Genomic DNA, 144,179 nt, shown 5'->3' with positions numbered 1-144,179 from the left:
AGGTAAGAATACCAAAGTTTACTGTGACCATCAGTCCCTGTCATTTCTTTTAACATGTAAACTATTGCACCATAGGTTAGCTGGTGGTGTCTATATTTACAAGAACTCAATTTCGAAATCATTTATATTAAAGGAAGTCAAAATGTTATGCAGATGCCTTGTCTATGTTACCACAAGGTTTAGATGAATTTAGTGAATTAACAGAGTAAGATGCGGAAATCAAAACGTTACTAATTCAAAGTTCAACACAACGGTCTGAATATCAAAAGTTTGTTAGCAAATGAAAACTATACAACAGCAAGATAGCAGATGGTGTAAAGTCATACAAAACTTTAAGCAAGATGTAAGTGGAAAGGTAAGTAAATGGTATCAGGAGTACAAGGGTGTTTTGTTTCATAGGAAACATGAAAAATCTGATCAGTGGTGTTTGTGTATTCCTGAAGATTATATCAACGAATTTATAAGACACAAACATGAAGTATGGGGACATTATGGAGAAGGCAAAAGTACTGAAAAATATGCAAAACCATGTTATTTTCAAAATTTGAGAAAGCAAGTCCTACAGGTATTATGAAGGTCAAAAATCAGAACAGTCCATTGTGTCAAAATATACTGAGCTACACCCAATACTCACAAAAAACCGCACGAATCTCTGTTAACCTTCGCTTGTCGTCATTTCTACATTCCATTTAGAACCGAGAGTGCAATAGTCCTTGCTCTCGCAGCATCCTCCGACTTTCGTTGTTAAACCGTGGTGGGTGTTTTCCATCCTTTATCCCCTTAGTAGGCACATAACTCTCCTAAACACGATTTACAATCTGCTTAAATTTTGCCAATAATTCCTCTACATTATTCTTGCTGAAACTATGTGAAGACAAATCACTATCTCAGCGAGATGCTAATAACTGCTTATCTGCTCCAGCTTGTAGAAACAATTGATTGATGTATTAACTTTCGTATTCATAGTTGCTATAATGACATCATGAACGCTAATCCCCATTACTATAGCGACATAGTCGATAAGGTCCAGCCTATTTGTAGCTTAAAGGTCTAAAATATTTCCACTGCATATGGGCTGCCGAGCTAGCTGCTCAAGACAGTTTTCAGAAAAGTGTTCAAAAGTGTGATTCTTGAGTTTCTCCCGGCGTATTTGATAGTCAAAATATCCACGGGTGTGCTGCCGGTCTATAGTGTCCAACGGGCACAATATTTCGGCGATCATGCATGTCGCCATCATCAGGTGAACTGACGGACTGAGCTCCTGTGAACGTGCCGGCACGGAGATCCGTACGCTATGGCTGCTCAGAGGGAACTGGGTTCGGTCACTCACTCACTCAAAATCACAGACATCATCTGTCTGGAGATGGGGGAGGCTAAGCAGCGTGGCTGCTGTTCCTCCTTTATCAGCGCTGTTGTCATCTGTGTGGCCTCTCGGTGGAATTGGCCTCTGGCTACCTCGCTGAGTTTAATCTAGCGAAGTAGTCGGCTGCTGCTTGGTCTTCTGGGGCAGGCTGTCGCCTGCCGGAGCGAAACTCTTCCCGCACCCACTTCGCTGTGGCCTCAGTGATGTGGTCCCAGTCCGAAGGGGTGAAGATGGGGTGGCTGTTCAGCAGTTTAAGCTCCTTCCGCGTTATGGCCTCGTGCAACATGCCATGCGAGTGGCGAAGGTCGCACGGTACGTGCGGAAGAGGTGGCTTCGTGGGCGCCGGCGTGAAGGGGTACGGATTGTCCCCGTGAGGGTACGACCCGTCCTTCAGCGACGCCACGATCTTCTTCAGGAAGGGCTGCACACTCCGCTCGTCGGGGAGCGGGAGGGGCAGTCCTTCGGTTTCCGCCTCTTCTTCATCTTGCGAAGAAGCGGTCGGCAAGTCGTCGTCGGATCGTTCTTCTTCTGCCTCTGTCTCCAGGCGGGAAGACGGTGCAGGCGTCCCGACGTCTACTTCCATGCGACACGCCGCCTGCATTGCTGCAGGAGGCGAGTCGGTGGACGTCTGAGTGGCGGCATCCACCCGCAATGGGTGCCTCACAGGGGCGGGGGGAGCTGGCACAGGCGGCGACTTCTTGAGAAGCCGCAGCTCCTCCCGCAGCTGTTGAAGCTGCCGGTGGACGGCCACTAGCTCGTCCTTCGTTGCGGCCCTTTCGGCCGCGATGGCTGCCTGTAGGTCGGCCAGCGCTTGGTCGGTTGCCGCTTCGACGCGGCACGACGGGCGCCCCTCGCCGGAGCGGGGAGGTAGTGCGGCCGACTTGGCGGCAGGCACCGCAGAGCTTGCTGTGGTGTGCTGCCGGCGGTAGCTGCAGCTGCGCGAGTTGGCGGCGTGAGGTCCGCCGCAATTCGCGCATGTGTTGGCGGCTCCACGTGGTTTGGGGCAGTTACGGGTGTCGTGTGCCGCCGCGCATTTCAAACACGCGGCTGCGTTTCGGCAGACACCCGCCACGTGCCCCAACTGCTGGCACCTGTAGCACTGCACATGTTGCAGTGAACGCCGCTTGTGCTTCGGCTTCTGTGGTCGCCTGCGGCCGCGGGAACACCCAAAGCACTGACGAGATGTTCCAGCGCGGCTACTAGCTTGTTCCCCTTGCGTCCTGCCATACTTGTGGTTGGAACGAGCGAACAAAGGCGTGCGCGGGCGACGTAACGATGCGAGCCGTAGCGAGTCCAGCAGCGGAGGAGTCGTCGCGTGCGTGCGTGCGTGCGTGCCGCGTGCGTGCGTCGCGCGTGCGTGCGTGCGTCGCGTCGCGTGCGTGGTTCGGTCGCGGCGGCGGCCGATTTAAATACCCTCCGCCCACGGCGCGCTCCCTCCGCCGTCCGCGCCCCGCGCCACGGTCGCGCGGTGGAACAGATTGCGACGGCGTCTGAGATGACGTCGGAGTGATGGCTCTGTCCGCCGTGATCGTCACAACTATACGTTTGCTCGATTTACTCTTGATTAACCCGATCGCTGGTTCCCAAGCCTTGCTAAGATTATAGCCACAGTCACGGTTTATGAGGTCGTCATTGGTGCGAATTTCGATGGCCTCTCTAACAACGCTGTCCCAGTACCTCGACGTCTGTACCAGAATCCTCGTGCGGTCATATTCCATGGCGTGATTTTCCGACAAACAATGTTCAGCGACCGCCGACTTGCTCGGATACATCAGACGAGTGTGCCTCTGGTGTTCACGGCATCGATCCTCGACGGTACGCATCGTCTGACCAATATACGACTTGCCACATTGACACGGAATCTGGTACACGCCGGCCTTCCTCAAACCGAGGTCATCTTTGGCGCTCCCCACCAGTGCACGAGTTTTATTTGGAGGACAAAACACAGTTCCGACCCGGTGTTTCTTCAGAATGCGAGCGATTTTCCCCGAGAGTGCGCCTGTGTATGGAATAAATGCAGTGCCTACCTTCTCCCTCGTGACTTCATCCATCTCAAGAGGTTGTGCTGCAGTGGTTGGGCGGAGAGCACGTTGAATCTGCCACTCTGAGTACCCATTTTTTCGAAATACAGTTCTCAGATGTTCCAATTCCTGGGGTAAACTCTCTGCGTCAGAGATAGTGCGCGGCCTATGTACTAGAGTTTTAAGTACCCCATTCCTCTGTGAAGGGTGGTGGCAGCTGTCTGCGTGCAAATACAGATCAGTGTGCGTAGTCTTCCGATACACCCCATGACCTAGGGTGCCGTCAGCCCTTCTCTTGACCAAGACGTCAAGGAAAGGTAATTTACCCTCCGTTTCCTTGTTTACGAGGGTACCCCTGCGAGAGTCACTAGAATTGATTAGTCAGAAGTTTGACGAGAAGACCACTGAACTTTTTAGGCATGTCTTGACTTCCACGTATTTTCTTTTAAATGGAGAATACTACGAACAAACGGAGGGAGTCGCCATGGGTAGCCCACTCTCACCGGTGGTAGCGAATTTGTACATGGAGAGCTTCGAGGAGGAAGCCCTGTCGTCATCCGTATGGAAACCTACTTGCTTTTTCCGTTACGTGGACGACACGTTCGTCATCTGGCCACATGGTATGGATAAACTCCTTGACTTTCTTACACATCTAAACTCCATACACCCCAACATCAAATTCACTATGGAGACTGAAACGGAGGGTAAATTACCTTTCCTTGACGTCTTGGTCAAGAGAAGGGCTGACGGCACCCTAGGTCATGGGGTGTATCAGAAGACTACGCACACTGATCTGTATTTGCACGCAGACAGCTGCCACCACCCTTCACAGAGGAATGGGGTACTTAAAACTCTAGTACATAGGCCGCGCACTATCTCTGACGCAGAGAGTTTACCCCAGGAATTGGAACATCTGAGAACTGTATTTCGAAAAAATGGGTACTCAGAGTGGCAGATTCAACGTGCTCTCCGCCCAACCACTGCAGCACAACCTCTTGAGATGGATGAAGTCACGAGGGAGGAGGTAGGCACTGCATTTATTCCATACACAGGCGCACTCTCGGGGAAAATCGCTCGCATTCTGAAGAAACACCGGGTCGGAACTGTGTTTTGTCCTCCAAATAAAACTCGTGCACTGGTGGGGAGCGCCAAAGATGACCTCGGTTTGAGGAAGGCCGGCGTGTACCAGATTCCGTGTCAATGTGGCAAGTCGTATATTGGTCAGACGATGCGTACCGTCGAGGATCGATGCCGTGAACACCAGAGGCACACTCGTCTGATGTATCCGAGCAAGTCGGCGGTCGCTGAACATTGTTTGTCGGAAAATCACGCCATGGAATATGACCGCACGAGGATTCTGGTACAGACGTCGAGATACTGGGACAGCGTTGTTAGAGAGGCCATCGAAATTCGCACCAATGACGACCTCATAAACCGTGACTGTGGCTATAATCTTAGCAAGGCTTGGGAACCAGCGATCGGGTTAATCAAGAGTAAATCGAGCAAACGTATAGTTGTGACGATCACGGCGGACAGAGCCATCACCCCGACGTCATCTCAGACGCCGTCGCAATCTGTTCCACCGCGCGACCGTGGCGCGGGGCGCGGACGGCGGAGGGAGCGCGCCGTGGGCGGAGGGTATTTAAATCGGCCGCCGCCGCGACCGCCGGCATGTTCACAGGAGCTCAGTCCGTCAGTTCACCTGATGATGGCGACATGTATGATCGCCGAAATATTGTGCCCGTTGGACACTATAGACCGGCAGCACACCCGTGGATATTTTGACAGTGTTCAAAAGTGTTTCGCATGACTGTCTGCCTGTAGCCGCCACAATGAATCCATAGACATTCAAGTCTATACTTGGCAAATTAAAGTCGCTACAAACTAGTATTGCGTGATCTGGGTATTTACGCGCTGTTGACCTGAGACTTTCTTTGAATGACTCTAGAACTGTCACAGCAGTATCTGGTGGGGGATAAAAACACCCAACAATTAACTTGGTTTTACGTACATCTATTATACGTGACCGGATAACTTCACCTTCACACTTAACTTCGACGTCACTAGAGACAATATTTTTGTCAATTGCATTAAACATCCCCCTTCTATGGCCTCTAATCTGTCTTTCCGATATACGTTCCACGACTCGCAAAATATCTCAGAGCTTTCTACTTTGGGTTCAGCCAACTCTCAGTCCCAAAAATAATTTGAGCGCGAGAATTTTCCTGGAGGGCAGTAAATTCTGGAACTTTATTACGAATACTTCGAGAGTTTACTGATAAAATTATGACAGTCGAAGCGTCTTTATTCTGAACGCTGCTTGACTTCCCTTGCCGCATATCGACTGGCGATTGTTCATTGAAGCAACTCAGACAACTTCCTAGTCTAAAAAACCTTCATGTGCACTCTCTGCTTCCCGAGTAGCTGCTTCCTTTGTGTAGTGCACCCCGTTTCCACAACAATTACCAGGTTTTGTTGTTAAATCAAAGCGGATGTATTCCATCCTTAATCCTCTTACTCGGCACATGGTTCTCCAGAGTACGATTCACAGTCTGTTTAAACTTTTCCCATAATTCCTACGTATCTAACTTACTGGAGCTAAATGACATCCATCCACTTTCTAAATGGGATGTTAACAACTGCTTATCTGCTCTTTCTAGCAAAAATTGTCTCCTAGAGTTCTTGATGGATTTATTAACTTAAGTAACCATTATCAGTAGATGACATCATGAACACTAATCTCTGTCTCAATACTGACACTGTTAATAAGGTCAGGCCTGTTTGAAGTTACAAGGTCTAAAATATTTCCATTGTGTATGGGCTGTCGAACTAGTTGCTCAAGACAGTTTTTGGTAAAACATGTTCAGAAGTGCTTCGCAACCTGTTTTTCTATACCACCTGCAATAAATCCATAGGCATCCCAGTCTATTTCAATAGGTAGAGTCACCTTATAACACTTCTTTGTCAGGCTATGAAAGTTAATATTCAGCTTAGGTTCTTGACATTGAAGGTTGGGTATATGTCTTGCAAATATCTCCACTTGCAAGAAAGTCTGTATTTGCTGTAATTTCAGGATCTGTGGGTCTTGAGTAATCAGTTCTAGAAAATGATGTGGCAGAAACAGTTAATTACTTTAGAATTGTTGTTTATTTCCATTGCAAAGTGACATAGGTTTTGTGCCCAAATGATGATACAACACTTACTATATCTGGCTATTGGTGCCATTCCTTATATACTTTACAATAATGAAAATGTGAGTACAAACATTGTTTAAAGTGTTGAATAATTTTCAAGAAAAACTTACAGAGTTCAGATTTATAAATCATGACAATTTCTTCTGAGTAATAAATACGCCAAAATAAACCAGTTATCATGGCCAAAACATTTAAGATATCTTTTTGCAATAATACTTAATTTACAAAGTGTAATAACTTTTTAGTTAAAATTTCATTTTGTCAGTAACATTCTTCCTCGATTTTTTCATTGAGCTGTACAGGAATAACTAATTGGCTTTCATGTACAAATGTTATAAATATAACTTTTGAGATTTTTTCTGAGGTGTTTCTATACGTTTAATTTAATTTTAGACTTGGCGAAATATGAACAGTCCATCTTAGAATACTTAACTTATATCTTCTTGTTGTCCTGGAATTCTTTCTGAGAACTTCAGGTGCATTCAGCAAGCTTGTGGATTAAGATACAGATGAGCCTTTACACTTTTCATTGCGGTTTTACTGCACAAAGTGACATAGGCGGCATATCACAAAATCTCTGATCAGCAATGATGCCTAGTGCACTAATTCTCGTTCTTATATACCTTTTTAAACAATTCATTCATTGTTATAGTATCATTTTTTATATTAAAATTCAAAATTACCACATCAAATCGGTTTGACATAACTACAAAGTAGGATAAAGTACACTTATAGTTTTAGACTTACAGTTCTGCCAAATAACCATGTTGTTATTGCAATTTACAACAAATATATAAAACAAACAGTCAGTTCCTTAGTTCCCTTAATTGTATGAAAACGAAATTGGATTCAAGGTTCCTACTATATGATTAGATCTTTCCAGCTGAATAAACAGTAGTTCTGTCCTTCAGATAAAAAGTACTTTTCACAATTTCATTGACATATTTTTGGCTGCATCATTTTGCAAATTATTTTAATTACTTTGAAAATTACCTATATTTGTTTTACTGTTTGATAGTAGGTGTTCATGTGTTATTTCAGGTATTTTTGGCTAACAGATGCAGATGAGTAAATTTTGTTACATGATTTCATAATACATTAATTACCACATTATGTGGTAATTTCTGACATTTCTACAAATTAACAGAATTCCAAAAATTAGATGGGTTGATGTTTCATAGTTATTTATATTTTATGTCATCCACAGGGTACAGATTACTGGTCCCAGCATTGTTCTGATATTACAATTATCATGTAACTGGAATCTTACTTGCCCTAAATGAACTAACTGTTATGGTATTGATCAGTGCAATAGACTTCCAAACCTGGTTTGTTGCAAATCATTACACTTTCTATACCTAATTCTGAAAAGAATCATTTCAGTTATTGATCATCATAATTACGTTTTAAGTATGCAGACAAAGTTAAACAAGCCATTCAGTATGATTACAACATGTGCTCACAGAGTTTTCCTACTTCATGTACACATTGTGAAGAACTATAGAATGGTCCAGTTGTCTGGGAGTCATGGTTTTCATGAAATGCCAGCCCATTCTACTCCTTTACAATCTCTGACTAGTACTGCAAGATCTGTGTATTTCCGTGCTTCGGAGCGTAGACTTTGTTTGAATGGTTCTAAAACTGTTACGGCAGAATTTGGTGGCCAGTAAAAACATCCAATAATTAACTTGTGTTCAACTAGACCTGTTACACGCACCCTGATAACTTTTTATTCAGACTCAGTTTCGACCTAAGACACAAGATGTCTGTCAACAGCAATGAACACTCCCTCTCCCATGGCGCCTAATCTGATGTTTGAAATACATTCCATGCCTTGCTAAATATTTCAGAGCTTTCATCTTCAGGTTTCAGACAGCTTTTCATTCTAAGAATAGTCTGAAGTTGGATACCTACAATTTTAACCTAATGTACCAATGTTTCATTTCTGGCTCACTATTTCATACAATAATTATAAAAAATATAGATTTTATTATGAAATACGAATAAAATTAAGAGAAAAGGAATGAGGAGGATTTTTTTCTGTTATGTTTCCTTCTTCAGAAAAAATTGAGTTTAAGTAAATAATGGAAACAGATTCCATTTATTATACTTCTATATGTTTTTGATTTTTAGCAGACATAAGATTGTATGAACTATTGTTTTTACATAAAAGAAGAAACATATATTATGACATCCATCTTTTTGGTGCTTATCTTTATGAAATTCTTGAATAGGACAAATAAATTTCAAACTAGGAATATACTCTACTATGACGAATAAAAAATGTAAAATTAAATTTCATTTGAATATTTACTATTCAAAACACGTTTTTTCAGTAAAACTCCTATCTTGTTTGGAGAAACCGTGGGCCATACTATCCAGGATTTTTTTAAAAATGCTCACACTTTAGCAAGATTCGAACCATGAAATGCAGCTACCAAACATTTAATAATCTTTATCCACGCACCTAATGTGCTGAGCTACTGACACTAAGTAGTACATGGTGCTTTGATTTTGTATCTCATACAGTGCGAGCATAATTTTGTAACACACCCAGGAGGAAAGGGAGTAGATGCGAAGTACTAATAAATGCTAGCCTTTAGCACTCGAGACTGTATGCCACTCCCTAGACACGGGAACGACCGTGTTCCTAAATCCAGGTAGCTGGTCCTTTCTGTGGCGGTTGATCTGCAGCTCTCTGCACTGTTTGCTATGATGTGTCCTGTAATCAATACTGTCTAGGAGGGAGAGGAGCCACTCACACCAACAATACCAAGTTGATCTGGTAGAATTTACTGTATTCTGTTACATTCGCACAGAGTGGGGCTGCACTGTTCACAGTAAACATTATTCCCCAATGGACGTGATCAGTATTTGTACTCCATGTCCGTTGCGGTGTATAAGGTTGCTGTCTAAATGATGGTGTCCAATGCAAAAACATGGTGAACAGAACACAAAATAATCACTGTTCAACAGTGTCCCATAGTGCTCAGAGCCATTTGAACCATTTGAACAGATGTTTTATCAGTCGACGACTGGCACAGTTCTTCCCAACAATGCTAAACAATTCAATAGCTTATAACACGAGCGTGCGCGTGACCGAATCGCAGCGCGAATGCTCCATAAAATTTCTGGTACGATATACGACCGAGTAAGTACCTGCGCTCGTGATACTCAGCCAGTCAAAACGCTATGTGTTTCTTTCACTTAGAACTTGCAATTATGATCATACCAGTCCACATTATTTTTCCGTAACCGTCGCGACGCGGTTGATTATTGTTCTCCCGACACGACACACGAAACAGAGAAACATGGCCTTTTGGGTAACCATTGGTGCTGCGTCGTGAACACTGAAATCAAACGCAAAACTTGTGTGGCAAACATTTTCAATTACTTTACGATAATTTGTAAGATACGTGCTGCAGCCACAGCATCAACACAACACTCCGCCCACGCTCCACGAAAGCTACGACATGACTCCCCACAGTTGCTCTGTGCTCGGCAGAGGGGCGACTCTTGATAGTCAACGATACAATTCTATTTTTACAACTTCTTGGGACAGCTAATTAGTCTGCACACTGCCAGCAACGGCATTATCTTTATCTCATTTCCTCTAGCAAGCCTATTACTCATTCACAGCTGCTGAGTTAGCAACCGTATTCCAAGTAGATCGATTTTCAACACAAATATCTTCCATTTTTAAGTTATATATTCTGTAGCTTAACGTGACCAAGTAAAGAAGAGTCAAGCAGCTGATTATTTTCACGATTTGTTTGAAAAGCAACAGAAAAACGAAATATGGTATATAAAACTCTACTGAATTATAGAAATTTCTGATATCTAGCTCGAAATTTCTCTACCCACTTAATTGTACTACCTAAACTGTTTGAAGTTCCTATGGGAACTTTTGGATGTTTCATTATATTTTCTCGTTGTTCAAGCTCATAATTTGGTTCCTATTTAACAACAGGATGCGAGTTTCCATAGATTCTGCTGCAATCTTGCCTTCTAATGGCAACATCTCGTTTATTTCAATTCTAGCATCATTGTAATCAGCCAAACTAAGAATAGAATCTCCAGTAATTGAACTCCAAGTAAAGATTACAATAAGATATTCGTCCCACGTAATTTCCTCCTAATCTTCGAAAAGCACACCAATCATTCCAAGTGAATAAAGCAACTCTTCTTATACCTTATTTTTCCTTTCTTAAGTATATGTCCTTCCATATTTATTTTATCTGCAAGAGATGAAATTAAATGTAACAAAAGTGATGACAAAACAAATGATGTTCAATTATAGATAGAATGTTATTTCCTTTCTTTATGGTTATAAAATCAAACAGCTTTGCACATATAATTATCAACTGATTTTTATTGTATTTTTCATCATATGTTGGGTAATCTGGTCCATCAGTTTTAACAGTTCTAAAGCTAAACCTCATTCATAACTGAGCATGAGTAGGATAATGCCATCCCTCTCCTATATTTATGTTAATTTCACTATCCTTGTCAGGAACTTTTAAATTATTTTTAATTTTCTCATTTACAGAGAAGGAGTAAAAATGATAGCTCTTGATCTTGTTCATTATTTATGAATGATAAAATTTTATTAATAGATTTTTACACTAATGCAACAGTACCACCATTGAAGTCAATTATATTATAATGTTCATCAGTTATAGTAATTAATAAATTCTGTATAGTACCAAAAACTGGAATATAAGCAAGTAACATGGTTCATGAATTAGCGATCCATCACATTCAATATTAGGCTACAATGAAGCAATAATATTAATTTCCGAATTAAAATGAGTGGCATCCTTCACAAATATTCCACCAGCTAAATTATAATTAATATTAATTATATCAAATGGAATAATTTTATAGACATCATTAGCAACAGATTTTTTATTAGCTTCAATAATTTGAGCACTAAATCCAAGTTCACATCCAATACAGTCTTGTGTATTAATAATTTACAATCACTCTCAATAATAATTCTATAGAAAATTTAATCTGCTTTAATGAGTATATTAGGCATTTTACAACGAAAAAAATTTTTCCAAAGTTTTCAAAATATGTTGGCCAATTGAAATTTCTCCATCACAATACAATTTGTTATTTTCTTGTGTAATATATGGAGATAGAAATGTAGCATAAAAGCCAACTAGTGCAACATTATTAAAACTTTCTCATGTAAGTACACTCAGTCTTTTTTTTTTGAGAACAGTTGACTTACTACTAAATTGAAACAGGCGACTCATTTAATATTAATAACAATTGGTCTAATTAAATGAAAACTGATTTGGAACCAAAAATAAGAATTTTAGATGAGGAATAAAAAAAACATCATAAACTTTTGCCAAATTCTATTTGATGTGCATTGATAGGACCAAGTGGTTGTAGAAAAACATCAGTGCCTTTCAGTTACATTCTAGCTCCAGGATGGTTAAACTGGAATAAGATCAATCATTTGCATGTTGATTCAAAAAGTGTAGATGAACCAAAATAACGAGAATTTATAAAAAAACGTGTAAAAAGGTTGAAGATAAAAATAATGAGAAGATTACTGTCATTGAGAATAATGATGGAATTATAGCACTAGATCAGTGCCAAGATAATTCACTTGCCATATTCAATGAAAATTCTAGAGCATCACAATGCAGTTACAAAACATTTTACTACAGGTGGACATAAAGAATACATTGGTTTTACATAGCTCAGACATAGTCTAAAAGATCTAAACAATAGGTCAGGGATAATCTAAGGTTTTTAAATATTTTCAGACAAGATGATACAAATTTAAATCATGGTGATAAAAAAGTAAAATTTGATGGACATAAGTTAACAATGAAGTTACACATGACTAATGAACCTGTTAACTAAAAAACACATTATTACAGATGATATAGGTGAAACTTTTGATGGTGTTCATTTATCAAAATATGTAGATATTATATTTCATTCAAAATCATTATTTTTAGAAAAGAATCCAAATAAAATCAAATCAAATGTAAGTTTTAAATACATAGTTTGGTAAAATATTGTTGGTGCCTACATCCTGAAGTTAAAATGACTACAACCAAATACAGAATATTTAGATTTTGCTTTTCCAAAAATATGAGCATATTTAGACTCACATGAAGATGAGAAACTAGGTGAAGGTTTAATAAAGAAACAGAGTGAAAACCAAGTGAATATGTTTGGATAAATGATGTCAGAGATTTAATAGACAGATTAGCAGTAATTTACAGTGAAGAATTAACTGGAAATAGAAATTATCACAATGAAAAAATTGGAATAAAATATATGTTAACGAATAAATTTAGTGATTTTATTATTGACAATCCAAAAGGAATTGCATATTTGATTAGATTTCTCAATAATCTTCTGACACATTTAGGCAAAGTGAAAATTATAGGAAAGAAATCGTTAACACTTCGTCTAACAAACTACCATTTGAAATGCATTTACCAGGCTACAGATTCTGTGCTCTGGGAACCAAATTACATGAAAGATTAGCTAGAAGAGAGCAAGGAATAAATCAACTAGATGAAGCTCACAAAAAATGTGGTATTGCCTATAGAGATAATGAAGATTTAGAAAAAAGTCATGAAGGAGAAAAAGAACTTCAGCTAGCTGCAAATGACAGAATGCTTAGTTCTAATGCTTCACTTTGTGAAAAATTAGCAAAAGCAGCAGTGAGAGGAAAATTGGGAAACATGCTCTCATGCCATTGGTTGGTGTTAAAATTACTGTAAGACTGGTAAAACTGTTCACACAATCAACTCTAATGCTTATTATTTCAGTACATCAGGGATGTCTTTTCCATCCCATCCATCCACTGGCACGTTGTTGGTTACCATATCATGACTGACTGATACACTTGTTTGAGTTAGAGAAAGAGTTTTGTGGAGGGGTGACACCTTCTGGAGATGGCTGGCACCGAAATAGTGATCGCTTACATGATTGCAATATGAGGAATTAGTGGAAACAGAACGCAGAGCAATCAGCTACTCTGTCAATATGACAGATGAGTTTAAATGTAGTTTGGAAGCCCACGCCAACGATGCAAAACTATTCCAATTTCCTTATGTTGTAAATTACTTTCATTTAAAATCACCCAGTGTGTGCAGTGTGTTATGGTAACAGCAGTAACAATATGATTTACAGTGTGCTGGCTAGAGGTAACCCAACTGACCTACATTCCCTCCAAATTTCAAACCTCCCACTATGGGGGCTTGGCAGGGGGGTGTGGCACTTTACAGCCATCTTGGGTAACGGTACTCGCGTCATTAGCTGACGTCACGACAGCCGTCTTGAATGACTATAATTGCGTAATCAGCTGACGTCACAGCAACCATCTTGAATGATGTCAATCGCGTCACAGTGCGTCATCTTGGATAATGGTGCTTTGGGGTGATGTCCTTGTTGTCTGCGAGAGGTCATGGATCAGAATGTCTTAATGACACAGACCTCGAAGTCATGGCAGAAAAACAAAATGTTTGGGAGGGTACAAAGCGTGTTAGAGCAGAAAAAAACAATGTTTCATACAACAAGAGAGAGCCACAGGGGGTGTCTCTTGCGACTTACAGTATAGTCAATGGGATACGATCATCCTCCTACAGTACCGGTGATGAATCTTTAAACTGGTCTGTGCAGAGGATCAATACCTGTATATTTAATAGGATCCTCACATGTGCTCGATGCCGGCATGCATGCGGTATTTATTTTCGAGGTATGGGAGGCGAGAGATGCGGTAAAAATCTGATCTAGTTCTCTATCAGATGAAGTTAGTTAAGCTTTTATAGTTTGTAATTTTTCTCTGGTGGATGGTGCAGAATAACGAAGATAGCATGTTGGGGAGATAGATGTGAATGGACGTGGATCTGTAGTACTTGTATGTAGTTTGGAGGTGCACCACAGTACAGTAGCAAAAATCCTCATCCTTCTCTCAGTTCCCGTTTCCATCGAATGGTCAAAACACAGTCCTGTCACAGTAACGCAGCTTAGCCTGTTTCTACACGGTATGCAGAAGGTTGTAGATATAGTTTCCTCTGACTTCTACTCTGTTACGACGATCACTTGTGCAAAGCTGCAGGGATGGTAGTGCAGAGTCTGAGAGAGGTGACTCGTTTCGAGATATGAGAGTGTCAGAAATATGCTTCAGTAGTGGCTGTAATCATTAAATCACTTCTCCATAGGATCCAATACAGGCATGTGCTTGAATGGAGGGACTTCATTCCAAATCATAGACATCATTTCTAGCGGATAGCGTGACACTAGTGATCAGGAAAGCTAGTACATATTTCTTACGACGTCAATCAGCTCAACATCTACTAATGTTTGTGGTCCTCCTCAATCAGTCATCACCTATAACTCAGTGCATATATCAACAAACCTCTGACATGTTATCGAGACACAATACGTTACAAATACTGAAGAAATATCTAGTGGCGTAAGGGAGTTGCAAATACCGGTTTCACACCATGTTCCTTAGCTGAACCACATTCAAAATTCAGCTATTTTATCGCGAGGTTGCATTGGGGGCTACATGTAACTGGACTGCTGGTCTGATAATATACACTCCTACGATCACCATCTCGGTATCTGTCTGGAAAAACCAATTCATTCGGAGGTAATGTCATACCTCGATTTATAAAGCTAGTATAGCTTTTAACATGGATACTTGTGTGCATCTGTAGAACCAAGACCGCTTGTGATGGTAATATGGTTGCGTTTTTTAACATCTGACGGTTTGTAAGACGATTACAATTCTCTTTCTAAGACACAGTGGTACCATTCACAAGGATAACGTATGAGACATGCCCACCAATGGTCAGTATTATTTCGTATCGCCACGATCAGTTATTGACGTGGTATTATACTTAGTAGTGGGGGATGTATGATAGATTTTCCTTGGGCATCAGGCTTATAAAGTTTGTGTTTGTGTTCAGACATGTGCAAAGGTTCAAATGGTTAAAATGGCTCTGAGCACTATGGGACTTAACATCTGAGGTCATCAGTCCCCTAGAACTTAGAACTACTTAAACCTAACCAACTTAAGGACATCACACACATCCATGCCCGCGGCAGGATTCAAACCTGCGACCGTAGCGGTCGCGCGGTTCCAGACTGAAGTGTCTAGAACCGCTCGGCCACTCCGGCTGGCTACATGTGCAAAGGAAGGTATGGATTTGACGTGAAATACTGTGACAGCCAAGGGAAGAGTATGTAAGGTCATACGAATGGTACAGAAATTTCTATTTCCAGAGCCACAGCCATCAGCAGGGTGTATTTCCGATAATTTGCTCATTATCGAATGTCGTTCAGTTGGGACCGTGATCGTAACATTTAATGGAAAGTACAATTATAAAACATGTGTGTGACCGATTTTCTAGGATGATTCTGCCTATGCGTGCTGGCATGCAACGCTGGTGACGGGAATGATTCACGTTTCCCGTCCAAATGGAAAGGCCTGTTGGAGTGTAGGAATGTAGCTGACTTGACCATATAGTACTCTAGACGGCTGAATAGCGAACTAATGCTTAGTATGTGTTGGACAGCTTTTGTGATCGTGTGGAAATTTGAGAAGATTCAATGCGGACATGTGTTTGCGCTAGGTCATTATTCCTGCCCATGTAAATAGTTTGGTTGACTGCTTCTTTACATTTCGCGTCTTTATTTAGTTGAGAGAACATCAATTGTGGTGTATGCATCTAGCAGGTGGAAGACACATTTGAGGGTTCTCTAGACATGATAAATACGTTATTTGACTTTGTAGAAAATAGGGATGATTTGGAATATGTCACGACATCGGTATTAGCGAGTGGAAATATCAGTTTACTCTATTTTTCTTTTGCCGATTTTTTTCACTTAAAGGTCTTCGCAAAAGGGATAAGTTTCCAGTTACTCTATGGTTTACAGCACGCTCCATCTAGCTGAAGTTTCAGGTTTCTAGAGAAATAATTTCCAGCCTATATCTTTGGAATTATATTGCACGAGTGATACTGCTCTGCAAGTGATATTGATATGTTTTTGATATCGAGGAGTACTGCGAAAATGGTATGATAGTCTAGCATACCATGTGAAATTAGATATGTTCTTGTAATCACAGGGTCTGGATATGTGTGTAGAAGCAAGCAGAACCGGACCAGAAACAGTAACGCATTCCTGCCAAGGGGAAACGAGCCAGAATTGGTAGAACAGTTCTGAGAGTGACTTTGGTCCACTGCGTGTGCTCTGGTCATGCGTTGGGAGTAGATAACTTGTGGCCATCGGCTGCAGGAAAGCATCTAGTGCTGCTAGGAGTATATATAGTGCTGTCTGTCTTCGTGGTATATGTACGAGTGTCTGGTGGTCGATAGCTACAAGAATGATGTAAAAGGGGTGATTTTTGTATGGTGCAGGATACGAATAGGATGTTTACTACATCGGCACAGTTGTTGTTGTTGTTGTCTTCAGTCCTGAGACTGGTTTGATGCAGCTCTCCATGCTACTCTATCCTGTGCAAGCTTCTTCATCTCCCAGTACCTACTGCAACCTACATCCTTCTGAATCAGCTTAGTGTATTCATCTCTTGGTCTCCCTCTACGATTTTTACCCTCCACGCTGCCCTCCAATGCTAAATTTGTGATCCCTTGATGCCTCAGAACATGTCCTACCAACCAGTCCCTTCTTGTCAAGTTGTGCCACAAACTCCTCTTCTCCGCAATTCTATTCAATACCTCCTCATTAGTTATGTGATCTACCCATCTAATCTTCAGCATTCTTCTGTAGCACCACATTTCGAAAGCTTCTATTCTCTTCTTGTCCAAACTATTTATCGTCAATGTTTCACTTCCATATCTACATCTACATCTACATTGATACTCCGCAAGCCACCCAACGGTGTGTGGCGGAGGGCACTTTACGTGCCACTGTCATTACCTCCCTTTCCTGTTCCAGTCGCGTATGGTTCGCGGGAAGAACGACTGTCTGAAAGCCTCCGTGCGCGCTCTAATCTCTCTAATTTTACATTCGTGATCTCCTCAGGAAGTATAAGTAGGGGGAAGCAATATATTCGATACCTCATCCAGAAACGCACCCTCTCGAAACCTGGCGAGCAAGCTACACCGCGATGCAGAGCGCCTCTCTTGCAGCGTCTGCCACTTGAGTTTATTAAACATCTCCATAACGCTATCACGGTTACCAAATAACCCGGTGACGAAACGCGCCGCTCTTCTTTGGATCTTCTCTATCTCCTCCGTCAACCCGACCTGGTACGGATCCCACACTGATGAGCAATACTCAAGTATAGGTCGAACGAGTGTTTTGTAAGCCACCTCCTTTGTTGATGGACTACATTTTCTAAGCACTCTCCCAATGAATCTCAACCTGGTACCCGCCTTACCAACAATTAATTTTATATGATCATTCCACTTCAAATCGTTCCGTACGCATACTCCCAGATATTTTACAGAAGTAACTGCTACCAGTGTTTGTTCCGCTATCATATAATCATACAATAAAGGATCCTTCTTTCTATGTATTCGCAATACATTACATTTGTCTATGTTAAGGGTCAGTTGCCACTCCCTGCACCAAGTGCCTATCCGCTGCAGATCTTCCTGTATTTCGCTACAATTTTCTAATGCAGCAACTTCTCTGTATACTACAGCATCATCTGCGAAAAGCCGCATGGAACTTCCGACACTATCTACTAAGTCATTTATATATATTGTGAAAAGCAATGGTCCCATAACACTCCCCTGCGGCACGCCAGAGGTCACTCCAACGTCTGTAGACGTCTCTCCATTGATAACAACATGCTGTGTTCTGTTTGCTAAAAACTCTTCAATCCAGCCACACAGCTGGTCTGATATTCCATAGGCTCTTACTTTGTTTATCAGGCGACAGTGCGGAACTGTATCGAACGCCTTCCGGAAGTCAAGAAAAATAGCATCTACCTGGGAGCCTGTATCTAATATTTTCTGGGTCTCATGAACAAATAAGGCGAGTTGGGTCTCACACGACCGCTGCTTCCGGAATCCATGTTGATTCCTACATAGTAGATTCTGGGTTTCCAGAAATGACATGATACGCGAGCAAAAAACATGTTCTAAAATTCTACAAGAGATCGACGTAAGAGATATAGGTCTATAGTTTTGCGCATCTGCTCGACGACCCTTCTTGAAGACTGGGACTATCTGTGCTCTTTTCCAATCATTTGGAACCCTCCGTTCCTCTAGAGACTTGCGGTACACGGCTGTTAGAAGGGGGGCAAGTTCTTTCGCGTACTCTGTGTAGAATCGAATTGGTATCCCGTCAGGTCCAGTGGACTTTCCTCTATTGAGTGATTCCAGTTGCTTTTCTATTCCTTGGACACTTATTTCGATGTCAGCCATTTTTTCGTTTGTGCGAGGATTTAGAGAAGGAACTGCAGTGCGGTCTTCCTCTGTGAAACAGCTTTGGAAAAAGGTGTTTAGTATTTCAGCTTTACGCGTGTCATCCTCTGTTTCAATGCCATCATCATCCCGTAGTGTCTGGATATGCTGTTTCGAGCCACTTACTGATTTAACGTAAGACCAGAACTTCCCAGGATTTTCTGTCAAGTCGGTACATAGAATTTTACTTTCGAATTCAATGAACGCTTCACGCATAGCCCTCCTTACGCTAACTTTGACATCGTTTAGCTTCTGTTTGTCTGAGAGGTTTTGGCTGCGTTTAAACTTGGAGTGGAGCTCTCTTTGCTTTCGCAGTAGTTTCCTAACTTTGTTGTTGTACCACGGTGGGTTTTTCCCGTCCCTCACAGTTTTACTCGGCACGTACCTGTCTAAAACGCATTTTACGATTGCCTTGAACTTTTTCCATAAACACTCAACATTGTCAGTGTCGGAACAGAAATTTTCGTTTTGATCTGTTAGGTAGTCTGAAATCTGCCTTCTATTACTCTTGCTAAACAGATAAACCTTCCTCCCTTTTTTTATATTCCTATTAACTTCCATATTCAGGGATGCTGCAACGGCCTTATGATCACTGATTCCCTGTTCTGTACATACAGAGTCGAAAAGTTCGGGTCTGTTTGTTATCAGTAGGTCCAATATGTTATCTCCACGAGTCGGTTCTCTGTTTAATTGCTCGAGGTAATTTTCGGATAGTGCTCTCAGTATAATGTCACTCGATGCTCTGTCCCTACCACCCGTCCTAAACATCTAAGTGTCCCAGTCTATATCTGGTAAATTGAAATCTCCACCTAAGACTATAACATGCTGAGAAAATTTATGTGAAATGTATTCCAAATTTTCTCTCAGTTGTTCTGCCACTAATGCTGCTGAGTCGGGAGGTCGGTAAAAGGAGCCAATTATTAACCTAGTTCGGTTGTTTAGTGTAACCTCCACCCATAATAATTCACAGGAACTATCCACTTCTACTTCACTACAGGATAAACTACTACTAACAGCGATGAACACTCCACCACTGGTTGCATGCAATCTATCCTTTCTAAACACCGTCTGTACCTTTGTAAAAATTTCGGCAGAATTTATCTCTGGCTTAAGCCAGCTTTCTGTACCTATAACGATTTCAGCTTCGGTGCTTTCTATCAGCGCTTGAAGTTCCGGTACTTTACCAACGCAGCTTCGACAGTTGACAATTACAATACCGATTGCTGCTTGGTCCCCGCATGTCCTGACTTTGCCCCGCACCCGTTGAGGCTGTTGCCCTTTCTGTACTTGCCCAAGGCCATCTAACCTAAAATACCGCCCAGCCCACGCCACACAACCCCTGCTACCCGTGTAGCCGCTTGTTGCGTGTAGTGGACTCCTGACCTATCCAGCGGAACCCGAAACCCCACCACCCTATGGCGCAAGTCGAGGAATCTGCAGCCCACACGGTCGCAGAAGCGTCTCAGCCTCTGATTCAGACCCTCCACTCGGCTCTGTACCAAAGTTCCGCAGTCAGTCCTGTCGACGATGCTGCAGATGGTGAGCTCTGCTTTCATCCCGCTAGCGAGACTGGCAGTCTTCACCAAATCAGATAGCCGCCGGAAGCCAGAGAGGATTTCCTCCGATCCATAGCGACACACAACATTGGTGCCGACATGAGCGACCACCTGCAGATGGGTGCACCCTGTACCCTTCATGGCATCCGGAAGGACCCTTTCCACATCTGGAATGACTCCCCCCGGTATGCACACGGAGTGCACATTGGTTTTCTTCCCCTCTCTTGCTGCCATTTCCCTAAGGGGCCCCATTACGCGCCTGACGTTGGAGCTCCCAACTACCAGTAAGCCCACCCTCTGCGACTACCCGGATCTTGCAGACTGAGGGGCAACCTCTGGAACAGGACAAGCAGCCATGTCAGGCCGAAGATCAGTATCAGCCTGAGACAGCCTGAAACCGGTTCGTCAGACAAACTGGAGAGGCTTTCCGTTCAGCACTCCGGAATGTCTTTTGCCCCCTGCCACACCTTGAAACGACCTCCCACTCTACCACAGGTGAGGGATCAGCCTCAATGCGGGCAGTATCCCGGGCAACCACAGTCGTAGTCCGATCAGGGGATGCGTGGGACGAGCTGGCCGTCCCCGACAAACCCCCATCCGGACCCCCACAGTGATGCCCATTGGCAACAGCCTCAAGCTGTGTGACCGAAGCCAACACTGCCTGAAGCTGGGAGCAAAGGGATGCCAACTCAGCCTGCATCCGAACACAGCAGTTGCAGTCCCTATCCATGCTAAAAACTGTTTTGCAAAGAACGTCTGAACTAATCTACAGAGAGCGCAAACAAATCGACAAAATTTAAACGGTTATTAAAATACAAGATTGCCTAGTAAATGCAGTAATGCTGCTACTTGCGCACTGCTGACACTGCTCGGCGGCGGAAGGAGACTAAGCGAAATTACACTATTCAGGTAGTAAAACACGATGCTACACTCTCAAATACTATAATACGCCCGAAATTTATGAATTAAACAATGCAAGTACCAAAAACACGAAAAGAAATTAAGAATTAAACTATGTAACAAATGAGTGAGCTAGGAGTATACGACTTGCTGCTGCAGCTGCTTATCCAACGGCGGCAGAGAGCACACTGACTGCGACCAACCGACACTGGCCGTTCAAAACAAAACAGTAGACAAACGACTACGCGAATTTACACTATTCAGGTACTAAAACGCGATGCTACAACTCTCAAATACTATAATACGCCCGAAATTTATGAATTAAACAATGCAAGTACCAAAAACACGAAAAGAAATTAAGAATTAAACTATGTAACAAATGAGTGAGCTAGGAGTATACGACTTGCTGCTCAGCTGCTTATCCAACGGCGGCAGGGAACACACTCCATACAAATACTTTCAGAAACGACTCCCTGACATATAAATCTATACCCGATGTTAACAAATTTCTCGTCTTCAGAAACGCTTTCCTTCCCATTGCCAGACTACATTTTATATCGTCTCTACTTCGACCATCATCAGTTATTTTGCTCCCCAAATAGCAGAACTCCTTTACTACTTTAAGTGTCTCATTTCCTAATCTAATCCCCTCAGCATCACCCGACTTAATTCGACTACATTGCATTATCCTCGTTTTGATTTTGTTGATCCTTTCAAGACACTGTCCATTCCATTCAACTGCTCTTCCAAGTCCTTTACTGTCTCTGACAGAATTACAATGTCATCGGCGAACCTCAACGTTTTTATTTCTTCTCCATGGGTTTTAATACCTACTCCGAATTTTTCTTTTGTTTCCTTCACTGCTTGCTCAATATACAGATTGAATAACATCGGGGATAGGCTACAACCCTGTCTCACTCCCTTCCCAACCACTGCTTCCCTTTCATGCCCCTCGACTCTTATAACTGCCATCTGGTTTCTGTACAAATTGTAAATAGCCGTTTGCTCCCTGTATTTTACCCCTGACACCTTTAGAATTTGAAAGAGAGTGTTCCAGTCAACATTGTCAAAAGCTTTCTCTAAGTCTACAAATGCTAGAAACGTAGGTTTGCCTTTTCTTAATCTTCCTTCTAAGATAAGTCGTAAGGTTAGTATTGCCTCACATGTTCCAATATTTCTACGGAATCCAAGCTGATCTTCCCCGAGGTCGGCTTCTACCAGTTTTTCCATTCGTCTGTAAAGAATTCGCGTTAGTATTTTGCAGCTGTGACTTATTAAACTGATAGTTCGGTAATTTTCACATCTGTCAACACCTGCTTTCTTTGGGGTTGGAATTATTATATTCTTCTTGAAGTCTGAGGGTATTTCGCCTGTCTCATACATCTTGCTCACCAGATGGTAGAGTTCTGTCATGACTGGCTCTCCCAAGGCCATCAGCAGTTCTAATGGAATGTTGTCTACTCCCGGGGCCTTGTTTCGACTCAGGTCTTTCAGTGCTCTATCAAACTCTTCACGCAGTATCTTATCTCCCATTTCGTCTTCATCTACATCCTCTTCCATTTCCATAATATTGTCCTCAAGTACACCGCCCTTGTATAGACCCTCTATATACCACATCTGCCCCTGGAAATGTCTTACAGTTTAAAACCTGGTTACTAAATATCACTCTTACCATTATATAATCTATATGATACCTTCTAGTATCTCCACGTATTCTTCCATGTATACCACCTTCTTTTATGATTCTTGAACCAAGTATTACCTACGATTAAGTTATGCTCTGTGCAAAATTCTACCAGACGGCTTCCTCTTTCATTTCTCTCCCCCAATCCATATTCACCCACTATGTTTCTTTCTCTCCGTTTTCCTACTATCGAATTCCAGTCATCCATGACTATTAAATTTTCGTCTCCCTTCACTACCTGAATAATTTCTTTTATCTCACCATACATTTCATCAATTTCTTCGTCATCTGCAGAGCTAGTTGGCATATAAACTTGTACTACTGTAGTAGGCATGGGCTTTGTGTCTATCTTGGCCACAATAATGCGTTCACTATGCTGTTTGTAGTAGCTAACCCGCACTCCTATTTTTTATTCATTATTAAACCTACTCCTGCATTACCCCTATTTGATTTTGTATTTATAACCCTGTAATCACTTGACTAAAAGTCTTGTTCCTCCTGCCACCGAACTTCACTAATTCCCACTATATCTAACTTTAACTTATCCATTTCCCTTTTTAAATTTTCTAACCTACCTGCCTGATTAAGGGATCTGACATTCCACGCTCCGATCCGTAGAACGCCAGTTTTCTTTCTCCTGATAACGACATAGGTGTGACATACTAAATAAGAGCTGTTGCAGAAAAATGTTTCATTAAATAAATTTTTAAAGCGAGATGACAGGGGTTCAGTGAATGTACAGTGTGATGCGAAAGAATGTAGCGTTACTAAAGCTTCATCAGCTGATATTGCTGAAGAATCATACGTTTCGTGCAAGCAAGAACTACTGGCTGACGGAACTGTTCCACTAACTAAAATAGCTAATAATAACATCACTGCAGAAGAAATCGAAGCAGGCCAAGATCTCCATGACGAAAGAAATTCATCTAAGGAAGGTAGCGGCATTCAAGTTGTTGATGACTTAGCGATCTGGAAACCTGGCTGGATATTATAAATGATAATTTCATTTATTTTATTTAATTTCATTTATTTTATAATTTATTCAATCTGTATATTGAGCAAGCAGTGAAGGAAACGAAACAAAAATTCGGAGTAGGTATTAAAATCCATGGAGAAGAAATAAAAACTTTGAGGTTCGCCGATGACATTGTAATTCTGTCAGAGATAGTAAAGGACTTGGAAGAGCAGTTGAACGGAATGGACAGTGTCATGAAAGGAGGGTATAAGATGAACATCAACAAAAGCAAAAAGAGGATAATGGAATGTAGTCCAATTAAGTCGGATGATGCTGAGGGTATTAGATTAGGAAATGAGGCACTTAAAGTAGTAAAGGAGTTTGCTACTTGGGGAGCAAAATAACTGATGATGGTCGAAGTAGAGAGGACATAAAATGTAGACTAGCAATGGCAAGGAAAGCGTTTCTGAAGAAGAGAAATTTGTTAACATCGAGTATAGATTTAAGTGTCAGGAAGTCATTTCTGAAAGTATTTGTATGGAGTGTAGCCATGTATGGAAGTGAAACGTGGACAATAAATAGTTTGGACAAGAAGAGAATAGAAGCTTTCGAAATGTGGTGCTACAGAAGAATGTTGAAGATTAGATGGGTAGATCACATAACTATTGAGGAGGTATTGAATAGGATTGAGGAGAAGAGAAGTTTGTGGCACAACTTGACAAGAAGAAGGGATCGATTGGTAGGACATGTTCTGAGGCATCAAGGGATCACCAATTTAGCATTGGAGGGCAGCGTGGAGGGTAAAAATCGTAGAGGGAGACCAAGAGATGAATACACCAAGCAGATTCAGAAGGATGTAGGTTGCAGTAGGTACTGGGGGATGAAGAAGCTTGCACAGGATAGAGTAGCATGGAGAGCTGTATCTAACAAGTCTCAGGACTGAGGACCACAACAACAACAATTTCAGGATAAGAGCAATTCAAGAAGGTCTACAATACATTAGTGAAAAAACGTCACATTTCCTGTGGGTAGCGAGACAAGGTGTTCTACTGTTTTTCATTGCTTCCATCATCTTACAAATGAATAAGTTAAGCGAACCGGACTTGTTACTTAACAAACTACATAATCTTAGCATATCGCTTGCAGACTGCAGGGACAATCTTACGACAAAGGGAGCAACGTGAAGAGCAAGAAGAGCTGTACTCAAGCTCATACTAGCAAAGAAAATCCAAGAGCTTATTATATCCCTTGCTGTGCTCATAGCTTGAATTAGTTGTAAATGATGTATCTATATTATCTACAACTGCCCTACATTTTTTTGTGTAGTTCAGAGATTGTCCACACTATTTTCTGCTTCTGTGAAACCCGGGAAGCATCCAAGAATCACGTAAACCTGGCTCTGAAGTCACCATGTGATCCAAGATGGGAGGCTAGGATTGAAAGCGTTCAGGTTGTAAGATCTGAGGTTAATGACATAAGAATAGCATTAACAGAGTTAAAGAACACATACAAAAATGATCCAATGTGTTTCAGTGAAGATCTACACTACTGGCCATTAAAATTGCTACACCAAGAAGAAATGCAGATCATAAACGGGTATTCATTGGACAAATATATTATACTAGAAATAACATGTGATTACATTTTCACGCAATTTGGGTGCGTAGATCCTGAGAAATCAGTACCCAGAACAACCACCTCTGGCCGTAATAACGGCCTTGATACGCCTGGGCATTGAGTCAGACAGAGCTTGGATGGCGTGTTCAGGTACAGCTGCCCATGCAGCTTCAACTCGATACCACGGTTCCTCAAGAGTAGTGACTGGCGTATTGTGACGAGCCAGTTGCTCGGCCACCATTGACCAGACGTTTTCAATCGGTGAGAGATCTGGAGAATGTATTGGCCAGGGCAGCAGTTGAACATTTTCTGTATCCAGAAAAGCCCGTACGGGACCTTCAACATGCGTTCGTGCATTATCCTGCTGAAATGTAAGGTTTCACAGGGATCGAATGAGGGGTAGAGCCACGTGTCTTAACACATCTGAAATGTAGCGTCCAGTGTTCAAAGTGCCGTCAATGCGAGCAAGAGGTGACCGAGACGTGTAACCAATGGCACTCCATACCATCACGCCAGGTGATACGCCAGTACGGCGATGACGAATACACGCTTCCAATGTGCGTTCACCGTGATGTCGCCAAACATGGATGCGACCATCAAGATGCTGTAAACAGAACCTGGATTCATCCGAAAAAATGACATTTTGCCATTCGTACACCCAGGTTCGTCGTTGAGGACACCATCGCAGGCGCTCCTGTCTGTGATGCAGCGTCAAGGGTAACCGCAGCCATGGTCACCAAGCTGATGGTCCATGCTGCTGGAAACGTCGTCGAACTGTTCGTGCAGAAGGTTATTGTCTTGCTAACGTCCCCATCTGTTGACTCAGGGATCGAGACGTGGCCGCACGATCCGTTACAGCCATGCAGATAAGATGCCTGTCATCTCGACTGCTAGTGATACGAGGCCGTTGGGATCCAGTACGGCGTTCCGTATTACTCTGCTGAACCCACCAATTCCATATTCTGCTAATAGTCATTGGATCTCGACCAACGCGAGCAGCAATGTCGCGAGACGATAAACCGCAATCGCGATAGGCTACAATCCGACTTTTATCAAAGTCGGCAACGTGATGGTGCGCATTTCTCCTCCTTACACAAGGCATCACAACGACGTTTCACCAGGCAACGCCGGTCAACTGCTGTTTGTGTATGAGAAATCGGCTGGAAACTTTCGTCATGTCAGCACGTTATACGTGTCTCCACCGGCGCCAACCTTGTGTGAATGCTATCAAAAGCTAATCATTTGCATATCACAGCATCTTCTTCCTGTCGGTTAAATTTCGCGTCTGTAGCACGTCATCTTCATGGTGTAGCAATTTTAATGGCCAGTAGTGTAGTCTCTTGAAAGAAATCTCAAGATTTAAGTTTTCTTTATGTTCTGTGATATGGCATAATGTCGTTTGCCATGTCAACGGAGATAATGAAAGAGTTCAGCAAGAAGGTATGCAATTAGTCACTACAATAAAATCAGCACCTTGTGTTATTGCATAATATAGAGACAACTGTTGTGAAAAGGCTAAGAAAGAAGAAGAAGAATTGGTTGCATCTTCAGGAAATGTTGCTGTGTTAACCTGGGCTCGCACTTGGGAGGACGACGGTTCAAACCCGCGTCCGGTCAACGACATTTAGGTTTTCCGTAATTTCCCTAAATAGCTTAAGGCAAATGCGAAGATGGTTCCTTCGAAAGGGCATGGCCGCTTTCCTTCTTCATCCTTCCCTAATCCGAGCTTGTGCTCCGTCTTTAATGACCTCGTTGTCGGTGGGACTTAAACAGTAATCTTCTTCTCCTCCATCAGGACCGCTGAAGAGTAAACTTTTGTATGTTGTGGCACACACCGCTGTTATGCCTTTGAAGTTGAGATTTCAGGAGCTCAGTAACTGCTGTGAAATGTTGATTGTCATTTTTGACATTAAGAACTTGGCAACAAAGAAAAACGGTCTCAACAGAGGGTGTAGAAATCTTGCACAAGCTTTGAGGAGACCCTAAAATGCATTCAGCAGACATAAATTCGCATGACCTTGCAAACGAATTGGAACTGTTGCCCCTTATGTTTCCTCAAACTGTAAATACATGGTTAGAAGTACTTCAGTGTATTTTCAAAATAAACTTCCAAGACGTTTTCCCTAGAATATTGCCCTAGTATGTGGGACCCCTACTAAATTGGACTAACGGGGGATATTGAATGTATACAGGCATAGGCAACAAGAATGGTCACAAGGTAGTTTGATCCATCAAAGAACGTCGCAGAGATGCTGAAAGAACTGAACTGGCACACTCTTGAAGATAGACGTAAGCTATCCCAAGAAAGCCTGCTTACAAAGTTTGAAGAACTGGCATTAAATGTTGACTCTAAGAACACTACCCTCCTCTGTGGGTCACTCCCTTAGGGATCATGAGCACAGGGTTAGAATAGTTACAGCATGCACGCAGGCATTAAAACTATCATTCTTCTGACAGTTCATATGTAACTGGAATGGGAAATAGCCCAGAAAACTGATACAACACAGTGTACCCTTTGCCATGCACTTCACAGTGGTTTGCAGAATACAGATGTAAAGGTTGATATAGACAGTGTAATATGAGTATCTAGGTATAAAGCTATGTAATACTCGTACACTACTTTTAGAGGCACATAAATTCTCACTAAATGTTTTTCGAAATAAAACACTGAATGGCTGAAAGAAAAGGTTTTTTACACTTCAAAGAATTTGAAAACTATTCAAAAAATAATCTAAATTCCTAAATAATTCACAGGACAAAATGTATCTCCACTCAGTGAGTAGCGAATATTTCTTGTATAATGTTCATTTCTCTGTGTACGCCTTTCTCATTTCATCATGTACATACATCAACAAAAGTTTTTCTCTGAGGCATGTGTATATACTCGTTTGCAATGTGTCCAGGCCACCTAAATCAAACAAACAAACATTCCCACGGGGGAAGTGGGGGCGGGGGTTCATAGAGCTTGTGAGCAACGTCAATACGTGGGGGCACATCCCCTTACTAGGATACAGGTTGGATTCTGTCGTGACATATTATGGTCCAAATTGCCCCACTCTTCAGTAGTGATTCTATGCAAGTCGCGCATGGTATTTGGTCGTAATAGACGTAAAAAGGAGCTCGTTTCTATTAATCCCCAATGTTCGAATGACTTCATGTCTGTGGAACAGGCACACCACTCCATTCTGTTGATACTACAATGCTAATGGTACTTGTTCACGAGAACGTGAGTTATCATTCATCAAGATGAAACTGTCATCAATATGTCGGCAATAGCGTCCTACTATTGGTTGCAGAAAGTCGTCCCCCTACTGTAATGCTGTGAGGGTGACCTCAATAACCATGAGTGATGTATGGTGACACCATGTAATGCCAACCAAGAACATCACTCCATCACCAATTTGTTACAAATGTGAGACACAGTGTTGGAGGCGTTTCTATTGTTGGGTTGTCCCCAAACACATTGTCTGTGATTATTATGGTGCAAACATATCCGAGTTTCTTCTGTGAAGAACACCCAACGTCAATCCTCGAGTGTCCATTTTGCATCATTTCTTGCCCGTCTGTAATGCCGTCCATGATTTGTCTTGTACTGCCCGGTGCTCACCATGATTGTCGAGAATGGAGATTCACATCGTGCAATCGTCTCCTAATAATTTTATGTGATACATGACGTCCTGTAGCCTCTTAGAATGACAGTTCCATTCTGGAGCGTCCAGTTCACGGTTCCTCTGATTCAAAAATCGTAGTTATCGGTCATGCTACGGACCTGTAAGAACGTGGACGGCCTGTGCAGTGCGAGTCCTCGACACTACCTGACAAATGGAACCAATTCAATGTCAGCACCACATCACTTTGATTTCGGCGTACATATCGAGCAACTTCCCTGGTTGACAAGCCTTTTGCTTTTAATGTGATGATACAGACCCAATCTTAGTCGTGACTGTCCTTCGTGGTATGATGGATGTTCACGCTACTGCTCTATAGCGTCTCTAATGCGCCTCTACTGTTGCTTTACTTTCACCTGAGCTGCTCCAATCCATCCAAGTGCGGCGTTTCACCCAGTGATAGTGCTCATTGTAACTGCGTGTATATTTACAAACAAATCAGAGACGATCTTCTGATCAGTACAGAAACAGGCACAATAGCAATACATATTGGGTTAATGTAAAACTTTTGTTGATGTGTGTACACTTAGTAAATTGTATGTAATACTGTACAATATGTAGCCACCTTTTTTTCCCTAACATGCCAGCCCCACATTATTTGGTAATGCTCTAGATATCTGCATAGAACTGGAAATAGAGATACTGAAATATAAACTGAATATGTTGAAACTTGGTGTAACGCAAAGTCGTCTGCAAAAATCAAGATGATGCACAGGACATAAATATTATGTTGAATCATAAGATGCAATTGGAACAGGAATTAAGTGGTGTTATTTTCATTGGGATAACAATAGATTTCAGGCTGTCTTGGGATAATCAGATAGAAAAACTTGCATGTAAAAACAGTAATGTCTTCGTGTTAGTATTCCAGTGCTAAAAGTCGTCCATTATGTCTTAATGTGGAGTATACTAACAATAATATGTTGTAGCTCAATGGCTGAGTGCAAGTCTTGGAGCTGGACACCACTTTAGCAGCTTTCTAAGTGTCCCTAATCTACCTCAGTTAGCCAAGTGACATCAGCTGCTCGCTAGACGTCTTTGAGCCAGAGGCACGAACATTTGTTGGCAGGTGGTAAGGTACAGGCCCCTCCCACCTTGGGTGAGGTGCAGAAATTCAGCAACCTTAGTGCATCAACAAATTGACTCAAACAGATGTGTTTTGACAACGTTGGTTATATGTCAACCAAAAAACCTCAGCCGGCCGCTGTGGCCAAGCGGTTCTACGTGCATCAGTCCGGAACCGCACTGCTGCTACAGTGGCAGGTTCGAATCCTACCTCGGGCATGGATGTGTGTGATGTCCTCAGGTTAGTTAGGTTTAAATAGTTCTAAGACTAGGGGACTGATGACCTCAGATGTTAAGTCCCATAGTGCTTCAAGTCATTTGAACCATTTGAAGAAAGTTCATGCATTGCCCATAGGCAGAGCGATTAGTCTTAACACTCAGCATACACAACATATGTAAAATGACACAACACTTTCTATAGCAAACTCACTGAAGCCACCTGAACCAGTCTTTGCTACATCAGCCAATATATTTAAATGGAGACAAACTTCAAATGTGCTACAGTCATGTAGAAAGCTCTTAAACACATCAAACACCCGACATCTTCAAATTGCTATAATAGTTCCCCTAAATTTTCAGGTTGATCACTTTGCAGAAGAATTATCCTGTTGATTGCTCTGGCATCCAAGGTTGTCCTTACAGTACCATATTGCTTCAGTAATGTATGTATGGGGCTACAGTACTCGCTAAGAGCTGGATGAATCTTGTATGCAGTATTCTCTGAATCTCTTTATCAATGGCAGTCTTCTTGACTGATGAAACAGAGTAACACCTCATATGAAATGGTACAGGGGGTCTTACATTCAATTTATAAACTACCATCTTCAAGGTTGGAACGAAGATACACTCTGATGATACCACAATATCTCCCTCAAATTCTCCTTCTGATGATCAACAAGTTGTTACTTTATTTAGTTCCACTTTCATATTTCTGGCAGCACCATTCACGTCATGCTGTGACTTCACATCCTTATATTCCCCTAGAAATTGTGGAGTCAGAAATCTCACTTCTCCTTCCACACTGACAAAACGGTCATGTCCACATCGCCTTCATAGTCTTAATCTACAATTCCTAGTTTAAAGCAAATCTTCATTTTTCTTACTGATTCTTAATGTAAGCACATCCTTCTTGAAACTATCAGTGACTCATGCCCTATGCGCATTGCATTTCTAATGTTTTCGTATAGATAGCTATTTTTTGATTCTATGAATACAATCTTGAGAAAGTATGTTTTGCCGGCTTCAGTGACCAAGTGGTTCTAGGGTTTTCAGTCCAGAACCGCGCAACTCCTATGGTCGCAGGTTCGAATCCTGCCTTGAGCACGGATGTATGTGATATCCTTAGGTTAGTTAGGTTTAAGTAGTTCTAAGTTCTAGGGGAGTGATGACCTCAGATATTACAGCCCATAGTGCTCAGAGCCATTATTGAAAGTATGTTTGAATCAGTGCATGGAATCAATGGAATGTGATTCTTGATTTGGTCTGAACTTGTAAAATTTGTATGTGCTGGCACTGGTACCCACAATCATGCTTGGCACTACACTCGTCATAATGTGACGTTTGTCTTGTACCATATTACTGATTTTTTTCTTCTAGCACATGTTCGTCTAAATTGAGTTGCTGCATGTTTTCAGTTTTAGTGGCCTGGTTTGTGCATTGCTCCTGTACACAAAGTACCGTTTTAAATATTTTCTGTCTGTGCTATGAACAATTCTTCTTTACCATTGCGATCTCGACTCTGATTTTACTTTCTAACTGATCAAGTGTGAAACTTCCTGGCAGATTAAAACTGTGTGCCCGACCGAGACTCGAACTCGGGACCTTTGCCTTTCGCGGGCAAGTGCTCTACCATCTGAGCTACCGAAGCATGACTCACGCCCGGTCCTCACAGCTTTACTTCTGCCAATATCTCGTCTCCTACCTTCCAAACTTTACAGAAGCTCTCCTGCGAAACTTGCAGAACTAGCACTCCTGAAGGAAAGGATACTGCAGAGACATGGCTTAGCCACAGCCTGGGGGATGTTTCCAGAATGAGATTTTCACTCTGCAGCGGATTGCGCGCTTATATGAAACTTCCTGGCAGATTAAAACTGTGTGCCCGACCGAGACTCGAACTCGGGACCTTTGCCTTTCGCGGGCAAGTGCTCTACCATCTGAGCTACCGAAGCACGACTCACGCCCAGTCCTCACAGCTTTACTTCTGCCAGTATCTCGTCTCCTACCTGCCAAACTTTACAGAAGCTCTCCTGCGAACCTTGCAGAACTAGCACTCCTTAAAGAAAGGATACTGCGGAGACATGGCTTAGCTACAGCCTGGGGGATGTTTCCAGAATGAGATTTTCACTCTGCAGCGGAGTCTGCGCTGATATGAAACTTCCTGGCAGAGTTCGAGTCTCGGTCGGGCACACAGTTTTAATCTGCCAGGAAGTTTCATATCAGCGCACAATCCGCTGCAGAGTGAAAATCTCATTCTGGAAACATCCCCCAGGCTGTGGCTAAGCCATGTCTCCGCAGTATCCTTTCCTTCAGGAGTGCTAGTTCTGCAAGTTTCGCAGGAGAGCTTCTGTAAAGTTTGGAAGGTAGGAGACGAGATACTGCCAGAAGTAAAGCTGTGAGGACCGGGCGTGAGTCGTGCTTCGGTAGCTCAAATGGTAGAGCACTTGCCCGCGAAAGGCAAAAGTCCCGAGTTCAAGTCTCGGTCGGGCACACAGTTTTAATCTGCCAGGGAGTTTCATATCAGCGCACACTCAGCTGCAGAGTGAAAATCTCATTCTGATCAAGTGTGACTTTATTAGACATGCAGTTTTCAGCATGCTTCAGTTTTAATTCCTTAACCTCTAATTTCAGCTGGAATTGTTGAGCCTTAACTTCATCACGTAAGTCATCATGCTTTCTTGTGAACATATGAATGAGTTCCTTTTGTAATTACCCTAATAATTTTCTGTCTGTAAAATCTTTAAATCTATATCTTACTCAGTATCACTGTATCTTGCAAAATGAATTTTGTAAATTTTCTGTACATCTGATGCCAAGAAGCTCTGTCCTGGAAAATATGTATATTCAAGTACTGTAAAAATGAGGATTCAAAAGTGCTAAATTGCATTAAGTGTATTATATTGCATTGTATTTTATGTTAAACATACCCCACTTAACAAAAGAAAATTAAGCAAAATGTCACTGTAAAGAATTTTCTCTTTTGTAAAATCCGCTTATACACACAGCATAAAATGGCCCTAATGAATAATATTCAGTGTAACAAGTTTAGATAAATGAAATTTTTGGCCAACATCTAAGGTATAATATATGTACCTCAAATAAATGAAAGTAAATAAATAAAATGCTTTTGGAAATTCTTGTGTGGGGAAGAATGTTGTACCTAGCAGATAGAAACACATGATATATTTTGGTTGGTACTTCAGTCGGATGACTGATTTTAGAAACACATGAAGTAACATGCGCTAAAGACCTCCATATGCAGTTTCCGCCATTTTGTTGCTGTTGTTACACGTTAGGTTGTGTCTGGCTGATTTATTGATTCATCTGTTTTGCACAACATTTATAAATTTCCACCTTCTGCATATTTAAGTACTGTTAATATATTAAAGCTATTTGGAATTTATAGTTAATTCTTCAAGTATAAAATTTTATGGTGAGTAACATGCTACATATATTTCCAGAACTATTTATCTAGCATTTGGCACAATTAAGCCATACTGCACCATCTAAAGTATGGTTTAACCACAGAACATACGATCATTGCAAATGAACTGAGTTTCTTTATATCTTAACTATTTTACCAGTGTTGGGAACGGAAATTTGTGTTCATTTGCAGCAGTTTTTATTGCAGAATGTATTTAACTTGTAAATGGTTTTTGATAATAACTCTGTTTGTTTAATTTGATATCACTTGCTGCTTATTGGTGTACAGTAGATTAACAATGTAACAGATAGACTTACAGAACTGACTAGATTTTATCGATTGCAATGCTTTTAAATTTCTATCTAATGTTTGTCTCTCAATACATGTTGTAATTTCGAATGTGTTCACATTTGGAAAAAACTTTTTTTCCAGAATAATTTGCGCAAATTAGAAAAAAAGAATGCAGCACATAAAAACTGAATGCCACCGTTTAAAACTGGAGAAAGGAAATATATTAAACTTCTATTATGGGGCTGGCTCGAGGCAAAAGTCTAAAGACATACAAAAGTCTCCTTCACTGCTTTTGACCTGATCCTCCATATGAAAAGTATTATCATTTGCATCCTAAGATCATTATTCATTGCCTCGGTAGAAACAAACAGTTCACTTAGTCCCATCCTTACTGATCCATTGCTAACTGTTGGTTGTGATAACCTTGAATGATGAGGTGGGTACAGGTTCCCCAGGTTCATCATTTTCACTATTTAAGTTACTATTACTTAGTGCGATTCCTGATTTGCACTCATACTCAACATCTATGGTCGTATTGTCCTGTATCTTGTTATCTCCTACACTTCTGGCGGTATCACCACTGTAAGCATTCAATATCAAGGATAGCATGTGGTCTCTTATTTCTAAAATTCACCAGCTGTGAGGCATCACTTGCCTCTGTTTGTTGAGGATTAACACTTCCCCTTATTGATAATCAATTGCTCCTTAATTATTATCATTTCAATATGATAGATGAAGCCACGAAGTACAACAGAAGTAGGATGCAGCTTTTGATTTATTAATTCGTTTGTCAAAGGCAGTTATTGAATCAGAATAATGAAATCATGCCATGAGATTCTAATAACACTAACATTCTTCACACACACTGCCAAACACACATGATGGCACTACTTCGATGTTGATTCTTAATGATTTCCTGCTAATGTTTCTACTCTAAAACAATCCCGGTCGACTATGAATGACAATTCCTAATAATGTGCTGCTCACCCAAAATCCAACAATTCAAACCTGATTGTTGTCCCCAGAGATGTTTAACCACTTGCTGCCGCAGCTGACAGAGGCTATATTTTCTCTTCTAATGATCGAGGTACAGCAATGATGACCACAAAATATGTTTATTATTGTATTTGTAGCATTAGAATGCGATACAACAGTGAAAGATAAAATTGTGCATACTTTACTGTAATGTTTTATATATTTGTATTAGCTGTATATTGCCATATGTAATACCACAACAGCTAATAATTTGATCTATATGTATCAGTTGTGTACGTATCATAGCTGTATTGACATTTGTAATGCTTTAAATGAACTCTGAGGTATCTAACACAATAAAATTTGTAAAAGTTACTTTTAAATTACTTATAATGACATCGACTTCGTGTACATACTTAAAGATGAATGAATTAATAAATAAAATAAAATAAACAAGTAGTACCATAATAATATTTATTGCAGAAATTTCAAGGAAAAAGTGGCACAATTTAAAGCACTTGCACAATGTGCCTGCTACAACAAGACAACAAGCTTGCTTATTGCCTGGTACATGCTTGATGGCCGCTTCTTGAATTTTCTCAAAGATGTAGTGCACACAAACACTAGTATACACTATCAACAAGAAGAATAAGAACACTCTCTAGTGCTGAAATTTCTTCATAGATCTTGGATAGCCATATTTCTTCTCTTACCACTTCTGTGGCAGCCAAACATTCGACTCAGTTGTTAACAGTGATATGCACCGTTGCCACTTAGTAGCCCAGGAAACTGCTCCTCCACAGAACCTTGCAATCACTCCACTAAGTGAACATTAAGTTGTTGAATCACTGGCATAATCAGCAACACTATCTATCTCCAATCTTCCGTTTGCATGGCTGCATTAAACTTTATATGCAACGATATTCATTTTACATACTTTAGATTCCTTTTTACCAAAGACCAGTGATTTTCTTGCAGGTTCTCTAAAAACTTAGACACATAACTCGCTACAAATGCTATATTGGGCTTTGTACCAACAGCTAAATACATAAGATAGCCAAATGCTTCTCTACATGGAACACTAGTTGGTCTATCATTGATCAACTCATCTGACTGTAGATATTACTCAACTGGAGTTGACACAGGTTTTGTCTCTGTCATATTAAACTATTGAAAAATGTCTCTAGTATAACTTTCTTGATTAATCTCTATTTATAAATTTTCATAACATATAATATTAATATTTAAGAAATATCCTACTGGCTAAACAGTAATCTTAAACTTATCCTAAATTTTCCTTAGGAAAACTTCAAGGGCCTTCATCTTACTTGCAGATATTAAACCATCATCGATGTGCAGGACTACCACCAACTTGTCATTGCAGTCTTCTCCTTAGAACAGACACAGATCTGCCTTACTTTCCACAATCTGAACATCCATTAGAACGTCTTTGATCCATTGGTTCCAGCATCTTGAAGATTGTTTTCGTCCATATAAACTTTTATGAAGCTTGCACAAACCATCAGTCTCACCACTAAATCCCCCAAGCTGCAACAGGGTGAATCACCTAAACCTAGCATCACAAATGGAAAGTGCTGTTGATGTGCAATTTTTGCAGAATGGATTGGTAGTAACAGCTTCATATTGTTTAACAACCAACAGTTTGTAATAATACTTAGAAAGTGACTTTTTGTGCAAACATACACTTTTTAAATGGAACAATGCCTAGTGACAGTAACAAACTAAAAATAAGGTGAATTAGAATTTCGTTGGTGTTTGTTGCAAGATCTCAGTGCAAGTCGTTTATGAGGTAGTATATTTTGAAATGTTCCCATACTGTTACCTGTGCAAAACCTTTGGTAGCACACACTAAAGAACAACACTAATGCGTACACTAGTTATGTGAATTCTGACCAGTAACAAGAAAACTGACCATCACAGATTGTATTCAAAATGACCATCGGTACCAGCAATACATGCTTCCAGCCTGGTATGGAACGACTGCAGCACACATGCTAGCATTTCAGCAGTGGTGTACAAGCAGGCTACAGTAATATGTCATCGCATGCCACTGGTTGTAGTTGGTACATCCTTGTAGGAAGTGTCTTTCAGCATTCCCCACAGAAAAAAGTATCCAGGCATCAAATTGAGGGAACAGACCAGCCAAGATACAGATCCTATATGTCCAATCAAGCGATTTGGAAACAATTCATGAAAACATTTTGTAGTAATTCGTGCATGATGGGCTGGACAGCCACTATGTTGGTACAGCTGGTTCCTCCTAGTTTGCAGAGGAATGTTTTTTAGCAGCCATGGAAGATGGTCTGTTAGGAGGCTGTCATACTTGTGCATGTGCAGTATTCTGCCTATGAGAAATGATGTCCCACTATCCCACATACCACACCACATGTTTACACTCCACAGATGCTGCAGCTCCACCTGACCATGCCAATGGAGATTGTCAATAGACCAATAGTAATGTTTCGAAGGTTTACTTGATCATGAGTGGTAACTGTGGCTTCATCACTAAATAAGATATATTACTCATCTAGCGTATCCTGTCTTAATGCCCATGTACAAAAGCTAACAATATTCTCATAATCGTATCACGCAGCTCTTGATGCACAGAGATGTGATAAGAATGGAGCCTATGTCTGTGGAATATGTGTAGGAGATTTGCCTGACTCATGTCACTACCTCATGCAATTGTACAGGAGCTAACATGTGGGTCAACTGCAACAGCAATAAGGACATTTATTTCCCCCTCTCCTGTTGTCAACTGATTCCTTCTGCAATATGTTGTCTGGGTGTTATACTACCACTTTCACAGAACTGATACAAGAGGTTGATAAATAATTGCCAAGATAGTCGACGTCTACTGGGATATCTTGCAGCATACACCATACAAGAACGAATTGCATTCTTCCTACACACTCCATACACCATGAACATGATGGCTTCTTCTGCATTGGTAGATCCCATTGTCCACTCACAAACAACTGCTTGTAGTGTCACTCACTAACTGACTAAAAAGTCGCAATGCACACAAGAAACACTCAAGCACACTGTAAGCAAACATAACAACATCGTACCAAGCAGTTTAGCAGGTTGAATGAGATAAACAAGTGTCACCGTGGGAGCCTTTCAAATTCCTATATCTCGTAAAAGACTTGCAGTAGAATCCAGCAGCAAACCCCAATGACATTCTAACTTACCCTACTATTAGCTTGTTAATGTCAATAGGCATTATTCCATTTAAACATGTATGTCTACACAAAAAATACAATTTCGAAGTATTATTACAATCTGCATAATGGCTAACAATCCACGCCTGTGACTACCAATGCATTCTGTGAAAACTGCACATCAATAGCATGTTCCATTTCCACAATGTCTGTGGTGCAAGTTGTAGATGATTCGCCCTATATATCCCTTCTCTTAAGAACCCATTCAAAAAAGCAGCTTTTACTTCGAACTGTGGTACTTGGAAATGCTTGCTAGAAGCAACACACAAAATTGCCCTAATTATATTGTATGTAGCAAGAGGACTAAATGTTTCATTATAGTCAATACCTTCTTGTTGGCTAAATCCATGAACAACTAGTCGTTCTTTGTAGTGATCAATTTTATCATCACCTTTGCACTTAATCCTATAAACCCATTGGTTTGTAATGGGCTTACAATCTGGTGATAGAGGTTCCAAAGTCAGTGTACATTTTTCTCCAACAGAGCCATTTCTTCCTCAATTACTACTCTCCAGAGTTAATGTTCTACAGAATTAGTAGCCTCTATATAATTCTTAGGCTCATTTATTTTGGGGAGCATCATTTCAATAAGATGGTCTGGTTTCTTCAGTTGTTGCCTATACGTCAGTTCGCTTTCACTAGAACTTGCTTCTGCAGGTTTTTTAAACACGCCTGCATCATCCTCATGATGACTACTCATCGCCCATTTCACACTGAAATAACATCATTGTCCTTCCAGTATTCTCAGGTTCAAAACAACATCCTTACTCTGAATAATGCTGTTTTCTGATTCAAACCGCACTCAAAATCCATCAACACCATCAGAATAACCGAAAAAGATTCCTGGTTTTCAGTTGTAAACAATATATTTCGCTTTTCCTTTAGAATGTGAAAAAACTCTTTGCCCCAAAATTATGAAGTTAATTCAGCTGTATCGTGTTTCCAGTGAATACATTATAGGTTGTTCTGCCATTCACACGACTTGTACCAGTTCAATTTAACACAACAAAAACTTAGCAGACTGTGAGCTAGTAACATGATTTGAGCCAGTTCAGCCACAGTTCTGTTGGTAAGCTCAACACATCCATTCTGCTCTGGATTGTAAAGATTTATGATGACGAGTTGTATACAATTTAATTTCGTCACATCTTTAACTTGATTATTATCAAATTCCTGTCCGCCATCACACTGAAATGCTTCTGGTACTTGGCCACAAGAAGTCGTAAAACTACACACCATTTCCACAACCTTCTCTGCAGCCTCAGATTTCTGCTTGAGAAAATATACCATGCATAATCTTGGAAAATCACAAATAAAGCAGAGAAAGTATACTGCTCCTCCCTTGATTTACACTGCACAATTCCACACACATCAGCATGAACCATTTTTCCAAGTTGTGTGGCACACTGTTGTCATGACTGAAAACTGCTCCGATGCTGCTTCCCCTTGATATATGCCTCACAAAATTCTTTCCCAAAGGATTCAATTTTACCACCACGTTGCTTCAGGAATTACTGGACATAACGTTTGCTCATATAACCCAAACGTTCATGCAAAATTTACAGAGATTCCCTTAACGCAAGATTTACATCAGGATTTCTAAAGAAACTAAACTCCATGAAGGCCCTAACGGCACTGACCGGCCGCCGTGTCATCCTCAGCCCACAGGTGTCACCGGATGCGGATATGGAAGGCATGTGGTCAGCATACCGCTCTCCCGGCTGTATGTCAGTTTCTGAGACTGGAGGCGCTACTTCTCAATCAAGTAGCTCCTCAGTTTGCCTCAAAGAGCTGAATGCACCGTGTATGCCAACAGTGCTAGGCAGACTGGATGGTCACCCATCCAAGTGCTAGCCCAGCCCGACGCTACTTCTCAATAAGTAGCTCCTCAGTTTGTCTCACAAGGGCTGAGTGCATCCTGCTTGCCAACAGTGCTCGGCAGACTGGGTGGTCACCCATTCAAATGCTATCCCAGCCCGATAGCGCTTAACTTCGGTAATCTGGCGGCAACCGATGTTACCACTGCTGCAAGGCCTTTGGCACCTCAGGATTATGAGAACGAATTTGTTTCGTTGCTCGAATCAGTATCTTCAATAAGTTGTCACAGAATATGTCACACACTTTTACAACCCCATCGTTTCGGAATTTACTCTTGTCTTTCGACGAATAAAAATATAAGCCATTATAGTTAGCAGATGATACACAAAAGATATTTCTTCGCCCTTTTGGAGTATTCAAAACATTATCCATATGGCATAACTTCCATTCTCCATCGACAAAAGCTTCAAAATAAAGAGTCCCTTTCCCTAGTGCATTCGCAAATGAATCACTGCCCATACATGTCTGCAGTGGTTTTGTAAACTTAGTAAACGATGTGTACCACTCAGCTTTCTTGGCCTTGTGATTCGTCGTTCCACGATTGTCAGTTCACGAGTCGTCTTCCAATTCCGCACTCATTACTTCACCAATGAAAGTCTGGTCAGGTAGTTCATTTTGGCTGACGTCAGTTTTTTGTTTGTGTCTGACATTTACACAATCGAAAAATTTCAGCTTCTTTTTGTTTGTCGACATTTCGTATTTATTTGATGAAGTAACATTTTTGCCAGTGATGTGACTGCATTTTCTGTTTCTCTATTGTCATGCTTTTGTAGCAAACAGTGCAACTAACTCATCTCGTTTCTCCCTCCGATAAGCACGAGGACTTTCATCAGATATTAATACATCCATTAAATGTTTTAAATCTTGCCCACTATGACTGTCATAGACTTTCATAATTGTCAGACAGTGTGTCAAGTAGTCGCACTATTAATGATGGATTATCAGGTTTCACAGTTGAGTTGCCGCATTTGAAGAAGTTTTCAAAACGAGCGAGTGTGTCACCCTGTCATCACCAGAACTCATGTGAAGTTAGTTAGATACGTATTCCATGGATCATTTTGCACAACAGATCGGAATGGTATGGAATGAGTCATTTTACATTCACATTGCTAAATAATTTGTACATGCTTCCATTCTGAACTATATATATCTCTGGGTGTGTGTGTGTGTAAAACAAAAAGGAAAAAGATACACAAATGTTAATTAGTAATTCCTACCTGCAACCTAATACACATTACAGTGATAGAAATTCTCCTATGGCAACAAATTAAAGACCTTTGACAGAACGAAATAACCAGGTTGCTTTGTTTTCTTATCAAACACTGTATGCAACTTAATGCCCCACGTATCTCACGCACTCTCAAACGCAACCAACAATGCCATGATTTCTCCTTCAACAGTTCTGACAATAATGCGCTACACGATTAGTTTAGCTCCACGTTTTTAGCGCGGCATTAAACACATCTATTGGTGCTGATGTCGTATCCGTTGGCAAAGTCTCCAATTTTTCTATGTCGCTAATATACACTTCATAAAAGCCGTCTGAGGCTTGTAATAATTTTTGTACAGCAGACTTCCATATGGTCGAATTTTCAGGCCCACACAGTGCTCAATACCACCGTAATCAATTGCAGCCCTGTAAAACAGTTCAGATTTACAGCTGCAAAAGTTCTATACATGAATGTGTAGCAGTTGTTTGCGTATACACAGTACGAACCGTGTGTATCCTACAACACACGCTAATGTGCTACAAAATTACAGTATCCAGTTTCTTTCTTCGTTGACGGACTGGGCCAATAATCTGCTACAGAAACTTCAAGAAAAAAGGGTCCAATACAGCACACACACAACATGGTTGCTACAACAAGAGAGATATATTTTAGGGCAGCAGCAAAAAACAGAGACATGCTACACTACATAGGGACATAAATATTTCACTTCAACAATATTTTTTACGTTCCAGTTTCCTTTTTATTGACGTTAGTATGGTAGAACGATCTACACATTAATTCTAGATGGTGTAAAAATTAGTACTTATTCATTCTCATTTATCGTGCTCCAAGACTGTCATCAAGAATCTCGAGGGCCATGAAATGAGTGAAGATATACGTTAAAGAGGGTGCCTTCAGACTATTTATGATTCCTAAACCATCTTCTCTAAATATTTGTCGTTTATTATTTTTTCGCTTCGAGAAGAGGTTGAATCCAATAAATTTGTTTAAAGGTCGCTCCTGGCTTTGTCGGGTATTGTTTGTATCATTTTGTAGCGAAATTCTATCCTGATTTACAATCTATAGCGCAAGCAATGAAATTCTTAGGTGATATGCTGATTGAATACGTCTGTGCTTCAATTATATTGCTGAGTGAGTTCGTTGTGTTGAATTCTTGGATATATTCTTTCGAATCTTGATATTTCCAGTACCGTAAATTAGTGAACGCATGAAATCAGCCACTTTAGCTATAATCGATACGTATTGATCGATTATAAACATCGATTTTGCATGACCTATATCACATTTTCAATAGTTTTGTTTGCTGTGTGGTATTACTTCAGAAGTAGTTACCATTACGACGTTGTAATTGTCGTAGAATTGCTATTTTACGAACGTAAATATAAATTCAGTTCATTATTAAAATCCGATGCACTTCCTTTTTGGTGAATATAGTTTAAAGTCTCCTGGTATGTGCTAAGCCATCTGTCAAGATCGTCTTCAGCTGTCAAAACTGTCAAAGTAGCCGTGTTTGTTATTAAACTGACCAGCTGTGTGTACGACTGAAGTTGGTTAGTATCACACTAAGCACTATAACATACCAGTTAGTGCATAACGCAAAAACAAAGTTGTAAATGCTATGCGAGAAATAATAATACGTACAGTGATTAAAGAACACACTGCTAAAACATTAGTGGTATATACCATTGCTATTCTCCACTGAATGCGATTTCTTGTAATCAATATCGAACAGTAATAGTAATTACCATGTCACCACTCTTTTATAACCACTTTTAAAGGTGCGAGAACTGCGTGCTATTTCAATGTATCGTGACACATATCGCACAAGAAGGCTTGTGAAATTTGTAGAAACACATGGGCGATCCCCATTACGATAGAGCAGCAATGAAAAAGGATTGTTGAACCAATACAATTCCTAAAACAAGTTATGGTCTTAAAATTAAGTTCAACAATTCCAGCATAATGTGAGAAAATGAATTTTACCTGTCAACACACACACACTCACACACATTCCTTAATCCTTGACTTCTACACGCATTTATTAGATATTTTATAACTGCTGACCGTCATTTGAATGTAGTGAAACAGCTATGGATTGTCATTTGGTTTTGTGAGGCCGAAAAGAACTGGAAATTTTGGACACACTAAGGAACACAATAATATGTACTCAGTGGTGAAGAGAAATGAGAGCGGGCGGACTCATGCTTAAATTATGCCTAAGTCGTGAAACAACGATAAATATGTAGTAACAAAGGTGTTATTTTGTACGTCATATGTACGGTATAGACATTACTTACTACACAAGCCCCATATATCCGCATGGGTGAAGAAGTTGCTTGCATGTGAACAAGTAAATATGACGAATATAAATATGTATTCTCGTGTCATTTACATCTGTTGTGACATCTGAAGGCAAAGAAACACAAAGACAATGATATGAATGTTGTTGTAATGTGCAAAGTAACTCCAATCCTACGGAGAAGTGAAAGAAAGAAAAACTACCAGAGGCATGTAGGATATCAGTTCCCTACCAAATATTTTGGTTCAGTTTATGTAATTTGACAATTTCTGTACCACCCTCTTAATTCAGGCTAATTTGTGGTTGGACTCCACGGACTATTATGAAAACCACTTTCTAAACTGAGGGCTCACATCATCATTTTGACTGGTACTATAGAACTAAAAGAACCAAATTAATTCATAATATTTATTTACTATCCAACTTCAAGTATTTAAATGCAAGTGGTTTAACATCATTTTGTGTGCATACATGTTTTTTATGAAGTCACCATGTGTAACAATGAAATCCCTTAAAATATGGAAGAGATTGAGTATAAACATAGGAAGGGAACTTAGCCACTTGCAACACACTAATATAATGGACAAAAACTGAAACAAACTCTATATTTTGGAACTAGAAGTTCAGCTATCTGGCAAAAGAGAGAAGTGAAATGGAAGTATATTGATTTCCCTGTAATTCCTCCCAGTTCTCTTTTATGTGATCAAGGATCATATGTGACTTTTGTAACCAGTCCTTGTATAGCCAATTTTCTCCAGCCCTATCCTCTTTTTTTAATGTAGTGTTAACTGTTATATTCTCTTATTTATTACTCTGAGTAAGTAGTAAGACAAAGGAATTGTCTGCCGTAGTTTTGGACATAATGACTGGAAGAGAAATATGGTAGCCCAAATATTTATTCAGTCCAGTTGGCTGTGGCTTACCAATACATTCTGACAAATAACTTTGTGATTTTTCGATTGATTGATTTATTTGTTTATTCATCCATAGAATAATATACTTATGGATTCCCTCAAATGTTTGATGTATTGCTGTATCAGTTGATTGCCGAAACTGGCTGTAAATGCCAATATGAAAATTGGCCTCGTTGTGATCTAACAATTGGCCAATGTTTGGTTTTAAATTGATGCTTCGTTTACAACGGCTCCTACAGCTTAACATACAGGGTATTACCTCTGAGAAAGGAAAGCTAACTGCACCCAGATAGAATCCACGTGGTGGATTAATGACTGTTGGCTGGTACTTTGGCCAGACTGAGTGTGGTGTTCGGGTAGCTTCTCACACCTATTTAAGCAAGTACTGGACTAGTCCTCAATTTCTGTCTAAGAAAACACAATACACAAACAGCAAAGTACCAAATGATATAACAGAACAAAGTTTATGCAATCCATGGACAAATGGCACACATGACTTCCCTCCCCCATGTTAGTTGTTGTACTTGGCTATAGGGTTGGCATCTAGCTATAAAGTTATAATAGATAAATTTGCCAGATCGTGGAAACAGGGGTCCCCATTTAATGGGATAAATATTAAGAAAGTAAGAGAGATTTAGATGTTACATTTAGGAAATTATTCTCTTTGAGACAGTTTTAAAATCATGATTTTAAAATTTTATGAGGCTATTATCTTAGTAAGAGATTATCATCTTCTCAGTGGAGTCAAAATATTGTATTTCACTTAATAAGGACAGGTTATCTCGAGACAGACAATGATGGTAAAGTTTGTTCTAAGAATTGGACTTAACTACTCATGTTGTCTAGCTTGAGTATAATGTAGCAGAATTAAAATGAGCAATGAAATTAATTAAATTATATTAACAATACCTTGACAACAATAAGTAATATAAAACAATTTGATACTTTGTGTTGCATATTAAATATTCTTCCCTGATGTTCTCATTTGATCCTGATATGCACATTGTCTTGACTTCTGATGCTGTTAAATGATTTTTCACTGTTGTTTTTTGTTGCTTCCTTTTTCATAGATCCTTCAGTTCATAATTTCTTCGTCTTCTTCTCCTTCTTCTTCTTCTTCTTCTTCTTCTTCTTCTTCTTCTTCTTCTTCTTCTTCTTCTACTTCCTATCCAGTATTAGGCCAACTGGCCTGTTATGGTCTCAGTCCATCTCCTTATCTCCTTGGTGGTTCTCCTACATCTCTTCTGCCTATAGGTTAGTATCTGAGGTTTTTTTGTGATCCATCAGTCTTTATCCATAGTACATGGTCTTTTCCAAAATGTTCTGTACTCAGCTGAGAACTGATTTTAGTTTGAGATCCTTAAGAACATCATCAGATCTTTTGCTGTACCTTAGTGTTTACCTACATCTAATTTTTCTGAACCACATATCAGTGCTCAGTAGTCTCCATTTGCTGTCTCTACAGACTGTCCAAGCTTTGCTGCCAGACAAGAGGCTAGATTTGACCAGAGTGTTGTACATTTTGGGTTTGAAGTGTGCTGAACATGAGGTAATCTGAAGATGTTATTTATTAGTCCTGTGACTTTTGTGCAGTTTGTGATTTCGTGTTTCATATAATTTTCCCGAATGATGCTGAGATTTGAATTTTGATACTTTCTTGAGGATTATTGTTGTGGGCACTGAAATAATATTACACAATAAAACACACCTTTCATGTAATTTCTTTACAGCATTTTATTTTACACTACATACATGTCAGCTTATAAGCCCCATTTTTAGTGTTATACAAAACCTGAAACTTAGGTTGTCTAAAATAAAAATTTGCAGGTAGGCAAACAATATGTTTTCTTTTGCAATAATTACAGTGTTTCTCCAAGAACCTACAATCAAGTCATTTACAATGAAATACTTATTCTTTCAAAGTCTCTGTGAAATAACAAAGCTTGAAATTCTGTTCTGCAGCAGCTGCTGCCAGTGAGACTGATTCTCACGTAGTACTCCACAAGTCTAATCAATGAAGATGAGCCTTTAGTGTGGGGGGAAAAAATCCTGCTGCTTACCAACAGGCAAATTCTGAACATGATGTGCAGCATTACTCAAGGGACCTGAGTTGTTGCTACACATTTGGATTCTCCCACCCCACACTTGTTTACTTGAACTCTGGAGGTGAGGATATGCTCTCCAATACATTCTTCCATCCTGAAACTCTCGTGGACTTAATTTCTGTTAACTTATCCACTCTTTTCTTTATTGCACATATTATTATATATGCTTTACCCTGCAGCTTCATCTGCATTCATGTATGTCACATATAATGCGCACAGCTCTTGGTCCATCTCCTCCTCTCCTCTCTCTCTGCCTATTGTCTCCTTGCCTCCATATCTGTCCCTCTCATCCTCCCACCTCTCTCTGTCCATTCCCTCCCCTCTTTCTTTCCATCTCTATTCATCTCCTCCTTCCCTTTCCTCCCTCCTGCCCCCCCCCCTATCTCCCTATTCATCCCCTCCTGACCCCCCTCTCTTCTCTTCTCCACTATGCATTTCATCTCCCCTCCCCCCCCCCCCCCCCCCACTCCAGGCATGCTCATCTCCACATGCATCCAATGCAAAAGAGACAAGTAATGCAGACTGGTATTACTCCTACGACATGCCTCCCGTGCTGCACAGTCTATATACCAAGGGCTTGGAAACTGTTTTTATCCGATGACATGTAAGTTGCCATCAAAGCAGACAGATGCTACTTCAACACATCACATCTGCTGTGCTGGGAAACCTACACTTCGAGGGCTGGAAAACTGTTTCTTGCATCTGACTAGTAGGCTGTCATGCATAGTGGGTCGATAAGGCAGGTTGATGATATTCCCATACAACACACCTGTCATGCAGGACAACCTATACAGCAGAGGCTTAAAAAAACACTCATGTATGTATCTCTGTAAATATTGAAACTACAACGTAATAAACTCCCCTAACTTATTTTTTTGTATTCACACTCTTCGGCTTTTCCAACTCACAATCAGACTGCCATTTTTAGCCTAATCTGTACCTTGGTCTATTCTGCAGATCAGTCTGTCACAAAAACGACTTTCCAAAATATGATACAGACACAATCTGCCATTGTTCTGTTCTGGCAAAACTGGTATCTGGTGGTATAGCGTGTAATGCCTGTCTAACTGTGAAAAGTATAGATTGCTATTCATCATATAGAGTAGATGTAGAATCACAACGAAAAGACTGCTTTATGTTTAATCATTTGGTCAAAAGCCCTTCTTCTGAAGTAGCAAATACACATTCACACAGGCTTGCGTAGCATTGTTGTTATCTGTCCTGTACTTTGCATTGTTTGATGATATCTATCTAAATAAGTCTAACGGCTCTACTTTTGATGTTTTTGCCTGTGTCTTTACTTATTGTTGAAAAGAATTCATTGAATTTAGGGGCCAATGATTTTAATTTAACATTGTCTGTTTCACTCCTGTGTATGATTTTTGCCTTTTTGGTGATGTGGTGGGAGGGTATCACCAGATGATTACTTTTGCATGTTTTTAATTAATTGTTTAATATAAAATCAGTGCCTATACAGATCACAGAATGTAAAAAATGAGTATCTCAAATATCGGTAAACATACAGCATTATACAACTACCATAAATTAATTTAAATAAGGATATCATGTCTAGTAGGATCCACACATACATGGACATGAATCCCACGTGAGAGAAATTACAGAGAGAAAATGCCTGGCCAGTTCCTATCTCCAGATGGTACAATTAATTCATAGTATTACTGATAGAAACATACCATACTTTATTTTATTTATTTATCCATTTATTTCACCTGGTGCGATTAGAGCCTGCTGGCCTTTTCTTACATTGAACCAGACATCCTAACTAAGTTTTTCTCAGGTATACTAGGAATTACATCTTTTGATGGTAAGTATTGGCTATCCATTTGGTCTCTGTATAATTATTTTCCAAATTTCTTTTCTTAATTGTGTTTTGTGTTCGATATAAGTATCAATATTGAATCATTACCTAATTAAATCTCAGTTTCTCTCTTCCTGTATTGGAAATGAGGAATAAAGTGTTGGGGAGCTTCCACAATCAGCCTTCTGGTCAAATAATATTCAGAATATTTATGGGAAGTAACTGGTTTTGATGCTGTGTGTTTTTACTGCAATGATACGGCATAGAATATGAAGCACCGGCATGAATGGGAACAAACTAACAGTCTTTGCATAGTATTTCAACATCCCCACCCTTCACCTCCTTGAGACAATGTAGTAGTGACTGCCAGTGATGGATCGCTATTGGACCAATTGTACTAAAATCTATGTTCACTTATCTTGAATTTTGTTTACGGTGATTTTTCTTGATTGTTTCAGACCTATTCTAGACTTGTTCTTCAAAGGAGTATATGGCCTTTTTCTTCTTCATTGAAGCAGATACTTTATCCTGAATGACCTCTCTGATGGTCTGATACTAAGTCTCACAAAACAAGATGAAAAACTAGCCATGTAATTAGATCTTTCTGATACTTGAGAGATATTAAAAAGCATATAGTTTGTGTGCACTAGTGTACATGCTGTTACATGTGAATGAATGTTATGTCATCTCTATTATCCTAATCAATATTGCCTCTATAGTTTCACTTCTGTTCCAAAATTTTTCTGATTTATTCTTGACATCTCCAAATCAATAATTTGCTTTTATTGGACAAATAACAGGGATTGTTTCCACCTGAATATGGATAAGGTAGGTGGAAAAACAAAACCTGCTGCCAATACTGTGATCAAGTATGTACTGCTTTGTATTATTGAAAGAGCAGCAAACAAACGTAGACATTGCCACACCTGCACAAGCATTTGATTGAAGATCATCATGATAAGACATTGCTATGTTTGTTGGAGACACAAATTTTGAACACATGTCTAGCACAAGATTTTACTCACACCTGCTTAAAAATACTGTAAGTGCATTTACTATTTTCACAATTTTCTGCTGACTTCAGTGAAACGATGTGGAGGGTATGTGAAATTTTAGTGTCAGCTTTCAACTACAGTGTTGCCACATGAGAGTTCGGACCATTTCTGAACGTGTTATATTAGAGAGTGATGACATAAATATTGAAATTTCCTTGAGTATGGAATTACATTTTCATTCATCTTAATATAACACTTACAAGACAGAGGAGGATTTTGAAGGGCAGAAGTTTCAGAAGTGATAGAGCCAGGCACTCTTGTTTCAACAAAACCGTTAGTGACCAAACTGTCCACTTTTCTCCGCCATGATCTTCATGAGCTTATTATTGCTGCATGTCTCATAACGATTAGGGCATAATTTCATACGTTGCTGCCCCCATTTGCATTTCAGCTTCATCTTTTTGAATCTGGGAGGGGGGGGGGGGGGGCATTAATGACCAAATAAGAATGGTAGAGAGCTGAATGAATAATAAGACACAGGTTGTGGTCTCTGGTGCTATGCATTTGATTATATTGTAGTATTTTGTAAGACTACAAATACCCCATTTAGAGAAATTGTGAAATAATTAAAAAAAGCTCACACAATGAGGATACTTTCATTAGGAGATATTGAAACTGTCTGTTCAGGTTTTGTAAACATTAAAGGTTATGTTATACTTCTTCTTCACATGTTGCAAGTTTAATCAGTCAGCACATTTGTCCAAAATTAGTCATATTGGAAAACAGGCCGTAGACAAATTTGAAGTAGGCTGGTTCATAGAGGACTAGGCTGACACACTTATTAGGACACAGGACTCCTGTCAGAAGGAATGGGGTCCAGATGTAGGTTTTCCATAATTTTCTTAGATCGACCCAGTCATTTGCCTAAAGACACACACTTAGATCCACCCAGTCATTTGCCTGTTCATGTATGGGTCCCACACTATCCTCATATGACGTTATGTGACTTTTAATGTGCGATTTTTCTGAGTTGTATCTAAAAATCATGAAGTTTATAATATAATGTAATTGGATAGATAAAAAATCTACTCACCAAGTGGCAGCAGGACAACACATAAAAAGAGGTTTTACATATGCAAGTTTTTGGAGCCAGTGGCTCCTTCTTCTGGTAGAAGGGTTGAAGGGAATGGAAGAGGGGTGAAGGAAAAGGACTGGAGAGGTTTATAAAAAGGGGTAGAGTTTGGTAACGTCACCCAGGAGCCCAGGTCAGGGGAGACTTACCAGACGGGATGAGAAAGAAAGAGATGTTTATAATATACATGTTGAGCAATGAGTGGTTTCAAAATCTTTCCAAATATTTACTTTAACAGTCTCGATTGCAAATTTTCACAATTGACTACTAGTTATGATCAATTAATGATCATCTTCAGATCTATAAACAGAAGTAAACCTGAATAAGTAACATAGATTGAACATATTTTAAAAGTTTTAAAATTATATCTGATTAATCCCAGGTTGTCAAAAGTCAAATTTCTTTGTAAAAGAACTTACTCAAAAGCTATAAAGACAGAGGAATAGCTCTAGACAAGATTTTTAACAGCACAGTTTAAAATTTTTTAAATATTTTCAGTCTGTGTTATCTGCTCAAATGATTACTCATTAATGTCTGTTTTTCTTTTAGCTCTAGAGATAATCTTTAATTGATCAAAACCCATAATCATTTGCGACAACTTTTAACTAAAACTGTTAATATAAATGTTACCTTGAGACATCTTTCAGACACATATTTATGCATATTATTGATATGTTGTTGGATATTGGGGGTGTTCATTACATCCATCATAATCTTTTTTCCTTTTACAAAGATCTCTGTCTCTATGCGGAAATTGTGTTTGTATCTTGTGTCACATTTATGGATATTGTAGTTTGTTTGAAAAAGATTTCTGTTGCTTATTATGGTTGGTTTGTGGGGGCTGAAGGGACCAGACTACAAAGGCCATCAGTCCCTTGTTACTTATTATGAATAACATCTTATGAATGTAAGTATCCCAGCTTGAGAAGAGGCTCCTACATGATATGCAGTCACCAACTCCTACATCTACACCTTCGGGACTATTCTGGAACTGACACTTAAATGGCTGGTAGTGTGTTCAGCAACATCTTTAGACTATTTCACTACCATTCCACTTGTGAACAGCATATAAGACAAACACTTAAATCTTTCTGTGCCATCTCCTATTTGTCTTATTTTATTATGATGATTTCTTCCAACATAGAGTAATCAACAAAATATTTTCACATTGAGAGGAGAAAGTTGGGGACTGAAATTTCATGAGGATATCATCGCAATGAAAAATGCCTTTGTTTTAACAATTGCCACCCCCAACTCGCATATCATATCCATGACACTCTCTCTACTTTTTGTGATAATATGAAGTGAGCTACCCCTCTTTGGAGATTTTTGATCTTTGACATCAATCCTATCTGGTAAGGATCTCATACCATGCAGCAAGTACTCCAGAAGACAGACAGACAAGCATAATGTAGGCAGTCTCTCTAGTAGACCTGTTGCATCTGCCAAATGTTCTTTGGTTCACCTTCCCCACAATATTATCTGTGTGATAATTCCAATTTAAGTTGAGATATCTTGTCAAAATCATTTTACCACTGTTTTTGATCTTCTTGGGGAAAGTAAGATATCACTTCTGTTTTACTTGATGATTTTCTGTCAGTTACTATGAACTGTTACCTCTCTGATAGGAAATCAGGAATACAGTCACAAAACTGGGACGATACTCTATATAAGTTGCTACTGAGCAGCAATGACAAAAGGCTTCTGGAAATCTAGAAATTTGGACTCAATTTGAGATCCTCTGTCGTAACAGTCATTACTTTGTGCGAATAAAGAGGATATGTACTTCTTACTCATGTTGCCAGGTATTCTTGATTCAAATTTTGGAATATTTACTGTGTCTTCTTTCGTGATGGAATTTCGGAAAATTGTGTTAGTAACTCTGCTTTAGGAGCACTGTCATCAATAACATTACCATAGCAATCACACAATTAAAGTATTGACTATCTTCCCCTGGTGCAGTTTATGTATGACCAGAATCTCTTTGGATTTTCTACCAGGTTTTGAGACAGAATTATATTTTTGAAATTAGTAAAAATATCTGTGTTAAATTTCGAGCTTCTGTGGAACATTGCTAATTTTGGAGATTTTGCTTTGTTTCAAATTTGGCATGGTTTTTTGGTTGCTTCTGCAACAGTGCTCTGACCTGTTTTGTGTACCAAGAGGGTAAGTTCTGTCTCTTATTAGTTTGACTGGTATAAATCTGTCAATTACTGTTGATACTATTTCTTTGAATTTAAGTCACATCTTGTCTGTGTTTATATAGATAGTTTGAAAGGAGTGGAGCCTGTCTCTTAGGAAGGCATCAAGTTAATTTTTATGTGCTTTAATTTTTGGTGGATTTGGATGTTATGGTATTGAGTCTCATTATGATGACCTTGCAGTCACTGATCCCTGTATCTGTCATGATGCTCCCTTTTTGCTCAGGATAAGAGCTCAAGTATATTTTTACAACCTTTTACACTCTGAATGGGCTCCTGAACTAAATGTTTGAAATAATTTTCATTTAGTACGATTTGGGACAATTATTTTTGTTTACCAGCAAATGTGCTTTTCCCAACATATTGAGGGTAGATCGAAGTCACCACTATCTATAATTATATGAGTGGGGTGCCTGTTTGAAACGAGACTCAGCTTCTCTTTGGACTGTTCAGCAACTGTATCATCTGAGTCAAGGAGTCGGTAAAAGGAACCAATTATTAATTTATTCCAGTTGTCAAGTATGACTTTTACCCACACTAACTCACATTCAACTTCTCTACGAGACAAACTCCTGCTAACAACAACAAACAAGCCACCACCAACTGTATTTAATCTGTCCTTTCAGAACATCATTAAGTCTTTCGTAAAAATTTTGGCAAAACTTATCCCTGGCTTCAGTCAGCTTCTAGTACATATAACAATTTGAGCTTCAGTGCTTTCTACAAGGGCATGGAGCTCTGATTCTTTCCCAACACAACTACTACAGCTTAAAACTATAATACCAATGTTTACTAGGTGTATTCTTATCCTTTGTTTGGCATGAACCATTTGAGAATGAAGTCCTTTTTGTACTTTTCCAAGAACCTTTAACTTAAATCACCAAGTGCACTCCACACAGCCTGCACTATCTGTCTGTTTGCCTTCTGTGTGAAATCGACCCCTGCTATTAAGTGGAACCTGAAGCACCACAATCCTACCGCAAAAGTCGAGGAATCTGCAACAGACACAATCACAGAACCATTTAAGTTTCTGCTTCAGACCTTACACTTGACTCTACCAAAGGACTGCAATTGATCCTGTCGATGAGCTACAGATGGTGAGCTCTGCCTTCATCTTGCAAGCAAGACTGGCTGTCTTTGCTACTTTGGACAGATGTCTGAAACCAGAGAGTATCTCTTCCAATCCCAAGCAACACATATCATTATTACAAACATGAGCCACCACTTGCAGTTGGCTGCAGCCTGTGCTTTTCATGGCATCTGGAAGCACCCTCTCCACATCTGGGATGACTCACCGCCCCCCTGCCCCCTCCAGAATGCTTGAAGAGTGCACACTGGCCTTCTTCCTCTCTTTGGTAGCAATATCCCTAAGGAGCCGCATTTGTGCTTGACATTGGAGCTCTGAGTTACTAGTAGTCTCACTATCTGTGAATGATCATATCTTGCAGGCTGAGAAGCTCCCTCTGAAATGGGGCAACCGATTGCATATGGCTCAGGATCTTTAGCAGCCACAGACAGCACCTGAAACCTGTTTGCCAGGTGAACTGTGGAGGCCTTTCAATTATCCCCCCCCTCTGCCTGCCCACTGCTCTGCCTTGGGGCAGTTGTTGAGTGACCGTTGTTCAATGTTTTCTGTTATGAAAATCTTATCGATTTAGACATGTGCTACGAAAGTTTTATTTAAAAACGCTTAACTCTGTTTCTCCATATTCCCTGTTCAATTACTGTTGTGTGTGAGGCTGAGGAAGTGACAGTTTTGATTTGTTGAAAAAGCTATAATAGGCTAATTATCAGATAAACTGTATACTACATTGTTGAAAGCAGTATCACTGATTATATTCATGATTACATTCAATGTATGTATGCGCACTGATGGTGACAGATCAGTCTGTCTTGGATTATAATCACAGTCACATTCACATCAGATAACAACATGACAGCCTGGAAATTATTATTATTTTTTTTTTTACACTGCTGTCAATATTTAATACTTTCCAAGTGATTTCCTTGCGTTAGAATTTTCATAAGTGTATATATTTTCTGCAATGGTGTCAAGTTACTTTTTATTAAGATTTAGTTGTAAAACTGGTAATACACTCCTGGAAATGGAAAAAAGAACACATTGACACCGGTGTGTCAGACCCACCATACTTGCTCTGGACACTGCGAGAGGGCTGTACAAGCAATGATCACACGCACGGCACAGCGGACACACCAGGAACCGCGGTGTTGGCCGTCGAATGGCGCTAGCTGCGCAGCATTTGTGCACCGCCGCCGTCAGTGTCAGCCAGTTTGCCGTGGCATACGGAGCTCCATCGCAGTCTTTAACACTGGTAGCATGCCGCGACAGCTTGGACGTGAACCGTATGTGCAGTTGACGGACTTTGAGCGAGGGCGTATAGTGGGCATGCGGGAGGCCAGGTGGACGTACCGCCGAATTGCTCAACACGTGGGGCGTGAGGTCTCCACAGTACATCGATGTTGTCGCCAGTGGTCGGCGGAAGGTGCACGTGCCCGTCGACCTGGGACCGGACCGCAGCGACGCACGGATGCACGCCAAGACCGTAGGATCCTACGCAGTGCCGTAGGGGACCGCACCGCCACTTCCCAGCAAATTAGGGACACTGTTGCTCCTGGGGTATCGGCGAGGACCATTCGCAACCGTCTCCATGAAGCTGGGCTACGGTCCCGCACACTGTTAGGCCGTCTTCCGCTCACGCCCCAACATCGTGCAGCCCACCTCCAGTGGTGTCGCGACAGGCGTGAATGGAGGGACGAATGGAGACGTGTCGTCTTCAGCGATGAGAGTCGCTTCTGCCTTGGTGCCAATGATGGTCGTATGCGTGTTTGACGCCGTGCAGGTGAGCGCCACAATCAGGACTGCATACGACCGAGGCACACAGGGCCAACACCCGGCATCATGGTGTGGGGAGCGATCTCCTACACTGGCCGTACACCACTGGTGATCGTCGAGGGGACACTGAATAGTGCACGGTACATCCAAACCGTCATCGAACCCATCGTTCTACCATTCCTAGACCGGCAAGGGAACTTGCTGTTCCAACAGGACAATGCACATCCACATGTATCCCGTGCCACCCAACGTGCTCTAGAAGGTGTAAGTCAACTACCCTGGCCAGCAAGATCTCCGGATCTGTCCCCCATTGAGCATGTTTGGGACTGGATGAAGCGTCGTCTCACGCGGTCTGCACGTCCAGCACGAACGCTGGTCCAACTGAGGCGCCAGGTGGAAATGGCATGGCAAGCCGTTCCACAGGACCACATCCAGCATCTCTACGATCGTCTCCATGGGAGAATAGCAGCCTGCATTGCTGCGAAAGATGGATATGCACTGTACTAGTGCCGGCATTGTGCATGCTCTGTTGCCTGTGTCTATGTGCCTGTGGTTCTGTCAGTGTGATCATGTGATGTATCTGACCCCAGGAATGCGTCAATAAAGTTTCCCCTTCCTGGGACAATGAATTCACGGTGTTCTTATTTCAATTTCCAGGATTGTATTTAAATAATTACTAATGCACAACAGGCGAAGATAACTTTAGTCTACCTTAGCTTACTCAGCTGTTAGTTCAGTAAACGTTTCAGAAGCTTGGCAAACAATTTCTACATTGTTGCTCTTCAATCAAATACTCATTTGAATATTGCTTTGATTCTCTCATCATTATGTAGCATTTGTATCCTGACATAATGCAGACAATTGTTATAATATTACAATCTGCTCTTTTTGTTTCAGATTGTTGAAGGTAGTCCTCCTGTGGCACCCTGAGCAGTATTCATAATTACTTTTGAGGGGAGTGAGAAATCTAGGATTATTGCTTCAAAAAGTCACTGTCTGCGTGATATAAGGGTATAGTCATGACAGTAGAAGCTGAATGGAAAGCACAGAATGTGGGGAAATGTTTGCTCCATTGGCCCCTGACACACAGCACCTGGAGACAGTGAGGGCACTGCATCAGACAGTTGTTGCCTTACGTGTGGCCCTCGATAAGTCACGTACAGAATTGGAAGCACTGCGACTTAAAGTGCGATCGAGTGCTGTTTACACAGACACAATTGAAAAACTCTCACTGGAAAACCACATTTTGCGGCAGCGAATTTTGGATGTAAAAAATGTTCCAGAAACCGTGGGTAATGTATTACACCCACGTGAGGAGCAGTCTGCAGTAGAGCAAGCTACTGAACACATGGAGTCTTCCACAAACAGAAAACTCAAAGAAAGTTCAGAATTGATTGTTGAAGGAAAGGATCTACCAGGTAAAACAGGAAGCTCCGCTGAAGCTGTGCGGGAAAATATAGAGGCAAGAGTAACTTCTTCATCTGTGCCAGTAAAAGGTGCTGAAGCTACTACACAAGCTGCACATAATCTCCAAACTATTTCTCCAGCCATAAAAAATGCAAATCAAATTACAGAGAATACTGAGAATAGTGTTGCTGATAAAGGCAATAGAGATGCTGTTAAACTGGATTCAGATGAGACGAAGACACAGAAAGGTGAACAAGTGCAAGTCATCAAGTCACTGTCAGAGAGCAGTGGAGACAAATCAGCATGCAGTGAGCAGGAGCAGGTATCCCCACAGGGTGGCAAGAACGCCGGCGAGTCTGACAACGAGTCTGAAGAGGTGGATGACATCGAACTCATATTTACGACAGAGGAAACAAAAGAGTTGGGCATGCTGCAGGAAGACCTCGTATCAATAACTGAAGCAGAGAATTGGCAGCCGGGCAGTGTCTTGGTGAAATTTTCTGAAGCTGACCATTTTGATGAACTACCTGAAGAGGCACAAGAGACAGATGGTGAGGACAGGGGATCAATAGAAGATGCTAAAGATGCGTCAAAAGAATCTAACCTGACGAAAGTATGGACACAGTCTGTACTAGTGGAAACAGACATATCAAAGTGTGGAGTTGTTGATGAAATTGAGCAACAGGGACGTGTGTCCAGAAGAAACACTCTACCAAATCCCCTTATCCACCAGCCAATAGTGCGTGACCCACTGCCCGGTAGCCGAGGCCATGGCACGGTTTTGTTTTCTGCCAGTCCAAGGAGCGCCACTGTAAAATTTTCACCAGTGGTGAGTAAAACAAGTGGTTCTGAATGCAAACAGTCTCCAGTGAGACCCATTCTTTCAGAAAAGAATGCCATAAAAAGAGAGTCTGAAGCACAAACTGATATCACTGCATTACCATCTCACTGGAAATCTGAAAGCTACTTAGCACATAAGGTGGCGCACAACTTTACAACCTTACCATCAAAATTCACACTCCCAGTGCAACAACTGCCAAACAAGTATTCCCTACGACTCTCTGAAAAAACTCGAGAGGCACGAAGAACATTATTGTCTGACATCAACTTCACAAGTATGGTACCAGAGCTTTCACGCAGTGCAGATCATCTTTGCCAGGATGAAGTTGAAGGAGGTTGCACTGGAGTGGTTGGTCCTGCTCTTTGTAGGAATTACCCTCATGCTCATGCATATATGAAGAATGTGAATGGAGGACATGATGGGCACACAGGATCTAGTCTGATATCTCCAGGCTATTCTCATTTTCGTGATTATGGGAAGGATGCTTGGTCTCCATCCTGTGACTGTTCACAGAGTGGCCCAATAAGCTATGGTAGTTCTCAAAACAGGCTCGGATGGGACAGTGTACCAGGGAGTACTCGTTATCGTGGGTCACTGACATCCATAACCCATCAGTCATCATACGAATATCCTGAATCCAAAAGGAGGTACTCGTGGAGACCTTCTCCAGATTCCTATCACAAAGCAGGTGTGCCGCAGAAGCCGACATGGGGTTCTGTTCCCTCATCACCAACACGTTGCCGGTGGGGTCACGTTACTCCATTTGCACCTTCCTATGCTACTCCACAGTCTGAAGCAGACTTGTATACTCCATCATATTGGTCTGCAAAACAGCCCCAAGCAAGATTGTCAAAAGCAAGAACGAGAAACAGAGTTACTTTCTTTGGTAAGAAATAATGTAAAATATTTATGTAGTATCAAAATATCTTTTTTCAAAACTAGTTAGTTTTACAATATTTTGTGTCTGTTATAAAAGGCATCCATTTCTTTCAATCCTTTTTATATATATTTTTATAGACTATTATATTCACCCCGGAAAATCAAATGCTAGAAGAAATGAGTTGCTTTCAGGTTTGATAAAAGTCATTTATGTTTGTGTCTCTTTGAAATGAGTAGCAGTGAAAAATTGGCCATGGGAGTAGAGCCTTTTGCAGTCCAGAATTGCTGTATGTATTCAGTTAGTATCAAGGTATCCGTGCAGGTTTGTGAACTAATATCAATTCAGGATTGTGCATTACTTTTATGCTATATGAAAACGTGTCATTCTAAATGTCCTAAAATGGTTAAGTCCTATATGTGCTAGTGTCGTACAGTTACAAAGAATTTATAGTTAATACCTTGCTTCTCCTTTGGCTTTTGGAATTTAATGCAACAATGTGTGTTTTTAATGAAAAGATGAACTTCCAAGGCCAATTAGAGCTGTGTGCCAGGCAGGGACAGAAGCCCACATCTTTGTCGTTAATGTACAGTGGTCTAGCACCTGTACTATCCAAGCTCGTTAGACCTACTAAAAGTTTTAATTGCCTGTGTTCTAGTCTATTTTTCCAAGCTCCTGGGAGGCTTTCCTTGACACCTTTCTGAACTAGCACATCTTATAGAAGGGATGTTTTGGATAATGAGTTAGCCACAGCCTGTGCTCCCCATTTCAGAAAACAAATTTCACTCTAAGAAGTTAAATGAAATTAGTTTTCTGTTAATTAAAATTTGTATCAAACTGGAACACTAGTGCAGATTCAGGCTGTGAGCTTGTTGTGGGATGACTGTTTTTGTCAAGACACTACAAACATCGAGGAAATATCTTGAGTTTGAGTCCCGATTTGCCACACTTTTGAATTAGCCAAGAATGTTCAGTTTACACGGACATTCTATTGAAAATTCAAAGTTTCTTTCTAGAATAGAGCAATATTTTGAACTGCTGGTGCAAAATTATTAAAAAAGGAGCACAAAATTTTTTAGAATGAGATGCCTTTTATATTTTATTTGTTGAAATTTTTATTAAAGGCATACAGTAAAGTTCCAATCACACTAATTACAGTCATGTTACATCTTAATGGCTACAGATGCTCCATTGCACCATCGAGGACACCCTGGCCAGTCACTGCCTGATCTACGGGCAGACGTGGAACTGGAGAGTGGAGACTCGACAGATTCTCTTATTGATGAAGCAGAAGAATATTTGAGGCGATCAATTGACTCAATGTTGACGGGTACAGACTGGAGTAGAACTGTAAAGCGCAGGCAGGTCCGACGTGTATCAGAGCCCGATCCAATAAGAGGTATGTCAACTTTAATAAGGTGTATATAATATATGTGCATGTCTGTGTGTGTGTTGTGTATGGGGGGATTCTTTAATTTGGATGTATTAAAAACATTATTTTAACGCTTTTTTTCATCAGCGGGTTAAGTCCAAATGTTTATTATAGTAATGTCTAAAAATCTGAAGTAAATGAGTAAAGTAATTTTTCAGATTTTTTGCAAAAATGTTTCCCCTTTATATATGATATACTTACATAATTAAAAAATATATACATAAAAACATATGCCTATTTGCATGCAACTTTGTGTCAATTTTCAAAGTAAACATTGAAGACCTTTCAGAGATTTAAGATTTTAAACAAACAAAGATGAGATTTATGATAACAATATATCCATTTATATATTATATTTATATACTACATGGCACTCCTGTAGGTATATAGAAACATGCTCGTATTCAAATGCAAAATTGTGTCAAAATTTGAAAGCAATTGGTGAAGAACTTCCGGAAATTTAAGATGTTGAATAAAAAAAACATTTACATTTTTGTTTACTCGTATCTTGACGTGTATCAGAGCGTGATTACATTTTCTACTACATAGCTTTGTAAACAATAGTGCTATAAATAATGAAATCTCCAAATGTTACTGTGAAGGAGAATCAGCTTGATCCAGAGATACTTTTCATAATTTGATAGAGAGAGATCCATCCTAGTTGATGTATATATTGTTGCAGTGGACTTATGCATTAGAGGAATGCAAGGCAACAGCACACATTTGTCTTACAGTGATAACTGCCACCTAAAACTGTGTAGATGCACTTGTACTGCATGGTGTGTTATTAACATACCATGAAACTACAGTGTTATAGAAGAGAGTTTTTTGTAAAGTATATTTTTTGTATTAGTTGTAAACATATCTACAACCAAAAGCGCTGTAACTAATAACATGAGTTGTCATTCTAGCAGTGGCACGCCACCAGTGAGATGGCAGGAAGCTGAACTAGTGCTTCAGCTGGATCAATGTAAATAAGTAATTAGTCACTAGATGTTAATGCACTAGCTGTCATAACAGTGTCTAATTAGAGAATGCATTCCTTATGCTGTCTGTTCTCCCAGTTGTTATCAAGATACTCTAATACTTCAGTTCCTGATCACCACAGTCATTTGCAGAACACGCTTGTGGCAGGTAACTTAATTTTTGTGTACAGTGCTTCTCTGTGGGACGTATTTATTCAGCACATGGTCAGTAAAGCAGTGGAGAGAAGTGATAAAAGCTGTTACAATCCAGTAAAGTGAACTCGGTTCTACATGGCAACAGGGACTATGTAAATGTTTTCAGTAGGGGACTGGGCATCTATTGCTGCTGCTGCTGGTGCCACCAGACTGCGTATGCAGGCAATTATTGAAAGACATAGTGGCATCATTGCATATTCAATTACACATAAGTGTTGATCATTTTGTTATTCTGAAGCAGGTACAGACAAAAAGCCACTCTCTAATTTTCATTGCACCTCTCCCTCTCTTTTGAAGGAAATCTTGACGAGTTGTCTTCTAACTGTAAGGCAAGGTGTACATTGCAGTGCTCATACACAATCATTCTCCACCATCAATGTCGCACTGTGTTGTCAGGCCTGCACAGTATCAGTACAACTCCAGGCAATCATTTTTGCACTGCAGTAATCAATACTTTATTTTCTTTTAAAGTGTTCTATGTGTTTTGTTTTCTTCAGAAAAGTCTATTTCATTAATAAGATAGTGTTAAACAACAGCAATAATACCACCCTGAGTAGGTTCGACTTATCTTCACTGCCAATTCAGATGGATTTGCTGAGCAAGTGGTCCAGTGCTTAAGACACTGAAACTGGACTTACACTTGGGAAGGACCAAGGTTCAGTTCCTTGTCTAGCCATCGTAATTAATGATTTATATGAGTTTCCCAAAATTTCTGAAGGGAAACATCTAGACGGATCATTTCAAAAGGACACAGTCAATTTTCTTCTCCATCCCCCCCCCCCCCCCCCCGCACCCCCCCCCCCCCCCTCCCCTCAATCCACCCTTGTATTCTATCTTTAATGACCTAGTCACTGGAGGGGTATTAAACCCTAATATTCCTTCTTTTTTACTGAGCAGGTACCCTTAACTGTGGTAGTGTTTATTAACTTTGTCATGTGGTACTGTTACTTCCATCTCCGTCAAAATTCTGTTTTGTGGTATTCATAAAGTAAAGGTGAATGAATAATTGAACATCACACAAGCAATGCTTTGCAACAGATTACTGTTCTAGACTTGAATGTGCTCAGTCCCATCCCATCTGACATAATGATACCCACCTAGCAAGATGTATTGTGGATGTGTGGCCAGTCGCTCCATCCAGCTCAGCTCACGGTAAAAGTGCCAGTAATTCCTGAGTGGAAGAGATTAATGGAGTCTACTAGCAACAAAATTAATGCTGACTGTGAAGTAACATTCATTAATTCACTATAGTTTACAAGGATTTACAACATGCTGTCAATTATAGCCAGCATCTTCTACATTTACCAACCCAATCCCTATCCCACTGCCATTAACGTAAGTCACAGACAACATTGCACTTACAAATGAAACACTTCTCAAACATCATTGGTACAAATGTATTTTATATAAAAACTCACTTAATAACTGCAAATAAGTACTCACTTAATGAACCAAAAATAACTACATATATATAAATATGAGCACAGTGAAGTTACTTTGTCTACTTACATAAGAGAAATTGGTGGGAACTGCTGGAGAGGTATAGTCTGTCTGTAAATGAAAAGCGAGCATCATTCATGATGTGGAAAGCAGCATTTCCCAAGCAGAATACTACAGCTGCCATTCCCAATGACTAATAATCCATTTCCCATGTAGCACCAAGTGCAGATTTACATAAGTTCTGTCTGTACATTCTTCTTGCATTACTATTATTAGTAACTAATATCTGTATTCTGTGTGATGTTAATGGGTTTTATGGGAAGTAAACTCACTGCGGGTGTGTCTGCACATTGCTACCGGTTTATAAGGCATAATGCAGAAGGGTTGTTATAATCATGGAACCACATTTAGCTGCTTCTTGTGACATTTTGGGCTAGAACGAGTGGGGACTCTTAGCAGATGCACAAAGGAGGAAAATGTTTGACCACATTCCAGTGACCTGCCTTCCTTCATTCTTCTACTCACCCAACGCAACCCCATCACATCCCAAAACCACAATTTATCCTTTAATATGGATCTGCAGCACACAGATATAGTACACACATTTTACATAGTGCCCAACAAGAAAGTGAAGTACCCAGAAAACATGGTTAAATGTTAATGTAATGTCATACATGTACACACGATTGGTAGGTATGTAAATGATTGGTAAGTATGTAAATGATAGAGGTATGTAAATGATTCAAACAAACTCTCAAGGAGTACCTGATAGAGAATTCTTTTTATACAGTTGATGAATGTGTGAAAGAAAAGTATATAATCACTAAATTTGTAAGTGGTGTAAACTTAGTATAATGAATTTTATTTTGAATTCTATCATAGGCATATGACAATTATTTATTGGTATTCCTGTATTTCCTTTGGAATATTTAGTTTATCTTGACTCCTGTATATATTACACATCCTTAACATGTGAAACAAATAAGTTCTGTTAACCGAATGTGCTGTTGTATAGCTGATATCTTATTTACATTGTATCTTTTATTTATGTAAGATATATTTCAACTGTGTACAATCTGACGCATTCCATATCATAAATATATTACTCATCCTTAACATGTTAAACACAATTTTCTGTTAATTGATTGTGCTATTGTTTAGTTGATTTTTATTTACATTGTATCTTTTTATTGTATTTATACAAGTTATATTTGAGCCATTTAGAATCTGACATGTTCCATATCCTTATGATTCATTCACTACCAGGATCTATGGAACGTGAAATGAAATAAATAAATAAATAAATAAAAGTAAACAGGCAACACCTATATAAGACAACAAGTAGTTGTTAGATCAGATACTGCTGCTACAATGGCAGGTTAAGATTTAAGTGAGTTTGAACATGGTGATATAGTCGGTATATGAGTGAAGGGACACAGCATCTCCGAGTTAGTGATGAAGTCACTATTTTCGTGTATGACAATTTCATGAGTGTACCATGAATATCAAGAATCTGGTAAAATATCAAATCTCTGACATCACTGCGGTCAGAAAAAGGTACTGCAAGAACAGGACCAGTGACAACTGAAGAGAATCGTTCATTGTGACATAAGTGCAACCCTTCCACTGCAGATTTCAATGCTGGGCCATCAAGAAGTGCTAGTATACAAACCATTCAACGAAACATCATCGAAACAGGCATTCAGAGCCGAAGGCTCACTTGTGTGCCCTCGATGACTGCACGACACAAAGCTTTATGCCTCACCTGGGCCCGTCAACACTGACATTGGACTGTTGATAACTGGAAACATGTTACCTGGTCAGACGAGTCTCGTTTCAAATTGTATTGAGTGGATGGACATGTATGGGTACGGAGACAACCTCATGAATCCATGGACCCTACATGTCTGCAGGGGCATGTTCAAGCTGGTGGATGCTCTGTAATGATGTGGGGCAGGTACAGTTGGAGTGATATGGGATCCCAGATACATCTAAATATGACTCTGACACCTACGTAAGCATCCTGTCTGATCACCTGCATCCATTTATGTCGATTGTGCATTCTAACATACCTGGGCAATTCCAGCAAGTCAGACATGAATTCCAGACATGAGCATATGCCTTGCAATGTGCTGTTGAGAAGAAATCTCCACCCTCTCATGCTCTTATGGATTTATGGACAGCACTGCAGGAATTATGGTGTCAGTTCCCTCCAACACTACTTCAGACATTAGTCAAGTCCATACCATGTCATGTTGTGGCACTTCTGCATGCTTGCGAGGGCCCTACCCGATATTGGGCAGGTGTACCAGTTTGTTTGGCTCTTCAGTGTATTTTCAGGTTCTGAATTCCACTTACATATCAGTATCACCTAAAGAAGATTGTAGTTATATAAGTCCATGACAATTAATGATCTTTTTCATTAAAAAGCAAAAAATATTCTGGGTGGTCATAATGAAGCAATCAGGTGATCTCGTTGCCAAAATTACTTGTGTTCTGTTGAGACGGTGGATGGGTTCTGGGACATAATAAAAGGAATGAGAGAACATGAGCTTTGAGAATTTGATATAATGTACATGGGTGATTCAAATTAAAACCTTAAAAGGTCCATAATATTTTGAAAAGTTGTGTATTGAAGTTGGTAGGTGGCAGTAATGTTCCTTGAAGTTCAGAAAGTGACTGACAAGTGGCACAATAATGCTGTAATGCAGCAGAAGGCATCAGCATCCACAACAAGATGGCTGCCTGGCTGTCAATATGCATCGCAATGAGTAGTGATCTGTAATGTGTTTTCTTTGTAGTGGAAGCATCAAATCAATTGGCATTCATCACAGAATGACACTGCAATATGGTGATCATGTTTGTCATTGCAGCAAGTGTATGTGTGGTGTTGGAAGTTTGAAAGCAGTGCAAATTCTGTGAAAGATGTCCCAAGACCAGGGCAGACTCACTGTGTACATTGTGTTAGTGGAGGATCTTGTAAAGCAGAAAAGAGGTGTTCCTCTGAACAAAACAGCCACAATTTTGAAGAATCGTATTGGTTAAGCACAGAATATTGTTCACAATGTACTGCACTTCAAGAAGGTATCTTCAAGATGGATGCCATGTTAGTTGACAGTCAAATTGAAAGAGCATTGTGTTGGTGCCTGTGAAGAGCTTTTGCATCATTTTCACCCCAAAAGTGATACATTTCTTGGAAAAATTGTTACAGCCAATGAGACTTGGGTCCACTGTTACAAACCAGAAACGAAGGGTCAGACAAGGAATGGCACCACATCTCACTGACAAAACCAAAAATCTTCTGTACTCAACTGTCTGCTGGAAAAGTCATGCTCTGTCTCTTCTGAAATGCAAATTGAGTAATTTTGGAGCATTACGTGGATAGGGGAGTGACGGTATCAGTGCTTCTTATACAGACATTCTCAAAAATGAACTTTGCCCTGCAATCAGGAGTAAAGGACAAGGACTTCGGATTTCAGAGTATTGCTATGGTGTGACAACACCAAAGCACATACAGCCCACAAGACAGTTGAGGCTATTCAGGAAATTAAATTTGAGTGTCTGGTACATACTCCTAATTCACCAGACCTTGCTCCTAATGGCTTCCATTTGAAGGTTTTCATTTGAGTCAGCCTCGTACTTAACTTGAATACAGGGACTCCTTGATGAATTCCATATACAGTACAAGTCCTTGACAAAGCCACGATAAGTCAAATACGTCATCTGTCAACAATGAAAACATAAATGTAAGTCTTGAGGCCAATCCTAAAATATTACTTTCACAAAGAAAGTTGCAGCTACACTGTGTTGGTGCTAGTCTGATCTAGGCTGGAGCTGTACAACAGCTCAGCAAGAACTCATTTACCACTCCATAATAATTGGGCAGTACTGCAGTTGGGCAGTCATTTCATACTCATGACACAGGGGGCTTAGCACTCGTGCCGCTAGAGGTTGGCAGGTGCTTGTCGCTGCCACTGTCAGTTGACTGCGGAACTTCTGCCAACTCCTTAACTTGAATGATTGCCCCCTGCATGGTATTGATTTGCTATGATACTACACATAAAGTACACATACTCCCTCCCCCTTGGAGATGCACATTACGGAAAATGCATTGATATTGCTACAGTTAAGATGTGATACATTGGGAAGTATCCTCTGCCAAGCACTTCACAATATTTTTCAGAGCATAGAAGTGAATATATCTGTGTGTATGTGTGTGTGTGTGTGTGTGTGTGTGTGTGTGTGTGTGTGTGTGTGTGTGTAGATCTCAGACAGGAAATTGAAAATGCCCAGATGTTCAAAAATATGGTAAAAGAATACCTACTACTCCTAAATTTTTTCAGAATATTTGGATTTGGGGATATATATTTCACATAAATAATGTTACAGATCTTGACTTTGACAATATATAGACAGCTGATAATGGTCTGTTTTAAGTTACATAAATGCTTTGTTTGAAGTATTGGATAAAAAAAGTATAACAGTACAAAAGTTGGAGCTGTGATTTTTAAAAAAAATAGATTTTTTTTTTACCTAATATACACAGTAAAAATAGATTAAATGTACCAGATGTCTCTCCTAACAGTGGTTAGGTGTAATTTCTCATATGTTTCAGCAGATAGTTGCAATGTAATATTTGCAACATGTTGCTGGAATCAGCCCAAAAAATACTGCTCATCACCAGTGCATTTGGATGGCAGTAGCAGTCAGCAGGGGCCAGGGTAGCGCAGTTGCTGCTGGAATACTGGTTATTCTCTGTGTTTTCTGTCCCAGTTAATAAATATTGATAGAATGAATACCACAGTAGACTAATCTGGGACAGCTCTATCGAATGAGATGTAAATTCTCACTTTAAAAATCATTTTGTTTGTCCGGGAAACATACCAACACTTTCTGTTGACAATGGCCACCGCATGAAAGATGTGATGAGCAGTATTTGTTTGGACTGACTCCATTTAAATATTGCAGAAACAGAAATTGTGAATATCTGCCAAAACACCACAGGAACTGCACCTGGCCACTCTTAGGAGAAACACCCTTTATAAAATAATTTAAAAGCACTTCCCATAATTATCAGTGTCAGTAGATTAGCACTGGTCATAATTTGTTCTTAGTAAACATACCTTACAGAAATAGCCTCTAGTCGCTGCTTGTGTGCGTTGATGTATAATTTAATCTGTTTCACATCCTGGGAAGTTCGCCATTTAGGGTGGGATGTATGGAACACGATGTTTAACTCTCTCTCTCTCTCTCTCTCTCTCTCTCTCTCTCTCTTGGCTCAGTGTGTTACTTATATGCAAATGACTTCCATGTTTGCAGAGTTCAGACCACCAAAATCAGCTCATCCTTTCCTTCCAAAAATTCCCCGTGATCTGAAGCTGGATTACTTTGTGAAAGTGATTACCAATGAAGGACGAGTGATGGTCGGAAGGGTGCGGTATGTTGGCTCAGTGCCCACAAAGGATGAACCATATGTTGGAGTAGAATTGCCTCAGGATGCTGGAAATTCAGATGGATCATTTGAAGGACGTCGATTCTTTGATAGGTGAGATTTATTTTGTTTAATTTTCTTGTTTCATTCATAATATGTAAATTATGGCAAATGCTTTTTTATGTGGGGAAACTAGCAACCAGGCATGGCCTTGCTTGGGAAGCATGAAGTTTCAATGGCCAGACAACTTCACTGGCTTAGTGTATTTTGTTTGTGGGCCACGAGTAAAATTTAAAAGAGCAGCATTAATTTAGTGAATACCACCACTTTCATATAACTTACATGATGCAAAAAGGCAGTTGTCTGGAGGCATGAATGTTGTCTGCTCTATACAGAATTGGTGTTTGGAGTGACATGTCAAGTCACATTGTGATGTAAGTAATATGTTTACAACCAATATAAATACTGTATGTGAATCGTGTGTGTGTGTGTGTGTGTGTGTGTGTGTGTGTGTGTGTGTGTGTGTGTGTGTGTGTGTGAATGAATCCGTACAAATTGGAGTCTGGCTGAGGTGGCACAAATAAAAGAAAAAAATACATGATTGACATGATTCGCTCATGTTTCATCACTCCTCTTGTGTAGACTAGTATGAACTGTGATCCATTGTTAAGATTCATTGCCATAATTCTTTGTTGTGTGCGCTTTGTGGCAGATTTCTTTGCCATGCCAGCAAATAATTGTGTCCACTTCTAGATTTGATTCAAGAAAAGCAGGAAACAGAAAGCTCACTCATGTGCTGCACTGCAGAAAGAATGTATTGCATGTAAATGAAGCAAAGTTACTGAACTACTTTATTTGAAAATGTTTTACTTGGAGCATAAAAAATAAAACACCATATTTTTTTGTTTCACGTGTTTTTTCACTGTAAAGTTGTTCTCAAATGATTGCAGGGAAACTGTTGCTTAAAAATATTTTATTATTTCAAATTGTAAGTCACGCATAATGAGCTGATGATGAGGTTGTTATCTTTTCATTGTTAGTGATGTTAGTTATGATACTTCAAAATTGAGTAACTCACTGTCTGTTGTTCAAAGAATTTGCAGTGAATTAAGAGTGTGAATTGTAACCAGGAATCTGAAGGAGGCAGAAACTGGCAGTCTGAAATTGTCATCATATTCATACCTCAATCATCTGCAGAAATATTTCGAGATCTCGTATATTCATCCACAAGAAATTTCTGAATCCCTTTCAAGAACGTCATGCTCATGTTTTCTGATCTTTAAAATACCGAAACCTATTTCGCACCAGCGGAGATTCATTTACCAGTCTTCTGTACAGTTTGAAAATGCCCAAACAAATAATATCTTTAATAATATCTTTCACCCCACCACACAGAGAATGATGTTCACATATATGTTTGACTCAAGGAAAAAAGAAAACTTACAGTTGAGTCATCTGCTGTGCTGCTGCAAAACTTGCTTTATATAAATGAAGTAAAGTTGCATCCTATCCTATGGGTTTTGCACTCATATGTTTTTTTCACTATGCAGTTGTTGTGAAGCAACTGAAATCAGTTGGATGTTACTTAGATGACTTGCACGACCCTAACCTGTTACAAAACCAGGAAAAGGGAAGCTGCAATTTAATGTGGAGTAGAGCCACATTTCATATCTGGCAAATCTCCACACCATTGAGAGCTGAATGGTAGGTTAAAATGCAGCGTGAGGGGAAAAAAAAGGAAGAAGAAGATTAACCTAGTGGGAATTCGATCCTAGAAATTTGCAGTGTCTAGCCAAATGCGCTATCCCCTAGACCATCACATCAGGTGTTAAGAGGGTCACATTTAATGCTACTTCAAGGCACTATTGCTCTGTCCAGTTATCACAGCTGTTTGGTAGGTGGTAGTGGCATTTTTTTCACTTCTTTATTTCAATTCATCATAATTGAGCAATTTGCGTGGTATATTTATCAGTTACATACAAACACCTCCCTCTGGAGTATATGTATATATAAATGAAAGCTGGATCAAAATACCTACAGCAGTTCCTGAGATTAGCATAGAGAAATGTGTGGAAGAGTAGAGCAGTAAAAAGCAAAGCTGGTAGTTAGGAGGACTCTGTTATCAGTGGGTATTTATGCTGTATCGTGAAGTTGTAAAAATATTTTTTCTTACATTAATACCTCAGATTTCAATATTTTCAAATGTAGGTCAGCTTGTTCAGAGCCTTGTGATCTTGATAAGTACATATCCTGATAATATTCACATCCACATATACTGCATAACACTGTAAAGTGTATACTGACTATACTAAAAAAATTGTTACTATTACTACAATAAATTTCAACCTGTGCAATCACTAACTATATAAATCAGTGTAGTGATAGTTTACTGTTAATGCACATTTACTTTCTAAAAGCTGCTTCTCTGATTCTGTGGCCCTGAACATTCTTCATGTGGGATCTACAGCACAGAATGAATGAATGAATGGCAGAAAGTATTTTTCATCATGCATTACATTGAGGGTTCTTCTTATTCAGATCATACACAAGGAGAGACAAGACTGACTGGTTATTTCTACACCTCTCTCTGATCTGTTAGTAATCTTTCTAATCCTTAAACAAGCAGAATGCAGTAGGATATCCTAGATTTCTCCATTGGAGTGTTCTTACTATGAAAATTTGTTAGATCATATTTTTTAGCATATCTGCGTCAACATTTATACACTGCAAAATATTGTAAAGTACATAGCAAATGGTGCTTCCCATGTAACCACATATTAGTGTTTCTTCCCATTCCATTAATTTATGTATCGTGCGAAGAATGACTGCTTGAATGATTTTGGATGCACTATAATTATTTTAATGTTGTCTTGCCTTGTCTTCTTGGAAATTTGTTAGTAGTGTTTGTGGGATGGTTGGCATATGTCTTAAAGCATCTGCCAGTTCAAGGTTTCCTGCATTTCTGGGGCTTGTCCGTTGAGTGAAGCAAACCTGTGAATTTTCTTAGTACCCTTCTTTGTGTGTGTTCTGTTACCTCTTTTAGTCTTTTAGTTGCATTTGGTATTCTCCCAAACACTTGATCAGTATTTTGTGAAGAGTCCCAGGAGTGTTTTTTAGAAATTTGATTTGTAGACTGACTGAATTTTCCCAGTATGCTACCAATGAGCTACTTTACCTCTGATTGAGCCTATTTGAGTGTTCCATTTTATATCTCCACAAATTGTTACTGTCAGGTATTTGTATGAGTTAACTGATTTCAATTGTGACTCATTGATATAGTAATCATAGTAGTAGTATGACTATATTTAGTGAAGTACACAGTATTACATTTCTGAACATTTAAAGCAAGTTGCCAATCTTTGCACCACTTTGAAATCTTATCGGAACCTTCCTAAATAATTGTGTAGCATTTTCCAGGTCGTACCTTGATAAATGTGTCATCTACAGAAAGCCTGGGTTAACTATTAATGTTGTGTATGTATGCAGATTGAAGTGACAAATGAAAATTTGTAGCAAGGCTGGGATTCGAACCCAGATAGCCCAGACCTGCTCACTAGGCAGGTGCACTAACCCCTTCGCCAACCTGGCACAGCGGCTTTGCACAGTCACATGGACTACTGTAGCATACCTCCCTCCTCAGTCCAAATTTCCACTCATGCCTCACCCCACTTGATATTCCCCCTAAACTGAAACAGCACTGCAGAGGCTCTCCAACGGTATTGCAAGTATCTGCAAGTTTAGGGGGAATACCATGTGGACTGAGGCATGAGTGGGAATTTTGATTGAGGATGGAGTCACACTGGGGTAGTCAGTGCAGTTACACAAAGCCACTGTGCCAGCGTGGTGTAGTGATTAGCACACCTGCCTGGTGAGCAGAAGTCCCAGGTTCGAATCCCTCGCTTGATACAAATTTTAATTTTTGCTTCAGTCTGCATATATACACCATAGATGTCTTAAGACTTAAAAAGGTCTCTGGAACCAAATACTTTCATTTTATTTATATTGTTTGTCATGTCATTAAGCCTGGTGATGACTCTTCATCCAAAATTAACAATCCGCATTGTCCAGACAAAGGAATCCTCAGTATAGTCACAAATTTTGTTTGATACCTCATACAATTGAACTTTTTTAAATGAACATTGAAGTGGCATTGAGTCAAATGTTTTTAGAAGTTGTCTACCTTATTGCCTTGATCCACTGCTTTTAGGACATAACGAGAGAAAAACCACAAGTTGGGTTTCCTGTGATTGTTGTTTTAGGAATCTGCACTGGTTGGTATAGAGGAAGCGATTCCGTTCGAGACACTCCATAATATTCAAGCTCAGAATATGTTCTGAAATTCTACAACAGATGGATGTAATGATATTAGATTATTGTTTTGTGGGTCACTTCTACTACTGTTCTATAAAATGAGTGTGATGCTCGATTTCTTCCAATCAGTGGGCAAAGTTTTTTTTTTTGTTGTTGAGGGAATATATGATATATTCTGGTAAAAACAGAGGTTAACATAGTCACAAATTCTGTATAGAATCTGATAAGGATACCATCAGGCCTTGGATCTTATTTAATTTTAAGAATTTCAGCTATTTCTCAACACTGCTGCCACCAATATCTACTTACTCATCTTTTCAGTGATGTGAGAATTAAAATTAAACTGTATCGTCCTTTAGAAAGGAATACTTAAAAACAGAGTTCAGCATTTGTGCTTTTCTGTAGGTACCCTAATTTCAGTCTCTGTGTTATTCATGAGTGCCCATACAGTAACTTTGGTATCACTGACAGCCTTTACATATGGCCAGTCTTTCTTTGGGTTTTGTGAGGGGTCTTTTGATAATATTTTTGTATGGTAATGATTGAAGGCTTCATGTATTGCTCCTCTGACATCCAATTGTATTTCATTTAGTATCTCCTTGTCTATACCCTTGTGCTATACTCCTTTCATGTAACCTGTGATCACTCATGCTGTCCCTCTGTGTATGTGCTAAATAGTCTCTATTAATGCAACCTCATGTTTCTCACTTGCTTCAGCAGCATCCCAGCATATTTCATATGAATCCTTTATAAGGAATGCTTCTTGCACAAGAACTGTATTTTTCTAGGTAGCATTTTTATGTATTGGTATCAGACTTTCATCCTCTGTAGCACAACAGACTGAGAAAAAAGAATGTCTCTTGGATGGATATTTAGTGCATTGTAGCATTGAAACTGGATATTTGCACAATAAACGATTATAAATATGAAATCCACCAAATACAGCATGATAGCTTCGGAAACTGTGAATCGAGATTGTACTGTTCAGCACAACCTTTCGAGAGCTACAAACTTCAGACTATGGTTCACTCTTAGGTGTTATAAACCTTCAGTGCGTAGAGTGTTTTGTGATCTGAAGCAGTTGCTAATGATCATCATCTGAGGGATGTGAACAAGACTTCCTTAGTCTGAAATTCAACAAGCTAAAGGAAGAATTTTTTCAACCATTACAGAATTCCACTGAATGCACAATTTCCATGGATTTTATGGCCTTTGTTGTTTCCTTTTACCAAATTTCACCTAGTCTATTTCAGTGACGACTGCTGGTCCCTCTTAACAGTTGTGAACTGTTTATCGCCCACTTGACTCTCACTTCAGAACAGAAGGAAGCCCAGTTAGTCTTTGTACACATAAACAAAGCGAAATTTGTGACAAGTCTCCCTGTCTTCAGATAACACTTGGAGACCTGCATGGCACAGAAGTCTGAGATTTTTTGGACCATCATTTGCAACGTGCATCATCGAACCAAGTACCATTCGGGGCACTGTGCTTGAATGCGCACTACACATTGACGATGTGATTGCCCTTTCACATCTTCTGTTGGTGCCAGCAACAGAATGAATCCTAATTCAGCAAAAAATTACACAGTGCATGGCATCTGGGGCATTATAATAATCGTGGAAGGACATTATGGAGGATCAACCATGACCGTAATTTGGCTTTTGTAATTCTATGAAATGCTACCTCACCCAGAAGATAGCCATGGCTTTCCATGTTGAATACTCAACTATGACTAGACAAATGATACTTTTCTCCAAATGGGACCAAATTTAGTAATAAGTCCCAGTACTTGAAATGATATTGACACAGTGCAGTGAATCTGAACTCCATGTCTTGCCATGAGATGAAATTACTAAATCACATATGCTGATTGTGAAAATGAAATGGGAAATGTTCCAATACTTACCAGTTTTTCTGGAAAAGATATACCACATATAGCACTTTTGAGAAACTTCAGAATGACTCAGTAACAATACACGAGGAATCTGTAGTTGATTAATATACAGATCATGTAAAAAAAGTAATTGTTTGTATTACTAAACATAAAATAAAATGAAAATAGTATTAGAAATCTGAACAAAGCACATGAAAGATTACCCAAGAGACATACTTTTTTCTCAGTTTCCTATGCTACAGTGCCTGAAAGCCCAATACACGTAAATAAAAATTTAATCGTTTTCTAGTACCTTGTTATTTAACTTTAAAGGCATCAGGAAACTTTGTCTAGAAATGTACCTTTCGGATCATGACATTGTTACCTCATGTGTTTGTGTGACTTGAAGTTGAAGGTAACTACAATTTAATATCTTCCAAAGTTTATAATTGTAATGTTTTATATGTACAACCAGTAGTTGTATTTTTTATGAATCTGCAATATTATCCAATCACACCATGTGGTATGATCCTCTAACACGGATCCATTTTCTCCATTTAACATAGTGTTGTTTTTAACCATGTGAGATGTAGTTTTACAGCCTTTAGGTTGCAGTGTTAGATCTCTCCCCAGCTCTGCCTAGGTTTATCCTTCAACTTCTACCATTTTCTAGGCTGTCCTTTGCATTGTGTTGTCTATTGCGTGTATCATATGCATAAAACATTATTGGTGATTTTCTGACAAATTTTATTTAGTATTAGTTTTAATACTGTGTATGTAAATCACAGAAACAAACTACGTAAAGTTTTTAAGGCTGCTTCTTAACAAAAATTTACATTGGAAGGTACACATTGACTACATAGGAAATAAATAAATAAATAGCTTAGCTCTGCATTTGTCAGGTATCATGAACATGATTAACACAGAGATAGCATATCACTGTTACATTGAGATGGTTACATATCATGCTGGGGGAATTCAACAAATATATTGAGGCTGTCAGAAAATTATCGAGAATACGTGTATCACCAAACAAAGGGTATAATGTTTTCCGTTGTTGAAAAATTTGGAAGTAGTGTCCATTTCTTCCCCATATATTTATGAGCTTTTGATTTTCTGTAGGAAAAGTAATGTACACTTAAAACTTCCATTTTTAGCTCAATTACATTACTGATCACAGGGGGGATTTTAAACTTCCAGATTGTATGGGGATTAATAATGTAAATAAACTAAAAGATAGAAATATACTCAACAAGGAGCTCAGTTGACTGAAATGATTCCTCTTTATTCTCCTGGTAGAAACGTGGTACTACTTTACTGAAGAATTCACAGGTGATGACTTTGCAGTTTGAACAAGGAATTTGTATGTTTTTCTGTAGACTTTGAAAACTATAGTGATTATTGTGCTCCATATCACAGGAATGTATATTAAATAATTTAAAATTCCTGTATTATTAATTTTTCATTCTAAATCTTGACATAAAGACTCTGTATAAAAAGTCTCCTGACATTACTGTACATCACAGCACACTCACACCATGTATGCTTAACGGTGGTGTTGCGACCTTCAACACATGTCAAGTGCCAGTAACCTGCAAGCATTTGTTCTGGCAAAATTGTGTATTTAGTCTAACCCTGTCGAGTGACATGGTACAAGCTCAAAATGCAGTGAACGGGTGAATAGCCGTACGCCATCAAATTTTGTGTTGGACTGGGAAAATTTGGTACAGAGACACTGGCTGTGATTTTCCAAGTATTCAAGGATGAAAACCTGTCATAATCTGCAGTTTGTAAGTGGCACAGGCTTGTCAAGAGTGGCCGAGAGTGTGTAGCGGAGAAATCTCACATTGGAGTGCTGTTGGCACCAAGAACCGATGACAGAAAGCAACGTGTGCTGAATTCAGACTGTCAGTTAAGTGTGTGCATGTTCATAGATGCAACTAGAATTGATGAGATGACAGTGCACACCATTTTCACTGAAGATTTTGCGATACGAAACATCTGCACAAAACTTATCATGAAAGCCTTGACGGATGACCAAAAGCAGTGGCGATTGTCTGCTGCAAAAACCTTCTGCATTGCATTGGGAAGATATTGGCTTTGTAGAAAATTTAATTATGGGAGAAAAAACTTGGATATTTGAATATGATCTAGAAACAAAGCAGCAAAGTTCTAAATCCAAGGGGGTGGTCCGCTACAAATTTGTATCTGAGGGACAAGCAGGAAATGGTGCTTTTTACCGAGAAGTGCTAAGAAGACTGAAGAGAAGGGTGAACCAGGTGAGGCCAACCATCGTCGAAAACTGGAAGTTGCATCACGACAATGAACCTACCACACCTGCTCCAAGGTCATCGACTACTTGATGATAAACAACTTCTTGACCATTCCCCAAACCCCTTGCAGTCCCACCTTGGGACCCACAGTGCCATCAAAGGAGCTGCACATGTACGCTTAAGGATCTTCCAGAATCCTCATATCAGGGAGACTTCAAGTCATATGAAAGCTGAAAGCTGCTGACAAATGTGTGTTGACACTCAGGGACTGTACATTGAATAATTTTGATGCAGTGTAACAGTATCTCAACAAATCTACTTTCCTGAAACTTTTTCCAATACTTTTTATACAAACCCTGTATATCCTATACAACAAATTATATGATTTGAAAATTATACATAATGAGGTGAGTCAGTGACATTTTGTGATAGTATTTTACCCAGTTTATTTTAATTTATGTTATTAGTCTGAGTTTCTGACTTCATTATTTTAAGAGAAAGTTGGCTCTGCCTATAACCTGCCTACTTTCCATTTGAAATGTATTATTGGGGCCAGGCTCCTGGTTTGTCTTTATATTCAGGCAAACTAATTACTGATCCCTTTACAATGGCTTTGGGACTGAAATCAGTTGTGACAATAAATATAGTTTTACACAACTGTTGCTGATATTTCTTCAAATTGATCTCAGCAGTTGGGATTATCCTATGTACAAGATGACACATTGAGTTGCAGACAAGCATAACAAAAACACTGTTACACAGTGAGCTTTTGCCCAAAGCGCTCGTCAGAAAAGAAAGGAAAACAGACACACACACACACACACACACACACACACTCACTCACTCACTCACTCACTCAAACAGGCATACATCATGTACCCATGACCGCTATCTCTGCCCTGAGTGGCTGGAGATAGCAGCCATGTGTGCACAAGGTGTGCCTACTTGAGTGAATGTGTGTATGTTTTCCATTCTTTTCTGAAGAAGGCTTTGGCCAAAGTTCAGTGCTATCTTTCGGGTGAGTAGCAAGCTATCTTTTGTATAAATGCTTCATAATCAACGAGAGGTCCATGATTACAAATGTGACTGGGCAAATTTCTAAGTATTCAGAGCAGCTAATTTTGTAAATGTTTGTGACTCTACATCGAGGATAATATGCTGCATTCTGCATTTCGTAAACCCTTGAATCTAGCTATAAATTCCGGTTTATATCACATGTGAACTTAGTTTTCAGAGAACACTTAGGAGGTATTGTTTGCAACATTTTAAATTCCCCGGTGAATTTTTTAGCATTTATACATCATTCTCAAAATAAGACCTGCCATAATCAGCAGTTCGCATAATGGTTACCTGTGAACCCATAGTAGGGAGTGGAACTAAAACGTCCAGAAAACTCTCCTGTGATGTAGGATAGAATGAACTGCCTGGCACAGTAAGTAGAACATGAACAGGAGTGGTAAAACAGAGAGTTAACACAGTCCTATCTTTTTGTGCTGCGTACTCGAAGTTCATCTGCACATATTCAACCTGTTAGCTGTAAGTACTATGCAATCATTTGTAAGCTGTGCTCCCATTTGAATGACTTGATTAACCTCTGCAGCAACTCAACATAACTCCAGGAGAGGTTGGTACACCCTAAAATAAATAACAAGCTAATCATAATACACTACTGGCCATTAAAATTGCTACACCAAGAAGAAATGCAGATGATAAACGGGTATTCATTGGACAAATATATTATACCAGAACTGACATGTGATTACATTTTCACGCAATTTGGGTTCATATATTATATTCTGAGGAATCAGTACCCAGAACAACCACCTCTGGCCCTAATAACGGCCTTGATATACCTGGTCATTAAGTCAAATAGAGCTTGGATGGCACGTACATGTACAGCTGCCCATGCAGCTTCAACATGATACCACAGTTCATCAAGAGTAGTGACTGGTGTATTGTGATGAGCCAGTTGCTTGGCTACCATTGACCAGACGATTTCAGTTGGTGAGAGATCTGGAGAATGTGTTGGCCAGAGTAGCAGTCGAACATGTTCTGAATCCAGAAAGGCCCGTACAGGACCTGCAACATGGGGTCGTGCATTATCCTGCTGAAATGTAGGGTTTCACAGGGATCGAATGAAGGGTAGAGCCATGGGTCGTAACACATCTGAAATGTAACGTCCACTGTTCAAAGTGCTGTCAATGCGAACAAGAGGTGACCGAGACGTGTAACCAATGGCAACCCATACCATCATGCCGGGTGATACGCCAGAATGGCGTTCACCGCGATGTCGCCAAACATGGATGCGACCATCATGATGCTGTAAACAGAACCTGGATTCATCCAAAAAAATGAAGTTTTGTCATTCGTGCACCCAGGTTCATTGTTGAGTACACCATCGCAGGTGCTCCTGTCCGTGATGCAGCGTCAAGGATAACCGCAGCCATGGTCTCCGAGCTGATAGTCCATGCTCCTGCAAACATTGTCGAACTGTTCGTGCAGATAGTTGTTGTCTTGCAAACGTCCCCATCTGTTGACTCAGGGATCGAGACGTGGCTGCACGATCCGTTACAGCCATGCGGATAAGATGCCTGCCATCTTGACTGCTAGTGATACGAGGCTGTTGGGATCCAGCATGGCATTCCGTATTACCCTCCTGAACCCACCGATTCCATATTCTGCTAACAGTCATTGGATCTCGACCAACGTGAGCAGCAATGTTGCAATACGATAAACCGCAATCACGATAGGCTACAATCCGACCTTTATCAAAGTCGGAAACCTGATGGTACACATTTCTCCTCCTTACACAAGGCATCACAACAACAATTCACCAGGCAACACTGATGAACCGTTGTTTGTGTATGAGAAATCGGTTGGAAACTTTCCTCATCACAGCACGTTGTAGGTGTCGCCTCCGACGCCAGCCTTGTGTGAATGCTCTGAAAAGCTAATCATTTGAATATCACAGCATCTTCTTCCTGTTGGTTAAATTTCGCATGTGTAGCACATCATCTTCGTGGCGTAGCAATTTTAATGGCCAGTAGTGTACATTGTAGAGGTTCTGTGTCCTCCAGTTTATTTGGTGTACATTTATTACAACATATATGCAAAGCTAAAACTGACACTAGTCAGGACTCACAGATCCTACATAACAGAGGCAAATTCAAACTGACCTTCTACCTTTAACTAAATAACAACTCCTGTAGAAAATTATAATAACAATGCTGCTGCCACACAGGACATGAAAAGGAAACGCCTTAATATTTCTGAATCTGTTCAGCAGTAAGTTGCAGTATATTCTCTGAGGCAAAAAATATTCGACCCCTGCAGTCACTACCAGAAGGTCTTCAGCTGTGATCTATTTACAACACTGAGAAATTGTACATCCATCTGCCCGCTGCTCGTGGTCTCGCGGTAGCATTCTCGCTTCCCGAGCACGGGGTTCTGGGTTCGATTCACAGCGGGGTCAGGGATTTTTCCTGCCTTGAGATGACTGGGTGTTGTTGTGTCGTCTTCATCATCATCATTCATCCCCATCATGGTTGGAGGAAAGCAATGGCAAACCACCTCCACTAGGACCTTGCCTAGTAAAGTGGTGCGGGTCTCCCGCATCATCCCCTACGCTCCGTCACGGAGTATGGTACTTCATCATCATCATCATCATCATCATCATCATCATCCACCTTACAGACAGTGACATGCAATGAGGTAATATATGCTTTGTTCAATTATGCTATTAACATCTAAGTCTGTTGGTATTGTCACCATAGAAATATAACTTCAAAATACCAGTTAAAAGCATTGACTACATAACTCTACATATTCAGCCTCAGACAAGGTAAAATGAACAGTTGCAAAGTGTGTTGCACAAGTTAGGTGGAACTGCCATTTGACCCAGGTCCTACCTCAGCCAACATCTGACACGTTCTCCCACGCGTAATTGTCTGTCACTCCTATTTGTTTCAAATGATGAAAACCTCAACAGCTGCATCAAAATCATTTATTAATCATGACTAGTTTCATGACAGTACAGTCATGTCTTCAGGTAACAAACAGTCGACCTTTCAATATATAATGTCTTTAAAATCTCTGTAAGGGTAAGCCGTCTATCTTCCTGCACAAAATTAGTCTCATAAAGCATGAAGCCATCATGAATAAAATAGGCATTGGAACTGAAGAGAGAGACATAATCCAGACATGTGTGGTGCCTCTTCTCAGGTACAGCAGCCAGCATAGCTAATACATTATATTTATAACTTTATGGCCTACTGTGCTGTCAGGCAAGTAACTGTATTAATGTACATTGTTGATAATATTTTGTCCTACTCTGGTTCCTCCAGCATGGATACACTTTTGAAACACTTCTTGAAATAATTTTATAGTCATGCTAACTTCTTAAAAGTTTTTTTTATGGCCTAGGTTTCTTTTCCCTGACTTTTTCATTTATTTATTTACTTTTATTCATCTGTCTAACAATGATGTAAGGTTTGTGAGTGTAATACACTGCCAATTAGTAGGCCAAAAATAACACAAACATACATAACATGCTTTAAGAGGATAGGACAGATAGCCTATGGGATAGGCAGCCAACTTTTAGTCCTTTCCTGTTGTACCCTTGTGCCAAGGTTCCAGAAACTTACTGGCACAACATTCTGAACCCCGCCATGATAACTTTCATGTTACCAGGTGCTCGCCATTGTATTGAGCAACAATGGTCACATTCAGCCAGTGTGTGCTACAGCAAATTCTAATTCCAGTACTTTATTAAAATTTTAATATCCCATGGTCCAAAGATTGGACCAAGGAGTGGTTTATATCAACCAATTCTAAATGAAAGAAAGCGTACATACGTGTTATGATGTACCATTCTTTCTTACCTGAATTGACCATCATGATTACAAAAATTAAGAAATTGGAAAAGAGCGTGCTCAATAAATGATAGCAGAGTACTGGCACATTGTACATCAACTACATTGGTTTTAAGACCCCAAAAGTTTCGTAAATCAATACCTGGAACATTGTTTTCTGATGCAACTTCAGACTTTTATGCCCATTATCTATTCACTTTTAACTACAAATTCTCTACATCTAGTAGATTTATATTTTGACTGGTTCTAGCTGGCCTTTTATTAGCAACTCTTTTTGTGAACAATTTCCATCTCACATAATTGGATTACAATACAGCTTCAGGTATATGAATATGTCACTCACTTCACCAAAAGAAATAACTTCCATAATAAAATCTTTAAAAACAAAGCATTCTAGTGGTTACGATGAACTGTCAACAAAGTTAATTAAGTCATGTTCTTGTGAGTTTAGTACAATTCTAAGTTACTTGTGTAACCAGTCAATTATAACTGGGGCATTTCCTGACTGGCTAAAATATGTAGATGTTAAGCCTCTATTCAAGAAAGGGGATAAAAAAATACCATCAAACTACAGACCCATTTCACTTTTGCCAGCATTCTCAAAAATTTTAGAAAAAGTAATGTACAGGCAGCTTCTCAACCATCTGATCACAAATAATGTATTATCAAGAACACAGTTTGGATTTCTGAAGGGTTCTGATATCGAGAAGGCTATTTACACCTACAGTGAAAATGTACTTAATTCATTAAATAAGAGATTACAAGCAGCAGGTATTTTCTGTGATTTGTCAAAGGCATTCGATTGTGTGAACCACAACATCCTTTTAAATAAATTATAATTCTATGGTGTCACGGGCAATGCTGCAAAATGGTTCAAGTCATACCTCGCTAACAGGAAACAAAGGGTGTCAGTGCAAGGGACTAGTGAATTAAGTCATCAGTCATCATCAGAATGGGAAGTAATTACATGTGGTGTCCCACAAGGATCCATCTTAGGGCCATTGCTCTTTCTTCTGTACATTAATGATCTCTCATCAGTTACACTGCCAGAAGCAGAGTTCGTTTTGTTTGCGGATGACACAAGTATTGCAATAAATAATATGTCAAGTGTAGTTCTAGAAAGATCTGCTAATGATATTTTCATGGATATTAATAAAAAGCCAACTCGCTGACATTAAACCTAGAAAAGACTCACTATATGCAATTCAGAACCTGTAAGAGATTTCCACCCAGCATATGCATAAAGTATGAAGAAGAGCAGATAGAAGAGGTTGACAGTATTAAATTCCTGGGATTACAACTTGATAATAAATTCAGTTGGGAGGAGCACACCATACAACTGCAGAAACGCCTTAACAAATCTGTATTTGCAATTCGAGTGTTAGCAGACATAGGCGGCATAAAAATGAAAAAACTTGCATACTTTGCCTACTTTCATTCCATAATGTCATATGGTATAATATTTTGGAGTAACTCTTCAATTCAAACAAAAGTTTTCAGAGTCCAAAAGCGTGTAATACGTATTATTTGTGGAGTAAATCCACGGAAGTCCTGTAGAAACCAATTCAAAGAACTGGATATATGAACTACTGCCTCTCAGTATATTTACTCCTTAATGAAATTTATCTTAGATTATATATTTCTTTTTCCAACAAACAGCTCAGTTCATACATACAATACCAGGAACACAAATGATCTGCACAAGGTCTTACAAGCACTTACTTTAGTTCAAAAAGGGGTCCACTACTCAGGAACACTCATCTTCAATAATTTGCCAGCAAACATAAAAAATTTAGTTACAAATAAAGATCAGTTTAAAAGGAGCCTGAAAGACTTACTAGTGGCCAACTCCTTCTACTCCATTGAAGAATTTTTTAATAGAAACAAATGATGTATTGTATATACTCATACTTTAAAAAAATTGACATGTTCCACATCCACGAGGATCTCCTCAGCATGGATCTATGGAACGAAAAACTAATCTAATCTACTCACTATTTTCTTAGTATCTAAAACACACGACACAACACTTCTTAACAACACAGCTTTTCACACTTGTAGCTGTGGTTATAGCATTTAGAGGCAGTTGGGGAGGGTCTTTTGGGTCTCCATCTGGGCTACTTCCTCCAGTAGTCAGGTCTGCTGAAAGATATGGGACACTGGAGGGTTATACTGCTTGAAGAATAGGTGCAATGACAATGTCTCCTGCTTCATTACTGACAAAGTCTGCTGCTACCCATGGGCCTCAGAACTTGGCCTTTCTGCAGTGCCTTAATGCCACCAATTGTCTATCTGCATGGCATGTGGGTTGCTGTGACTGCTTTGCCTGGATGTTGCAATCCTACTTGTTGACATCGTGAAAACTTTGGAATCTTTTAACCACCGCTTACCAAGTTTTCTCCTAAAATGAATGTAAATATAAATATAAATTCTATAAACTTTATTCATTCATATCTTTGTAATCAAAAATTTCAGCCTTTGTTTTACTTATTCATTCTCTTCATCTCTACGTATATGTATGTAGATCCATTTACTATTTTTTTTGTTATGTTCTGTTTTATCCTTAAAATTCACCCTGCATATCTAAGATTAAAACCCGGATACCTCTATTTGTAATGCTAGTGCATATCTAAGATTAAAACCCGGATACCTCTATTTGTAATGCTAGTGGCTGCATAGTCTCTTCTGATTATATCTTTAAGTGTAAAGACTATTATAGTTCTTCCTAGCAGTCAAGGACGCATACTCTTTGCTTTCCAAGCTTATTTAGTACTATTTAATACTTGTTCAGTTGTCTGTTAGTGATGTTTTCTTACTTGAGAATATTATAACCCAACTTTCTAACTTAAACTTTTCCAAAACAAAGCAAAAAGTGCTTTGTTGTTGCTATTGTCATTTTAAATCACACATTCACCTTTAGTTTGTGGTATCCCCTTACTTGTTACAAACCCTTACAGTTGCTTAGGCCATTTTATTTTCTACCTCTTATAGGCAAAGCACTTGATACCACAATTCTGTTTAAATAGCACATTCTCTTGCCATCTATGTGTCCACACTTAAAAAAAAAAATACTTCAAGTAACACTCCACATTAACCAAACACTAATACACAATAGAAATAGAAGAAGAAAAAGAATAAAATTAGGAAAAGAAGAATTGTTCTAAACTGTGCGAGAGCACACAGTTGCTCAACTGTGAAGTTTCGTAAAGACAAGGAAACCCCCACACTTAATCTTTTACTAAAATCCATCTTTCTGAACTGTAATCCTTTCTGCTAGCTTGAACCTGTGTTTTCACAGTTCCTTCTCCAGAGGACGGCTTATCACTATTCTGCCTGGTTCTCTTCCACTTTTCGGTCAATACAATTTAATCTTCTGTGTGCTATACTCACCAGGCAGTTCTCCTGCATACTGAACTTCAGAGGTTGCCATACCTTTGTCACTTTGTTTTATAAAGGAACCAGAGGCTTTTACTTTCATACAGTTGCAAGTGACACATCTCGGAATTCATGTTGCAACAATAAATATTGAAAAAATCAACACCTATAACCATACTGACACTCAGCTGCATTCTAGTATGACATCCTTAAATTATACAGACAACACAACTTCTTGGCTGGTGGCTTCGACCACTTCCCCATTGTTTCGAAGATCTTAACATTCAATTCTGGCATATCTATCATGCGTGTTTAGCTTGGCAAGGCTTGAAAATACTCTTGAGAAATCGCCAAAATCTCAACTGCTGTCTATGAGTACCTCATACTCTATTCCCCCTACTACCAACATTACAATAGAGTTAATACCATTGATACTTGGTACTGGCACTCTTCACATAAGTTCTTTAATGACCACTTTTGTGAAAATCTGGTGTAACCAGGGAATTTTCATATTTTATTCTTCCTAAAAGCAGATACTGAAACTTATGAAGTTATAGTTCACACAAGTGCTGTGCTTTGCACCACTTGGGCTGTGAGTTGAAAAGCAATCCTTCTTATTTCCAGCCTGAAGGGTAGTACATGTTCATAATTCCTATTGAATATAAATTTCAAGATAATGTTGCTTTCTCCTACAGGCACTTCTGTGCTTTCTAATTGTTTTGCTTATTTGAGTTTCCAAGCTTGCACTTCAGAAGCATTTCCAACCTTGCTCACTTCCTAGTTCTGTTTTAGAGCCCATAATTCCCATGCTAGCTGTTAAATGATTCATTATTACCCGCTGTTCATTAAATCGCCTTCCAATGCTGAACATATCATCCTATCCAAGCTTGTCAAAAATGTTAGGGTGTAGTGAACTGCAACACTTGAGGTCATGTCGCAAGACTTTCAAGTTCTGTGCCACTTGCATGCCCCAATTCCTCTCCTCCCTGACCGGGTCACTAGATCTTCCTATTAGCTGCGTTACCTGACCGGCCAGCAGACAAGCTATTCTCGGGTGCACCTGTCTCGCGCACTCAAGGTCGGCTGTGGTGATCCCATTCTGCACTTCATTTTCTCAAAATCAGTGATATTCACTGCCAAATTTTCTCTAAATGTTGGAGCCTCAGACCTCATTGTCTCTGACCAATGCTATGCCGAGACACTGTTTAGTTTCATGGGTCATGTGGAATATGCTGATTGCCATATTTTGCCCTCTCACAGTGGCTTCCATTCAGTTGCACACTGCATGATTTTTGCCTTCTGTTGCCACTATCCAGAAGATGCACCTGCCTTCTGCCATCTTGTCATGGCTGCATTTTCTTGTTACCAACCCCCTGCTCTTGTAACATTTCTGCCCTTGCCAAGAATCTAATATAATTCTTGTAATTGCCACATGACATTGCAATCAACTCCCTTTGTATATAGGACAGTAACATATGCTCTATGCGCACTCCAGCCATCCCTGCATCAATATACATCATCTTCTTCCACCAGTACTCGCAGTGTAGTGTTTCCTTTCTCGGGGTTCTGCCGTGAAAATACAAAAAATAGAAAATCTGATTGGGTTTGGAATTTTGATGGAATAAGTTACAGATAAGGCGGACTTCATATTACTGATTGAGATAGTGCTGTAATTTGACCGTGAATGGCAGACTGGGTTGGCAACACTACAAAAAGCGACTGTAAGGAAATAACATCAGAAATAAGTTGAAATTTACCTTATAATTCTGTCAGAAACGTAGTATTTATTATAATATAGTCTTCGTGGCTGCGTCTGGAATATTTCCTAATTTTCTTGTAGGATGACCTGTTTACATTGTTTGCTGGTCCTCTTGTTCGTCATCTGATGAAAATTTCTTGAAGTTGTCACTTTCACTGTCAGGATTAATTTATAAATTTGGCGATAACCATTGCGAATCACTACTGAAATAACTTCGCTTCATATATAGTTTTAATTTCCTCATTGTTTAACACAGCCCCAAAAATTACACGTCTTGAACGTATGAAGACAAGAGAGTAATTAATTAGTTGGTAAAAACAAGCACCTATGCAAAAGTAAAAAAAAAAAAAAAAAAAAATCAAAATTACTTATAAAAATCTGTCGCTGGCCCAGCGCTCTTCTGCATGCGCGATCGTAAATCATATCTTTGCACTGGCGGAAACTTTGTCATGAAACTCTTTCAAAGTTTTCACATGTATTTGTGGTATCATTTGTCCAGTGAACTGTGTATCGTTTCAAGTGGCCTACTATGAAAGAGAGTTGTTTCTTTGCCAACCAAGATATGGACAGCATGTCTGTAAATTCCTGTATGAATAATTGTGACTGCACATTACGTTCAGGACCAAATAATTAAATTTGAAACACAAAATAAAGGTTGCTTCTGCTGAGGTAACAGGTGAGTGCTGTACAACGTTTCTACACAACTTCAAAATTTCTTGGTCTATTGTCAACATCTTGATCAAATGCAAGCACCTCCTTCTGAAATGACTAATGCACTTTTCGCTCAGTGTCCAGAGTACAGTTCATCTTTGTTCCACGTTTGCTAAAATTATGTGCTAATTGTGCATGATAGTGTGAATTACATTACTCAGTTCTTTACCCACAGCCACCTCATGTGCAACTTGTCTTAGCTCTACTTGCTCCCTGAAAGTGCAATAGACGACTTTGATGACCTCCAACTGTTTTATGATCCGTAGCTCAGCGTCTTTTGCAGGTGTTTCACAGCTTTTGCGTACAGTACTGTGTTCTGAGTCTACCTTTCAAACAACATTTTTCAACTATACATTAACAAGTTTGTCCAATTGTACTTAACACTGAGCAAACTGCGTTTCAGTGTTTTGCAGTACTTCTAATTTCAACTTTGTAATTTCGTTCAACACATGAGTTCAGACATTCTCTAGTTTGCAATTTACTTTAGCAATTACAGTCTTTACACTAGAATTTTGATTGGTATTATTCTTTTATAATTTGGACTTTATGTTAATCAGTGTCTCTATCAGTGACAATAAGAAAACGTTTTGCTCTTCAGGCTTAATATCTGGATACAGTTGCGAGTACCATAGGACCAGTAGGAACTGAATCGCTCAGCTCAAGTAAAACTGATTTAATTTTCACATGTTCTACCGAAACAAGACTAGGAGATTCTACCACCGATTCATCTCCATACTGTATTCGTGCCAAGCACATATCCGGATAAAAGCTTTCATACTACTCGGTCCTTGCTTAATTCTGTCCGTGTCAATAATACCCTTTACTTCACTCTGTGAAGTGGAATCTGTTGGGTCCTTAAGCCTAGCAGCCATTCTGTTCTGAAGTGTAACAAGAATGCCCATCAGTTGGAAAATAACTTGAGAGCACAGATTATAACACAGTTTAATGTTGTACAGATCTTGCTTTGTTAACAAGTCTATTCTTGAATGAGATTTTCACTCTGCAGCGGAGTGCGTGCTGATATGAAACTTCCTGGCAGATTAAAACTGTGTGCCAGACCGAGACTCAAACTCGGGATCTGTACAACATTGAACAGTGTTATAATCTGTGCTCTGCCTCCATCAGTCACCAGAATAATGGAAGCAGCGTCGAGGCTTGAGTACAAGAAGTAAACTCAAATGATAGTCCTTGTTCCTGTTTTACAAACCATAATACACCATAAGAGAACTGCACCCACAGTTACAAAGTTGAGATTTTGTGTAATGAATACTGCTCAAAGTGAAATATTGAAGAAGTATAGATATGATTGTGTATGTATTGAAGGAATGCATAGGCTTAACAACTAGGGTTTTGAGCTCATACATTACTAGTATTAGATGACTTGAGACAAAAATTCCCATGTGCCTTTCTCGTTTCTAACAGGAGCGACCCTCAAGTGTTGTCCACATTTTTTCACTATATAAAACTGGAGACTGGGAAGATTTCCCCTAAAGTCTTTATGGCAGACATAGCAGAGTCCTTCTACAATGCCTGGAAATCTACAATGGACATTCCAAAAATGAGGCTGTATTGCACATAGTACATGAACAGAGCATGGAGGAAGAACATGAACAGTAGTGTCACAGGCCAAGGAAAAGCAGATGTTTACAAGATTATCAGAACTTTGTTAGAAGGAAGAAATACTGCTGCATTTAATAAGATGCTTTCTGCTGCTCTCAACAGGATAAAGAGTGACAAAGAAATGTCAGAGTTCGCAGTTTACTTCCAGGAGAACTATGCTAATAATGTAGAATGTTGGGCTTGCTGCCACGAACTGCATGCAGGAATAAATACAAACATGCATATAGAGAGGATGCACCACACTGTTGAATACATATATCTCCATGGAAAGAATGTGAAACATCTGGATAAAGCAATAATCACTCTGTCATTCATTAAGGCAAAACTTTATGACAGGCTCATTGCGCTTACAAAATGACAACTGACAAGCAAGATAAAGGAAATTCATTGTTCAGCTGCGAAGAAGGAGATGATGATTTTAAAAGGAAGAACATGGATGGAAGGTAGCATTCGCATCAAATAAGAGTAGAGTATATTTTGTACAAGAAAGTGATGCTCAGTGTCAATATAAATTGATATGTAATAAATGCAATACATGCATACACAGGTATTCCTGCCCATGTTTGGACTCCAACATCAAACGGAACCTGTGCAAACATATTCACTGTGTATATAAACTTCAGCTACATGAGCAACCTGTTGCAGACTCTCCTGACAAAGATGATCTGATTGTACACAGTGAGGACACCCGCACTGCAAATGAGCATCATGCAATATTAGCCCAAGTAAGTGCATTGCGAACATCCAACAGCTCCTTATCATTGTCACATAATTGCTGCTCAGTTACTTCAGTTTATTAACGGCATAACTACACCACAGGAGATTAATATCATCAAGAAGCACACAGTGTTTTAATGGCAACATTGGCTGCAGTGCACAATGAAAGCGAGCGAGCGCACGCCAACCTTCCAAGTAAAAAATGTGTCCCTGAAGAAAAACATTATTCCACAAGGAAGAATGTTTTCCACCAAGAAGAAGAAAGTGTCACATTGGATTCCTCTTGCAAAACCAGAAGCAAGTGAAGCACAGTCAGTCACTCTTTCTCTACTCCAAGAAAGACTGATAGTGAGTGATGCCACAGAAGGTGAACAAATACAAGGGAATTTTTTTGTAATTGCAAAAATAATGAAAAGTGCATTTGTATGTAAAATATGATTTCCAACTTCTCAGTAGTGTGTTGTGTGTTGTTTCTCTCATTACCAGCATATTTATTTACAGTTTTCTTTATTTATGTGCCACAATTACTTAAATAGTTATAGTGTCAATAGATAAATATTAAGGTTACCATTACAATGTGCTAACATAAGTCGTAAAATAACTAGTTACCACTGAGTTAATTGAATATTCAGTGACTTAATTATTCCTTGCCATTTCATAAGATAATGCAGTGGGATGAATTGAAGGGGTATTCAGAAGAAAGTGATAACCTAAAAGAGCACATTTTGAGCTGCTGTGTATTATATGTTCAATTAAATTCCAAGTCAGGAACTGAATTACAATAAAGCAAAACAAATTGTGAGCTCTGCTTGTACATGGGAAAAAGTGTTACGACGTTTTGCGCTTAAGTGAAGCACATGTTCTGGTGACACCTCGGCTAATGCTTGCTTCCTGATATTTTGGCACCCGTCATTAGCATTCGGAGTGATGCCGCCAATTACCTTCCTGTCACTAAGGTCAAGTTGAACCATTTGTGTTCTTGGTTAGTGATCATGAGGGCTATATTTTGCATTGTGGAGTTGGGCCCTTTTGGATACTTGTATCATCAGTAAACATGACTTTTTTGATCTGTCATTAATTGTAATTGGTACTCATTAGTGCATATCAAGAAAATGAGTGGCCCAAGTACCGAGCCCTGGGGCCCCCAGTCTGAATTTATTTTTATACCTGCCTCCATTGGCCCTCTTTGTTTTCTGTTGTGTAAGTAAGATTCTAACCAGGTCAAAGGTTTGTTTTGATGCCATAATGTGGAAGCTTTTTGACCAGTGTGATATGATCTGCACAGTTGAATGCATTAGAAAGCTCATGAAAGGTACCCATTGGATACCTTCTGAAATTTAGTTCCTTATAATTTCATCTGCTAAATATAGCCCTTTCTCTGTGGAGAATCCCTAATGGGAGCCAAACCATTTAGGTGTCTCTCAGACATTTTGTATAGTGTGCTTATAAACCCTATCATGCTCTACCCTCTCAAATACCTTTCAGAATACTGGCAGCAGAAAGATGGGCCGATAGTTGGATACTACATTCCTCACTTCACACTTTACTTTTGTGGATTGGCTTCAATATCACATGTTTTAGTCTATCCGGAAATACATCAGTTTCCATTGACTAGTTGCATAAATAGCACAATATGTGACTGATCCCACTTGATACACCATCATATCCAATTTCATTAGGAGTTCTGCTTTTGAAATGAAATGCTACATTTGGTGCGATTTGCACATGATTAAGTACGGTAGCTGTATGGCTTCTGTGAGAGATCTTTCATTATGGTTCCCTGTTTTTTCAGCTATAGTGAGAAAAAAAACACTGAAATCTGAGGCTGCAACTTTAGGACTATTTTTGTCTGTACCGTTACCAGACCAGAGGAGTGTGACCCCCCCCCCCCCCCCCCTCCCACTACCACCACCACTACCACTGCTCTACTCTGCTGCAGCTTGCTGTATGTCCTTGAATAGCCACATACATGCCATTTTCAGTTGACACTATGGTTTGGTCAGGTGAACATCACACTTTTGTAATAAAGCGTTTATTCAAAAAATGGTGGATCACCAATAACTACTCAACGGGCCTTCTGCATTCGCTTCACAACTGGTTGAGGGGACCCTGTTCCCAATAAGAAAATCATTTATTTCTGGGTTTCAAATTTTCTTGATACAGATTCTGCATTGAAACGTAAATCCCAAGGTTGATGACAGAGTGCTACAGACGAAGAAAATGTTCTGCAGTGAGAGGTTCAGGTCAACAACATTGTTGATGTTATGCAACAAAGCATGTGTTAGCATTATGATATTCTGATCAAAGTGTGGGAAGAATCTTGCATCGAGATTTGAAAATGGATCCCGACAAGTGTGTGTCGGTTCAAGAATTGAGTGGAAGAGATTACAAAGTCCGTATAACATGCTTCTGAACATTCACCAAGAAGATGTGATTTTTTCAGATGAGGTACATTTTCGTCTGTCAGGTGAAGTAAACAAACAAAATTGCAGGTACTGGCCCAAAAACAACCTCCAAGAACTCAGTCAGCAACCACTCCATTTTTTTAAGAAAATGTTGAGAGAGTTACTGTGAGCAGCAGTTGGCACTGTGCTATGCTCAGTGAGTTCCTACAGCAAAAATTAGTTGAACTGTTTAGTGACCTTGAGAATGTGTGGTTGTAACGAGATGGCATTACGGTCCACATAGCATGTCAGTTGTAGCATTAGTAAGGGAAATGTTTCCTGGACAAGTCATTTCTTTGGATGGTTATATTGGTTGGCCACTAGATTGATCAGACCTGACACCCTGTAACTTTTTTCTGTGGGGGCAATCTCAAGTGCAAGGTGTACTAACATTGCCCTCAAGCTTTGGAAGCCCTCAAGAAAATGAAGCCACAGTGGAGCAGCCATATAAGTGACATATTGTTTGAAACGCATTAATACTGTGCATTCTTAAATGGCATTATGTGTGTTCTTAGCTAATAAAAATAAAAATGTTACCTACTTGGTTTCATTTTTCTTAGCTTTCCTAATAAGGGAGTTCTTTCTGCCACACCCTGTAGTTCATATTTGTCTCAGGTTTTATGTTGTTTCGTATAGTTTTTACTTGATTATTTGACTTGCTAATTTTCTGTGCATAATGCATGTGTTTGGCCTTACTTATGACACACTATAATTTTGCTGTATTTCTTGTAATGTAATTTCACTGCTGGTTTTGTACTTGTCCTCTGTTTTGTATACAGATCCCTCTTTTCAGCGCATAATATTTTAATGCTAGTTCCTAACAATTCTTTCCTATCACTACCAGTTGGTCTGATTTTAAGTCCGCAGCTCGTAGTTGTGCGGTAGCGTTCTCGCTTCCCGGACCCAGGTTCGATTCCCGGCGGGGTCAGGGATTTTCTCTGCCTCGTGATGACTGGGTATTGTGTGATGTCCTTAGGTTAGTTAGGTTTAAGTAGTTCTAGGGGACTGATGACCATAGAAGTTAAGTCCCATAGTGCTCAGAGCCATTTGAACCATCTGATTTTAATCTGTGTATGAGGGAAGCAGACTTCAAAATATTTGAGAAATACTTTCAGAAATGAAATGGATTTTTCATTATTTGTGTCTGCCTGGTGTACTTCCTCTCATTGTTCATGGTGTTAACATTGTCTAAACAGGCTAGTAGATTGAATATTTGGCTGAATAACTCTGCGGAAGGGAGTAATTGTTCCAAAAGTTGTGAAGTTACTTCACTTTTAAATGTGTGTATTGCCAGTACCAAAATTTTTCTCCTAAAGGTAAGTGGTTGCCAGCTATTCTATCTATATTTTGGATAAGTATGGAAAACAACATTGTTTATTTACATGAAGCCTGCAAGTGATTTAAGCAGTACGGTTCAAGAAGCACGAGGCAGATGACGTGTTTTGGCAGCGATTTGATGTGTTTCTAGAATTATCATAACTTTGTGTGAAACCATTTAAAATTCAGTTTAGAATTCAATGTTTCAATATTATACGAATGAAATTCACACTGATGTAAAAAAAAAAAAAAAAAAAAGAAAAAGAAAAAAAAAATTGCAACACAAAAAACTAATTAATATGGATTAATGAAATTTCGGGAATGTATTTGTCTAGATAACATATTCAAGTGATTAACATTGCAAGATCACTGGTTAACGAAAGTGTGAGATAAGCCGTTGCAAATGTGAAATGCAGGTACATTCATAACTGGTGAAACCACCAGAATGTTGAATGCAAGCATGGCAGATGTGCATGCATTGTGTTGTACAGGTGCCACATATCAGTTTGTGGGATGGAGTTCCATGCCTTTTGCACTTGGTCAGTCAACACAGGAACAGTTAATGCTGTTTGTGGAATATGCTGGAGACGTCATCTGACAATGTCCCGTATCTGCTTGATTGGAGACAGACATGGTGATAAAGCAAGCCAAGGCAACATGTCGACACTGTGTAGAGCATGTTTACAAATTTGCAGTCAGGGTGTGCTGGATAACTACGAGAGTGCTCCTGCTATCGTATGAAATCACACCCCAAACCATAACACCAAGCGTAGGTCCAGTGTGTCTTGCATGGAGACAGGTTGGTTGCTGGCCCTCAATTGGCCTCCTCCTAACCAACACACAAACATCACTGGTACCAAGACTGAACCAGCTTTCATCAGAATACACAAAAGACCTCCACCTTACTGTTCAGTGAGCTCTTGATTGATATCACTGAAGTCACAAATAGCGGTGGTTTGGAGTCAGTGGAATAAACACTGCAGGGCATCTGACACGGGGCTGTACTTGAAGTAACTGATTTTTAACAGCTCACTGTGGCACTGTGGTGCCAACTGACGTTCAAATTGCTGCTGTCAGTGCAGTATGACTTACCAGAGCCGTACGCTGAACATGGTGGTCTTCCCTCTTGGTAGTGCCACGTGGCCGTATCGATCCCAATCTTCTTGTGACTATACATTCTTGTGACCGGTGCTGCCAGTAATCATGTACAGTGGCTACATTCTGACCATGTCTTTCTGCAGTATTGCAGAAGGAACATCCGGCTTCTCGTAGCTCTGTTCATGACCTCATTCAAATTCAGTGAGTTGTTGATAATGGTGTCTTCATTGCCTTAAAGGCATTCTTGACTAATGTCAGCTCACCATGCCCAATCTCAAAGGTAACTAAATGCTCATGACCATTACAGTGTGTATTTAAAACAAACCTGATTACATCCTCATAGTGGCACTATTAGCGCCACTCTTGTTCTAGTGGCAAAAAATTTGAATCGACATCATCTTTCAGATGTAGAAACATGCCTACCATCTTTTGTTTCTCTTGCAAAACTCCTTCTTGCTGTTGCAATTTTTTCCCATCAGTGTATAGAGATTTCAATTAAACAGTCATTTTTAAAAATTACTTCTAATGTATTTTTGATATTTATTATGCTTTTACATTATTAATTTTCGACGTCCTATTTCCAGTGATCCTGACAAAGCAGTATTTGTACCCTTCAAGAAAGTTGTAATGGCTTGGAGTATCTAAACAAAGAGTAATGTATCAATTTACTTATTGTTGAAGAAGCTATTTTTGTTGATTTTTTGTTTGGCATGATAGAAGGAGTGAACTCGCGCACACACACTCACACACACACACACACACACACACACACACTCTTTACACTGCACACAACCAGCACACATTTGTATATATAAAGAAAACTGCTTACTCTAGACTTGCAACGGCTTGATATCTTATATTAGTTACGAATGCTGTATGAACTTGTTTTGAATACTAGTGTACCGATGGTATTATTTTTTGAAAGAAAGAACGAAATAGACACCGTTGATTCATTTAACAAACCAGTGCATGACTCTTAAACTCCTGTTCATGATATCTGGTGCCTGATTATCGTAATTTGTGGTAAATGTCATGACATTCCATGTTAAATATTATGAATCACAACATTATGGTTAACTTGATGCTGCAGATAGTTCTGTCTATATCCAAAATTTGATGCACTGCAATTGTTAGTAAAATAAATGCATACTTTATGCGTTTCCATTGCTTGAAGACGTCAAAAGTGAAGTGAGCACATTTGTAAATTGTTAAGAGGGTTTCCCATGTGTTGCTGTAACTACAATAACATAGTGCTGAGTCTTTCTGCCTGTTGTATTTGTCAAAACAGAGAATATGTATTCTGGTCATTTGCACATTTTCTGCCTCAGCCGTTGGTAATTGTTTGAAAACTAAATATTTGATTGTTGTCAGCTAGTAAATATGTAGCACATGTGACATTTTTCATGTAATAATTTTGCTCAGAAGTGAAGACCTTAGTGTCAGTGAGGCAGTAGTATGAATATTAATTTACTGTAGTTGGTAATGTGTCTTTCTTATCTCAGCTGAGAATTTTGATGCACTGTATGTGGCTTTTTTTTTCAAGCTTGGATAAGTATTTAGCACGTTAAGTCTTATAAAATTAAAACAGAAGCAACAAAGTGCCAAAATGTCAACGTTAACACCAATTGAGCCAAACTACAGATATTGTATTTATATAAACTATTGTTCCAATGTTTTGAGTGGTCTAAACCACTTGTGTCATAGTTTTAAATTCTAAGTTTCACATGTAAAATAGTATTTCTTTAGCCTTGCAATTTATATGTTTTACATGTCCAAGCACAGGTAATTATTAGACTGCTTGAAGATCTGTTGTGATTTCACATATTGTAAGTTGACAGTTTTTTTTCATGCAGTACTACTTAAAATATCATGTAAAAATTACAATTGAAAGACATGACATTAATTAGCATTAATTTGTTTGTCTGGAACACTATACATCTGTCCTCTCTTTTGGAGGAAGAACATGGAGTTTGCTTCCATGTTTTATTTGGAGGCAGTTTCTCGTATATTTTGTGATATTTCTCTTTATATTTCATAATGTAGGTTTATACCTCTTTTTTTCTCTCTTACTTTTGTGACTAGAGATTGTGATTATTACATAATGCAAGCATAGCTGTTAGTTTATTTAGATACTTTGTGATAGCGCCATTTCAATTATCTTTTCATTATTCCATATTTAAATGTGTGGCTGTGTATTGTGTCAGCATGGTGTGATGTTTAAATGTGGTGCAGTAGCAAATTTCTAGGGAATTTTTAAGCTGTTAGGCTTTCCATGCCATTGACTGGACACTGCAAACATAACTTTTTTTACTGGAAGCTAACTTTCCTTCTAGATTTTAAAAATTCTGACCCAGCCTCATAAATTTGCGTCAGTGGGCAGTGAGGATGAAACGTGTTGGGCACTCGAAACATCAACTGACAGTGAATACTGTGTCATCCTTACTTTTGGAGAAAATGCTTTGCCCTGTTAGGGTTGCTGCAATTATGTGTAAAATACCTATTCTATCCCTGCAGTGTAGGTAATTGTTAGCATTTGTGAGTGGCCTTAAAATGCATATTGTCAGATTGTTCTTGGTAATAAGATATCCTATGGTAGTACAAATGAGAGAAAACCCATAATGGTTTCTTTCATCCCACAAGTTATTTTAATTTAGTTTATGTGCACTTTTAATTCAGAAGTGTGTATGATTGTTTTATTGTAAGAGTGTTAAAAAAATAGTATAAGAAGTGAGAAGTATTGACTTCAGTGGCTATTGTTAGTTTCAATACAAATGTTAATACCAGAGTCATTTACTAGCAGTTGTGGGCCACTGGTCTACTAGGATGTGCCAGTATTGGCCACTAAAAGCAAATAATTACCATCAATAAAACAGGTCCAACTCCCTCCTCTCCACACTCATCAACCTGGCATGAGATGAGTCGTATAAATGCCCTTCTCAGACACAGTCATGAACCCAGAACAATTGTACTGAAACACTTTCCACAACAACTTACCTTATTCATTTTTGTGAGGATTGCTGGTGTTTCTTTTGCACAATGAACTTATTTTTGGTAATATTTCGAGAAGACTACTATGAAAAAAGAAATAATGTTGTCTTACGTATGACAGACTGAGATAAAAACAGGTGATTTTAATTATAATTAGAGCTTCGAGTCAGCTGCTTAATTATTTTGAAAGTCTCATAATCAGGGAACATAGTCTCCCAGTCACTGTTTACTGACACCCTGAATAATATCTTGTTTTTAATATATGAAATCAATATAGTCGATAGATTTTTGCAACCCTTTACTGATAGACCAAAGCAGTGCTTTGGCAAAGACAAACAAGAGAAAGAAGATACTGAACAAGAGAAATGGAAGAGACAGGAAGATGTAAGGATAAATATAAATAACAAACTCAAACTGCAGGAGGTCAATGTAAATTGCAATTTAGTGCCTCACAATTGTCAATTTAGGTTTTTGTATGTACTTCCCTCTTCTTATACTACATTCCTTTATTGATCTTTACAAGTTTGCAGAAGTTATGCCATCATTTGTAACTGCTTCTAATGGCATCCTGTCATTAATGCTGCTGCTGGAGGCAAAATAATTCAGTGACCTATATTTTCTTCTTCTTCTTCTCCTCCTCCTCCTCCCCCTCCTCCTCCTCCTCCTCCTCCTCCTCCTCCTCCTTCTCCTCCTCCTCCTCCTCCTCCTCTGTGTTATTTTGTATTTTGTTTTCTATCTGCCCATTGTACTTGCTATTCTTATTAATAATGAAAAGCAGTCTTGAGCATAATAGAAAAAGGACATCATAAAAGAATACATACATTCACTCAAAGTGGTAGATAATTAAATGTGATGTAGTTATTGCCCTGTGAAAAATCTTCATTTTTTTCTTGATTCTTAGATATAGAATAGTAGTAAACTATAAAATGTGGACATTTCTGTCTGTTTCCATGTTTTATCATGTACATCCCATGTAGCATCCATAAATGGAATTATTAGGGAGTGAGGAGATGAGACTGAACATAATAGCTTGTTGAGTACAGATGTAGATTTTTTGGTTAGGCACTCTTCCATCTGTGTATCAAAGAATGTTCTAACTATGTTGCTGTTTTTCTTTTCTCATCTAGAATTAATTATGAGTGGTTGCTGTCATAATTTTTGTTTGTTGTTACTGTACTGGGATTTCTACTATCATAATAAGTAATAGATATATAGAACAGGTGTAAAACCAATAATTCACTGAACAGAATAATGACACAAAAGACTGAGAGATTAATTTTTACTCTCATAAATAGTGCAACCTGTTGAGACTGAATAGATGTGTTTGTACATTTTCAGGGGTATTTTATAATATTCTAACTAAAATGAGAATAATCGCTGGCATAGAGCTTCTTAATACTAAACCAGGAACACTGAAAGGAAGGTAGAGAGATCTTCATTTGTGCTTTATATTTGGAAATGAACTGCGAGGAGCACTGAGCCCCAGGCAGCTTTAAACATTTTAGAAGGATCAGGTTCTCTGTTATTAAACAGAATAAGTCACCCTTGAAGCTATTTCTTTCTGGATAGATCTAACACCCTGCTTATTGAATCTGATACTGTGGTGTCAACCTATTCTAGAGAATTGTGTAAAATATTTATCAGTCAAGTCTCCTATACATAAATTGATTTTTATGATTTCAAGACTATTAAAATAGGCAGTAAATTTTGTATCAGTGTCTACAAATACTTTGTAGAAGATTATAATTTCATTATTTCTATAGTATCGATGTCCATTTCTTTGTTGTTCATCTGTAGTTTCTTGTTTGTTTATAATTCTTCAGTTGCTTCACTTGTTTACGAAAATGTCACAAGCAAGTACCTCTCGTGTAGTTGCCACCTCTCCAACTGAATATAAAAATTTGAACTCAGTGTTTCACATCCTATATATGCAGATGAATATCTGCCATTTTCATTTCTGCATTATTGATCAAAGTGGTAGGCCACTGTGTGTGGGGTTATGGATATGGATCAAGTGAAAGCAAAAATTAAATGAGAGTGCAGATGAGTAAATGTGGCACCCGTATGAAGTTGTAGCAGTTATTGAGATATGAGAGCAGTTGGCTACAGCAAATGTGGAATGAGAGGAAACAAAAAGTGAAAATTCGATTAGAAAGAGCTGTGTGAACAAATAACACAGAATAACAAGTGGGCTGAGGAATGATGAAGATTGATTAAATGTTGCTCTCTGTACACTTCTTTCATTAATTTCATTCTCTTGATCTCAGTACTGAATCTCTTACATTATACATCCTGTGTACCACTGCTTTTGCTTTGTGTATCATTATCACTATGGCAATGTCGTAGAAAGACAAATTATTTCCCATTGTAAAATCATGAGGTTGCCATTATTGTAGTTTGTTGAAATCATTTATATTTATAATTGAATTAACAATGCTTATTTCAAGTGGCTTTTCCATTTCATTGGGAACTTCCTTAACTGAGTGTTCTAGGAGTTCATATAATGTGAAGTGAATAAAACATTTCATATGTGGTGTGGCACTCTCATTTCATGTTAAGCTGATTCAAGTCCTGGCGATGACAGAAATTTTCACCACTAGTAGTTGGCCAGGAAGAAGAGGAGAGAATTTGGCATAAAGTTCCTGATTTCTAGACTTTGCAGCACTGTCCTGGCTTAAATACCAAATTGCAGTCTCTCACGAAGTCGGGGTATGTGGCAGTATTGATAGTGATCCGTCCATTGGATGGGATTGTTAAGCTCAAATGTCTCCCTTGGGGCTACTCAAGAATACTAGCCCTTATATGCACACCCAGGATTTTACACTTCCATCCTCCCCTTCAGTATTAACAACTACAACAATACACTTAACATCCACACATCACAGTCACTGTTATTGGATATTTAAATCTCCAAGATGGTGTCCATTGGGAAGACTTGCTACAGACAGAGAGTTGCTTGGAAAGTAAGAAAGTGTTCCTGATTTTATTGGTGTACTGTTATTGTTGTTATTGGCCGATATACTTTTGATTTGTAGTATTGCCAACATCTGCCACCAGTAATTTATTCGCCATTGTTTAGCATGTTTGTCGTTAGTCTTTTTGAAAACATTTTGAAATATGCAAGAATAAGAACAGTGCAAGGTGCTTAATCAGACATATCGATGTAGTCATAGTTCTTTTGTGTTCTGGTCATTTTTGACAGAGCAGTATTTGTTATTACAACCATTTAATTTGGTTCTGCATGACATGCATCTGTATTTTTTTGCAATAATTATAAATAAGTTGACATCAGTGCTACAAGTTTTCATTGTGTTCTGTCTATCAGCGATTATTATTTCTGCTTTTCCGTTGATTATTGTTAATCACTCTTCACTACTAACTGTTAAGCATATTAATCATATCTCTCAAAACAGAAAGCAATACTTTCCCCCAACATGCTCAGTATTGCTACCCATATCTAGAGCTTCTGTTTAGTCTTGTGACATTCATGAACATTCACTTTAAATACTGAGATAAGCAGCGAATGTTAGCAAATACAGACAAAACATAATTTTAGCTTTGGTATATTTAAGTTGATGTAATGGGATCATTAGGAAGCAGATGATGCTAATATGTATGATAAATAATCATTATGTTGTCCACTCCTCCACATCATTCTTACACCTGCTGTGACTTGTGTGTTATGGACACTGGCATACCAAATGGTATCAGAAATAGCTGCAAGAATGTATATAAATAGCACTGCATTTAAAGTCATATGTTTCATGTTGCGTTTGTTGAATATTGACACATAAAAATTTACTATTATTGTCAAATATTTTAGAATCACAAACTGTCATGTTTCATCTAACAAGAGAAGTGCAGCAGGAAGCATCATGAAGCAAAGGGTGAAAAGTTACAAGGGGAAAAAAAAGAAAAAAAAGAAGAAAAAAATTGAAGAATAACACCTTTCAGAACATTCAGCTAAGGAATACACATAAAAGCAATACCTACAACACAAACAGTGGAAGGCAGCAGGTGGGAATGAATTTCTGATCTTCCCTGTAGCATGCATTTTGAGTTTGTGTATGTGTGTCAAGTGTTCACTTATGACACAAATGTCAGGACAGACAAAACTGAAACTTTTTGCTATAGATCGTTGATATAGCGCAGCACTGTAAAAGTACTATCAGAGCATTTTGCACATTGACATGAGGACAAATGAAAAGACAAACATAATACAGTGATGTTAAAAACAAATCACTTGTGCCATAGCACACAGGAAACTTATTTTCATATGACATAGGTTTCCAAAAAGGGAAGAGTATCTCACAGTCAAAATTTTCAAAGAATGCAATTATCAGATAAAAGAAAAGTAAAATGTAGAATGCTATAGAGTAGTGTGGTATAGGTGAAAAAAATGAACTCAGGTATAAGAATTTCTACCAAAGCAGAGCAGCAGTTTGCAGAGTAATAGTGCTGCAGGTCTCAAAGGGCTTCCCCAGACCGTCTGTTCAGAATGTCGATATCATAAACTTCCTTTTGTTGGCATCATCAGTTATTAGCAACACATTTTCTGGATATTCTTGTTTATTCCAGTACATCCCTTGGTGCTGTTTTACCAAAAGAATTTCTTTGATCAGCTTTATATTTGAAGTGTGTGTGTGTGTGTGTGTGTGTGTGTGTGTGTGTGTGTGTGTGTGTGCGCACTCACCACTCACATGTGTGTATTTGTGCAGCTGTGTCTGTCCATATGTGTAAAGTTACTGGTTTTGCTGCAAGATCTCACAAACAATGCATCCACACTTCCATACTATCCACAATATGATATCTGATTATCTTGTGGTAATTGTTAGTAAAGTGTATGCAGTGTCTGTCATCATTCATCAGCCAGTAATTTTGAGCTTTACAACATTCTTGCCACATACACATTAGCAGTCAATATAAAAATGTTATATATATTTAATGTATGTAATGTAGCAGACTAGTTAGTGAATCTAAGTAGGTGCCATTAAATATGGAAGAACTTTGATAAAGGAGATTGTTTCTTGTAGCAGTAATTTTGGAAGCTCCTTCCTGTTGGCATCTTCATTACTACAAAAATTCTCCAGACTTCAGGTACCAAAATTTTCTTCCATCACATATGGGTGGGTCAGTCCCTGTATTTCTAAGGCAAGAGGTAATCTCTTGCCTCTGTAATTCAAATATTTTTTCAGAGTTTTCAGCTTTTGCATGATTCATATATTAAATTTGTTTTTAAAAAAATGTGACTTATCATAGTAACATGTGTCTATGTTTTTCCTGTACTTGTCATTCATGGTATATTTTTTTATTTGTTATACACCAGATCATGTGTTAATTTTTAAGGAGATATGATTCCTTTTGTTCTGTGATATTTCTGTAAAATAAACCATGAAGTATTGATATATACTATGTAGAATTACTTTCAGAGATATGCTGTACCAACATGGATAGGTACTTTACTTAAGCTGTTCAAATAACTACTTAATCTCCATTACTTTTATTCATCAGTTTCTTTTCGGTTGACAATAAAATACCAGTCAGATAGACAAAACATAAATAAGAAAGTATCTATGTAATTACTCGTGTTCCAGCAAGAATAGTATTGACATGTGTGATCTATTGCATGAGTTTTTATTTGTTATTTGAACTGTCTTTAGGTATCAGCTCAAAAAAATGTGTTGCAGCTCAAACTTTTGAGTTTTCACCCGGCTGGCAGCCTAAGATGGTTTTATCAGTCATTTTGACCAGAAAGCTTCCAGTAGTTTTGATGCTTACCAGTTACCTTTCATAATGGTATTTTTCTGTTAAACCAGATTTTAAGAGTGTATTGTCATCATTAAGAGGGACCATGAAAACATTCATGTGGCTTCTTCCCCCTATATTATGAGGTTTGTCTTTCTGTATTTGACTACATACAAAATTTAAGAATATAAGAAAACTGTAACTATACTTTGTTTCATTAAGATTGTGTGCATAAAATGTGCACATACCATTAATAGTAATTGTTTTCCAGAAATAACTTTAAACCTCCAAATGACCAGTATAACTTATTTCTGAATCCATTTGCTTTATAGGCACAAGAAAACACATTCTCAAGTCTGAAAAGCTTATGATATTTTATATAAGTTTGAATATCTATGAATGTTGGAACATATGCTTAATGTCCTATCTTGAGATTTTTTATAATACTCAAACACTTTTAGCAAAAAGATGTATGCTTCATAATGTACTTTGAGCACATGTTCTGTATACACAAACGAAAAAAATCATAATCAACTATAAGCATATCTTCTATCAGTCATGTAAAATGGAAACCAGAAGTAATATTAGAATTATCTATAGTCAAATATATGTTTATCAGTGTTATTTACTGTTTCTGTGTACTGTTTAAATGTAATATAATGATGTTATTCCAAATATAAAACTATGTAGGAATGCAGATACTGTTAGTTAAATGGCGGTTGTGGGGCAGTCCATAAACTACACACAACTGAATTCATCTTCCAGAATGTTTCTGAAATTTGTAAAAGATGAATATGTTTTTGATGCTTCGGTGTATTTCTTATTGTTACCGATACTGTAAAACAACATTTGTTCAGTGAGAATATTATTTTGAGTATTAGTGAATAAAGATACATAGTTTTGTGTAAGTGGCAGTTCAGAGTGTCATTTGTGTTAGTGTAGTTAAACTTGAGTATTATACAAACAGATATACTGCTTGTAAGAAAAGAGCTTGTAAATAGTTTCAGGTTTCAGTTCAATAAACTCAATAAACAAGTTGTTTTTATTTAAGATTATGAGGTAATATAATCTTTAATTATTGTATTGAAATCCGACTTCATAAAGCATACATGACTGATTTATTTTCTGAAATACTGCTTTAACTGATAATTCATGTGTTAAAAGAATGTACTTTTGTAAAGTGTATTCATCTAGTAGTGTTTTACTTTTCATACAAGCAACCAAGCGAGATGGCACAGTGGTTAGCACACTGGACTCGCATTCGAAAGGACGATGGTTCAAACCCTCTTCCAGCCATCCTGATTTAGATTTCCCATGATTTCTGTAAATCGATTCAAGCAAATGCTGGGATGGTTCATTGGAAAGGTCACGGCCGATTGCCTTCCCCAACCTTCCCTCATCCGGTGGGACCGATGACCGCGCTGTTTGGTCCCCTCCCCCAAATCAGTCAACCAGACAACCATTGCCTAGATTTAAAAAGTAACTAATCTTCAGCTCTGCTTAGACAACTTTCGATCCTCAGATACCAGTAGTTGCTTCTCATCTGATGTTTTCCTTTCCTTTTTTCCATCTTGTTGTATACATAACATTTATGCTTTTTTGTGTCTCTGCTGTCAATATGCTTTTGATATTAATGTCTTTTTCTTCAGTGTTTCACATAAATGACTGAATTTATGACACACAGTCCACTTCCTTGTTTCATATTTTATGTACTGTATGTATTATTATATATTCTTTTAAGTCAATTGTGACACACTAATAATATATTATGACTGCCACAAAAGGTTGTACATAATACTGATTACATCAAGCTTGAATATTAGATGAGGCATGTTACTTATTTTTTGTTTCTGTTTTGTCTTACACTCAGTGTGTCTGATTGTATGTAAATGTGCATATCAGTATTCAAATATACCATGTAAACATAATATAAAATATTTTCCTTACACTACAGGAATATTACATGTGGTTTTTATTGAAAGAAGATTATTTCATTGTACTATTCTAGAATGAACAAGCAAAAAAATGCATGAAAGTAATTTTGGCTGTCCCATGAAGTCATGTAGATTGATTAATACAAAATTGTGTCTATTTTTTCCCCCCATTTCCTTTAGTCATAATTACACACAGGTTAGAAAATTCTAAAAAAATCTGTTTTTGTTCTCATTGTCTGTATTGTTTATTGTGATATTTGTTTATTTATAATCTATGTAGTATTCAGTTATTGTATTGAAGCTGTTATTGGGACCATTTGTTTCAACAAGACTTATGTTTCTGCTGGTGCATTGTATACACTCATTATATATTTTTATTTTGTGCATTATTGCAGTTTCTGCAATAAAGATATTTACATGTGCATTAAGCAGGTTTTAAATTTTTCCACTGGTATTTTGTTTGTTTGCACTTCTTTCGTTACCACAGATGACATTTAGGTGAAATTGTCGAAAAGAGCCCCCACATATGTCATCAATTTGGCTGAGTATAGGTCTTACAAAATATGATCCTCGAGATGGAAGACATATTAGCACTACAACAACAAATTTGAGTGTGTATGGCTCAGCTACAATTTTCTTCTGAACTCGTCAGGCCAAAATGAGCCATTTTATTTCTCAAGAAAAATGTGGATTGCCTCAAATGGACAGCTGGTAAGCACTTACATAAACAAACTGCATTATTCTGATGACCATTGTTGAGCAAAGATATAAGTGATAGATAATAGACAAGGTTCTTCTAAATGATTGTCACAGTGATTTTTAAAAAATCATAAGGCATAGTGCAATTAATGTGGGATTATGAATCTTATTTTGCTATGTAGTGCCACTCATTAAGAGTTTGTATCTTCCACACAAGCCCCAATGTGTTGAAGACGATGTTTAGGGAGGCAACTCAGATGTGCTACTTCAGTTCTAACATATATGACAATAAAGGAGGAACAAAGACTTGATACGTAAGGTACTTCCACTCAAAGAATCAAATGGTGTCAGATTTAGTGAATGTGGAGGCCCACAAAGGGCAAAGTTGTGCTGGTTGTTGGTATGAAAGTCTCTGACCTCTGTGAAAATGAGGTGATGCGTCATCCTACTGCAGCTTCAGGCAGCTTTGTAACAAATGTCATAATGTGGTTTGAGGTACTTTCCATTTCCTGCTACCTCTTGTAGGCCTGGATGCATACACTGATTCATTTGGGAAGGGAGTCATAAAGTGGGGCAAACTGTGTCACAACTGTTGTAATTGTACCTTGATATCCGGGATACTGGCACAGGGACAGAGTTGACGTACAAGCTGGTCCCACACGTATTCTATCGAGCACAGATCTGGGTATCTTGCTGACCTTGTTAATAACTCAGCATTGTGCAGACAGCACACAGAACATGTCCCTTTTGTGAATGAGCATTGTCCTGTTGGAAATGACACCACAACGTTGTCACATGAGAGGTTAACATATGAGGATGTCTGTGATGTACTGTCGTGTCATCGCGCAGTTCCCTCAGTGACTATCGACCACGATGTGAACTCGTACTCAGTGTTTCATCACACCACGATGCCAGGAGTAACGCTGCTGTGCCTCTCCAAAACATTTGAAAGAACAGCACCTCTCCCCAGGTCACTGCCGTAGTTGCTGATCGTGGTCATCCGGGAAAGTGCAGAACTATGACACATTGCTGAGAACGAAGCGACACCATTCATGAGCAGTCCGTGCTTGCCAGTTATGGCTCCACTCTGGGTGCAGCCATTTGTGTTGTGGCGGCCTACACAAGGGACTGTAATTCCTTAGTCTGACAGTTGCTAGTCTTCAACATAATGGTGCTAGATGACACAGATTGTTATTTTCAGATAGCAAGGGGTTACAAAGTACAACATGCACAATATTTCAGTCCTCAGTTGTGATGGTCAACTGGAATCCAGATTATGACTATGCATGCCCTCACGTTCCCACGCAACCTTACAAGCTAACAGTGCTATAGATGCGTAAATGGTCTTATGAAGAAGGATCTCCATGTTTGGGAGTTCCATCTCAGAAATACCATATAGGACAAAAAAGTCACCCTTCCAGTTCCTGAGTCACTAGGTGGACATATCTTGATAAACCTCAAACACATTTAGCGAAAGCTTATTCCTTCAAAACTCAAACAATGGTTGACAACTATTTGGAGCTAATTTAAAGTAGCATTGTGTTATATAATGTGGTGTTTTTTTGCACCATGTTACCAACAAATGGCACTTGTCAGAAGAAGGAGGAAGTGTTCATAATTGAAACTACTACCAACCTATGTGCTCCAACATTTGGTGGCCCTCAAGAACCATGTCTGAGCATTAATGTCTCTGTTAAGCATCTATGCACTGTCATGAAACTCAGGTGCTTGGTACGGCACAAGAATGTTCTCTGCAGTGAATGAAGTTATCTATCGATTTTTCCGTAGTCAACAATGAGTCATAAGAAAGCAATGCTGCAGGAATGTGGATTACTTAGAATTTTTTGTAGTGATAAGGTACATGTGCCAAATAAGGCCACCTGAATGTATGCCGATTTTTCATTGCCATGTACTCAGTTGTTTAACTTGAAACTTTACATACCTTTAGAATAGCTCTTGAGCTACTAAGAAAAATAAATTCTGGTCATTGAATATAGTTCAAGTACGTCCTAAACTAGAATTTAAAAAATGCAGTAAATGGTCTTTTTCGGGTACACAGTGTGCCCAATAACACCGCTCCATGTACCCCAATGAGGCCATGTCTAGGAAAGGATGGGTTGGAGACAGTGAAATGCTGAATAAACTGTCAAAAAAGTTTATTACATATTAAAAGAAAAGCAACAAGAAAAATTCAAATTTTAAGAATGAGATTGTGTCATAAGATTTCATTGTAGGTCCACAAAATAACAGTTCTAAATTGTGTCTCTCTTGTCGATCCAGGCACAAGGCTCATGAACATATGGTCCACAGCAGGAGCAACAACTCATATCTTCGACCAAGTTCACAGTCCAGGTGAAACAATACCAAGTAGTAGATGTATCCAGTTTCGAGATCCTGGGGTGTGCTTGAGAGGTTTTCCCAAAGTTTTTGTTCTCATGTTGACCTTCAAAAAAATAAACTTTGAGTTATCCTGATTCCCACATAATTTAAACCTTTTCTCCTCTGGGTGCCGTTCTTCTTCCTTAAGATGTCGCTGAAGAACCTCCCCCGTAGATGATAAAAGTTCTGCTGACTGTTCCATTTCAGGAAGTGCTCCACACTGATTTTGTCAGGTTGGTTGAGCTGACTTTCACTCCATAGGCTAGATCGGCTTCATCAAGCAAAAATGCCCACAATAATCATAGAAAAGAAGAAAATAAATAAAAATTTAACTAATAAAACATGGGAAGGGAAAAACAGGCCTGAGAGCCCAATAAGGCCACAATGGCCCTAATAAGATCAGGACAGCTTTATTTGTCCTTCCTGCACAGGTTTCTGTCATTTCTAACAAGGCCATCTTAAAAAAAACTCAGAGCTTTCAAATCTACTACAAAAATTCTTTAAAATCCCGGTAATCAGCAGCCCTTAAAGAAGCCACAAAAAATTAATTACTCCACAGCTTAGGAAAAACGCCACTACTGAAGAACGGGATGCAACCTGTTGGCTGTGACCAATGACGTGGGAATTTGTCAGAGATGATTTATTAGACAGATTTAACAGCAAAGACGAGTGTTCATATTTTATTTTTTATTTATTTATTTATTTATTTCGTATTCAATTAATCCGTATTGTGATAAATCACAAGGATGTGGAATGAGTCATGATTACATACAACAGATATAATACACATATATAAAATGACAAAAATGTACCATAAGATTATGAATAAGTTTGTAGGTTAAAATCAAATCAAAGGTATAGCTCAAGTAATATAAAACAATACCTAAAAAGGAAATATAGTACATTTTCCAAATTAAACAAATAATACACATATATAAAATGACAAAAATGTACCATAAGATTATAAATAAGTTTGTAGGTTAAAATCAAATCAAAGGTATAGCTCAAGTAATATAAAACAATACCTAAAAAGGAAATATAGTACATTTTCCAAATTAAACAGTTAATGTGATCTATAGCAAACAAATTTTTATCAGTATAAAAAATCATTGCTTTATCTGTAGATACTCATCAAGAGAATAGAAGGAATTTACCATTAGGTATTCTCTCAATTTACATTTAAAAGTAGGTAAGACATTAATGTGATCTTTAATACCTGATGGAAGGGAGTTGAAAATTTTTGTGGCTGAATAATGAACACCTTTCTGAACAAGACTTAAATGTTTCAGATCCCTGTGTAGATCATTTTTAGACCTAGTATTATGATCATGACATTCACTATTAGTTTTAAAAAGAGATAGGTTGTTAGAAACAAAAATCATCAAAGAAAATATGAATTGAGAGGTAAGTGTTAATATTTGTAACTTATGAAACAGACTTCTGCAAGAATATCTTGGATGGACACCACTCATGATTCTAACAGCTCTCTTCTGTGCAGTAAATATTTTTTTGGCTAAAGGCTTGTTGCCCCAAAATATTATGCCATACGACATGATAGAATGAAAATAACCAAAGTAGGCAGCTTTAGTAGCGTCCTCATCACCAATGGGGGTGATTACGCATAAGTTGCCACACTGAGCCTTCTATGTAGGTCTAAGATATGCTCAGACCAGTTCAGCTTGCCATCAATTAGAATACCCAAGAACTTAGATGATTCACAGTGTAGTATATTTTGGTTATCACAGTTTAAGTGGCATACTTCATTTTCTTGTTGAGATGTGTGAAATTGCATATACTGAGTTTTCTGAATGTTTAGAGTTAGTCCGTTGCACTTAAACCAGTGTAGGATGTCAACGAGTACAGCATTACATTTATTTTCTAGGTCACTGTTAGTTCGACTTTCAAGCAGAATAGTGGTGTCATCGGCAAAAAGAGTAAATTTACACTCGGTGTCTGTGCAAAGTGGGAGATCATTGATGAAGATAAGGAAAAGCAAAGGTCCTAGAATGGACCCCTGAGGCACACCACACTTTAATGTGCCCCAATCAGAAGAAATGGGACTATCATTGGCACCATTAATTATCACCTTCTGTTTTCTGTTTTGCAGATATGATTCTATCCATCTACCAATGCTACCTCGCAAGCCATAAAAATTAGCCTTATGTAAGAGAATGTTGTGGTCCACACAGTCAAAGGCCTTAGACAAGTCACAAAAAATTCCAATAGGTGACATTTTATTATTTATTGACTCTAAAATTTCATTTGTGAGAGAAAAAACAAAGGTATGCAGAAGAGAAAGCAGATGGTAGACATATATCATGTCCAGCAATATTTCGAACATAATGTTAAGAATATCGCTTGTTTGAGTTCTAGTACTTCTGTAAAAAGTGAAGAAAAAAAGGGATAGAAGTAACGGTAGCATGGAATATCTCAGTTGACAATTACATGAGTTGTATCTCTAACTTATGTCGATCTGTAAAGCTTAGCTGCAGTATGGGATACAAATTTAACGTACATTGACTTTTTTGTTTTCGTTAGCGTTAGCATCCTATTCTTCAGTTCACCTATATGTCAACTGAAGTAAGGGAGGTAAATTTTGCAGGTGTTGTTTCTTTCGCGTCCGCTGCAACTAACATTCTGTTCTTACGTAGATAGTATTACTAGCGAAGGCGAAAAGACCTACACACAAAATATTTGTATCCCATATTTCAGTTGACCTATATAGGTCTTGCTAGCGACGACAAAAAATCCGACAACAATAACATTTGTATCCCATTCTACAGTTTAGCTATATAAGTCAACTGAAGAATAGGATAGTAGTACTTGCGAATGGGAAATAACATTTATAACATGTGTATCCTGTACGTCAGTTGACCTATATACGTCAATTGAAGACTAGGATACTAGTGCTAGCGAAGATGAAAAGTAGCTACATACCTAACATTTGTGTCCTGTTCTTTAGTTGACCTATGTAGGTAAATGACATCAATGTTACATAAGTAGCCCTTATATAGAACCAAAAAAATCGTAGTGTTACTAATGCTCTAGTGCTAGGTAAGGGAAAAAGCGCAACAACTGCAAAATTTGTATTCCATACTGCAGCTGACGAACCCATACTTAAGCAGAACTATGTAATACGACAAAGAAATACATCAAAATAGACAAATTCTGTACAACATGAAAATAAAAAACTAAACTTACAATACACAAAAAATAAATAAATAAAAAAAGGCTCGCCTTGAAAGACGACAAGGAAAATCACAATCCCACATACACAAGAAACACATCACGAAAAAACAGATATAAACCCATAATTTCTATTTTAACCATCCCCACCAAACCTACACTTTTCCTTAATTATCAGTTACACTCCCCACCCGTCATCCCAACCTGAAATTAACTAACAAATTTTGGACAATGCATTTGCCTTACTTCAGCTCAGTGGTTGTTTTGTTAATTATTTCATTTCTTAGTTGCAATTGAATTAAATGTAAGTACTGCTTTTTATAGTTTTTGTGCTGCGCGCTATTGTGACAGTTTCTAATTTTGGATAAGTTTGTAATAAGAAAGAAGAGCAAAACAGTTTTTGAATCGTCCACTTACATCACTATAAGTGTAAATATTTGAATCTCAGATATGAATACTGTGTCACAAACTGTAGGTTCCTTAATCTAATTATTGCAATAACAAATTGTTTTTTTGTATAGTCCATATATGTAACATTGTTCTCTCAACAAAATTTAGAAAAAGCTGTGTAGATAAAAGTGCCAGGCAAATGTAACTCTAGTAAGTAAGGCTCTGACTTATCCAGAAGACTGCAACAAAAAAACCTTTTTTTTGTAATCAGTTGATGTTGGATCAAAATAAATAAATATTCCAAAGACAAAATAAATAAATAAAAAATAAAAGAAATATGTACAAACTACTATAACAACCTAATTACCTATCTACAGCAGTTTTATATTAGCGCTGGAGTACTTATTTGGAGACTGGTAGAACTTTAGGGATACATTAATTCAGTATTCCAGCAGACAGCGGAGCAGTAAATGATGTTACAAATAACATTATATTAAAATCAGTGCATAAAAGTACACCTGGATTTGCCCGAGTCGCCCAAATATCGCGCTGATCAAAAAAATATCGATCAAACATCGATGGTTGCATTTCTTTAAAAAACTTGCTCAAAATTTTGTCATTAATAACTCAAAAGGCAAAATATCGCCCAATCTGTTCCAGCTTGTTCCCATACGGAACGATAGGGAGGGCTTTGTGCAGAGCATATCATAGCGCGTTCTATAGTTCATTTGTTTCTAAGACATATTTTTTTTTTTTTTTTTTTTTTTTTTTTTTTAGCGGGCTGTTTCGTTTCGTCTGAACTTACTGCGCCCTGCACCTCCCCCCACCCATTTCATCAAAATCTATTTGTGCTCTTGTAATGCTGTAATAATGGAAGCCAGAAATACTATTACATTAAAACTTAAAATATGCATGCATTCGTGCACTATCAAATGGGTAGACATGCACAATAAAGGCAAACCTGCAATATCAGAATTCCATATTTTGTTGTGGTACATTTTATTTTATTTGAAAACAATGTGTAACAACCAGTTTTTTTTTTCCAAATTCTCAACCGACGGGGGAAACTATGCGCATTGAGGCACTGAGCTCGCCATGGAGGTAAGAATAAGGGGAGATGAAGCTACGTATCCCAGCCGTACTACGTTTTGAAGCCATGGGGGCGTGGCTCGCTGCCATGACACTCTGACCAAAACATTGCCAGTGTGCTATAGCGCTGCGTGTATTACAGTCGCTAATTGCACCATATACGCATGTAACGTCATCAGATTGGTTGTTTCAAAGTTTTTGTTTAAAATAAAATCTCGTAAAGGCAAAATTCCGCGTTTCTTCTGATTAAAAATAGTTTTTAATGTAATATTACGAATAGCTAGCCTTCAATGTAAACGATACAATTTTGTTAATTCAGTAATAAACGTGTATCACAAACTAAATAATAGAAACTGAAAACTAAGTTAGCTATACCCTCCCTCCAAAGCCCCATAAATACATCTTGTTTGTAATACGTACTGGGACATTTCAGTTACGTTACACTACTGGGAAACACTGTTCATTACCACCAATATTTACTGAAATACGGTACATAGAATGGCAAATCTACACAGTGTCCTGTTTAGGCCTATACTTTACGCCAGTTAATGTAGTGTTAGCTTTTAATTTGGTACATGATGAAGACATGATGAAAGAGAAACAAAGATGGCGGCGCGCGTTGATGTAGTAATAAATCGCTCGGTAAACTATGAGTATTTAGCGTCTACAAAGTGCATATCGTGTGATAAAATAGTAAAAAGCGGTATTAGAACTTGCCCAGTGATGCATATGTGGTATCATCCACACTGCTTTGCGAAAGTAAATCTCGAAAACATATCGTGTGCTTGTGGAACAAAGTGCAACGGTTATCTAGATGCGACTGGAATGTATCGTGAAAATCGCGAAACCAATGTATTAGAAACACTGCAGAAAGAACTTCAAGCCACAAGACAACATGCTCTGCTACTGGAAAGCATGATCAAAACCTTTTCTGAACCGCCACATAAGGAAAAAGTTCGAAATTTGTACAGTGACGTTGTTTTAAATACTTGTACTAACGAAAGAAATGACGCTCCATTGAAGGAGAGTGAACATGAAAAATGTGAAACAGTAAACAAAGGTAAGAGTGAACATGAAAAATGTGAAACAGTAAATAAAGGTAACCTACAAAGTGCTTCTGAACACTTCTCGTGTAATTTAAAAATGGTTAAGAAAAATGACTGCAGTAAGTTGAAAACAAACACGAACATGAGTCAGCTTACAAATAACAAAAAACAGGTACTGTTACTTTCAGATAGTCACGGTAGGAACTGTGCAGAAGTACTGAACGAAATTTCAACAACCAGCTATAAATTTACATCTTTGATAAAGCCAAATGCTATATTCAAAGAAACAACATGCAATATACAAAACAAAACGTCTAGTCCAGGACAAAATGATTATGTTGTCGTCTTAGCTGGTGCAAACGATATTAATGGATCAAAACGTGGTTTTATGACATCACTAGATGAAACGATCGCAAAAACTAGGCACACACAACTAATTCTATGCACAATATCGTACAGATATGACATGCCAAATGAAAACTGCAAAATCTACCAAATGAACAGTTACTTGATGCAAAAGGCCTCTTACAGTGAACACATCAGAGTTTTAGATGTAAATAGCTTCCTCCAACGGAAAGATTTCACCAGGCATGGGCTTCACTTACATAAAAATGGGAAAAAGAAACTGTGTGTTAATCTGCTGAATGCCATCAAAAGTTCACTGGTAACAAGAAGTGCCATAAAACGTGTTACACCAGGACATCAAACATATTCGTGGTCCAATGAAGCTAATTTGGTGGACAACCTCAGAAGAATGAGCAATACTGCAGCTGAACCAACAGCAACACCAGGAGCTGAAGAGCCATCAGTAACAACAACAAAAGTGAATATGCAGTCAGGGTCATCAAGGAAAACACCAGAAACAGTTTTAGAAAAGAAGAAGGTATCCACGGTCAGCACTAAGTCACCAACAACATCCTATGCAAATATCTCGTCAAGTGCCACAAATCAGTCAGCCTACGACATCCAAGTGGAAACAGCAAAAAATGTGCAGCCACACTCCAAATCAGTACCACTGGAAACTGTGACAAGATCTTCAACACGAAAACGCAGACCTCCAGCCCACAGCCAGGATTTTTTATGGGCAAGAACACCAGTAGCTCCCTGCTAGCAGCAAACCAAAGGAAAACAGAGCAAAATTTTCATGAACAAAAACTACAAGAAAACCCGGTGAGTGGTGTCAAAAATCATTCCATTGGAAAACAGTCACTATTATCCTTTAAAATATTACACCATAATGTGCAGTCAATGTTTAATAAGTTACTAGAAATAGATCTCTTCCTAAAAACAAAGCCACACTTAGATGTTCTCTGTATTACTGAACACTGGTTAACAGAAGACAAAGTTAAAAAAAAAAACACTTGGCGAATTTTCTCTAGCTGGTTAGTCTTGTCGGAACAAAAGTAAGGGAGGTGGTACAGCAATCTATGTCAAAAAATATTTAAGATACAAAAGCCTCACAAAGTACAATAATATGCAAATAGAAACAGACTTTGAATTCTCCTTAATTATCTTAACAGACTATAACCTATTGATACTGAATGTATATAGAGCCCCTGATGGGAACATCCAAACCTTCAAACACTCCCTCCCAACTCAGCTCACAAAAATTCACTCACTAAACAAAAATCTATTAATAAGTGGAGACTTTAATATTGACTTCCTCACACCTGGAAAAAACAAAGACGAATTGTTGAATATTACAAATTCATTCAACCTATCCCCAACTGTAAACACACCAACCAGGATCACAAAAAATTCAAAAACAGCTCTAGATCAGATTTTCATAAACACAGACAAACTGCACCACTCAATCGAAGTCATCAGCACAGGTTACAGTGACCATGAAGCCCAAATACTAACAGCGAATTTAAATTACATAGGACAATATCCCACAATAACTAGAATGCAAAGGCAATTTAATGATGATAATATAAGGCTTTTTAACTATCTGTTAAGGGCTGAAAACTGGGCAGAGGTCTATAAAGAAAATGATGTAAACTACATATTTAATTCCTTCCATGAAACATTTCTCCACCACTGCAATACTGCATTTCCACTGAAATCCAGGAAAATCGGAAACAAACACACAAACTCATGGGTAACAAAAGGGATAAGGATTTCCAGCCAAAAACAGCGTGACTTAAAAAATCACATGAAACACCATGACGTCGATGATCAGTTTAGGTCATATTGTAAGACCTATTTTGCAATCTATAGGAAAGTTATCCAACAAGCAAAAAAATTATACAATGATAAATTTATAAAGGAATCTAACAATAAAATGAAAGGCTTGTGGACAGTTGTAAAAAATGAAACAAACAGTAAGCAGCATGTTATAAACAATACATTAAAACTAAACCTAAATGATGAAGTCACATCAGATCCCCAAAAAATAGTAAATGGTTTTAATGACTATTTTAGCAAAATAGCAGAAAACCTGATAAAGAACAACTGCCACAGACCAAATGCTCAACACCAAACACAAATAGAAACCACACCGGTACAGGCATCAATGTTTCTTCACAAAGTCTCCAATCCTGAAGTACTTACAGTTATAAAAGGACTAAAGAATAAGTACTCCAGTGGTAGTGACAATATTCCTGATTTAATTGTAAAGAAATGTGGAGAATCCATTGTAGAACCCCTAACCCACATAATAAATGCATCCTTTGCAAATGGAGTTTTCCCTGACCTACTAAAGACTTCTAAAATTACCCCACTTCACAAAAAGGGCTCTAAAAATGATGTAGCCAATTACCGGCCCATAGCACAACTCAGCTCATTCTCAAAAATATTTGAAAAACTATTTTACACCAGATTGGAAGACTTTACTAATAAACTATCCTCATTGACAAAACACCAGCATGGTTTTTGAAAGCAAAAGACAACTACCACAGCTATTTATGAGTATCTCAACGAAACCTTAAAAGCACTAGATAATAAGGAAATTACTACTGGTATCTTTTTAGATTTATCCAAAGCGTTTGATGTAATTGACCATACCATACTCCTTAAGAAGTTAGCAAATAAAGGTATAAGAGGAATTGCAAACAAATGGTTAGAATCTTACCTGTCAAACAGATTTCAAAAAGTTGAAATTAATTTTGAAAAAAAAGAATACAACCACCCATCAATCTACTGCCCACTCCTCTGACACAATGCCTATTAGATATGGTGTGCCACAAGGCTCAATCCTGGGACCCATACTGTTTCTGCTATACATTGATGATATAAGCACAAAGCTTGCTACAGGACATACCACACTATTTGCCGATGACACAAGTATTCTAATAACGGGTACTGATACAGAGGACCACAACCAAAAAATTAAACCGCTTATGTCGTCACTCAGCAAATGGTTCAATGAGAACAAACTGATTATAAACATACAGAAAACAACCTACATTAACTTCAGACTCTCATCCCAAAAACAAAAAATGCCTAATGTGATTCTAAATAACCAAGAGCTTATGTGTGTGGCCTCTGTCAAGTTTCTTGGCATATGGCTTGCAGAAAATCTTAAGTGGGAGACACACACAAATTATATCTCAAAAAAGCTCTCAACTGTGTGTTACGTTTTAAGGATACTCAAAAAATCAGTCACAAAATCTGTTCTCATACATGTATATTATGCTTACTTCCATTCTACATTACAGTATGGAATCATACTTTGGGGGAACTCACCTGGAGGTAGATATATTTTCAAAATGCAAAAAATGGCAATACGCATAATATGTAATCTAAGACATAACGGATCATGCAGACAACATTTCAAAACAAATGGCATTATGACACTGCCCTCCGATTACATTTATAATATCGTTTCATTTGTCAAGTCATACCTGTTAAACAATGACTGCACACTAAAATTCAATGGAGATATTCATAACTATGCAACAAGGCAGCAATCTGACCTACATATGATTCAGTCCAGAACTACCTGCTACCAAAAAAGTGTTTTAAATGTTGGGATAAAAATGTATAATAATTTACCCAATGAAATCAAAGCAACAAAGAACCCAAGAGCCTTCACACATAAGTTAAGAAAATATCTCTTGGACCATTGCTTTTATGCAGTTGATCATTTTTTTGAAAGGGGTTAAAAATGTAAAAAATATGATAAATGTTCAATTAGGTCTGAAAATTATATATTGTGCATGTCTATGAAATACACTGGACTACTTTACTATTACATTTGTATTGGCTGTTTGTATTTTACCACACAACATTTGCATTTACTGTTTTGTTAATGATAGCTAACTTCCTCATTGCAAAATAATGTAAAATCAATTTATTAAATATTACCTGCAAATATGTTCCCTTGACCTATCCAATATTGTATGTAAAACCTTACATCTCTTTGATTTGTATTAACTGTTTTGTTGAAGATAGATAATTTCCTTGCTACAAAATAATGTAAACATCAATTTGTAAAAATTACTGTAAATAGCTCTCTTAACCTATCCAATATCATATGTACAGCTGTACAATACTATGATTGCCTGGATCAATAAAAATACAATACAATACAAAGTGAGTTACTCAACACTTCGATTATCGACGATACGTACGTATTATACTGAAACGTGTACTTGAAAACTAAGAATTTAATTCTTTGAATTAACATACCTTTTGCAAATGTTTTGGGTGTGTAGGGAAAACTGATGGTACAGCATTTTCTCGGAGCCTTACTGTTGAAAGGGAAGTTCGGTCTATGTCCTCTTCTCGGAAATGCTGAGAACATATAGTGCTCCATTTAGACGCACGCCAATTCTTCCTCCTCACGGCATTCTCCCACAGAGCTTTCCGACTTTCATTTTTAGGAAATCTAAAATCATACAGGAGAAAAACACGCTATAGTACAATTACTGATGTAGCACACGTTCATTCACAATGAAGTTGTAAAATCACACTTAACGAGACAACTTACACATGAAATGTTATTCCCTTCGAGTTTGCATCACAATCAGAACGATTCGTACATCCGAACACCACACAAGTCACCATAATAGCGCAAAATCCTTCCAAAAGCGAGCGACAAGCCTATGCACACAAGCTTACAGCAGCAATGTTTTGGTCGGATTGAGATGGCTACCCTCGGCTTCACATAGCTTCACAGCTGTGACGTCACGGCATCTCCCTCTATTCTTACCTCCATGGAGCTCGCCATCTGGGGATTCGGTAGGCGAGGAGGTTCGAATGCAACCGCCGGCAACCTTGAAAATGGATTTCTCTGGTTTCTCATTTTCAATTTAGGCGAATGCCTGTGTTCGCTTCTTACTACAGGCCACAGCCAATACCTTTCGAATTCCAGTCTTTCCTGGCGGACTCCATGTCTCTTAAAGATGTAGCCTCACTGCTTAAACGAAAAGAGCTGCATCAAAGGCGAACAGAATATCACTTCGCATACTCTCAGCACAAAAATACACACATCGGTACGCTTGCAACAGCATGAGCTGCCTAATATGTTCCAAAACTCCACGCATAAAAACGGGATTCTTCCGTGGCTCACACCTCGGATTCTGTTGGTGATAGAATGGTAGGGTCAAATGCTTTGTAGAGCCCTTGAGCTGTGGACCATTTATATACCCAACAGAAAGATCGTCTTAGTGTCACTATCCTACAATGCATGTTCAAAATATGAATATTACACAGTTTTGCTTAGGCAAATAGAACACATCGGGTGGCTCTTTTTGTTTTTGGTGTGGTTTATGGTAGCTGAAAGAGAAAATATTTTGTTGGTGCAGAACTACATAGGGAGGGACGATCATCATATTAAAATAAGGGAAATTAGAGCTTGCACGGAAAGATATAGGTTTTCCTTTTTTCCGCGCGCTGTTGAGAGTGGGATAATAGAGAAATATTGTGAAGGTGGTTCGATGAATCCTCTGCCAGTCATTTATGTGTAATTTGCAATGTACCCATGTAGTATAGAGTATAGATGTAGATTAGTTCATACGCGGCCCTTTAGAAATCCCCACGAAAGGGCTTTTTACAATTTTTTCGTACCAAAACCAAGACGCGGATTCGAAGACGGCTATGCAGGGGAAGTGGCTGAGATTCTTACGATATATTCCTAAGCTTCCGATGTCGAACTGTCTTGAAAATTTTGTTGATATCTTTATCAGTTTGCAAGATACAGAGGTTCAAAATTACCTTACATGTTCACGAAAAATGTGCACTGAAATCCGGTATGAGGCGAAATCTAGATGATAAATTACTGCAGCAAATTGCCAGATTTTAACTTTATATTCTCTAGGCATTTATCTAGAAGTGCCATCTTCCCGTTTTCATAAATCTTTATGCATTAAGGAGAAATACCCCAAAACCATGTTTTTTCGGTACCAAAAGAGAGCCGCAAAATCCAAGACGTTTATGGACAGAAAATAGGTGTAATTTTTACTATATACTCCTAAGATACCGGTCTCAAACTATTTTGCAAATTTTCTTGGTATCTTTATCGATTTTTGAGATACAAAATTTTGAAGTAACCGTACTTGTAGACAGAATACGCACGTAAAATCTGGTGTGAGGCGAAAATGTAGTTTATAAAGTGACTATCTCCGTTATCATCAGAATGGTTCTGGGAACTCTATGTTGTAGTAATTAAGGACATGAAAATTTTTTGTGCGCGTAAAATCCGGTATGAGATGTAAAATGAATTTTGCGTTATTTCAATTTCACATACGTAAACGATCAAATTTTACTTATCCATACAGTTCTTCCCGTATGAGTGACATGTCCTGCTGTACCAGAGAACAAAAGATTAACAGAGGAAAGGTGAATATGCTCATGCCGAATGGTTCATACGCTGACACTTGTTGATGGCCCAACACTGAAATCTGCAGCTTTTTGCGGAAGGTTTGCACTTCTGCCATACTGAATGATTCTCTTAAGTCGTCGTTGGTCCCGTTCTTGCAGAATCGTTTTCCAGCCGCAGCGATGACGGAAATTTGATGTTTTACCGGATTCCTGATATTCACGGTACACTCGTGAAATGATCGTATGGGAAAATCCCCATCATCGGCACCTAGGATATGCTGTGTCTCATCGCTCGTGCGCCGACTATAACATTTAAGTTCAAACTCACTTAAATCTTGCTTGATAACCTACCATTGTTGCAGCAATAACCGATCTAACAACTGCGCCAGACACTTGTTGTATATGGCCGATGTCGACTGCAGCGCCAAGTTCTGCCTGTTTACATATCTCTGTATTTGAATACGCATTCCTATATGTTTCTTTGGCGCTTCAATGTATCTCTGCTTGCCGAAAACTCTGAGATCATTGTCGAAGAAAATGGTTTATCGTTCCTCCTGGAATTGTATATTTTATGGACCATAATAGAGAAAAAGCACTACTACGCACGATAGTCTAATATTATGCACTAACGGCTGGAAAAGGTGATCAATAAGTAGGACGAAAGTGTAAAATATGTCACATTAAGCATAAAAATGAAAAATTATGCATATACGCGTTGGAAAATCCTGAGACTGCCTCTTGCAATGATATAACACAAATGGTAACGATTTGTTTAAAATGACTGTAGTTTTATTTGACACGCGTGGATATCCGCATCCGTTAGCACGTCGCTGCTGGGATTCTGAGAGGTGATAGTGAACCTTAATATTAGAAGATACTAAGCTGTGAATGCAAGGAGGCAGTACATTATATTATAATCATAATTTCTTTGGCAGTAAAGGTATCATATTGCCAAACAAAGAAATATTAAATTGTGCAATTGGGGAATTCTTATGTTCTTTTGACAGTATATGTTATACTTTTTTAAAGAAAAGCTTTTGTTGCTTAATTTTATGGGCCAAGTACTGTTTGTATGAAGGCCTCCCGAAAGCAAATTATGCATGTAAAATGTAAAAAATAAATAAACGAGTTTTCAGAATAAATAAAAACATGGGTCCTTTTACTGTCCTATTTAACAAATCAGGCCCCCTCCCCTTTTTGACAAAATCCGGGGTACGTCCTCGTTGCACGTAATACGGTGGCAGGAATTTCGTGGCCAAGTTCACTGTCTTGTTCCTCAAACCGATGTAATACGGTTCTGGCTTTGTGACGTGTAGAGTTATCTTGCTGGATGATACCACTGCAATTGGGGAAGGCACCAAGTATGAAGGGATACAGGTGGTCCACAATAATGTTCAAGCAGTCCACATCTGTCATGGCGACTTCAATTACTACCACAGATCCCACGAAAGCTCAGGTGAATGTCCCCCATAGCATAATAATTACTGTCCTGAATTTGTAGTGCGGTGCACGTTCTGAGCAGCTGTTAGTCTGGTTAATGACGCATCTGGACACAGTCATCCGTCTGGTGTAACAAGAAACGCGATTCATCTGCGCAGCCGACACATTTCCATTAATTCATGGTCCTATCGCGACGTCTGCAATCGTACCATAATTGAACATGTTCTAGGTTCAACATGAGAATACACAGAATTTGTCTGGTGCAGAGCCCATGTTCAACGAAGTGCACTGAATAGTGTTCTCCGAAACACATCTACATCTACATCTACATCGACATCCATACTCCGCAAGCCACCTGACGGTCTGTGGCGGAGGGTACTTTCAGTACCTCTATCGGTTCTCCCTTCTATTCCAGTCTCGTGTTGTTCGTGGAAAGAAAGATTTTCGGTATGCCTCTGTGTGGGCTCTGATCTCTCTGATTTTATCCTCATGGTCTCTTCGCGAGATATCCGTAGGAGAGAGCAATATACTGCTTGACTCCTCGGTGGAGGTATGTTCTCGAAACTTCAACAAAAGCCCGTACCGAGCTACTGAGCGTCTCTCTTGCAGAGTCTGCCACTGGAGTTTACCATCTCCGTAACGCTTTCGCGATTACTGAATGACCCTGTAACGAAGCGCGCTGCTCTCCGTTGGATCTTCTCTATCTCTTCTTCTATCAACCCTATCTGGTACGGATCCCACACCAGTGAGCAGTATTCAAGCAGTGGGCGAACAAGTGTACTGCAACCTACTTCCTTTGTTTTCGGATTTCATTTCCTTAGGATTCTTCCAATGAATCTCAGTCTGGCATTTGCTTTACCGACGATTAATTTTATATGGTCATTCCATTTTAAATCACTCCTAATGCCTACTCCCAGATAATTTATGGAATTAACTGCTTCCAGTTACTGACCTGCTATATCGTAGCTAAATGATGTATTCGCAGCACATTACACTTGTCTACATTGAGATTCAATTGCCATTCCCTGCGCCATCCGTCAATTCGTTGCAGATCCTCCTGCATTTCAGTACAATTTTCCTTTGTTACAACCTCTCGATATACTACAGCATCATCTGCAAAAAGCCTCTGTGAACTTCCGATGTCATCCACCAGGTCATTTATGTATATTGTGAATAGCAACGGTCCTATGACACTCCCCTGCGGCGCACCTGAAATCACTCTTACTTCGGAAGACTTCTCTCCATTGAGAATGACATGCTGCAAATGGCTCTGAGCACTATGGGACTTAACTTCTGAGGTCATCAGTCCCCTAGAACTCAGAACTACTTAAACCTAACTAACCTAACGATATCACACACATCCATGCCCGAGGCAGGATTCGAACCTGCGACCGTAGCGGTTGCGCGGTTCCAGACTGTAGCGCCTAGAACCGCTCGGCCACTCCGGCCGGCTGACGTGCTGCGTTCTGTTATCTAGGAACTCTTCAATCCAAACACACAATTGGTCTGATAGTCCATATGCTCTTACTTTGTTCATTAAACTGTGGGGAACTCTATCAAACGCCTTGCGGAAGTCAAGAAACACGGCATCTACCTGGGAATCCGTGTCACTGGCCCTCTGAGTCTCGTGGACGAATAGCACGAGCTGCGTTTCACACGATCGTCTTTTTCGAAACCCATGCCGATTCCTATAGAGTAGATTTCTAATTTCCAGAAAAGTTATTACACTCGAACATAATACATGTCCCAAAATTCTACAACTGATCGACGTTAGAGATATAGGTCTACAGTTCTGCACATCTGTTCGACGTCCCTTCTTGAAAACGATGATGACCTGTGCCCTTTTCCAATCTTTTGGAACGCTATGCTCTTCTAGAGACCTACAGTACACCGCTGCAAGAAGGGGGGCAAGTTCCTTCGCGTACTCTGTGTAAAATCAAACTGGTATCCCGTCAGGTGCAGCGGCCTTTCCTCTTTTGAGCGATTTTAATTGTTTTTCTATTCCTCTGTCGTCTGTTTCGATATCTACCATTTTGTCCTCTTTGCGACAATCTAGAGAAGGAACTACAGCGCAGTCTTCCTCTGTGAAACAGCTTTGGAAAAAGACATTTAGTATTTCTGCCTTTAGTCTGTCATCCTCTGTTTCAGTACCATTTTGGTCACAGAGTGTCTGGACATTTTGTTTTGATCCACCTACCGCTTTGACATAAGACCAAAATTTCTTAGGATTTTCTGCCAAGTCAGTACATAGAACTTTACTTTCGAATTCATTGAACGCCTCTCGCCTGGCCCTCCTTACACTACATTTCGCTTCGTGTAATTTTTGTTTGTCTGCAAGGCTTTGGCTATGTTTATGTTTGCTGTGAAGTTCCCTTTGCTTCCGTAGCAGTTTTGTAGCTCGGTTGTTGTACGACGGTGGCTCTTTTCCGTCTCTTACGATCTTGCTTGGCGCATACTCATCTAATGCATATTGTACGATGGTTTTGAACTTTGTCCACTGATCCTCAACACTCTCTGTACTTGAGACAAAAATTTTGTGTTGAGCTGTCAGGTACTCTGAAATCTGCTTTTTGTCACTTTTGCTAAACAGAAATATCTTCCTACCTTTTTTAATATTTCTATTTACGGCTGAAATCATCAATGCAGTAACCGCTTTATGATCGCTGATTCCCTGTTCTGCGTTAACTGTTTCAAATAGTTCGGGTCTGTTTGTCATCAGAAGTCTAATATGTTATCGCCACCTGTGATTACACCATCACTGCAGTCTGTCATCAGGTTTTCCACAGATCTCCGACCTCCATGTTCTGTGATGAGGTATGGACATCCAAAACATTGTTGATTACTCGTCGATTTACCGTCCTTCAACTATTCTTCACAGATTCTCGCGACATTAGCACGCCAGCAGTGGACGAGTTCTGTCGTTTCAGAGATGCTCGCTCCCATGTGTCAGGCCATAACAAACAGCCCTTTGTCAAAGTCGCTTATGTCAGTGGACTCTCTCATTTTGCGCCCTGTATCGTCATTCAAATGATTCTCCTTTCGCCTGTGTTTCGCTTATATGCGAGGGCCATTCGGAAGGTAAGGTCCGATCGATCGCGAAATCGAAACGACAGTGAAAATCCAATGACACTTCGCACAGATGTGTTGGACAGTGTCTCTAGTATGCCCGTCGATTGCTTCACATCGCTATTTTCAGTTTTGAGGGCACAGTGAGCACGTAAAGATGCCAAGAAAAAAGTGTCTCCCACCATGTGTGAGGGTCTGGTGACAGATCTCGCTTGAAGCTATTCAGCCCACATAACATGACTGTCATGCATTTTCTTCTCCATGACAATTCTCGCCCGCACTTTGTAGGGGCAATGACGATGATCCTGCAACGGTTTCGATGGGAAGTGTTTGATTATCAACAATACAGCCAGTAACTGGCTCCCACTGAGTTTCGTTTCTGCTGGCTATGAAGATATTTTGACACAGACAACGAGCTGTAGACCATTGTAGAGATTTGGCGGAAAGCAAAGGCGGCTGCCTTCTACGACGAGGGCATTGGAAACTTGGTACAACGTTACGACAAAGGTCTGAGAGGCGACTATGTAGAGAAGTAGATGGAAGATCTTACCAACTGTTTCAAATAAGACATTTTTGGTTTCCATTTCGCGACCAATCGGACCTTACTTTCCGAACAGCCCTCGTACTCGTACTTTCCTTACCGTATCGCATTATAGCGGCTCGGTCTGTTGCCTACACAAGAATGTTCACTCACCTTTCGGTGATCTTCTGATGCAGCACTCATCTTCACTTAAGAAAATGATCAGTGCTGGTCGGCTAGAGAAGTTAGTTGGTGTGATGAATGGCAGCTTATTCAAAATGCAGGCTAATGCAGATGAGTAGGCAAACAATCCCGTAAAGTTCGAATACATCATTAGTGGTGTAATGCTTGACACTGTCATGTCGATTTCATATCTAGATACAATTTACAGAACACTAGTACGACCCATTATTGAGTACTGTTCGAATGTGTGGGATCCCCACCAGGTCGGACTACAGGAAGACATCTAAGCAATTTGTATTTGTTACCGGTATGTTCAATCAATGCGCGAGTATTACGGCGGTACTTCGAAAACTCTAGTGGCAACACCTGGAGGGAAGACGAAGTTGTTTTCGCGCAACACTGTTAAGAAAGTTTAGAGAATCGGAGAACCGGAATTTGAAGCTGACTGCAGAATGGTTCTACTGCAGCCAACGCTCATTTTGCATAAGGACCACGAAGATAATATAAGAGAAATTAGGGCTCGTACGGAGGGCTATAGAGAGTCGTTTTCCTTTGCTCTATTCGCGAGTTGAACAGAAAACGGAATACAGGGCTATTACAAATGATTGAAGCGATTTCATAAATTCACTGTAGCTCCATTCATTGACATATGGTCACGACACACTACAGATACGTAGAAAAACTCATAAAGTTTTGTTCGGCTGAAGCCGCACTTCAGGTTTCTGCCGCCAGAGCGCTCGAGAGCGCAGTGAGTCAAAATGGCGACAGGAGCCGAGAAAGCGTATGTCGTGCTTGAAATGCACTCACATCAGTCAGTCATAACAGTGCAACGACACTTCAGGACGAAGTTCAACAAAGATCCACCAACTGCTAACTCCATTCGGCGATGGTATGCGCAGTTTAAAGCTTCTGGATACCTCTGTAAGGGGAAATCAACGGGTCGGCCTGCAGTGAGCGAAGAAACGGTTGAACGCGTGCGGGCAAGTTTCACGCGTAGCCCGCGGAAGTCGACGAATAAAGCAAGCAGGGAGCTAAACGTACCACAGCCGACGGTTTGGAAAATCTTATGGAAAAGGCTTCAAGCCCTGACACCCGATGACAAAGTCAAACGCTTTGAATTTTCGGCGCGGTTGCAACAGCTCATGGAAGAGGATGCGTTCAGTGCGAAACTTGTTTTCAGTGATGAAGCAACATTCTTTCTTAATGGTGAAGTGAACAGACACAAAGTGCGAATCTGGGTGGTAGAGAATCCTCACGCATTCGTGCAGCAAATTCGCAATTCACCAAAAGTTAACGTGTTTTGTGCAATCTCACAGTTTAAAGTTTACGGCCCCTTTTTCTTCTGCAAGAAAAACGTTACAGGACACGTGTATCTGGACATGCTGGAAAATTGGCTCATGCCACAACTGGAGACCGACAGCACCGACTTCATCTTTCAACAGGATGGTGCTCCACCGCACTTCCATCATGATGTTCGGCATTTCTTAAGCAGGAGATTGGAAAACCGATGGATCGGTAGTGGTGGAGATCATGATCAGCAATTCATGTCATGGCCTCCACGCTCTCCCAACTTAACCCCATGCGATTTCTTTCTGTGGGTTTATGTGAAAGATTCAGTGTTTTAAACCTCCTCTACCAACAAACGTGCCAGAAATGCGAGCTCGCATCAACGATGCTTTCGAACTCATTGATGGGGACATGCTGCGCCGAGTGTGGGAGGAACTTGATTATCGGCTTGATGTCTGCCGAATCACTAAATGGGCACATATCGAACATTTGTGAATGCCTAAAAAAACTTTTTGAGTTTTTGTATGTGTGTGCAAAGCATTGTGAAAATATCTCAAATAATAAAGTTATTGTAGAGCTGTGAAATCGTATCAATCATTTGTAATAACCCTGTAACTTGTAGTGGTACAAGTACCCTCCGACATGTAACGTACTGTTGCTTGCGGGGTATGTACTGTACATAGATGTAGACGTCTATGCACCAAATGTGTTTCAAATGCACGTAGTCCCGTAGTATATTTAAGCTTTAAATTCTGCTTTTTAGTTGTTTTTCGTATCTTTAAAAGTATGACTACTATTACACTGTAACTTACACTGCTGTTAGCGCTCAACCTATGAAAATATAGTATAACGTTTTGTTCCATTTGATATATGGCAAATGCTGCATTTAATTATACAATTGCGTACACAATATTTCGTCGTCTGTACGGTGGTGACACATTTAGAGTGAAGCTGCAGGTCAGTGCAAGCCACACTAGCTGATCCGCCTCATTAGCAAGGGGTACTGTGTGACCCTGCGCCTCTGGCAGAATTACCGAAGTTACGCCCCCTCCTCTCATCCCCATTTCCATGGTCTTCCTAAAAAAAAAAACATATATCTGTAAAGCTACCTACGCAGATTTAGCAAATTTTGTAAACAAGTTTAAGAAGAATCAAGCATTATTGAAGAATTTAAATCAGATGAACTACGCTGATGATGAAAATATTGCAAACAATAAATTAAACGTATCACTGTAGCAAATAAATTGCCCGTTGTACAAAGATAAACGTCCTCAAAAATCGAGAGTAAAGCAAAATATATATCTTATTCTGTATGGCAGCTGCTGTACATTGGAATTAGTAGATGTGTAATAAACATCAAATTTGTGATTACTCTTCAGAAATTATTAGTAGTGCATAAATTATTTACCAGAAACAAATGAAAAGGGTTACAGTTAAGAACTGAGAAAATATTCTTTTCAGGAAATGCATTTGTGTTATAATTTTACTTTGTATTTCCACCCTATAAGCGAAGCAAACTAATTGATTATGTCATTAAAGTCAAGTTAAGCTGTGTTGAATTGTATCTACAAGATACAACTTCAAATTTCATTCATACCTTACGTGTTTTTTCTATCATCTTTAATTTTCTGAAACTGCTTTCATCAGGCGCTGCCTTCACTGGTATTGACATAGATATCCCCAAAGTTATTTCGATGTATGGAAAAACATTCGTTAATCCGTACCTTATTTGATTCAGCATCCCGCTCGCCGAACTTTGAGATCCTTTACACATAAAAACAAGTTTTGCATCACCCCAGTTCCCAGAACTCCTGAAGATAGACGTTGGCTGTGGATATTCTGTCACAGACACAGACTGCTCAGAGATGCCATAAAACCCGCCAAAGATGTAAACAACCATACATGAGCAACGCATATTAGACGTAGGGGGTCCGACAGCCGATCAGTTCCAGTCATTCCGCTAGGAAGGAGGTACACGACTCGTGTTGTCCGTAGTTCAACCATGCCTACACGGTCAATACCGTGGTTCGATCGCGTCCGCATTGTTACTTTGTGCCAGGAAGGGCTCTCAACAAGGGAAGTGCCCAGGCGTCTCGGAGCGAACCAAAGCGATGTTGTTTGGACATGGAGGAGATACAGGGCGACAGGAACTGTCGATGACATGCCTCGCTCAGGCCGCCCAAGGGCTACTACTGCAGGGGTTGACCGCTACGTACGGATTATGGCTCGGAGGAACCCTGACAGCACCGCCACCATCTTGAATAATGTTTCGTGCAGCCACAGGACTTCGTGTCACGACTCAAACTGTGCGCAATAGGCTGCATGATGCGCAACTTCACTCCCAGCGTCAATGGCGAGGTCCATCTTTGCAACCATGACACCATGCAGTGCGGTGGAGACAGACCCAACAACATGCCGAATGAACCGCTCAGGACTGGCATCACGTTCTCTTCACCGATGAGTATCGTTTATGCCTTCAACTAGACAATCGTCGGAGACGTGTTTGGAGGCAACCTGGTTACGCCTTATGCCTTAGACACACTGTCCAGCGAGTGCAGCAAGGTGGAGGTTCCCTGCTGTTTTGGAGCGGCATTATGTGGGGCCGACGTACGCCGCTGGTGGTCATGGAAGGCTCCATAATGGGTGTACGATAGTGCAACCATATCGGCAGCATATTGGACGACAATGCGCCCCCCATCGTGCACATCTTGTGAATGACTACTTTCAGGATAACGACATCGCTCGACTAGAGTGGCCAGCATGTTCTCCAGACATGAACGCTATTGAACATGCCTGGGATAGGTTGAAAAGGGCTGTTTATGGACGACGTGACCCACCAATCACTCTGAGGGATCTACGCCGAATCGCCGTTGAGGAGTGGGAGAGTCTGGACCAACAGTACCTTGATGAACTTGTGGATAGTATGCCACGACGAATACAGGCATGCATCAATGCAAGTGGACGTGCTACTGGGTATTGGAAGTACTGGTGTGTACAGCAAGCTGGACGACCACCTCTGAAGGTCTCAGTGTATGGTGGTACAAAATGCAATGTGTGGCTTTCATGAACAATATAAAGGGCAGAAATGATGTTTATGTCGATCTCTGTACAGGTTCCGGAACACTCGGAACCGAGGTGATGCAAAACCTTTTTGATGCGTATACAATACCTTAGCGAAGCAGCAAGAAATCCTGTGTTGAACTTTAGCGAGTCATATTAAGTACGTGCACTATTGCCACAAAGACATGTTAGTGACAGATGTCTGTTCGATAGCTGTCGCTTCTTTACGATGCTACTTCGAGTAAATAATTGTAGAATAGACACCGTAACAACAGCGTGCGTTTAACAGTCGTAGGCCGAGAAAAGGCTTCTCCTCGTGGGCGGAAGACGGGAACGCGACATCTAGCAGAACTCTCATACCTCTCCCGGTTAGTCCTTAACCGTTTTAATTTCTTGTTGTTTTTTCGGACAGTTTTTGCGCAATCTCTATGCCTGAGCCCTTGGTGGGACCATGTCTCGCTACACTCTCGGTACATCCCTGCTCGTTACCTCCCTGTATATAGGTAGATGAGGATATATATATATATATATATATATATATATATATATATATATATATATATATATATATATATATATAGAGATGAGGATAATCACACCATATTCGGAAAAAAATACTAGGCATCTCCCTTTTGTACTCTAGATAAAATGATGGAGTACTCTCGAAATGATAAATTTTGCCACTTGTTACGAAAATGTAATAAAATAAAATGAAAACTAACGTTACAAGAAATTTTCAAGATAAATAATACTGAATTCTACCTGTGGAAAAATCAGAAGCACTAACACATTTTTAATGAAAAATATAGGAACATTATCAAAATTTGTAGCTGTATGTGATACATATTTTTTCGTGAAAACATAAAAGTATTCGGAGATAAAAAATGTAATACCATAAGAGGTGTGAAACTGTTTCGCCTGCGTAACGAAGCATGTCGTCGCTGATGAATCTGCGTTCTGTTGGAGCTCGTAGAAACTTGCAGACGGAAAGTTGTTAAGAAAACTATAAGATTACTTTTGGTAACAAGAACGCCATTTATTTACTTGCTCTGTGCGCAGTAGCGCGCCTATACATGAATGCCGCCGCCAGGATTGCTGTTCAGACGGTTCGCTTAATAGAAACCAGAATGTTTCCCATTTCTCTAAATTTCTTTTATTTGTAGCTATAACACACTCTTCATCACTGCATGCATCGTCCAAAACTCCGACATATGATTTACAAAAGTAGGGTCCATACAGGAAAAGGTGAGTAGTAGGGCAAACTATGTTGTTGCACGTATTGTTAGTACAGGTTGCCTACATCAGGGGCAATATGCATTCAGTGGCAAACCCATTGTTTTCTTTTGATTGACAGGTAATGATCTCTGGGGATAACCCATCCTTTTGATTGACAGGTTATGACCCCATGGAGTTAAGCCTCCCTTTTGACTGACAGGTCCTTAACCTATTGTTCTCCCACCTCACTCCATCCCCCACCTCGTTCCAACTCGTCAGGGAACCTTCAACCCTCCCCCCTCCCTCTCACTGATACAGGTACACTTCCAGGCTTGAGTTATTCTAATAGCCCCCTCTCATTCTTATCAATTAAACTGGCTACTTAATTAAATTGATCAATTAATTAACCTCTCCCCCTCTGGGAAGCTCCCCAACTCTCCCCTCCCTTGCCCCCCTCCCATACCTGGAAATTGGAGGCTATGTGGTGGAGGGGGAAGATCTCATGACAGGAGATTCAATTACATAGCAGAGGGTATATTGTTTATTCGTAAAAAATTCAGTTTGCATGAGTTGGATCTCTCTAGCTCATCATTCTCTGCTGTTTGGGAAGATGCAGGTCTAGTAAAAAAGTAATTACATCGATGGCCTTTTTCCGTTCTGATCGCACAAGCAATACCATCACGAAGCACCCATCACAGGTGATTATGCTGTTAAAAATCCTTCGATCGCGAAGCACACACTGTCCTCCATCCACTGGACTGCGTCCAATGCTGGCTCCCGCCACTCCACACCCAGCTCAGTCGGGGTTCTGAAAAGCGACACGCCTCGAGCCTGTCCAGGAGTGACGGCTCAGGCCCCGCGACTGACAGACCAGATGTCACGCTAATTCTTGAACTAAAGCATCTGAGAAATTCCCATCGAAACACACGCTCTTTCTCTGTTTCTCTTCGTGTCCTGACAGACCCGCACATGCTGTCAGTCGCGGTCGGACCGAACAGCAAACAAAGGAGCATTTACCCAGTAAACGCCTGCAGAATACCGATGCACGCGAGAATTCCGTCCTTCCAAGGCAAATGGGTGATAGCTAATCATTCCAGAAATACTGCTGAAGTTAATAAATAATTGATTTCCAGTCACGTGATCGTGATGCGGGAAATATAAGGCGAGCGCGATAGCTCACCACACTGTTAGTCCCTGGAAGAAGAAGAACCACGAAGCGTTGCCAGCAGTCGAGATCCTCTTCTGCCTCTCCATCACAGAAGAAGCGTAAAAGTAAGTACTCATTACATGTCATTGCTACTATTACTGCATGTAGCAGTTCCCTTTCTTTGTTCAACTCTATGTCATTGTCTGTGGATTCCTACTGTTTCTTCTTCTTCTTTGTTCAGCAAACTCTGCGGTGCCTGGACCAGCAGCAACCACCATCGCCTCGCCGGGACTTGCAGCAAACTCCGGTCTGTCAGGATCAGCAGTGGTAGCAGCACCATGGTATACTGTAGCACACATAGCCCACTTGCTGGAGCAAGACAACGAGCTGTCTGCTCATTGATTCAGACACCCATAAATTCCCCGACTCTCAGAAGAACTGTGTGGGACGCCCTACACAACACGATGCAGATCAGTACTGGTCTCCGATGTCTGCACCATCCCAGAACATTCCAGTGCTACTACAAGGACAGAGTGTCGATGAGGTGGATGAGAAGCTGCCGATTCCCCTCGTGCTCTTCTGCTTTTTACTTCAACTTATAATTTAACAGCTAGTGGTTCAAAGCCCTTAAATACACAAATGGTTAAAATGGCTCTGAGCACTATGGGACTTAACATCTGAGGTCATCAGTCTCCTAGAACTTAGAACTACAGAAACCTAACTAACCTAAGGACATCACACACATCCGTGCCCGAGGCAGGATTCGAACCTGCGACCGTAGCGGTCGCGTGGTTCCAGACTGAAGCGCCTAGAACCGTTCAGCCACTCCGGCCGGCCCTTAAAAACAGTATTATTATAGAAGCATCAGTGGACATTGACTGGCATGTTGTGTTAGAGATTGAAAATTCGGCGAGAAGTGTTAAAGTGCAGATTACGGAGCGGGAATGGAATGAACTCTTTCGTACACAACATTACATCAAGAACAGATGACCTCTGAGTATTGTCCATCTCTGGATATTTACTGTGTGGGTCTGTCACTTTATATAACATCATTGTATGATGGCGTGACAGTCATGGTGAGATGGTACTATTCCTTTTGCTGAAAAGACTGAACCGTGGACTGCCTTGTGTTCAAACTGTGTATAAAGACATTATGAACTACCTCCCTACGTATAGTGCGCATGCAGATGATATAGAACAGTACATCAATACGGTATCAAAAGAAGAAGCTAAAGAAACTCCCATCAGCTTGAGAGAAATACATGTTGAATTTATTGCATACAAGAAACAGTTATTTGGAATAAAAAATTAATCAGTTGTTTTTGTCGTTGTTTCTGATGTAATGCAGCCTATGTATCATTGCTGAATGTAAATAAAATAAATATAATCGCAAATCCTTTGTTGTTTTTCTTATTTAACTACCCTCTCATTATATAATGTAAGATGTAGCCATCCATTTAGCTCACTCTGTAAGATGGTTACGTTATAGTGGCTACATTATTATTATTATTATTATTATTACAAGCGGTCATTTTTTTTTTATAAAAGCCCATTGTACATCAAAACCTGACGTAGTCAGTATCATGGATGGGTGGGTGAAGCATCATGACTTTGTTATCAATGAGTGGTCATGTGAAGACGAAAACGAAGACCTGAAGAAGAAGAAGAATGGAATACTTCTTCCTGATAATATACGAGCAATTATTGTAGGTCCATCCAATTGTCCTCATGACGCTGCTAACACACGTAGATGGAGTCCCATTTGAAAATGCTTGCGTATTTTCAAAAACAGTGTTCCAGCCCAAAAATCAGCTATTACAGGAGATATTGCACAGTGTAAAAGACGTTACATACACGACATTCAGTGAAATCGGTGATATCCCCCCACCTGAAAAAGTAAAACCAAAGACTGTGTTTTGACGATGTTGCTGTGGAAAATATTTCTGTTTCGGTCGTTATATGGGTGCTGATGTATCTTATCTAAGCCAAACATATTCTAGAATACCGAAACAGTTGGTTACGGATAATGCAAACCTCATTATAACCTTCGAAGAAGACAATCTGAATTTGAAACATGTTTACCAAGCACTTGTAGGAACTGACATGTCGTTCAATGATTTTGTAAAGATATCTGCCGATTGCGGGAATCATTCACAGTACGGGTTTCTCGTCATTGATAAATCAAGAAAACTGAATGATGGTAGGTACAGGCGAAACTTTCAAGAGTTTCTGTGTACAGAGCGCGGTAAGAGATATCAGTATACGCTGATCCATGGACAAATTCGAGCTCATGTCTAGTTTTCAACCAGAGAGAATGAGTATACATAGACAAAAGATTCGCTTGTACATGGATGCGAAAATTCAGGCTATCATGTATGAAGCTTGGGTATGTGCAGGGAGCTAGAGACTTATACCAGCCTCTTCTGAGAGCTTGTTTACATGCATCTTATGCTCACCGGCAAATTGGAGCCGACGACAATATGTTTGTCCTGCTCATCTGACTTGCTTTTCTTCTCCAGGCCATAAATACGAACTGATATTCCGGTATTCTGCACTACAAATTTAGGTACGTCCTGGATCTTCACAGGGAACTCGATACTATCAAAGTTATAACACTTATGAATGTCAAGCTATCTACGATATCTGTATGTGCGCTGCGGATCTTTTGTGTAATTTCTCTTGCAAGCCAGGACTGACCATGCAAAACAAGCCTGATCGGTTATATTTTGGACATTAATACATTGATGCTTATCAGCTATATCTTTAGGTAGCTTGATATAGCTAGACCCTCCATTTACCAGATCATAGACATGTGTATGGACGTCCAGCTGTAGTACTGAGCTGAGTGGTTTAGCTGACCCTCTCACTTCCATCTCGACCCAGTATAGCACTCAAGATGGATTTACGAAGCCACTTGGCGATTGACATGCTCCCCATTATCACGGCATTTCTCCCCCAAATATAATGAAGACTTGTCTCTTCAAACACAGAATCAACTTGGGGGGGGGGGGGGGGGAGGGAGGTGATAGTTTGATGCAGAGCAACGCACTGCATTTAATGGCGGGATATCGCAGATCGTAGACTACCTTGAGGATCCCTTTTCCCTGACAGGAAGGCACACAAAATGAACAGGTTCTCGGTACCCTTCTGCAGGATTCTCGATCTTCGTGAAGGATATTCGCTCCTCAAAGGCGTCTGCAATCTCCGTGTATTCTAAATGTGGTATGGTGTCACTGACCTGATGTCCTTCACTAAAAGGATGGGAGAGGGAACTGCCAATGGCCGCAAGATCGTTGCTATTACTAATACTATAACTACAACTAGCCGATGAAGTTGCTTGCAGTGATATGCCGAGCAGTATGTGCTGTTCCGTCCGAGATTGGCGAGGACTTGACAGCGGAGGAGGAGGAGGAGTAGGAGATGTGGCGGAAACGGGCCGCTGCGAGCAGCCTGCTTGCTGCAGCCCTGACCCGCTAGTCTAAGGAAGGGCAGTCCATAGTCTTCGCCACCCCTGTTAGCCGAACTACGGAGTATTGTGGGAATTGCCTCCCTGACACAGCTGCTGTACAGTTATGAAAAACAAAATTAAGTACAATGTGCTAGACATCGCTTGCTGCCACTGCTGCTGCAGGGAAAGAAAGAATACTGACTCTTTGTAAGCAGAGTGAGTATGTGGTACCTATTTTACTCTGGCTGCTTGGCACCTCCCTCATCTCCTGCAGCGATGAAGGTCATTCACATCTCCCCCATACACTGTGGCATTTCGCCCTCACCTGCATTGGGGAAGGTTCATCGATTCATCCCCCTATATCTTCTGCAATATAATGATCTACCAATAAAAAAGAACATACACACGCAAAAACTACAGGAAAAAAATACATTTTTTCAGAATATACACTCACGTAAGATCTCTGATGGCTCCTACATATCTCCAGCACACATCCCTCCCCGTTCTTCATCTGCCAGGAAATCATCAACAAAAACAAAGAATATACACCGTATTACATATACAATGAAATTTAATTAGGTATACACAGTACTATGGAGATGAAAAAAAAAGATATATATACTCATACAATATGAAAGTCTTAGTAAAATGAAAAAAAAGAAGTAATGTTTATCGATTCTAATCCTCGAAATTGTCTACAGCGACAACAACTTATTACATACACGATGAAAAATATATATACTACTTACGATGATACTGTTACTGCTGTTGGACCTGCGCCTCCAGCTGTTCCACAAGTTGGTGTATGTATGCTGAAAAACCACGAAAAAAATTAACATGTAAATCCGAATTTGACGCTGTGAAACTTTTTTAGGAAAATATACACTGCAAAATCCGACTTCACACTATGGAATTAAAAATATGCTTACCTGGTAATTCCCACTGCCTGGGGCGTCACGCACACAGACACAGACACATACACACCCACATACACACACACACACACACACACACATACACACACACACACACACACACGTGAGCGAGAATAACACAGTATCGTACAATGATGTTATCGAAAGTGTTGGAGCTGCACAGTAAATGTCCAGTGATGGCGAATACTCAGAGGTCATCTCTTCGTTGATGTAATGTTCTGCACAACACAAATCACTCCATTCCCACTCCATAAACTGCAGTTTAACAGTTCTCCAGAAATTTTCAATCTCTAGCACAACATGCCAGTCAATGTCCATTGATGCTTCTACACACATCAATAAAAGTTTTGCGTCACCTTGGTTCCGAGAGTTCCGGAAACTGTATAGGAAATTTGAACAGAGATCAACGTAAACATCATTTCAGCGATGTGTGGTTTCCATGAGTACTAAAAATAGTACTCATGGAAACCATACATCGCATGTTGTACCACCATACAGCGAGACCTTCAGAGGTGGTGGTCCAGATTGCTGTGCACACCGGTGCCTCTAATATCCAGCAGCACGTCCTCTTGCATTGATGCATGCTTGTATTTGTTGTGGCATACTATCCACAAGTTCATCAATGCACTGATGGTCCAGATTGTCCCACTCCTCAATGGCGACTCGACATAGATCCCTCAGAGTGGTTCAGCAGTATTTCTGGAACGATTCCCATTCAGTCATGTGCCTTCGAAGGATGGAATTCTGTGTGCATCGGTATTCCGCAGACATTCACCGGGTGAACGCTGCTTTGTTTGTGGTTCGGCCCAACCGTGACTGACAGTGCGTGCAGGCACAGCAGGACGCAAGGAGAAACAGAGAAAGCATACGTGTTTCAACAGGGATTTCTCAGATGCTTTTCTTTGAGGATTAGCATGACATTCGGTCTGTCAGTCACGGGGCCTGAGCTGTCAGTCCTGGATAGGTGTGTAGCACGTCGCTTTGCACAATCCCGAGCGAGCTGTATGTGTGTTGGTGCGGGCTGGCATTTGCTGCAGTCCAGTTGACGGGGGACAGTGGATGCTGTGTGCTTCACAATCGAACGATTTTTAACAACGTAATTACATGTGATGGGTGTTTCATGATGGTATTCGTTGTGCAACTGGAATAAAAAAAAAGATTGATGTAATTACTTCTTTACAAGGCCTGCATCTTCCCAAACAGCAGAGAATGATGAGCAAGAGAGATCCAACCCCTTCTTTTATAAATAAACAATATACCCTCTGCTATGTAATCGAACTTCCTGTCATGAGATCCTCCTTCTCTACCACAGAGCCTCCAGTTTCCAGGTAGGTGAGGGGAGAAGGGAGGGGAGGGTTGGGGAGCTTCCCAGAGGGGAAAGGTTAATTAATTGATCAGTCTAATTAAGTAGACAATCAAATTGATAGGAGTGAGAGGGGGCTATTTGAATAACTCAGGCTTGATAGCATACATGTATCAGGGAAGGGGGGGGGGGGAGGTTAGAGATTTCCTGAGGGGATGACGGAGTAGGGAGAGAGAGTGGGGCTGGGGAAAAATAGGTTAAGGACCTGTCTATCAAAAGGAAGGCTTATCCCCAGAGAACAATAGGTTTGCCACCAAGTGCATACCTGCCCCAGATATAGGCAACCTTCAAAAGCAAAATGCTCCACAACATTAGCTTGCCCTACTACTAAAGAGGCCGATGTGCAGGACCAATTTTTTTCTGAATGGCTGGGCGATATTATTCGTTTGTTCGGAAGGGGAGGGGGGGGCCTCGATGTTTTCACCATCTTTGGCTGGTTGGTGATGACAGAATCGAGGCGCACACTCTGCAAACTTTCTTAAACAATTTCGTAAAAACTGTTTGTTAAAAAAGCATTCTTTTATTACTTATAGCTTTATATGTCAGGTTCTTGATGATGCACGCATCATGGTCATAGTTATTGCGATATTTACATGGTAGTAACACACTGTGTGAAAGTCGAAAATGCTTGCAACGAAAAATGGGATCGCTGTGAGTTTGCCATTAGTGCATATTACATAACATGTTGCTGCATATGAACTTCAGCTAACACACCAAATTTTTCTTTAGACTTGGGTGGAGGTCTCTGTCACCAATCTCAAGCCAGTTTATCTGATGTAGCACTCTCATTTACGATCGCGCCGCGCCAGCGATGAAGCTGTAATGAAATATCCACAACATTCCTCATATTTCATGAACGGTTTGAGATATCAAAGTGAGATTTTGGAAAAGGATAGCACACAAGGAAGAAAATATTTTACCGTATGTTTATTATGTAAAACTTCACTATCTACTGTATTATTCCACTAACAGTGTGAAACAGTGTAGTTTTTAGGGGCTATCGACAGCTGGTGAAATGGGGAATGCTGTGGGTTTTGGAACAGCATAAGTGAAGACATTACACGTTTATTTTGTACAGAAGACGAGTCTTTAGTAAGCTACTGACCTTACTTTTACTCAGCTCCTCACTTAATAAACTTTATAGAACACTGTTTCAGAATTCTCTCGCAACAACGTCTGCACAACCTGTTAGAGAGGTGACACTGTGTAAATACCGCTGTGTTTTGACAAAACAAGCAAATTTTAACAAGGCAACAAGAGAAATGTATAGGTTTTGCTCAAAATTCGCCACTCATGACGCTTCTCTGAAGGTTGCAAGTGGCTAACAGACCAAGTGAAAATAAATCGCTGCGTTTTCTTTGGAATTCTTTTTAGATGCTAATCAAAGCAGAGGTGACGGATCTCTCCGAATGGTCACTGTGCAAGTGTGGATGTGGAGGGGCTCCAGTAAATATTTACAAAAAATATGAACTTATTCTTCAGTTTAGAGCGCCACTTCCCTTCCAGCGCTCGACATTTCCCCTACAGTGCATACCCATTAACCCCCCACTACTGGTCTCGCCACAAATGCCCTGCTGACTGTGCATCTACTGGCCATGGTATTCTGCACAGACTGTAATTCTGGGTACTGTATTTTCAGGCCACTGTTTCCATTGAAGTTGAGCAAAATGTATTCTACATCTACACTATGTGATCAAAAGTATCTGGACACATCGCTGAAATTGACTTACAGGTTCGTGGCGCCCTCCATCGGGAATGCTGGAATTCAATATGGTGTTGGCCCACCCTTAGCCTTGATGACAGCTTCCTTCAGGCATACGTTCAATCAGATGCTGGAAGGTTTCTTGGGGAATGGCAGCCCATTCTTCATGGAGTGCTGCACTGAGGAGAGGTATCGATGTCGGTCGGTGAGGCCTGGCACGAAGTCGGCGTTCCAAAACATCCCAAAGGTGTTCTCTAGGATTCAGAACAGGACTCTGTGCAGGCCACTCCATTACAGGTATGTTACCGTCGTGTAACCACTCCGCCACAGGCCGTGCATTACGAACAGGTGCTCGATCATGTTGAAAGATGAAATCGCCATCCCCAAATTGCTCTTCAACAGTGGGAAGCAAGAAGGTGCTTAAAACATCAATGTACGCCAGTGCTGTGATAGTGCCATGCAAAAAAAGAAGGGGTGCGAACCCCATCCATGAAAAACACGACCACACCATAACACCACCGCCTCCGAATTTTACTGTTGTCACTACACACGCTGGCAGATGACATTCATCGGGCATTCACCATACCCACACCCTGCCATCACATCGCCACATTGTGTACCGTGATTCGCAAGTCCACACAACGTTTTTCCACTGTTGAATCGTCCAATGGTTGCCCTCCTTACACCAAGCGGGACGTCGCTTGGCATTTACTGGCGTGATATGTGGCTTATGAGCAGCTGCTCGACCATGAAACCCAAGTTTTCTCTCCTCCCGCCTAACTGTCATAGTACTTGCAGTGGATCCTGTTGCAGTTTGTAATTCCTGTGTGATGGTCTGGATACATGTCTGCCTATTACACACTACGACTCTCTTCAACTGTCGGCAGTCTCTGTCAGTCAGCTTTTGTGTTGTACGTGTGCCTTCACGTTTCCACTTCACTACTACATCGGAAACAGTGGACCTAGGGATGTTTAGGAGTGTGGAAATCTCGCATTCAGCCGTATGACACAAATGACACCCAAACACCTGACCATGTTCGAAGTCCATGAGTTCCACGGAGCGCCCCATTCTGCTCTCTCACGATGTCTAATGACTACTGAGGTCGCTGATAAGGAGTACCTGGTAGTAAGTGGCAGCACAATGCACATAATATGAAAAACATATGGTTTTGGGGGTGTCCAGATACTTTTGATCACATAGTGTACATATATCCTCTGCAAGCCACAGTACGATGCACCTTGTACCACTACTAGCTATTGCCTTTGCCGTTCCGCACCCAAATAAGCGAGGGAAAAATCACCATCTACATATCTTCGTGGTCCTTATGCAAATGTAGGAATTGGCCACTGCAGAATCGTTCTGCAGTCAGCCTTGAATACCGGTTCTCTGAATTTCTTCGATAGTGCCCCACAAAAAGAACATCGCCTTTCCTCGAGGGATCCCCATTTCAGTTCCGAAAGAATCATCGTAATACTTGCGTACTGATTGAACCAACCAGCAATAGACCTACCAGAACACCTCTGAGCTGTTTCCATGCCTTCCTCTAATTCGACCTGTTGGGGATCCCCCACACTCAATCAGTACTCAGGAATGGGTTGCTCTAGTGTTCTATACGCTGTCTCCTCTACACTGATATGACTAAAGTCGTGGGATACTTCCTAATATCGGACCTCCTTTTGCCTTTCCATACCTCAGACCGTTTATGAGGTACGAGGGATTTGTAAATTTTTCTATCCGTCTTTTTCACTGGCTCATGCCTTCGTGACAGAGCGTCCTCTGCATACATTCCTTTCCCTGAAACTGGAGACAGATAGCGATATCCTTCAAAGTTTAAAGAATAATTCAATATGTTATCTACATTGTATACGCAGTAACATATGACGTAACAAGCATGAAGCGCAAATTATTAGAGACACTTATTTTTCACTGCCATGTTTAAGAATTTCTTGCAGTGGTTTACCTTATATTGAAATATCTCAGTAACTATGACCATTAGCGGTGTGATAGGCAGTTCATCATGAAGCCGACGAAATAAACTATAAGATGTGCGAGAATCAGAGTTTATGATCTAGTGGTTTCTTTAAAATCTTTTCAGAAAGATAGCACCCTGTCCGGATTGTGAGGCTTGCAGTTCACGTAGGCAAGCGAGCTTGGCGTTGTTGTCAGCCGCAGACGAGTTCAGCACACGCTGCCAGCTGCGCTTCCCTCCACTCGCTCCGTACTGAACTGTCAAAAGTCGCAACGAATTTTGAACGCACTATAGGTCAGTTAGATACACTGTGAAAAGTCATGGTCCTCTAACACTCCCTTGGGTCACACATGAAGGTTCTTTTACACCTGAAGACCTCTGTTGAGAACGACTTGCAGTGTTCTGTTTACTAAAAACTCCTCACTACAGTCACATAGCTGGTCTGATACTCCTTGTGCTCGTATGTTGTTCATTAAGCGGCAAAGTGAAACTGTGTCGAACGCTTTCCGGAAGTAAAGGAACACGGCATTATACTGGCCGCCGGCGTCTACTACTTGCTGGGGTTGGTGGACGAACAGAGCAGCCTTCATAGCGTCATTGTTTTCGGAACCATTGCTGATTTCTACAGAGATTTTCGGTCTTTAGAAACGTCATAATACGCGGTCGAAAATATGTTCCAAAAGTCTACAAAAAACCAACGTCAAAGATATCAGCCTATACCATATACTTTTGTTCGTCTGTTCGACGACATTTCTTGAAAACAAGAATAACCTAAGCTTTTTTGCAATCACCAGGAACGCTTCTATCATCCAGCGACCTAAGTACACTACTGCCAGAAGAGGAGCAAGTTCTTTCGCACACTCTGTGCGGGATCATATTGGTATCACGTTTTCTCTGTTGAGCGATTTCAGTTGTTTCTCTATTCCACAGTCACTGTCATTTTGACGTTCGTTCGACGATTTAAAGGAGGAATTACTGTGCGGTCTTCCTCAAACAGTTTTCTAAAAACACGTTTAGTATCTACATAGATACTCCGCAGGCCGTCATATGATTGAACCTAACTGTGTACGTTGAAATGACATGTTTAATGTCGCAATATTAGCACAAAAATACGCTTTTACACAGTTTCCAATGTGACAACAAAAACAGTTGTCAGGATAACGCATCTCATCAGCATCAAAAAGTGAAATAATCCTAAACTCAACAATATTAAATATTAACTCTCAGAAGGTTAAATTTACCTAAACACGACAATATTAAAGTTTAATTAGAAGTTTCTTTTTCAAAATTGTTCCTACACTTACGTTATGATGTTAGTCAGTACTACAAAAATCGTCCGATTCTGGTTCAAAGTTCCGTACTATTTTTAGGATGACAATCAAGTCTACGGTGGATGGATAGTTATGTGACAAATTGAGCAAAAGATGACCCAAGGTCGCTCGAATTTACAGTGGACGCAAGCTGGTGAACCAACAAGTTTCGCCTCTGAACGCGGTATTTACCTTAAGCTGCAATGAGCTGTCATCTGCTAGGCCGCTCTCTTCCGCTGAAATTCCTATAAAACTATTACAACTTTGCTGAATTTTCCAGCAGAAACTTTCCGTATGTTTCTCGTT

At 39.6% G+C, this 144,179-nt stretch overlaps 1 protein-coding gene across 1 annotated transcript; it reads left to right on the top strand.

Annotated features, from left to right (window-relative positions):
* Positions 1–43,079: 43,079 nt before the first annotated feature.
* Positions 43,080–95,756, top strand: LOC126458133 (uncharacterized). Its single transcript, XM_050094976.1, has 5 exons — positions 43,080–43,259; positions 56,926–59,162; positions 60,337–60,552; positions 68,526–68,751; positions 95,591–95,756. The coding sequence occupies exons 2-5, from the start codon at positions 57,065–57,067 to the stop codon at positions 95,649–95,651; spliced, it is 2,601 nt and encodes an 866-aa protein (XP_049950933.1). The 5' UTR covers positions 43,080–43,259; positions 56,926–57,064; the 3' UTR covers positions 95,652–95,756.
* The last annotated feature ends 48,423 nt before the right edge of the window (positions 95,757–144,179 follow it).

The sequence above is a fragment of the Schistocerca serialis genome, chromosome 2 (assembly GCF_023864345.2).
Source record: "Schistocerca serialis cubense isolate TAMUIC-IGC-003099 chromosome 2, iqSchSeri2.2, whole genome shotgun sequence".
NCBI lineage: Eukaryota > Metazoa > Arthropoda > Insecta > Orthoptera > Acrididae > Schistocerca > Schistocerca serialis.
Note: the sequence above shows the minus strand (reverse complement) of the source record. Positions and strands in the feature narration are given on the sequence as shown.

Bases quoted from the DNA above. Each gene is read 5' to 3' on its own strand.
- LOC126458133 (XM_050094976.1), top strand. From the start codon at position 57,065: ATGGAAAGCACAGAATGTGGGGAAATGTTTGCTCCATTGGCCCCTGAC. The intron at 60,553-68,525 runs GTATGTCAACTT...CCATGTTTGCAG, and splicing joins AGAGCCCGATCCAATAAGAG to AGTTCAGACCACCAAAATCA. The intron at 68,752-95,590 runs GTGAGATTTATT...TCCTATTTCCAG, and splicing joins GGACGTCGATTCTTTGATAG to TGATCCTGACAAAGCAGTAT.